Source organism: Geotrypetes seraphini, chromosome 8 (genome assembly GCF_902459505.1).
Source record: "Geotrypetes seraphini chromosome 8, aGeoSer1.1, whole genome shotgun sequence".
Classification (NCBI taxonomy): Eukaryota; Metazoa; Chordata; class Amphibia; order Gymnophiona; family Dermophiidae; genus Geotrypetes; species Geotrypetes seraphini.
This window is the reverse complement of record NC_047091.1, coordinates 20760737-20904915: the sequence shown is the minus strand read 5'-3', so window position 1 is coordinate 20904915 and position 144179 is coordinate 20760737. Positions and strand designations below refer to the sequence as shown.

The window sequence follows — 144179 nt, the reverse complement described above, 5'->3', positions numbered from 1 at the left end:
ATAGAAGTTAAAAAAAGGGACAGGCGTTAATGAAGTCATTAGGTTCAATCTAGCCATTTATTTCTGCATGAATTTAAACAACTAAAAAAAAAGATAAATATAGTTCATCCAGTCATACAAGAAATGGCTCTACAGCAGGGGTGCCCACACTTTTTGGGCTTGCGAGCTACTTTTAAAATGACCAAGTCAAAATGATCTACCAACAATAAAATTTTAAAAAAACCACAAAGCACACTGTATGCAGAGAAAATGTTAATTATCATTTATATTCCGTGGGTTTTCAAAGAGGTCAAGTCAGACGATTCTATGCAATGTCACCTCAGGAACAACTATACAAAAATAGACAAATATACCCCCTCCCTTTTTACTAAATCGCAATAGCGGTTTTAGAGCAGGGAGATGCACTGAATGCCCTGTGCTGCTCTCGATGCTCATAGGCTCCCTGCGCTAAAAACCGCTATTGCAGATATAAATTCTCTAAACAGGCACATTTTGATCACTAAACTGAAAATAAAATCATTTTTCTTACCTTTTTGTCTGGTGATTTCATGAGTCTCTGTTTGCACTTCCTTCTTCTGACTATAAATCCAATATTTTTTCTTTCTGCCCCTTCCCTTTTCTTTCTGTCTTTCTTTCTTTCTCTCTCCCCCTACCCCCCCAAACCATCGCGCCAATTTCTCCACTTCTCCGATTCTTTCCCTACCCCCTAAGCCACCATGCCGATTTCTCCCTGCTTCCACGAGCCAGGCCAGGAATGTACAAGCGCCGGACTCACAAGACTTCACCTCTGATGTCAATTCTAACGACGGAGAGGAAGTTCCAGGCCAGCCAGGCAGCGATTGGCTGGCCCAGAACTTCCTCTCTGACGTCAGAATTGACGTCGGAAGTGAAGTCTTGTGAGTCCGGCGCTTCTACGCACCTGGCCTGGCTCAGGGAGGCAGGAAGAAAAAGATTGCCAAGGCAACGCGACCGACTCACATTGCCTTTGCGATCTACTGGTCGATCGCGCTCGACCATTTGGGCACCCCTGCTGTTATGTATTCTGTCCTGACCTGAGGAAAGGGGTTTAGTCCCCAAAAAACTGCCTTATTTCCATTTCCTATTTATAAACTTTAATCAGTAGATACAATACTACTTGATTCTATGTAAAGCAACAAAACAATTTTTTCTACCTTTTGTCGTTTTTGCTTTAATCATCTTGTCTTCACTCTTCTTTCTAGCCAGCATCTGTCTGCTCTGTCTTCCATACAGCATCAGCCCCTTCCATCCACTGTCCGCCCTCTCCCCGTTCCATATGGCATCTTCCCTCTTTTTATGCTCCTTCAATAAACTGTCTATCCTGTGCCCCTTCTCTTCTCCTTTGTACATGATTGATTTCAGCTCTGCCACCTCTCCATTTTTCTCTCTCTGTCACCACCCCGTCCCCTATGCTCTGGCATCTCTCTCTTCTCCTTTCTTTCCTTCGCACCCCACAGTCTGGTATCTTCCCTTCCCTGATTCTCTAGCATCTCACTCCTTTCCTTTTCTTCCATCTCTCCCTCCCCCTCCATGCTCTGACATCTCCTCCTTCCTTTCCCCCTTCCTTTTCCCTTGGTCTGGCATACTTCCCTTCTTCCCTCCATGCCCTGGCATCTCTTCCTCCCTCCCTTCCCTCCAAACCCTGGCATCTCGTTTCATTCCCTCCCTCATCTTCTTTCTCCCTCCAGTTGGGTGCAGCAAGTCTCTCCCCCTCTGCTCCCTTTCCTCCTTCTGTCACCCATGACCTGGCATCATGAACTTCTTCAGGGAGCAGCATTCACAATTCGCTGCTGTTGCCAGCTTCGGGCCTTCTTCTCTGTCGGGTCCTGCCTTCATGGAAATAGAAGTAGGCAGGACCCGACAGAGAGGAAGGCCTTAAGCTGGCAACAGCAATGAATTGTAAATGCTGATGCTAGCTGAAGAAGTTCATGACGCCAGGTCGAACACCCGGGGCAGACTGCTATTCTCCTCCCCCACGACCCTCCTATTTCTCCCTCCCTCACATCACGAGACTCTAAACAGCACTGCTCTACTCTAAGCAGGCTGCTTTAGGGCTTTCTCCTGCCGTGATTCCCTCTGGCACGTCACTGATGAGGGAAGGAGGGAGAGATAGGAGGGTCAGATAGGGTTGGGGGTCGCCCGGGATGATGATGAGGCTGCTGCTGCCGCCAGCGAATCCAGCAAAGGTGAGGCCCCAAAGCACAGCACTGGCAGGCCCCCCCCCCTGACTATTTCGAGCCCTAGGCCTGTGCCTACTGGGCCTATCCTTTAATCTGGCCCTGCTTCCCCCCCATATGCCCTGACATCTCTCTCTTCCACTCCATGGTATGGTATCTCCTTTCCCTCCCTCCTTCCCTCTCTCTCCCCAAATGGGTGCAGCAGTATTTCTCTTCCCCCTCCCCCCACTGGGTACAGCAGTATCATCAGCATTTCAATTTTCCCCCCAATTGGGTACAGCAGAAGCAGCATTTCTCTTCCCCTCCCCCCTAATTGGGTGCAGCAGCATTACTCCTCCCATTCCCCCCCCCCCCCCCGTCTCACACACCCGGCAGATTCGCTACAGACAAAGGCAAGTTGCAAGTTTCCCTGGGTCGCTGATCTATCTCCCAAAGGGCAGCAACAGAGGGAAGTTTACAACTTGCTGCTCTTGCTTACTTCGGGCCTTTCTCGTTGCCGGGTCCTGCCTTCATGGAAACAGAAAGTAGGCAGGACCCGGTAGCGAGAAAGGCCCGAAGTAAGCAAGAGCAAGTAAGCTTCCCTCCGTGGTTGGCCTATCTCCCGCACGCTCCAGGGCTCTAATGGTCCGTGCCGGCTTCTCTTCTCTACCCCCCCCCCCCCCCCCCGACGTAACTTCCGGTTTCGGAGGGAAGCCGGGTTCGAGTCGCTTGCTGGGGGGGGGTTTTGTTTAAAGTCCGGTGGGTTTTTTGGCGTCTCTTCAGGCTGCGCATTAAGCAGTGGCGGCACCAGGATTCGGCAGATGACAGCTGGGCGGGCATCTAAATTTGCTGGACATTGCGCCCGGCTGAAAAGCGCTGGGGAGAACACTGGGGAGCCTGGGCCCCCTGTCAGCTCCGGGCCCCTGAATGCAGGACTGGTAGTATTGCCCTGATGGCGGCCCTGCGCTCCAGGGAAAACTGCTGTGAATATATGAGATTAGTAAAGGTGGCTTTCATGCCTGCATTTTTACAACAACAGTAGGTGCCTCTGTAAAGTGCCTCCTTAGGAGCGATTCACGTCAAAGGTAGGTGCCAGAAATGTACCTTGAAAACCCTGGTCTACATTTCCGGCACCTACCTTCCCAAAGGCGCGATTCTATAAACGACACCATCGCGTGATTGACACGCGATGGGTGGCCGTTTTTAAGGCAGCACCATATACAGAATGTAGAGCTTAGGTAGGGTTATCAGACGTCTGGATTTTCCCCGGACATGTGTTCCTTTTGAGGACATGACCAGGGATCCGGATGACTTTTCAAAACTCGGCACTTTGGGTTTTGAAAAAGCCTCCTCAAATCAGGCAGCGGGGGGCACGGACTAGGGGCATGATCAGGGTGTTACAGTGCGGGGATATGTGGAACTGGGTGGGCCTGGGGGCCTCTGTCTAAGTTGTGCGTGGATCGGGCATAGCCTATAACAATATGAATAACTTTTAGGAACGTCCACAAACCTCCCCCTGGCCAGACCCCATTTAGAAATTTGCTCGCTGCAACTGGTGCATACTTTTAAAAATAGAATTGTGCTTTCTGAGTTGTGCCAATTAGCTTTATTATTAGGAGGTGCTGATTGCCAATTATTGATACCGATTAGGCCAATTAATCAATTGTGTGTGCAAATCGGCTGTGCGCATCGATTTGTACGCACAACTTAAGGCACCGGTTACAGAATTTGGGAATTAGCTACCGTATCTGGATAGAGCTTGAATATCGCTCCTGGCTGCTCTTTCGAGATATTCGGTGTCAGCTATGATTTGAATAACGGGGCGATCGATTTTGATGGTTTTTGATTGCTTGGGTGGCTTATAAGAATACAGAACAATAGTGTCTTATATACCGCAATTCTCTGCAAGGAATCTATGCAGTTTACAATATGAACTAGATCAGGTTTTGGAAGTTACATTGTTCGAGTGGGGGAGGTTGTTGGGAGGAAGGGGTGAAGATAAGAAAGAGGTTATAGGCAGAAGAGGTATGTCTTTAGTTTTTTTTCGGAAAGAAAGGTATGTGGTGGGTTGTCCTAGTTGTATTGGTACTTTGTTCCAAATGCTGGGAGCTTGGTATCCGAAGGTAGCCTCAAACATCTTCTTCAGCCATATTTTTTGAGTTGACAGGAGGGGTAGTTTGAAGCGTTGTGTTGCACGTGAATTGAAGAAGGAATGCAGGACTTTGATATCAGAGGTTAGTCCCTCCGCGTTATCTCCACATATCGCTTTGTGAACCATGCAGGCTATCGCGAAATGGATTCTCGTGTTCATCGGTAGCCAAAATGCTGATTGGAGCAGCTAAATAATGGCCCAAACAATAATAAACCGAATCAGTGATGCTGCTGGAGTTCCGAAAGAGGGTGTACGTGATGGGGGAGGCCAGGGGGAGGGAGCGCCGAGCATCGAAAAAGGGAAGGGTCACTTGTTCTGTTTTAGCAACAGCAGTTCTTCACTTTCTGTTAATTCCCCAAACCCGTTCTAATATTTTGCACGAGTTTAATAAATAATACTGCACCCAAGACGCTTGGGGAAGCTGTGAATCATTCAGTGTTGTTGCGAGACTGAGCAAACGAAACATTTCCACTGCCAGAAGAACATTTTTTAGGCAACCAAAGTTGGTCGGTGAGAGTGGATTTCTGTTGCCAGCAGTCTGCTAGAGATCACCTCCTTATCGCAAAGCAAAGGGTGTTTGTATTTTTAGAGCCACAAAAGACACATTGTCTTAATTTACAAGATTTCCCTTAGCCAAAAAGCTTTCTTTTTCCTGCCTTTTATCAACATAGGAGCGGCTTTGCTGGTTTAGAAACTTCATTATTTATTGAGCACTGCGGTGTCACTAAAGTCTCTTTTTCGCAGTAGCATTTAGGCAGGCCCAGAAGACACTGGAATACTGTCGGCTCAAATTTGGGGTCTTGGCATTTGATGTCAGGCTCTTGATGGACTCTTGACAGCTCTTCCCAACACAGGCGATAAGCTGCACTTGGTTACCAGAAATGAGAAAAAAATTCTTGCCCACCGGTTATCACCCACCGCTTTTATCTTCTGTCGGGAACGGATGGCAGACAGCTCTAAGCCTTGGTGGTGCTGGACTTAGTTCGGGTCAGGGACTATTTAACCTTTCGTTAAAGGGCTTCACTAAATACGTTTATTTTGCCGTCAGAAAAAAATAAAAATGCATTTTTATCTGTTTGCACCGGTTTTCTCGCTGGTGTTCGGAGTTTACCATCTCCTGTTCCTGAACATTTAAAATTAACCACAAAAATCTAAGAGTTTTGATTTTCTAAAAGAGCTTTGCATTGATTTCTATAAAATGTCCCCAGTGCCTTCCTAACAAGAATTCATCATAACATAATTTATTTTTGGTATTCATATACCACTCATAGCCTAAGTGGTTCACGTTCATGTGCTCAAGCATTTTTCCTTATCTTTCTTGGTGGGCTCACACTCTATCGAATGCACCTGGGGCAGTGGAGGAGTAAGTGACTTGCCCAGGGCCACGAGGAGCAATATGCGATCTAAACCCATATGGTGGCTGTTGTCTAAACTGATTGGCGTGAAGGTCAGATGTATATATTCTTCATTTTCTTTCCTTTTAACGCCTGTTACCTAAAGGGACTAGTCTAGCATTAAAGCAGACAGGTTTCCCTAACCTAGGGCCCGATAACACCAAACCTAATGCCGTCACCAGAGGCAGCTCGGCCCTCGTTCTGTCAACGGTACTTACAAAATAGGCACCGAGGGATGCGGGACACGGTGCCTATCAGTTCAACCTTCCATTAAAGGGGCAGCTTGGAATTTGAGATTGCGGTGACGAGGAAGCTGGTTCCTGGCGCAGCGGATCGCGAAATGAGGTCTTGCCGGGACTCTTCTTGAACTTGCCGTGCAGTGAAAGACTCTGTGGATTATGCTCATCGTTGTCGAAGACTCATCGATGTGTGCACACATTTCAGCTAAGGACTGCCCGGGAGCAACGTGAGATAAGTGCTTGGCTTTCACCGTTGTTATGGTTTATGGACTTCCTTTTACATACCTGCAAAGAGAGAGATTTTTGTATTTTGTGTCTGACCCCGTTTTTTGGCCAGAGACCTTTTTTCTCTATTTTTGTGTGTAGAGTTTTTTTTTTCCCCTCTCTGGTTGGTTTTTCGGGGCGGGCCAATGATTTGAATGAGAACCCCTTAGAGGTGCTTTATGCACCTGGAGTCATGACTATGACTTGCTTTGAGGCCCCTTTTGGTAACTTGTCATTTGTTCCTATCATTTTGCAGAGTGAATATGAGATGCATTTTTGTGTGGTGATTTAGTGATTTCATACTATTGCATCTCTTCTCCTTATAAGTGTTGATAATGGGCTATCAATTTACGCCAGGGTTTTAAATAATGGTGTCTAAGTTAGGTGCCCACCGGAGCCTAATGGCCTCTTTTATAAAGCCGCACGGCAAAAGCCCTGAAGCCCTTTAAATCTCTATGGGCTTCAGGGCCGTTACCACAGTGGCAGCCATTAGCGCGGCTTCGTAAAAGAGGCCTAAGTCCAATTTAGGCGCCTACATGGAAAACACAACCAAGACCCACCCTTAACCACAGTAGGTGCCTACGAGGGCCTAGGTCCAGTTTAGGCGCTTACATGGAAAACATGACCAAGATCCACCCTTAACCATAGTACGCGCCTACGAGGGCCTAAGTTCAGTTTAGGCACTTACATGGAAAACATGACCAAGATCCACCCTTAACCACAGTATACACCTACGAGGGCCTAAGTCCAGTTTAGGCACTTACATGGAAAACATGACCAAGATCCACCCTTAACCACAGTACACACCTACGAGGGCCTAAGTCCAGTTTAGGCACTTACATGGAAAACACGTCCACGATCCACCCTTAATCACAGTACGCACCTATGAGGGCCTAGGTCCAGTTTAGGCGCTTACATGGAAAACATGACCAAGATCCACCCTTAACCACAGTACGCGCCTATGAGGGCCTAAGTTCAGTTTAGGCGCTTACATGGAAAACACGACCAAGACCCACCCTTAGCCACAATAGGCACCTACGAGGGCCTAAGTTCAGTTTAGGTGCTTACATGGAAAACACGACCAAGATCCACCCTTAGCCACAATAGGCGCCTATGATGGCCTAGGTCCAGTTTAGGCGCTTACATGGAAAACATGACCAAGATCCAAACTTAACCGCAGTAGGTGCCTACGAGGGCCTAAGTTCAGTTTAGGTGCTTACATGGAAAACACGACATGGAAAACACGACCAAGACCCACCCTTAACCACAGTAGGCACCTACGAGGGCCTAAGTCCAGGTTAGGCGCTTACATGGAAAACATGACCAAGATCCACCCTTAACCACAGTACACGCCTATGAGGACCTAAGTCCAGTTTAGGCGCTTACATGGAAAACACGACCAAGATCCACCCTTAGCCACAATAGGCACCTATGATGGCCTAGGTCCAGTTTAGGCGCTTACATGGAAAACATGACCAAGATCCACCCTTAACCGCAGTAGGTGCCTACGAGGGCCTAAGTTCAGTTTAGGCGCTTACATGGAAAACACGACATGGAAAACCCGACCAAGATCCACCCTTAACCACAGTAGGCGCCTACGAGGGCCTAAGTCCAGTTTAGGCGCTTACATGGAAAACATGACCAAGATCCACCCCTAACCACAGTAGGCGCCTATGAGGGCCTAAGTCCAGGTTAGGCGCTTACATGGAAAACATGACCAAGATCCACCCTTAACCACAGTATATGCCTATGAGGACCTAAGTCCAGTTTAGGCACTTACATGGAAAACACGACCAAGATCCATCCTTAGCCACAATAGGCACCTACGAGGGCTTAGGTCCAGTTTAGGCGCTTACATGGAAAACATGACCAAGATCCACCTTTAACCACAGTACGTGCCTATGAGGGCCTAAGTCCAGTTTAGGCACTTACATGAAAAACACGACCAAGATCCACCCTTAGCCACAATAGGCACCTATGAGGGCCTAGGTCCAGTTTAGGCGCTTACATGGAAAACACGACATGGAAAACACGACCAAGATTCACCCTTAATCACAGTAGGCGCCTACGAGGGCCTAAGTCCAGTTTAGGCGCTTACATGGAAAACATGACCAAGATCCACCCTTAACCACAGTACACACCTATGAGGACCTAAGTCCAGTTTAGGCACTTACATGGAAAACACGACCAAGAGCCACCGTTATCCACAATAGGCACCTACGAGGGCCTAGGTCCAGTTTAGGCGCTTACATGGAAAACATGTCAAAGATCCATCCCTAACCGCAGTAGGTGCCTACAAGGGCCTAAGTTCAGTTTAGGTGCTTACATGGAAAATACGACATGGAAAACACGACTAAGATCCACCCTTAACCACAGTAGGCGCCTACAAGGGCCTAAGTCCAGTTTAGGCGCTTACATGGAAAACATGACTAAGATCCACCCTTAACCACAGTAGGCGCCTACGAGGGCCTAAGTTCAGTTTAGGCGCTTACATGGAAAACATGACCAAGATCCACCTTTAACCACAGTACGCGCCTATGAGGGCCTAAGTCCAGGTTAGGCGCTTACATGGAAAACACAACCAAGATCCACCCTTAATCACAGTACGCGCCTACGAGTGCCTAAGTTCAGTTTAGGCACTTACATAGAAAACATGACCAAGATCCACCCTTAACCACAGTACGTGCCTATGAGGGCCTAAGTCCAGTTTTAGGCACTTACATGGAAAACACGACCAAGATCCACCCTTAATCACAGTACGCACCTATGAGGGCCTAGGTCCAGTTTAGGCGCTTATATGGAAAACACCAAGATCCACCCTTTACCACAGTACGCGCCTATGAGGGCCTAAGTCCAGTTTAGGCACTCACATGGAAAACACGACCAAGATCCATCCTTAGCCACAATAGGCACCTACGAGGGCTTAGATCCAGTTTAGGCGCTTACATGGAAAACACGACCAAGATCCACCCTTAACCACAGTAGGCGCCTACAAGGGCCTAAGTCCAGTTTAGGCGCTTACATGGAAAACATGACCAAGATCCACCCTTAACCACAGTACACACCTATGAGGACCTAAGTCCAGTTTAGGCACTTACATGGAAAACACGACCAAGAGCCACCGTTAGCCATAATAGGCACCTACGAGGGCCTAGGTCCAGTTTAGGCGCTTACATGGAAACATGACCAACATCCATCCTTAACCGCAGTAGGTGCCTACAAGGGCCTAAGTTCAGTTTAGGCGCTTACATGGAAAACACGACATGGATAACATGACTAAGATCCACTCTTAACCACAGTAGGCGCCTACGAGGGCCTAAGTCCAGTTTAGGCGCTTACATGGAAAACATGACTAAGATCCACCCTTAACCACAGTAGGCACCTACGAGGGCCTAAGTTCAGTTTAGGCGCTTACATGGAAAACATGACCAAGATCCACCTTTAACCACAGTCCGCGCCTATGAGGGCCTAAGTCCAGGTTAGGCGCTTACATTGAAAACACAACCAAGATCTACGACCAAGATCCACCCTTAACCACACCCACTTTCTGGTAGGTACTTTGGGCAAGGTGCCTACCTGAAATTTTAATTCAAGCTAATTATTGAGCCAGTTAAGTTTGTTATCAGTGCCAATTAAGCTAATTAAATAATTAAAATAGGCACCTAAATTGGCTAGGTATGCCGAGTTAGGTGCCTAACCTTAGTTGTCTTTTATAGAATCCGGGCCTTAGCACCAGAAAAACACGCATGCTGATGTGCGCAGAATGTTCCGAGGACAGTAGAACGGGCATCAACACGCGAGCCAAAGATAACCGCAACTTGCATGTAAATGAATGTTAATGAGGTCATTTGCTTTTCTCTCCCAATGCTCAGCACAGAAAAAAAACCACCCCACTAGCCTTTACACCGAAAGCTTACCACCAGCTTGGGAACGGAGTTCAAGGTTTTGAGGAGAGGATATCTTATGCTTTGTATGCGTTAGAGTGCTCTTCTATGCCAAAAATTCCACATGGAAGTAGCATTTAACGTTCATCGCCATAGACAGAAGTGCATCTTGCAGTTCTACCTACATAAACCAGAGCTTTTCGTGACTTAGGGGCTAATGATTCATGACCTTGAGGATGAATTCCAGCCTAAGCAAATGGATCGGAGATGATCAGCTTTGCAAACCTCGGCTACATTAACAACGAATTGATGCATACAGGGAGGTCAGGAAGGCTTTTCTCTAAGACAGAACCTTTTATGTAGTATTCCAGCTGACTCTTTATTTAGTGCGCATAAAGCACTGGAAATCAATGATCTACTTAAAATGTTCTTTTACCGCCCTCAGGGTCAATCTCCTCCTGGGTTTCCTCAGGATTCAAGGGATGACAAAGCAACTTCCTTAAGTACTTTCATTGTTATAATTCACTTTGTCTCTGATTTGTTTCTTTTCATTATTGGTGTGATCTAAACCCATAACAGAAGAAATGGAGAGGCTGTTTCATTTCTTCTGTCTGTCCAGACAAACCCCCAAATCACATAATCAGATCAGGTGTATCTCTTTGAGTCCTGCCTGTTCTTCACACCAAAGTCCTACTGAGAACATAAGAACATAAGCAATGCCTCTGCTGGGTCAGACCTGAGGTCCATCATGCCCAGCAGTCTGCTCACGCGGCGGCCCAACAGGTCCAGGACCTGTGTAGTAATCCTCTATTTACCCTTCTATTCCTTTTTTCAGCAGGAAATTGTCCAATCCTTTCTTAAACCCCAGTATCTTACTCTGCCTTATAACGTCCTCTGGAAGCGCATTCCAGGTGTCCACCACCCGCTGGGTAAAGAAGAACTTCCTGGCATTTGTATTAAATCTGTCCCCTTTCAACTTTTCTGAATGCCCTCTTGTTCTTTTATTATTTGAAAGTTTGAAGAATCTGTCCCTCTCTACTCTCTCTATGCCCCTCATGATCTTATAAGTCTCTATCATATCCCCTCTAAGTCTCCTCTTCTCCAGGGAAAAGAGACCCAGTTTCTCCAATCTCTCAGCATATGAAAGGTTTTCCATCCCTTTTATCAGTCGTGTCGCTCTTCTCTGAACCCTCTCGAGTAACGCCATATCCTTCTTAAGGTACGGCGGCCAATATTGGACGCAGTATTCCAGATGCGGGCGCACCATCGCCCAATACAGCGGCAGGATAACTTCTTTCGTCCTGGTTGTAATACCCTTCTTGATTATACCTAGCATTCTATTTGCTCTCTTAGCGGCCGCTACGCACTGTGCTGTCGGCTTCATTGACGTGTCCACCATTACTCCCAAGTCCCTCTCTTGGGTACTCTCATTCAATAGGATCCCTCCCATCGTATAGTTGTACCTCGGGTTTCTGCTTCCCACATGCAATACTTTACATTTTTCAACGTTGAACTTCATTTGCCATCTTGTCGCCCATTCTTCTAGTTTGTTCAAGTCTCTTTGCAATTCCTCACAGTCCTCTTTAGTCCGAGCTCCCCTAAATAGTTTGGTGTTGTCTGCAAATTTTATTATCTCACACTTCATCCCTGTTTCTAGATCATTTATGAATATATTAAATAGCAGCGGCCCGAGCACCGAGCCCTGCGGAACACCACTCGTGACCCTCCTCCAGTCCGAGTAATGGCCCTTCATCCCTACCCTCTGTTTCCTTCCCGCCAACCAGTTTCTGATCCATCTATGTACCTCTCCATCCATCCCATGGTTCTTCAGTTTCCGGAGTAGTCGTTCATGAGGCACTTTGTCAAAGGCTTTTTGGCATCAAAGCTTCCTAGTTAAAAGAGAGGCTTTGTATTTTCATCAAAATACTGTAGTTTGGTCCCCTGATGACTTTTTGTCATTCGTTTACTTTCATGGCAGCTTCATCCCCTAGAGCCCTTAATTCTGGCCACTAGAAAAATTGTATTTTTTTCAGTTTGGTGACCTGGCTTCTTCAGTAGTTTACAAACAGTCTAGAACCCTCCCTCAACCTTTTTGTGTTGAGGTTCTGCATTTGGTTTGTAGTCATTATCTTCACCAAAAATTGGAAAGAAAATGAATTGCCCAACCAAATCAAATCATCACATACAAAATGAGTAATTTCACACGTCAAGTAAATCACTTTGATGTCATAGAAATATGATGGCAGATAAAGGCCAAATGGCCCATCTGCAGCATCCACTATCTCCTCCTCTCCCTATTGGCTAAGGCTCTTAACATTTGCATTTCCTCTTCCTATAGGCTAAGGCTCTTTACACCTGCATTGTGAAGTCATAGAGCTTTATAGTTACAGGAACATAGAAACATGATGGCAGATAAAGGCCAAATGGCCCATCCACAGCATCCACTATCTCCTCCTCTCCCTATTGACTAAGGCTTTTAACATTTGCATCTCTTCTTCCTATAGGTTAAGGCTCTTTACACCTGCATTGTGAGGTCATAGAGCTTTATGGTTATAGAAACATGATGGCAGATAAAGGCCAAATGGTCCATCCACAGTAATCATTATCTCTTCCTCTATGAGATCCCACGTGCCTATCCCACGCTTTCTTGAATTCAGACAGTCTCTGTCTCTATTACCTCTTCCAGGAGACTGTTCCACGTATCTACCACCCTTTCTGTAAAAAGGTATTTCCTTAGATTACTTCTGAGCCTATCACCTCTTAACTTCTTCCTATGCCCTCTCATTCCAGAGCTTCCTTTCAAATGAAAGACACTCAGTTCATTCGCATTTATGCCATGCAGGTATTTAAACGTGTCTATCAAATCTCCTCTTTTCCACCTTTCCTCTAAAGCAGGACTGCCCAAGTCCGGTCCTTGAGATCTCCTGGCAAGCCAGGTTTTCTGGATATCCACAATGAACATGCATGAGAGAGATTTGCATACCAAGAAGGCAGTGCAGGCAAATCTTTCTCATGCATATTCACTGTGAATATCCAGAAAACCTGGCCTGCCAGTAGATCTCGAGACCAGACTTGGGCAGCCCTGCTCTAAAGTATACATGCAATAATGTGAAAGTGAACCTCAAACACCCAGGCACTGGGATAAGAATCTTGTGCCTTTACTGCTATAAGAAATTTTGGAGAGCAAACAAACGCTGACCCCTGATGAAGCTTGATTAGTCTAGTCTAATCTAATTTTATTTCACAAGTTTGATTTAAGAGCAGCTTCCTAACGTGATATTATAGTGAACCGATGAGAAGAAACATTACCCCAGTAAAGGCACAAGATTCTTATCCCAGTGCCTGGGTGTTTGAGGTTCACGTTCACATTATTGCATGACATCAAAGTGATTGGTTTGAAGTACGAGATTGTTCATTTTGTATGTGATGGTTTATAGTCATTGCCATAAAAATTTCTCTCTTCATGCATCAATGAAGGGAACCAAAGGAAAAGATAAATGCTGGGGTTGTGCATTTATGTAGGGAATCCAAGCCATTGTGACATCACCGATGAGGTTGGCTCTTAGGCATTGGTGGAATGAGGCATTATGACATCATAATAGGAGGGGCCAATAAAAAGTTCTCAGCCCAGCCAAGAAGAGGATAATGTGGAGCCATGAAACTCACAAGTTATTCCACACTTTTCTTGACACTTTTCGCTCCAATGAGGCAAATGCATCTAGTACATAGACACAAGTCTAGGGAAACCAAGCCATTGTGACATCACTGATGAGATTGGCTCTTAGGCATTATGACATCACAATAGGAGGGGCTGCTGAAAAGTTCTCAGCCCAGCCAAGAAGAGGATGAGGTGGAGCCATGAAACTTAGAAGTTATTCCACACTTTTCTTGACACTTTGTGTTTCATTTAATATCATTGAAAGTGTGAAATAACTTCTGAGTTTCATGACTCCACATCATCCTCTTCTTGGTTGGGCTGAGAACTTTTCAGCGTCCCCCTCATAGAATCTAATTTCTCATTGAACAATTTCAGCTAGCATTGGGAGACCATTTGAATTTTGGTCTGCTTCAGTTTCTGGTTTTCACCATGATTTATGCCTTTGAAGCTACTCTTTATTGGACTATGATATATCCTGGGAATATAATTTATGTACCAGACGCTTGTTTATATTTTACTTTCAAACATTAAAAGTAAATCCATTGGTACAAGAGTGAAAACAAACAAGAGCAAAATGGCCGAGGCTATTTTTGAGACATTTTCAACACAAATCTTGTCCAAGTTGAACGCAATCCACAAATATAGCGTTGTAATACATAATACTTGAAACATAAAAGGAGAATGATTATTCTGTGCTGTGTTTGGAGAGACAGAAAATCACTGAGCAAAATATGCGGTCAGACACCAAAACATGTGGCAGAAAGATACAGAAATAGTCCCGACTGTAGTGAGTGCCACCACCTGGGATAAATCAAGTTCCAAGCACACCCGGACGTTTGTCTACGTGTTCCACAATTTTATTTTTTATAATTAAGAACATAAGCAATGCCTCCGCTGGGTCAGACCTGAGGTCCATCATTCCCAGCAGTCCGCTCACGCGGCAGCCCAATAGGTCCAGGACCTGTGCAGTAATCCTCTATCTATACCCCAGTACCGTACTCTGCCCTATTACGCACTCTGGAAGCACATTCCAGGTGTCCACCACACGTTGGGTAAAGAAGAACTTCCTAGCATTCGTTTTGAATCTGTCCCCTTTCAACTTTTCCGAATGCCCTCTTGTTCTTTTATTTTTTGAAAGTTTGAAGAATCTGTCCCTCTCTACTCTCTGTATGCCCTTCATGATCTTGTAAGTCTCTATCATATCCCCTCTAAGTTTCCTCTTCTCCAGAGAAAAGAGTCCCATTTTCTCCAATCTCTATCTATCTATCTCTCTCTATTTCTGTCTTTCTCCCTTTCTCTCTCTCTTTCTGTCCCTCTCTACTCTCTCTATGCCCTTCATGATCTTGTAAGTCTCTATCATATCCCCTCTAAGTCTCCTCTTCTCCAGGGAAAAGAGACCCAGTTTCTCCAATCTCTCAGCGTATGAAAGGTTTTCCATCCCCTTAATCAGACACGTCGCTCTCCTCTGAACCCTCTCGAGTAACGCCATGTCCAATATTGGACGCAGTACATTTTGCCCGACACTGAATTCAGACTTACCAGTCTGTAATTTCCTGGATCTCCCCTGGAACCCTTTTTAAGGGGGGTCAGGAGGTCGTCAGAAGTACCGGGGTGGGGTGGGGCGCGGGGGTATGACAATGGTGGCGGGAGGGCATGGGCATCCCTCCTGCTTCTGGGAGGGGTGTCTGAGGGGGGTTACTTGACAGCGGAAGAGAGTGGACATATCTCCCATTGTCGGGTGGGGGGGGGAAAGGGTGGTTAGGGGTGTTGTTTAGCGGTGGGAGGGAGTGGGCATCCCTCCTGTTTCTGGGAGGGGTGACAGGGGGGTTAGAAGCTATTACTGGCAGAATTTACATTTTGCATTTTATGAACATAGACTTTTTTTTTTTTTTTTTTTTTACATGAAACATTTTATTTATTGAATAGTGCCAAATGCAAAACAAGCACACATAAAGTACAAAGAAATAATGCATACCACCCCCCCCCACCCACCCCCACTGTTGCTCAGTTACACTCGAAATAATGTGAACTCTCTTCTCTCCCACCGAATCAATCTTTCCACATCAGGACTTAGGCATGTTAGGTGGTCTGGTCTGGAGGTCAGCAAGCAAACGAAAACAAATTGAAGGTCATGACATTGCAATCCTTACAGAATAATACAGATAACATGGCAGAAAACAATGAAGGAGATAGCCGTGATCCAGGTGAGATCAAAGCATTCCTTCCATCACCAAAGGTGAAAAAGTCAGGCTCTTCCCTCGGTCTCCGACCTACGCCAAACATTTATGAGACCTCTCTTCCTCTCCGTGCAGGCACAGGGAAAGAGATGTGTACTCAGTAGGGATGTGCTGTCATTTTAAAGTTACATGAAAGTATCCCTGATATGGGCTATATTGCTTTGTGGATCATTTTTTATCCAAAATAACACTAACTTTCTCAAATATGCTAAAGCTTTTAAGAACCTAAGAACATACGAGGGGCCAAGCAACAAAGTTGGGGCAGTCTCCATTGAGGGTTATACACTAGAGAATGGCATGGGAACAAATTTTCCCCCCTCCCTGCAGGATCTCTCTATCCCCATCGTATCCTCGCAAGCACTGTCCCTGTTCCTGCCCCATTCCTGTAAGTTCTGTCCTGATCTGCACAAGCCTCAAACACTTCAAAATCCTAAGTACCAACATTCTAGAGCTCAGGTTGTGATGTCATAATGCCTCATTCCACCAATGCCTAAGCTCCGTCCTCATCTGCACAAGCCTCAAACACTTCAAAATCCTAAGTAGCAACATTCTAGAGCTCAGATTGTGATGTCATAATGCCTCACTCCACCAATGCCTAAGCTCCGTCCTCATCCACACAAGCCTCAAACCCTTTAAAATCCTAAGTAGCAACATTCTAGAGCTGAGTGTGATGTCATAATGCCTCATTTCACTAATGCCTAAGCTCCGCCCGCATCCTCCCAAGACTCAAACCCTTTAAAATCCTGAGTAGTAACATTCTAGAACTCAGATTGTGATGTCATAATGCCTCATTCTACCAATGCCTAAGCTCCGCCCTCATCTGCACAAGCCTCAAACACTTTCAAATCATAAGTGTTCTAGGCTTGTGTGGTTAAGGCAGAGCTCGCAGAAATGAGACAGGGACAGATCATGTGGGGATGGAATGGATATATTGAGATCTCACGGGGACATTTTCCCTGTGTCATTCTCTACTATACACTTAGGCCCAGATTCTGTTTATTTAGGCGCTGTGAGGCAATGGCATAGCTAGGGTAGGAGATGTCTGGGGCAGTTGCACTCCCCATGCCCTCCTCTCCCCCCACTACTCCTTCTGCACCCCCTCTCTCCTTCTTCCTGCCCCCACTCCACACTGTCGCTCTCCCTTCCCCCACATACCTCAGTAAATCTTCGCCAGCGTGAGTGGCTTCTCCGGCATGCCGCTTGCACCAGGGTTGGGTTTTCCTCTGACATCACTTCCTGGCCCCATGAACTGGAAGTGATTCAGAGGGGAACCAGGCCAGTGCGAGCAACAGGCAGGAGAAGTTGCTCGCACTGGCGAAGATCCACAGAGGTTCAGGGTGGGAGGGATGGCAAGAGCATGGCGGGGTGGGGTGCAGAGGTGCCAGAGCCCCCGTCGAGACAGTACATGGGGTGATCTGCCCCTACGCCCCCCCCTTACTACACCAGTGCTGGTAGGCGCCTAATTTCAATTTAAAAAAGCCATTGAAACAACGTTTTTAACTGAGTTTTAAGGCGCTTGCATGTGCCTAAACCTGGCACCAGAATCACGCCTCCCTAGGCACTTTAGGCCGCCTAATGCCACTGTGGGTGTGGCTAATGCCAGAAGTGTTATTGGGCAATCTGAAGCATTTACGGAGGCACGATTCACATCATAGGTAAGTGCAGGAAAATCCCGGCCTACATTCCAGCACCTACCTGTGCCGGAGGCATGATTCTGCACCCGGTGCCATCACATGATTGACACGGCACCGGTTACACAATCCAGGCCTTAGTCCATTGATTTTCCACTTTTGTTTTTGCTCCATCAGAAAAATATGGCATGAAATACTGTAAGTGGAAAATCGCTGGACTACGTGTATATCCCTCGATGGAGACTGATAATAAATATAAATAATCATTAAAACTTATGTGTGTGATTATTTACATTTGTTATCAATGTTGACTGCACAAGTCTTTTATGTGATATGTTATTTATCATGGTTTTCTTTTGCAACATTGATTTATAAATTTAGATGGTGTCCGTATTATTATCATCATGTAGATACAATCACACATTTCATATCTTGATATGTTTTTACATTTTTTTGTATGTTTTTTATGTATGGAATACTTGTATGTTTCTTGAACAATAGACGCCTGATGCAGGCCGGTCTGGCCGAAACACGTTCGTGTCCACTCTCTATTGGAATGAATAAAGCACTTTGGCACCCAGAGGTCGACTTCACTGTCTGTTTTGGTTCATCCGATGGAAGAAGGTGATTTCTCCCGTGTTGGTTACGTGGATATCTCCAAATCCAGGGGTATTCTTGGATGTGCTCGTGGCAAACTCTTCTTTCACAAACCAGAACAGCAAGGACCATGACAAGTAGAAATCTGTTCTTCCAAAGACAAGAAGGGACAGAGTTAATCTCTAGGGTGTGTTTTTTTTGGCAGCTGGAGGTAGAAAAGTCTAAATCTGCATTGTGTTAGTCTCTGTTGTGAAATAACAGAGTTTACAACAAGAGGGAAGAGGGGGCCCAATTGTTTCTGCTCTACCAGCAGCTCAAAAGCAGGCTTATATTCTTAAGAGTAAGGATAAATAATGCCAGTCTTTCCCTTTGACTGTCAGATATCACTTCATCTTTAACGTAGTCTTAAAATTGATAGAAACATGACAGCAGATAAAGGCTAAATGGCCCATCTAGTTTGCCCATCCGCAGTAACCATTATTTATCCCAGGCCCTCTTGAATTCAGACACAGTCTTTGTCTCCCCCACTTCTTCCGGGAGACTGTTCCACACATCTACCACCCTTTCCGTAAAAAATTATTTCCTTAGATTACTCCGGAGCCTTAACTTCATCCTATGCCCTCTCATTGCAGAGTTTCCTTTCAAATGAAAGAAACTCGACTCATGCACATTTATATTACGTAGGTATTTAAACATCTCTTATCATATCTCCCCTCTCCCGCCTTTCCTCCAAAGTATACAGATTGAGCTCTTTAAGTCTGTCCCCATACGCCTTATGACGAAGACCACCAACCATTTTAGTAGCCTTCCTCTGGACCGACTCCATCCTTTATTGAAGGTGCGGCCTCCAGAATTGTACACAATATTCTAAACGAGGTCTCGCCAGTCTTATACAGGGGCATCAATACCTCCTTTTTCCTACTGGCCATACCTCTCCCAATTCAATCTAGCATCCTTCTTGCTTTCGCCGTCATCTTTTCAACTTGTTTGGCCACCTCAAGATCATCGCATACAATCACACCCGAGTCCACCCTCTTCCGTCTTTTCTGATGATGGTAAAGCCCCAGTGATGGAGGTGTTAGAAGCTATTACTGGCAGGATTTGCACATGCTTAGGACAGATGTGGAGGGCAGAGGTGCGAAAAGGGTACAGAGAGCATATGGAGATGCAGGTACAATTTTGGCAACCTTATTGGACAGGTTGGATGGACTATAGAGGTCTTTATCTGCTTTCACTTACTACTATAGGGAAAATATTCAGCCAAAAGCAGCGATTTTATTTCTTTATTGTTGCCATGCCGACTTTACGCCATATCTGGCAACTAACATTGAATTTCAGGGTATGTGCAGATGGCTGGCACAATATTTAACCTGTAATCAGATCAGTGAAACCAGAAAAATAGAGAATTGCACTACGGCCCTTATGGTGCCTTAAGTTATGGCCATAAGAGCTGCCATACTGGGACAGATTGAAGGTCCCTCAAGTCCAGTATCTTGTTTCCAACAGTGGCCAACCCCAGGTCCCAAGTACCAGGCTGAAACCTAAAGAGTAGCAACATTACAGAAGATTCCACCAATGCCTAAGAGCCAACCTCATCAGTGATGTCACAATGGCTTGATTGTCCTATCCTTGGCTCACATAAGAACATAAGAATTGTTGTATGGGACAGATCGAAGGTCCATCAAGCCTAGTTTCTTGGTTCCAACAGTGGCCAACCCCAGGTCCTAAAGAGTAACAACATCACAGAAACCCAAAGAGTAACAACATTACAGAAACCCAAAGAGTAGCAACATTTCAGAGCTGAGATTGTGATATCATAATACCTCATTCCACCAATGCCTAAGAGCCAACCTCATCAGTGACGTCACAATGGCTTCATTATCCTATACTTAGCTCACATAAAAATATAAGAGTTGCCATACTGGGACAGACCGAAGGTCCATCAAGCCCAGTATCCTGTTTCCAACAATGGCCAACCCAGGTCCCAAGTAACTGGCAAGATCCCAAGTAGTAAAACCGATTTCACGCTGCTTATCCTAGGAAAAAGCAGTGGATTTCCCCAAGCTAACTGAATAATAGACTATGGACTTTGAGGAAATTATCCAAACTTTTAAAAAACCCTGCTTTCACCACATTCTCTGGCAACAAATTCCAGAATTTAATTACCTGTTGAGTGAAGATTTATTTTGTTCAGTTTGTTTTAAATCTACTACTTAGTAGCTTCATCGCTTGCCCCTAGTCCTAGTGTTTTTGGAAAGAGTAAACAAGCGATACACATCTACCCTTTCCACTCCACTCAGTATTTTATAGACCTCTGTCATATGTCCCCTCCAAGTCAAAGAGCCCTAGACGCTTTAGCCTTTCCTCATCCCATCCCTTTTATCATTCTCATCATCCTTCACTGTACCTTTTCTAATTCCGCTATATCTTTTTTAAGATGCTGCGACCAGAATTGCACACAGTATTCAAGAGGGGGCCAAACCATAGAGCGATCCAAGGGCATTATAACATTTTCATCTTTCTTTCCCATTCCTTTCCTGATAATTCCTAACATTCTATTTGCTTCCGTAGAAAGGACTTAACCCACATACTATAGGCAATTAGAGGGCATATTTAGTGGCAATAAAGTGGATAGCCCTGGGCACAAGCTCTCCTGCCCAATGAAGGGAACGGGACTTGATATGCCACTGTTTCTATGTGGTTTACCCAATCAAAGCAGTTTACTTATTTTAGACATATACTCATTTTGTTCCTGGGTCAATGAAGTGTTAGGTGACTTGCCCAGAGTCACGACCCCATGGGGCTGAGGCAGCTGCTTTAGCCACTAGGCCACTCCCCCACTTTGAATACTATGCTCCTATATTAATAATGAGGGCAAAGAGAAGGTGGAGGGCGGAGCTTGTGTTGAGATCTAATCTAATCTTCTATTTGTGCGTTGCTCATACCTATACAGGCTCAAGGCGACTGTAAAGAGAGGTAAGAGGAGAGAGAAAGAGGAGGGAGAGAGAGGAGGTGGATAAGTAGGAGGGAGCAGAAGGGGAAAGGGAGAGAGGAGAGGGGAAAGGAAATGAAGCATCGAACAGATAGGTTTGGGATGTGTGTGGGAATTTAGAAAGAGAATTTTCTGATTGGAAACCATCCTTTACACCCAGAACATGGCTGTTACAAAATTATACAGGTGTATGTGTACCTCGAGAGCTAGTGTGCACTTCTTTTACACGGTCCATTTGCCAGCGATCATTGGGGATGGGGGTAAGGGTATCCGGGTGAGTTGCAAGGGATGAAATGCACGCTCACAGTTGTAAGTACCTTGAGCCTATGTACTTTGCGTGTTTGAAGGCTACCAGGGATAGTCCTGGGAGCTTATTATATCTAAGAACAGCCATACCTCTGTTGGCTTTATAAAAAGGGTGTTTTTGGAAGTTTTTGTAGGCGCTCTGTTCTCCAATGAGCTACCTCCCTGCTAATTCTATACATATGCAAACCCAAATATGTGCATCCAAGTTATAGAAGAAGGTCATTTGCACAAAGAATGGGATGTAATTTGGATAATTGTTAATTGGCTATCATTGATCTTAATTAATACTAATGGTCGCCAATGAGCACTTAAGTGTGGAACTGCTGTTAGTCACTCTTCGCTCAAATTCCAGTGGGCTCAACTTCGAGGTGGTCATGGACCTGGGAGGGTGATGGGTAGGTTGGGGAGGGGATGTCGGGTAGTAGAATACAGTAAAACCTTGGTTTACGAGCATAATTCGTTCCAGAAGCATGCTCATAATCCATTCCAAAGCACTTGTATATCGAAGCAAATTTCCCCATAGAATATAATGGAAACTCGGACGATTCGTTCCACAACTCAAAAACTTTCATGCAAAATGCTATACGTACTTGTATTGCAAGACTTCGCTCGTTTAGAACAGTCACTACACTCCCGCAGCGTCAGAGAGAGAAGAACCATCGGCTCAGTTGTGATGATGTGACGCGTGTATACTGTACGCACTCGTATTGCAAGACCTCGCCCATTTAGAACAGTCACGACACTCCCGCAGCATCAGAGAGAGAAGAACCATCGGCTCAGTTGTGATGATGTGATGTGTGTATACTGTATGTACTCGTATTGCAAGACTTTGCTCGTTTAGAACAATCACTACACTCTTGCAGTGTCAGAGAGAGAAGAACCATTGGCTCAGTTGTGATGATGTGACGCGTGTATATTGCAAGACTTTGCTTGTTTAGAATAGAGAATGACACGGTGGCGGTTACCCACGGCTAGCCGTGTTTAGCTGCGGGTAACCCGCCAAAACGGAGAATGAAAAACAGCAGTCGCTGCGGGGACTGGGACAAGGCCATTCACCGCCCCGTGGAGCGGTGAATGGTCTTGTCTCCGCAGTGAGGCATCAAGGATCGCGCGGTCCCCGCAGCCCCCACCCGCCTGCCTGATCGATCGTTTAACCAGCTTCCTCTCTCCACCTCACCTTAGTTTGCCGGCTTTCTTTTTCGGCGACCCGCATGCGCGGCTGCTCAGTATTCAATCTTCTGCTCTGATGCAACCGGAAACAGGAAGTTGTAGCAGAGCAGAAGATTGAACTTTGAGCAGCCGTGTGTGCGCGGCTCTTTGAAAGTGTACGGGTCGCTGAAAAAGAAAGCCAGCAAACTAAGGTGAGGTGGAAAGAGGAAGCTGGTTAAATGAGCGGGAGGGTGGGTGGGGGTTGCAGGGACCGCGCAATCGCGCGTGTTTCCGGTTCACACAAGGAAGGAGGGAGTGAAAGTGACACAAAGGCTTTAGAAGCTTAAAATATACTTGCCGATGGATAGAAGGAATGGAGAGACGTGATGGAAACTTTCAAATATTTGGTGGGCTTCAGTAAAGGAGTCATGACATGGCATAACATTACAGGGAAAAAAGTGTAGGAAGACTGATGCCTGGAACAGTCTGCTAGTAGAAATGGCAAAAACCCAAATCTAAAAACACAGAACACAGTAATAAAGGGCTGCTAGTGGTGGTGGTGGTGGTGGTGGGGGGGGGGGGCTGATAGAAGATATGAAAGAAAGATGGTAGAAAGGAACAGATGGTAAAGGAGGGAGGGAAGGATGATGGTGGAAAGGAATAGAACAGACATTGAAGGAGAGTGGAGAGGAACAGACCCTGAAGGGAAATGTAGAAGACAGAGTGGGGAGAAGACACTGGAAGGGAAGAAGACAGATGCCAGACTATGGGGGAGCGGAGGGAAGAAGATGGGTGCTAGACCAATTGGGGGGGGGGGTGAAGGGAGAGGCACAGTAACAGCAAATGGAAGACGCAGAGAGAAGACACACTGTGGATGGAAGGAATTGAATGAGAAGATGTGGAAAGCAGAAACCAGACAACAAAGGTAGAAAAAAAAAAATTATATTTATTTATTTATTTTTTGCTTTAGGATAAAGTAGTATATTAATTATGTTGATAAAAATTTATAAACAAAGCCCTGCCAGCTGAACATCTCTTTCTCTAGTTCAGCAGCCAGAACTTTGATTTATAAGAAAGGAATAAGCTAAATATTGCAGTACTAAGGCTTATATGGATGTTGCGGGGACGGTGACGGGGCGGTGAATGGGATGGCAGTGGCAGTGACGGGGCGGTGAAAGGGATGGCGGTGACAGTGACGGGGCAGTGAAGGGAACGGCGGTGACGGGGCGGTGCAGAGGATGGTGGGCCGGGGACGGTGCAGTGACGGGGACAGATTTTTTCCCCGTGTCATTCTCTAGTTTAGAACAGTCACTACACTCCCGCAGCGTCAGAGAGAGAACCATCGGCTCAGTTGTGATGATGTGACGCGTGTATATTGTATATACTCATATAAGAACATAAGAACTGCCATCTCTGGATCACACCTTCGGTCCATCAAGTCTGGCGATCCGCACACGTGGAGGCCCTGCCAGTGTACACCTGGCGTAATTTTAGTCACTCATATCCCTCTATGCCTCTCGTAAGGAGATGTGCATCTAGTTTGCTTTTAAATCCTAGGACGGTCGATTCCACTATAACCTCCTCTGGGAGAACATTTCAGGTGTCCCCCACTTGTTGCGTGAAGCAGAACTTCCTGATATTTCTCCTGGACTTGTCCCCCCTTAGCTTCAGTCCATGTCCTCTTGTCCGTGTCACAATGGACATTGTAAATAATTTTTTTCCTGCTCTATTTTGTCGATTCCTTTTCTTATTTTGTATTGCAAGACATTGTTTGTATATCAAGTTAAAATTTAATCAAATATTTTGCTTGTCTTGCAATCCAAGGTTTTGCTGTACTAGTATTTACACCCCTGTCTACAGGCGTGAGATTTATGCCAGCCTTCGAGCTAATTCAAGCGCCCACACCTAGAGTTAGTTAATGGGGATATGCTTGTATTCTATCAATGGCTGTTATAGGATTCACACATAGCGCTCACCATCCTGGATCCTAAATTTCTGTGACCTCTTGAGAATTTATCCCCACCTGCGCCTCTACCTAAAGTGGAAAATTCTCAACTGGGCAGACCAGATGGACAATTTTGGCCAGTATCTGCTTCATGAAGCATGCTACTATGTAATTCCGCACTGGCCAAACACTCGTAGGTTATCACTTTGTGTGTGTTCCTCTGAGTGATGAATTCTTATCTCCTGGCTTGCCTGGCTCGTGCCCTCTGACCCCTGTGCTCCACAAAGTATCCTCGCCTGAATCTGGCTTTCCCCATTAAGCTGGTCAGTGTTGACTAATTTGTAGCCAGTTCAGACAGAATAAGCGGGTTCAGCAGACAGCTCCAGATATCGAAGCACTTAGTGGGGAAGCTCAGGTTTGGAAGAAAAGATGAAAGGAGAGCATCCTCCACTCTTCTGCCTACTGCGTCTCTTCAAGGACATCACAGACACACAGAAATCACAGGGGAAAAAGCAGCTTGCACTTAAAGATAATTAATTAGGGACCTCTACTCTTCTGGAACCCTTGCTCGGCCAACTGGTAGTACAGTACGTACAATTTCTAATGCAGCCGGGGAGCAGAAACCACAGGATCTCATTTTTTGTACAGCTGTCATTACAAAATTGAAATTTCTGCTCCTTACTGTCCGAAAGATTCATATCTGGCTTCTTACCCCAGTGAGAGAAAAAGTTCTCATGGTGGCCAATCTAGGTCACTAGTACCAAAGAGTAGCAACATTCCAGAATCTGAAGGAGTAAGCAAGATTCCGGAACCCCAAAATAGTAGCAACATTCCATGTGGAATCCCCAAAGAGTGGCAACATTCCAGAATCTGAAGGAGTAAGCAAGATTCCAGAACCCCAAATGGTAGCAACATTCCATGTGGAATCGCCAAAGAGTGGCAACATTCCAGAATCTGAAGGAGTAAGCAAGATTCCGGAACCCCAAATAGTAGCAACATTCCATGTGGAATCCCCAAAGAGTGGCAACATTCCAGAATCTGAAGGAGTAAGCAAGATTCCGGAACCCTAATAGTAGCAACATTCCATGTGGAATCCCCAAAGAGTGGCAACATTCCAGAATCTGAAGGAGTAAGCAAGATTCCGGAACCCTAAATAGTAGCAACATTCCATGTGGAATCCCCAAAGAGTGGCAACATTCCAGAATCTGAAGGAGTAAGCAAGATTCCAGAACCCCAAATGGTAGCAACATTCCATGTGGAATCGCCAAAGAGTGGCAACATTCCAGAATCTGAAGGAGTAAGCAAGATTCCAGAACCCCAAATAGTAGCAACATTCCATGTGGAATCCCCAAAGAGTGGCAACATTCCAGAATCTGAAGGAGTAAGCAAGATTCCGGAACCCTAAATAGTAGCAACATTCCATGTGGAATCCCCAAAGAGTGGCAACATTCCAGAATCTGAAGGAGTAAGCAAGATTCCGGAACCCTAAATAGTAGCAACATTCCATGTGGAATCCCCAAAGAGTGGCAACATTCCAGAATCTGAAGGAGTAAGCAAGATTCCAGAACCCCAAATGGTAGCAACATTCCATGTGGAATCGCCAAAGAGTGGCAACATTCCAGAATCTGAAGGAGTAAGCAAGATTCCAGAACCCCAAATGGTAGCAACATTCCATGTGGAATCCCCAAAGAGTGGCAACATTCCATGCTACCGATCCAGGGCAAGCAGTGTCTTTTTCAATAACAGACTATAGACTTTTCCTCCAGGATGTGAGCAAAGGTTACAGAACAGCCACATGCAGGAAACCCAAGTCTCATTTTTAAAGTGTCTTTTTAAGAATCTGTGATATTTACCACTGTGTCCCTTTTTAGGCTGGGCAAATCACTTAAATCATTGCCCTAGGTACAAAATTGCTACCTGTATATAATATGTAAACTGTCTTGTTTGTAACCACAGTATATTAGACCCCATTCTCGACCCCGGTGTTTCTGAACTCAACCCCTAGCCCATCAAGTTTTCAGGATATCCACAATGAATATGCATGTACTGCCACCTTTGTATGTAAATCTATCTCATGCATATTCATTGTGGATATCCTGAAAACTCGATGGACTGGGTTGACAAACGCTGCCCTATTTATTTATTCAGTTTTCTATACTGCTTTCCCAGGCGAGTTCAGAATGGTTTCCATGAATTTATTCAGGCACTTGAGCAGTTTTCCCTGACTGTCCTGGTTGGAACTCACAATCTCTGGGAGCCGAGGCTTCAGTTCCAACCCCTGCATCACACTCTCAGACATAGTATGGTAGGAGAAAGCATGGCAAACATTGTCTGCCAGGGATAGCAAAACATAGTTAACAAAGCATGGTAAAACCTAATATGACAAATATGGTACCATCTGGCATGTCAAAGCAGCCCTTGATTGGTGTAGCCCGACTTTAGTAACAGGAAAAGGCGGTTGGAGCATAACGCGAGTGATTTTCTGCATCCGCTGGCACCTCTCCTGCCTTTTGACAAGCGAAAAACCATATTCACGGTGTTTCAAAAAAATTTGTGGGGGTTCCTGGAACGGCAGCCAGTGGGCAGCGTGTAACGCCGGGGTGATCAGGTCTCATATTCCCATTCCTATATCAACGGGCAGGGGTGAGCAACCAGGTTTCCAAGATTTCCTCAATGAATAGGCATGAGATTGATTTGCATGTGCTGCTTCCATTGTGTGCAAATAGACCTCATGTCTGTTCATTGTGGAATTGTGGGTGTTTCCCATCCCTGTGATAGAGCCCGACCTAAAGCAAGTGGAATCAGGTTCCTGTGTAACCTGGCTATTTGATGCTTTCAAAAGTTGGTCTTTGTTTAAATTGATTCTGCTAATAAATGAACAAGTTTATGTTATTACAAACACCCGCCTTAAATAGTGCCCTGGGTCCATGTTCATTGCTTTGGGCAAACTGGACGGACCATTCGGGTCTTTATCTGCCGTCATCTACTATGTTACTATGTTACTGTTATTTATTCAACTAAAACAAAAATATGGCTAAATAGCCTAATTTTAATTTTCCTGTGGCAGGAATTGCACTCCTTTGATACAGCAGACAAAAAGCACAGCTGGGCAGATGTGGTTTTTCCTGCGTCCTCTGCTAGCTTCACTCCCCCTATCGGCAAGAAAACGTCCAAACTTTCCCCGTTTAATCTGGGTGATAAATTCGTCCTCAGCACAGAAGGATGTGCAAAGGATTTAGATCAGCTTCGAGCCCCCCCCCCCACCCCCCCCCCAGGGGCTGATCTCTGCGAGGGCTCAAATGGAGCTCAGCTCAACTGTTTAATGGACAAAGGCATCCTCAAACAGGACTGGAACTGGTCCAGCAAACTCGTTCATGGAAGGGGAGGGTCAGAGAAGGAGGGAGCCCTGGTTTTTGCCAGGAGGAGCTGCTTATAAAAAAAACCAAAAAAAATCAAACCTATGGTTGTTCGGACAACATGGGCCAGAGATATAGGAAGCAGTTGGGTGCTTTGCAGACCTCAGGCTTCACTAGTGACATGTAAGGACCAGAGGTGAAGACGAAGGCTGCAATATATCTCTATAGCTTTCTAATCATGCTTCTTCTGTCTGATTTCACGTTGCTTTTGAGTCTCATCAGTTCGGGGCTGGGCTCAGCCAAAGGCATGGATGCAGCAGAGAGGCACCGACACCAGGTCCAGCATGGACCTTGCAGCTACACCTTCCTGCTCCCCGAAATTCAAAGCTGCCCACCCTCTGCCGATTTCCAGGTGTCCAACTCCCTGCAGAGGGATGCCCCCCTCCCGGTGGAAGCCAAGTGGCCCAGCAAGAGGCTCCAGCAGCTGGAGAACCTCATGGAAAACAACACCCAGTGGTTGCAAAAGGTAAGAGAGTGCAAACGTGAAATTTGGGATAGATGGAGAGACAGCAAGAAACTTCCATGCAAATGCAGAAGGGTGCAGAGACAGGCAGACACAGAGAGACTAGTGTCTCCTTCAAAACAGATAAACAGAAAAATGTTTTACTGTTTAGGGATTTTTAGGGGGGGGGGGGTCATCGCATTGCCAAAATGTGTTGTGTTCACTTCTGTAAAAGAACTTCTCTTTAATGCAAAAAATGATCTGCTCCTATGCCAGTAGGGAGCCAGGTACACACAGCACAGAGAAGGCTGTAAGTTCACTTAAACCGCTAGTATGCGACTTCTTTGAAATGTGCTGGTCTCAAGGAAAAGAAAGATCAAAAGGTCATTTTAAGTGCTGCTTCCGTTGAAGTAATGTGAGGATTTATTGCAGGATCAGGGGAATTTTGCCCTGCATAGCTCTAGCTTGCTGGAAAGACTTTCAAACTCACCGAAAAACTCCGCTTTCAAACACCAGGTACCCACCTAAACTACTGGAATATGGATTACATTACAGTACATACGAGGGGCTGCTGAAAAATTCTCAGCCCAACCAAGAAGAGAATGACCTGGATATGGTTCAATCAATGATCCGAAATAATGTCAAAACACAGAACTTTGTTTCTGCAAATTGGCACTTAACGAAATAAGAGAACAGTGGCAAAATAACGCTCAGAATTTAGGATGTTAGTTGGTTGGGCTGAGAACTTTTCAGCACCTCCTCGTAACTGCCTGTCATTGGGACCAGGTAAAACGTGGACTTCACGGACTCTATGGACCTCACGGATCCAAACCGCAAGCCCTTAAAAATCCGCTCAGTTCAGTTTTGACAGCTGCAGTTTGTAATTTCAGTTTATCTCTGACTGACCTGTAAACGAGGACTCCGTGGACCTCGCAGGTGTCGACCCCACGACCTTAAACAGAAAGCGGCCACGGCATGGAGTCTGCAGGGATCCTTGCTTTAACTCCCGCGGACCTCACGGATCCCGTTCACCCATTGTATCCTCATCTTACCCCCTCCGGTGGGATCCGTGAAGTCTGCAGGAGTTAAAACGAGGATCTGTAGAGTGAGTGAAATCCGTGAGGTCCACGGGAGTTAAAAAACGAGGATCTTTGGGGACCCCGCACCATGGCTGCTTTCTTTTTAAGGCCATGCGCTTTTAGTTCTGTGGGGTCCGTGTTTTAGCCACTACACTTGCTGAGGGATCCTCATTTTAACTCCCGCAGACCTCATGGATGCCGCTCACCCCTCCGAGGTGAGCAGATTTTTAAGGGCATGCAGTTTAGATCAGCAAGGTCCGTGTTTTTCCCAGTTCCCGTGTCATTGTACCCCTTTCCAAATGATGGGTTAAAGTTCCACAGGATAACACCACACTGCGCCCGGAAACACGGCACTTCCGTCTTCATGGTTTTAGAAAGACAGAAATCTACTTTTGCACATTAAAGACAATTTGCACACATTGGGCTCGATTCACTAAGCAAACCGATCGTGTACCGATCGGTTTGCGCTCACTTTCCGACTCCGGCTCGATTCACTAACCTTTCGCCAGACCCCCATCCGCACCCGATCCGATCTGCGCATGCAAATGAGTAAAAAGGCATGTAAATTTCTTAACGCGTCGATTCTTGAAACCATTTCGTCCAAACCGACTGGCCTTTCCTGTCCAAAACGTTTTGACTGCTGAGGACCAGTCGTTTACATCCTCGCCCACTATTCCTGGCTAGCAACTGACGCGTGCATGTTAAGAACCCCATTAAAAATATTTATCTACCCCTCCAAAAATCCAAAATATATCAAAACTTTTAAATATATATAAACCTTCATGTGCATAAGCGTTAGAAATATATATATATATTTTTGGGGAATGCGCAAAGCGAGTGCGGGAGTGAATCTCAGATTTGTAATGCGCATGGCGAGAAAATCGTGGATTAACCCCGTGCTCTCCATGCGCATTGTACATTTCAAATATCAATGCCAAATAACAAAAAAAAATCCCAAATCAAATATAACTTTTAAGGGCCAGCTATCCCTCCCCCCTTCCTTCCCAGCTAGATTGTCGCGTCCTAAAGAGCTCGCTTATGTGTTATGTGCTTCCATACCAACAAGGATACAGTGTGCACGCGCATCGATCGATGTTTCTGCGCTAATAGCAAATGGATCATTTGCACGGCCCAGCTTTACTGAATCGATCGGCTACAATGACTCGGAAACGGATAGATTTCGGGACTTTAGTGAATCCTGCCCATTGGTCTCAGCTAAAGCATTTGGGAGTCTACCCAGGAAAGGTTAAGGTGCAAGGACAGTCTCACTATAACAGGCAGCCCTGTGAAACCACCGAGCCTGGCAGCAGAATAAATTCCTTTTCTGTGACTTAACAGTTGAATAGAACGTACACCCAGAGAGAGCCTTTCTGTCAAAGAATTGTACAAGACAAAGCCTGCAGATTCAGAACTGCAGAGGTTATAAGGAAAGGTGCTGTGTTGGTATACCTTCCTTCTCCTTATGCAGTGACCTCACCGTATTCTACCAATGCACCCTCAGCATACAAGGGGGTGCTGAGAAGTTCTCAGCCCAGCAGAGAAGAGAATGACTTGGATATGGGTTCAATCAATGATCTGAAACAATGTCAAAACCGAGAATTTCCTTTCTGCAAATTGGCACTTAACGAACTAAGATAACACTCTTTTTCAGCTACGGTGGCAAAATAACGCTCAGAATTGAGGAAGTCGGTAGGTTGGGCTGAGAACTTTTCTGCATCTCCTGGTATGTAATAAAAGTGAGCCAAGTATAGGAACAATCAAGCCATTGTGACATTACTGATGAGGTTGGCTCTTATTGGTGGAATGAGGCATTATGACATCATAATTCTTCGACATAGAGCAATATAGGCTCATAGTCCAATCCCTAGTCCTAGGTCTATTGGACTATTGCAACATCCTCTATCTCCCATGCCCTGCAAACATGATAAAACAACTACAGACTGTACAGCTCTCAGATTGATCTACTCGCTAAGTAAATATGACCACATCACCTCTGCCTACCTAGACTCACACTGGTTACCAATACAAGCACGAATTCAATTTAAACTATACTGTCTATTATTCAAAGCATTAAATGGCACTGCCCCCACTTGCCTAAACAACCGCCTAAATCAGAACCTTACTACTAGACAAAGAAGAACTCAGACCCCATTTACTTACCCCCATTCAAAGGTACTCGGCGCAAGAAGATGTTTGACAACCTACTAGCGACGCAGGCAGCGAAACTTGACCACTCCATCTCCAACTTGCTGACAACAACGAGCGACTTCAAATCATTTCGAAAAGGAATCAAAACCCTGCTATTCAAAAAATTTATCCAGATATCTTAACTCTTCCCCTTGTCCTTTCCCCTCCCTTGTAAATCCCCCCTCAAAGTCTCACCCTCTCTTGTAATTTTTTCTCTCCAAGGTATCAACCATGTATACAGCTCCCTAAATTGCAAATCTCCTGGAAAATCTTATTACACCGCAGTCATCTCGAATTTGTCAGGCTTTTCACTTTTTCCATCCAGACCGCTTCCCCCTTGAGCTAAGTCAGGAACAGTGGCTAGGGAGGCTGCTGGAAAGACACATGCCATTCCTCATTTTGCTGGGATGATGGGATCTAGGCATTTATGATTAAGGTTTGCATCAAGGGAACACTTCCTAAAGGCACGTGTCCGTATAATGATGTTTCCCAGCTATGTTTCACAGGCCAGACTTTGATTGATAGATTTTTGTATTGCTGAAACACAGGGGAAGGAAGAAGTGCTATGCTGGATTTGCTCGAGGAGAAATTGAAGGGCAGATGTGAGTTGAAGATGAAATTTGAGGTGCTTCAATATTGCTATAAACTCCACCAAGGGGACCCACTTGTAGATATTCTGAGGTGCCCAGCGGCTCTTTCTGAAAGCGTTGCTCGGGGATCCTTAATTTGAACTTATGCCAGTGTACAGTCGAACTACGTTGGAGATTTAAGGCACGGTGTGGAATCCCAGGAAACCCTTCCAGTCGTCAGGCTCCGATTCTGCAGGTGCCTTCTAGCTAGGGTTACCAAATGGCTCCAGAAAAAAGAGGACAGATTGGAGCATCCGGGTTTTACTTCCATTGCTTTCAATGGAGGCCAAACTCAGATGTTTCGATTCATCCTTCCATTGCTTTTGGTGGGAGTAAAACCCAGATATCTCAATCCGTCCTCATTTTTTCTGGAGCCATACGGTAACCCTACTTCTAGGGTGGAATGGCCTTTGGCTAGTCATGACTCCTTCACTCACAAGCTCCCTTTCAACTGTTGCTTTAGGAAACTGGTAGAAGAAACAGTTTTTGGGGGTGGGCAAAAGGAGTTTATTTCCTTTTGCTGATTCAGATTGGGTTTTTTTTGGGTGGTTGGGGGGAAGGTTGTCAATTCTTTAGTACATGATGACAATCTCCTTACATTACAGTAGGAACATTTTTGAAAGCACATTACACATATACAGTATTTATTTATTTTTTCAATTTTCTATACTGTTCTCCCAGGGGAGCTCAGAATGCTTTTACATAAATTTATTCAGGTACACAAGCATTTTTTCCTGTCTGTCCTGGTGTGCTCACAATCTGTCTAATGTGCCTGGGGCAATTGGGAATTAAGTGACGGTGCTGAGGCTGTAGCTTTAACCACTGCACCACCCTAGAAATCATAATGTTGTAAAAGTGAGCCAAATATAGGACAATCTAGCCATTGTGACATCACAGATGATGTTGGCTCTTATTGGTGGAATGAAGCTTTATGACATCAGGGAAAGGGATTGGGACACTCAAGGCAATTTACATACAGCTACTTCAAACATTTTCCCTGTCTGTCCTGGTGGGCTCACAATCTGTCTAATTGGGGCAATTGGAAATTAAGTGACTTGCCCAGGGTCACAAGGAGCAGTGTGAGATTTGAACCCACAACCTCAGGGTGCCGAGGCTGTAGCTTTAACCACTGCACCACTCTAGAAATAAAAAGGTAGTAAAAGTGAGCCAAGTACAGGACAATCAACCCATTGTGACATCACTGATGAGGTTGGCTCTTATTGGTGGAATGAGGCATTATGATGTCACAGTACCAGCTCTGGTTATCAAAGGCTGAACTCTTTCACACTATTTATTCATTCAATTTTTTATACTGTTCTCCCAGGGGGAGCTGAGAATGGTTTACATTAATTTATTCAGGTACTCAAGCATTTTTCCCTGTCTATCCTGGTGGGCTCACAATATATCTAATGTACCTGGGGCAATAGGGAATTAAGTGACTTGCCCAGGGTCACAAGGAGCAGCATGTGTTTGAACCCACAACCTCAGGGTGCCAAGGTGCAGCTATAACCACTGCGTCACACTCTCCCCTAGAGTCTAACCCACAGACCCAGAAGTGGCATGGGTTGGGCTACTGTGACCTTGGCCCTGTCAACATTTTGCCCAACCCAGCACCAACAATTAGGAAGCTCGGGTTAGAGCTCAACAATGGTTTGTATGGCCTCTCCTTCGGAAAGAGTTTTCCCCGCCCCTAGAAAGGGGCCTTTACGCAGATAAACTTATGCGGAATGGGGGAAATTCTATATACGATCCCCAAAAAGTCGGTGCAGAAAAAAATGCTTAGCACTGTTTTATAAACTGCGGTATATTGAATAATGCTTAGTGCTTGGACCTGAGACTAAATATAGGTGTGACTGTTTATACCAACTAAAACCTGTCTAAATCTCTGTGCCTAACTTAGGCGTGGATCAGGCATATTCTATAACAATGCATGTGAATTTTCAGAATGCCCCTGACCCGCAAAGGACATAGGAAGACTTGAAGCGGTCCAGAGAAAGACGACAAAAATGGTAGGAGGCTTGCGCCAAAAGACGTACGAGAAGAGACTGGAAGCCCTCAAAATGTACACCCTAGAGGAAATGAGGGACAGGGGAGATACGATTCAGACATTCCAATACTTGAAAGGTATTAACGTAGAACAAAATCTTTTCCAGAGAAAGGAAAATGGTAAAACCAGAGGACATAATTTGAGGGGTGGTAGATTCAAGAGCAATGTTAGGAAATTCTACTTTATGGAGAGGGTGGTGGATGCCTGGAATGCGCTCCCGAGAGAGGTGGTAGAGAGGAAAACGGTGACAGAGTTCAAAAAAGTGTAGGATGAACACAGAGAATCTCGAATCAGAAAATAAAGGTATATATTGAACAACTAAGGCCAGTACTGGGCAGATAATGTACGGTCTGTGTCCCGTATATTGCCATTCAGTTGAGGATGGGCTGGGGAGGATTTTGATGGCTGGAATGGTTTAGATGGGCTGGAGTGGGCTTTGACGGAGACTCCAGTAGCTGGAATCGAAGCACTGTACCGGGTAGAGGTCTGGGTTTCTGGCCCAGAAATATCTAAGAAAAAGGACAATTTAAATTATGGTTGAGCAGACTGGATGGACCATTCGGGTCTTTATCTGCCATTATTTACGATGACCCTCCCATGGCCAGACTCTGGTGTTGTGCTTGCGGCTTCAGTATGATTTCTGTCTGCATATTTTTATTTCTAGTTTGTATGCAGTTATTCTGTTTTTGGTATCTGTATTCTGTTTGTGTGACTGAGACTTGGTATTCTGTTAATTTTCTATATAGTGATCTGAAGTCATTTGGCTTGTTCAGTTGTCTCGACAGATGTATTGATGCTCTATGGTGTTGGCCTACTTCTTGAAGCCCTTGTTGTAAATGTAACTGCACACCACTGGCTCTCGATTATCACCACGCACCCCCAAAATCTTTTGTTGGTCTAGCTATCTGCATTTCTTTTCTGATCATTATTATTATTCATTCAATTTTGTTGCATAGAAGAAGGGGGTGATAAATAATGATCCCTCCCAGGTGACAAATACGCTAGGTAAGCACTTAGGAGCAGATTCTCAGAACTTTGAGATCTTTAAACCGAGAAGAGAGCTTAGAGATGTAAATGGGATGAAATTAAGTTTGGAGGGTAGAATATCGACTATGCATGCTGGGATCAGAGCATCAGTGATATGTGTGGCTGGCGTAGACCTATGGAATGCCTTGCCTGGGGAGAATGAATTGTAAGAAAATGATGAAAACTCAATTATTATGCTAAGGGATATTTCAGTTGATTATCATCTTTTAGAATTTTTCTGACATCAATGTATGGTTTAAAGTTTGATTGTATTTCTGAAATGATGGAATTTGTGCTCTATTCCTGTTTATAACAGAGACGATTAATGATGTTGTTTAGACATGTCTATGTTATATGTGGTAATCGAAGGAAAACAAGATTTTATGTATGTGATATGGAAACCACATAGTTATATGCGGTCTATAAATTTTTAAATAAATAATAATTAATAAATAAATAGCTTACCGTGTCTTTAATGATGGTCGCTAAACCAGCTCCAACTGATTTGGCATGGCAGTATTTTACCGGCCAATTTTCAAAACGGCTCACTAAGCTTCCTGGCAGCCTCCGACACTACCATGCAAATGTATTATAATGAGGTCATGAATATTAAAGTGATAGCAAAATGAGCTCATCAATATTTAAACAACAAGCACTCTGGGCAATTCTCTATCATCGCCAGGTGATTCTCCAAGCGAGGCACCGGCTTTTGATGACCACAAATTACCAGCTGGTCCAGGGGTTCCGGTACTGTGCAAAGCACGTCTCAGACTTGCGTTTCTGGCTGTGGCTCATCATAAAATTTTTTTTAAAAAGGTACACCATTCGCATAAATTATAGTCGTTGGGGGGGGAAGATCTTCAAAGCATGCTTCTCAAGCACATGTATTAAAGACGTGTCTTATCCACGCTTGTTGAAAGCCAACGCTCATACCTTCCCTCTCCTCCCTCCCCTTCCATCCAATAGCGCTGGTATGCCTATGATTGACACAACGACCGTACCTTTTGCTGGTAGCTCCCGGCACATGTGCACATCGTGGTCTCTACTGCCCACGTGCTAATCGCCAGTGACTCATCTCATGTAAATTCTTCGACCCTCCACAAACCTTTTTCATGCGTGGCTTTTCGAGAATCCCTCGTCTTTTTGAAATCGTTACATTTACGACCGCGAGAGTGGCCCGTTAGATTTCCCCGGCGATATACGAGACTTACTCTTAGTGCCTCAATGGGGGTTATTTTAGTCATTAATCCAAATAGTACCACTCAGGGCATTTATCCAAAGAGAAGATGCTGCTACCCAGAAGTCCTTTGATGTATCAACTCTTAGTTTTCATTCAGTAAACACTTATTTTAAATTTTTTTGCATTAGGGATGTATTATCAATATTTCTCAGTTAAAACTAAAATCAGTGGGCCATGATCCAGTGTTACAGCAAATGATTACAGAGAACTGACTATCAGGGGTCCTTTTGATTCTGGGGAATAATTCCTCTTAATAATTTCTATTAATGTGTGTGGCTCTGAGAAGGTTGACCCTCACCTCCCACGGGGATTTACCATGTGTTAATTGATCCCTATGACAGCTTATGGTGATTGGCAGGCTGAGGTGGGGGGGGGGGGCAAAATATCCACAACTGAACCCTCTAATTTTATTTTCTCAGAAAGCTCTTGAATGAATGGTTTGGTATTATACTACAGAACAGATGTAAGTTTTATTGCAGTTTCCATCAAGTGCCTTATAAATTAAACTGTGCTATATTTCCAGAAAGATTTTCTAAATCAATGAATACAGTGTTATCAAATTGATTGAATAGGATTAAAGAAACAAATTGATTGTGGTCTGTATCCAAGAGCCAATCAATCAGATCCAGACAGTACTTAAGTTTGTGCTGAATGTTATAAATGAAAACAAAACATGTCAAGCTTCTCCGATTTCTCTTTCCATTTTCTAACATACACAGGAATGGCAACTGGTATGCTTTAAAGTGCAGACATTGTTTCCACAACGTTTACAGGATATATGCCACAAGGAATGCATGGAATGAGCTATGCCCTTCTTTTAGGAGCTGTGGATGCATGCAGAGAGCCATCAGTTCCAGGGGATTTCACTGTCAGTGCTACTGAGTCAGAGTGAAAACCCAAACAGTGGGCAGAAACAGTAGTTTGTTTACCAAACAAACACAGCAAGGAGTAGTGTATAATCCAGGGGCATCCAACCTCAGCCCTCACCAGGTCAGGCTTTCCCAAATAATTATGCATGAGATCTATTTGCATACAATGAAAACAGTGTATGCAAACAGATCTCATGCAAATTCATTGGGGGAATCCTGAAAACCTGACTGGATTGCGACCCTTGAGGACTGACATTAGACAACTCTAGATAATCCATGCTGCACAAAGTGAACATTTAGAAGGTGAGTCTCTAAGAATTTCTGAGGGACATAAGAACATAAAAATAACTTTACTGGGTCAGACCAATGGTCCATCAAGCCCAGTAGCCTGTTCTCATGGTGGCCAATCAATGTCACTAGTACCTGGCCAAAACCCAAAGAATAGCAACATTCCAGAATCTCAAAGAATAGCAAGATTCTGGAATTCCAGAGAGTAACAAAAGATTCTAGAACCCCAAAGAGTATCAAGATTCCATGCAGAATCTCAAAGAATAGCAACATTCCAGAATCTCAACGAGTAGCAACATTCCATGCTACCGATCCAGGGCAAGCAGAGGCTTCCTCCATGTCTTAATAAAAGACTATGGTCTTTTACTCCAGATATACATCTCACTATATACCCCTTATAACTTATGCTGAGCCCTCCAAAACTCCCCCAAACCTACTATACCCAGCTGTCTACCACCCCAATAGCCCTTATGTCTGCAGGTAGCACCTATATGGCTTAATAGTAGGGTTTTGGTGAGCTCATACTTTCCACCATAAATAATGTGGTTAGAGTGGCTTATGGGCCTGGTTCCTCCTTTCTATGGTTCTCTAGCCTAGTCACTTGGCCACTTAAGACACCTGTGTGGAGTTCTACGAAGCTTTCCAATACAAGGTGCTGCTGGTATTCAAATATTGGGGAGGGGGGGGGGCGGGGGGCGGGGGGAATGGAGTCAGTGATCACTGGGGGAATGTGTGGGGGGTCATAACTTCATGCATCTAGTGAGTTTGGGAACCTTTTTGGCCCTTAGACGCTTCTAGGTCAGAACATCTAAGTTCCGTCCAGAACGTCTTGCAAATGTTAGATTATATCACCGCAAGATGTCCAAGTCTAAGCTGGCCCAAATCCCACCCCAAATATAGCTCCAACACGCCCTTTATAAGTTAGACATCCTGGAGGGAAGTGTCCTGCAAGATGTCTAAAATAGTTATTTTGAAAAATCGGCACTTGGATGTTTTGCCGAGAAAAGCAGGAGCCGGCAGGGGAAACCCCGATTCAAGCCTGCGGCCGGGTCTGAGCTGCTTCTTTCCTGTCAGCGCTCAGGCACTGTCAGGAAAGTAAGGCTATGGCAGCTCAGATCCTGTCATTAAGTTTTGCATGGGAAATAACGAGTTTCCCTGCTGTGCATTACACGGAGTGCTCTTTAGAATACTAATGAGCTCCTTGTAATGCATTTGCATAGGATTCTCAGTTAAAACCAGTCTTACTTGCAAGGAAACCTTTTCTGTATCAGGGCCATAGTCTCCATTGAGGGCTGTTAGTCCAGCGAGTTTCCATATCTAAGAAAATTAGCTTATGAAAAACCTGGAAATTTGCTGGACTAAGTATATAGCCCTCCATGGAGACTGCATTGCTTTTTACCAAACTTTTCAAACCCCCCTCATATGTTTATAAAATTATGGAGGTTGAGCTTTGCCTTTGATAAACGATTTCTTTTTTAATACTAGGTCTAGGGGACATGCGATGAAGCTACTAAGTAGTAGATTTAAAACAAACAGGAGAAAATATTTCTTCACCCAACGTGTAATTAAACTCTGGAATTCATTGCCAGAGAATGTAGCAAAATCAGTTAGCTTTGCAGGGTTAAAAAAAAAAAAAAGTTTGGATAATTTCCTAAACGAGAAGTCCATAAGCCATTATTAAGATGGACTTGGGGGAAATCCACTGCTTATTCCTATAATAAGCAGTATAAAATCTCTTTTACTATTTGGGATCTTGCCAGGTACTTGTGACCTGGGTTGGCCACTGTTGGAAACAGCATACCGGGCTTGATGGACCTGCAATCTGTCCTTGTATGGCAGCTCGAATATTCTTATGTTATATTCTAATTGTTCTCGGCAAGTTAAATAAACAGAACTCCAGCCAATATCACATGGAATCACAGGCTGGGATTTGACGTATTTTGACAGTGAGCAGAAGTGTATTTTCACAGGTGAGCTGGAAAGAGAAGGAACATTAGTGAACCTTGAGGGATGGGATTTTGGGATCTAACTGGTACCACTGAGATGTTGCACACACTGAATACAGTAATAGAGAGAGGGGGGAGACGGGTCAGCGTGGGTCTGAAAGTTTCGGTGTTAGCAGAGGATTATTTTTAAGATTAAGAGCTGAGAGCCACATACTATAGCTGAGACTTTGATGCTAATTAGAACTTACAAGTGTTAAAATGTAGCAGCTAGTTTTCTCATTTCTCTTTTAATGAGGGGAAGAGGAGGACCCAGGAGCTGCAGGTTACTTGGGAACGTGCTTGGAAGCATCAGACCTCCTGTCTTAGTCTGTTTTGTTGCAATTTTGACTCAGAAACCTTGGAATCTGGAAGGTAGTTGATGTGATCTCCTAAGGATTTGTCTGTCTACTTAATGTTTCTGCTCTGTCAGGCAGCCAGATTTTGGTGGTTTTTTTTAACTTCCTGAGAGGCTCTTGTGGGAACTGACTTGCCAAGTCAACTGTCTTGCTTCTGAATTTCATTGTAAGCCTTGAGTGAAGTAGCTTGAATACACATCCCATGTACCCCCACCCCACCCCCATTCTGTCCTGTATGCAGAATGCCTTTCCTATATCACATGTCACACTGTATAATGTTCAGGATATGCAATAATAATAATAATAAGTAAAATCCAGTGAACACTTGTTTAGAATTTTCTTTGAGTCATTTTCAGCTGTCTCATTCTCAAAGCAAGCACCTGCTCCCAGATAAACTGTGCTTTGATCATTTAATGGATTTAATCCTTTAAAACCCAAAGCACTGGGGGGGGGGGGGGGGAAGAAGGGCATAGAAATACCCTGCTTAAGAAGACGGTCAGACAGTATAGATACCAGCAAATATCAAAGCATCTCAACCCACTCAAGTTGCCAAAACTTGACAGACGATATTCTGGGTTGACTTTTCCTTCTACAAGAAGACAATAATGTTAATTGGGGGGAAGGCACTACCTCTTTATAACTTAGCTCTATGTAATATTTAAGAACAGCATTTAAGAAGGAACTAGATTTTTTGTTTACAGAGCAAATTTATTTATAAGATTAGGCAGGTAATGCAGTAATTTTAGTTAAAATTTAGGGATCTTTAAACAAGAGAAATGTGCCCCAAGATAAAATTGGAGAAGCAGAATGATTAGTTTAAGATGGGTTGAAAGTAACTCATTTTGATGAAAGCCCGGAAGGTCTGTTTGTAGAGGATGGCTGGAGGAGGTGATGTCCGTGCTGGAAGAAAAATTATTCAGTTATAGATTGGTTGGGAGTGAAATATGGAGATGTAGAGGAGATTCCAGCAAGGTGTGTCCAGCAGTGATCCAAAGAGAGAGAGAGTGATCATAGGTGAATCTTCTTTATTATGGACTATACAGGCTTGAAGTCTCCAATCACCAAGTCATTGCTGCTCTTCCTGGGGATTCTATCAGCCCGGAGGGACTCAGGTGTGTGATCTACAATCCAAAAAGGGGTCATCTAAAATGAACCAGCATTTATGGCTGGTGCTGCCCTAATGGCATGGAAAATGCCTCTTACACCCAGTTTTCAGCCCAGAGCCTCCGCCTGCATCCAGCTCCCAGCTCATGACTTTTTCTGGAGTCCCATGGGAGGATGGTTCACCTCTCGTCATTCTTCCATCTCAGAGTGGACTGGCGGAGTTGCAGCATTTGGTTCCAGCCTTTCAGGAGCAGGGAAATTGAAGCGGAGGAGTTGCTTTTATGGTGCTGGTCCGGGCTGGCCTGGCTTAATTGGGGACATGGAATTAGAAGCTGGCTGAGACTGAGGGTAGTGAGAATGACTGGAGTTTATTTTTTTTTATTTTTAAATTTCTTATTGCTTTATTTTTCTTGGGCTTGTTTAATTGTGCTATTTTTTTTTCTGCTTTTATTTTTAGGATTTTTCTTTGAGGTTCTGTGTTATTGAAGTTTTCACTATTGAAGTATTCACAATACAATAAGTGCTTTTTATGCATTTATAGTATTGAATTTTTTGTATTATATTTTCCCTTTTCCTTCTCTTTATTTAGGTAAATGTAAGTAATTATTTCTTTCATAGGTATTATAGTTAGATTGTGAGCTCATTGAGACAGAAAGGGAAATTCAAAGTCCTGATTAGATTTTTGGCCATTACTTAAGTCAATTTAATTGTTTTGTAAGCTTCAAATCCTTTGGGAGATTTAGCGGTATATAAGACACCACATTAAATTAAATTAAGTCAGGAATATTGTCCAATTACAAGTCAGGAATTTAATTCAAATTTGTTTCTGTTCTGGCTGGATGATGTCATCTGATTTGGTTACATAGGTGGGCAGCCTTGATTGGATTGCAATAGAGTCGTTGTCTGGGAATGTTGAGGTGGATAGTTACCCTTTCAGTCTCACCCCAGTTTTGTCCTACTCCAGCCTCTGTATGCTATCCATGGCTTGGAGAATAGGGTTCTGTTTAACACTGCTCAGCTTCTGTTATGGTGCATATCTTAGAGAGTAACAGTCTCAGGAGATACTGCTGCAACACCCTGCCATCCTTTGTCATCCACTGAATGGGTACTCAATCTCTTTGCATCAGGATTACAACAGTATGAAGACAGATTCCTAGAGCCTTTCAGAGTTTAGCTTAAGAAATAATTTATAATTTTCTTAGATTCAGATACCCCATAAAATTAATCATATCATGCTAGACTTCAAGAAGAAGAGTTAGGATGAAAGGAGAATGAAGACAGACCCTTAGTGACCCCAAATAATAAAATAGCTCAACAGGTAAAGTGTAACTCTACAGGGGGGTGCTGAAAGGTTCTCAGCCTAACCAACCAGCTTCCTAAATTCTGATTATTATGCCACTGTAGCTGAAAAGAGTGTTATGTTATTTCGTTAAGTGCCAATTTGCTGAAACAAAATTCTCTGTTTTGACATTGCATCAGATCATTGATTAAACCATATCCAGGTCATTCTCTTCTTATTGGGTTGAGAGCTTTTCATCACCCCCTTGTAGAGTGAAGACTTTCAGTCTCTGGTAGCCAGAGCTGAGCTTGTGATGTCATAATGCCTCATTCCACCAATAAGAGCCAACCTCATCAGTGATGCCACAATGGCTTGATTGTCCTCCTATACTTGGCTCACTTTTATTACATACCAGGAGATGCAGAAAAGTTCTCAGGTCAGCCTACCAACTTCCTAAATTCTGAGAGTTATTTTGCCACCTTAGCTGAAAAGAGTGTTATCTTATTTCGTTAAGTGCCAATTTGCAGAAAGGAAATTCTCTGTTTTGACATTGTTTCAGATCATTGATTGAACCATATCCATGTCATTCTCTTCTTGGTTGGGTTGAGAATTTTTTCACCACCCCTTCATATGCAGAAAGCAAAAGAAATGTTAAACTTTTGCAATGGATTCAGTAACATTGTCCAAGTACCACTGGCATCCATTTGTATCCTGGAAAGATTTTTTTCATAAAAATTTCAAGTGTTAAGCAATGGTCCAGAGCTTGGATTTATCTAAGACCCCTCACCAGTTGCCTCAAGGCTGGAGAATATCATCTTTACTCTTGTGTTTCGGGAACAGATATTTCCAGAGCTCTTTCCCCCAAGATCTAGGTCTTAAGAGAAACACATTCCACATTCTCCAAGTCATGATGTGTGAGAGAAGTGGACTGGTGGATGGCAGGCCATGGTCTCTGCACTGGAGCAGCAACAGTTTCTGTTCAAACAACAGGCTCTGTAGGTTCCAAACACTGGCAAGCGCCTCTGAACTGCAGAGGCATAAATCATTGTTACTCGGATGGTGAAGAAAGACGTTGGTCTTTGCAGCAAAACAGGGAAGCCCTGTTGGAACTGGATTGTGCATCCCACCCCTTTGTGGCTAAAAGAAGTCTTTAAAGGTAAAACAAATTCATTCAATTCGGGGGGAGGGGAGAATAGGGGGGTGCAGGGGTAGGATGAAATGGATCATATAGAAATGTATATTGAAGGAATGATAAATTTCATATTTTATTATAATTTCATTAATTACTTCAATACAATGTGACTAGGAGGGGGAAGGGAGGTGGGGGTAGTAGGGTGGTTGATATGAGTCTTATGGAAATATATTTTGAAGGAATGATAGAAATATGTATGAAAATATCATAATTGTGAATCTATTTGAAATGAAATCTATTTGTATTATATTATATTTAATTATTTCCTTCAATAAAATGTTATAAATTAAAGGTGTTTTTCGCTAAGCAATGGCAGTTGTTTGACTTAAGCTAATGACAAGAGGGGTGATGCCATGGGTTTTTTCCTTCGATTTTTGTGTCTTTATGAACTACCATAAGCTGTAGCTTTAACCACTGCACCACTCTAGAAATCAAAATGCAGTAAAAGTGAACCAAGTATAGGACAATCAAGCCATTGTGACATCACTGATGAGGTTGGCTCTTATTGGTGGAATGAGGCATTATGATGTCACAATACCAGCTCTGGTTATCAGAGACAGAAACTTTCCACCCTATTTATTCATTCAGTTTCTATAATGTTCTCCCAAGGGAGATCAGAATGGTTTACATTAATTTATTGAGGCATTTGAGCATTTTCCCCTGTCTGTCCTGGTGGGCTCACAATCTTTCTAATGGGGGATTAGGTGACTTGCCAGGGTCACAAGGAGCAGCATGGGGTTTGAACCCACAACTTCAGGGTGATAAGGCTGTAGCTCCAACCACTGTGCCACACTCACCTCTGATACAATATCAGAAGTGAGCCAAGTATAGAACAATGAAGCCATTGTGACATCGCTGATGCGGTTGCCTCTTATTGGTGGAATGAGGCATTATGACAGGGAAAGGGATTGGGACTTATATACCCCCCACACTCAAAGCGGTTTACAGACTTCAGGCATTTTCCCTATCTGTCCTGGGGGGGGGGTTCACAATCTATCTAATGTATCTGGGGCAGTGGAGGATTAAGTGACTTGCCCAAGGTCACAAGGAGCAGCGCGGGGTTGGAACCCACAACCTCAGGGTGCCACACTCTCCTCATTTCACACATAATAACTTGTGCAGACAGCTATTTTATTTAGAAAAGCTTGCTAAATCTGAAGGCTAGCTAAGCTGAAGGAAGACAATTTGCTGGCTCGGATCTGACATTCCATGCCTGGCGTGTGTGGCAGGAAGCTGGCCGTGCCGGCTAAGAGCTTGCAGTTCCTGATGGAGGTGGCTGAGACTGTTGTCACAATGAAATGGCATGTGCCCTGCTGAAAACTCTCTCACAGGTTGTCACAGATAACTGCTCTCCTCTCAGCAAAACACAGTTACTATTTCAAGCTTCAAAGCAGGATCTTTTCCCCCACCACTTGGACAAAATTTATACACGTTAAGGCCAAACTTCTTTTTTTTTTTTTTTTTACACACTTGGCTACCTAGTTGCTCTCTTGCAACAATAAAATGTCCCCTAATCTAAATGTAACAGAGTCTGCCAAGTATGAGCTTCTTAGGGATTTGGAGAGACTCATATTATCAGGAAAAAAAAGTAAGCTGAAAAAGCTTATGCCGTGGCACTTGCTTTTGCCTGAAAAGGCCACGAGACCACGGACAGATACAAAGGGAATAGCTTTTCTCACCTAGGGCACCTTAAGGTGTGTGTGCGGGGGGGGGGGGAATTTCCACACTGCCCGTTTAGCTGCAACATCCGTGGGTACTTTTTACCATGGACTTTACAACAATTCTCAAAGCTTCTGTGAGGTACAGAAACATTCCCTTTCAAAACTGCCAAAGGATTTTGGCGATTGCAACATCGGCATGTCTTCCTTGTGCGCCCTTCTGGTCATTCCATCTCAAAAAGAATTAGGGCCGCTAGAAAAAATTCAGAGGAGAGTGACAAAAAAGGGGATGGAGCGCCTCCCTTTTGATGAAAGGTAAACAGGTTAGGCAAGGGCTCCTCAGCTTCCAAGAGACAACTGAGAAGGGATATGATAGAAGTTCATAAAATCACGAGTGGGGTGGAATTGCTGTTAAACTTGCGACGCAGCAGAAAAGGAAGAAGACAGACCACAAAGCTAATGGCCAGCACTATGAAAACAAATCACAGCCTTCTCTTTTCACATATGGTATAATAAAGTTGTGGACTCTTTTGCCAGGATATGATCAAAGGGGTCAGCCTAGCCAGATTCAAAAGAGGATTGGATAATTTTCTGCCAGCAGAGCAATCGTTCATCTCTGGAAATTAACAATGGAAAATAAATAATTTTTTTTTTTTGGGGGGGGGTCGCATTGGGTACTTGTAGCCCAGCCCGGGCACAGTCAGAAGGAGGACGCTGGACTTGATAGACTTTGGGCTGACTCAGGACAGGATTTTCAAAAACCCACGTTACAAAGCGATGGTCTGCAGCCGTTTTGATACCGAATCTAGAAAACCCGAGATATTCTTTTAAAAAAAAATCGTGCATGCAGATAAGATTGGCGGACAGCAGCGAAGATTTCCTACCTGATGGGCACGTGCGCAGAAAAACGCCGTAAAAAGAAACCCATTCTCCTGCTGCACTATTGGACGAATGAAAGGGAGAGGAGGGGAGAAGCAACGCCGACTTTTTTCAATCGCGCTTAAAACATTCCTTTCTCTCCAAAAAACTACTATAATTCAGGTAAACATCTGAAAACCTGGTTATTTTCAAAAACGTAACTCTTCCTCTCTCTGGTTACTCTGTCCTAAATTTTCTCTTCATTTTGTCTTTCCCCTTCACTGGAGTTCCTTTCTACCCTAACCCTTTTTAACCGTGTCGAGCTTTGCAAATGTAGAGATGATGCGGTATACAAACCTAAGGTTTAGTTTAGTTTAGTTTAAATCTTGCAATTTGTGTTTAATGTAAATTTAAATCAAGACTTATAGCCAGGAACACACAAGACAAGGGTATCATACATGCGCTCAAGAAGAAGCTTTTAACAAGCGCGCATGAAACATGCCTGTCTCTCCCAAAAACTCAAAAGAAGTGTGATTTTACTAAAAATATATAGATACACTTTTTTTTTTCCCATTAGCCACAGGTGCTGACACTGTAACAGCACCCCCGGACCAGTCGCTGCTTTTAGTTGCCAAAAGCTGATGGCGCTCTTCGCAAATGCCTCGGTGTTTTTTAAGAATCCACCGGAAGGCTCATTTCAGTGTTAAAGAGCCCATTTGCATGCCATTGCCGGAGACTGCTAGAAACCTCGCTAACCTCAGAGATAATCCGCTTTGATAATCCGCCGCTAAAATGCGTGCAGGCTAAACTGCCAGAAAACTGCTTAGCCACCGTGTTAGAGTTTTGAGAATCTTGCTCTCGGTGGCTTTTCATATGTTCTCTGGGCTCTCTTTGTCCTGTGGCTAATTCTGCCAACCAAAACAAGTGCACTTTTGAAAATACAAAACAGCATATGTTGTTGCAAGGCCTGCCCATCCCCCAGGGATGCTTCTGCTGATTGCCCACATACATTTCAGGAAATTTCAAAGAGCCAGTGCTCACCAGTACAATGTTGTTTAACTACTAGGAAGAGCTTTGATAATAATTACCTCTAATTGGCCTCCAAATGAACATTGAGTTCTGTGGTGTTTGGCACATCTTTGTAACTCATGACATGGGCACACTGGCTTATTCAACACAAGCTTTTGTTACACCAATGGAGCAATTCCTCACTAGCAGCAGAGACCTGTGTTAAACGGAGATTCGGGGCTAGGAGGAGCACAATGCTACTCGGACAGGTTGGCGCACAGAAGGTCAACACATGCAGGGCCTAAGGTGCTTCCACGATAGCCAGATCCTTACCCTTGTACGTTTGGTTCACAGGTTTTCCTGCCATTCTGTGGAAGAAATCCTTGCACATAATAACAGAGTGAGCTGGGAAGCATAAACCAAACTTTGCTGAAGGCTCCTTTGCTTTGAGGTTACGAAAGAACAGAAGTGTACGTGTGAAAACGATGATGACGGGTTGTCATTAAGCTGTATTATTTTCTTCTCAAGGAGAAGCTGAAAGTATATCTTTTAAAAAAAATTTGCTATTTCTATATAGGGTTACCAGATTTTACATCTGGTAAAGGAAGACCTGTGGCATCGCCATATTCCACCCTCGGGCCCGCCATTCCGCCTCCCAACCCCAGCCTCACGCAAACGTCGTCGCATCAGGCTGGGTCTGCAATGCATCTGCGAATGGGCAGATGCGGCTCGATGACTCGGCCCTGATCTTACCCGCTTTTCAAAACCCGGACAAAGTGCTGGGTTTTGAAAAGCTGTCCGGATGCCAGGGCAGCCCTCTGAAAAGAGGACAGGCCCGGGTAAATCCAGACGTCTGGTAACCCTATTTCTATAGCACTCCCAGACGCACACAATGCTGTACATTACCACACAAGAGATAGGATATCGTGCCAGTGGCACTCAATATATTTTAGAGCAAAAATAACCAGTAGCTTTGGCAGTTGGAGCAGTAGCAGAGAAAATGGAAAACTGCAACGCTGGAAACTTCTTTTGCTGCTTTCAGTATAATCTTTACTCATTGAGGATCCATTAAAACAGATGGTTGTTCCCACAGTTATAAATAACGTTGATTATTGCAACGCAGTATTGAAAGGGATACAATCCACTAACCTTTGGCTTATACAACTGTTGCAAAGAGGTCATGAAATGGGACCGTATTATACCATTATTAAAAGAAGCACACTGGTTCCCAATTGGACACAGGATAATTTTTAAAATCTTAACGATGGGTCATAAAATGTATAACTCTGGCACACCAACTCCTTTGTCTCGTTTCCTGATCCTGTCAACTGAGATTGGCACTACAAAAGTTACTAGCGATGCCTTTCTTTAGACATATCCATCTAGATTGCGTCTGGAACTCTGTTTTCAGCATTGCAGGTCTTTCTCTTTGGAATCACGTACTCAGTTTCCTTCAGCTACGAGGGGCCACTGAAAAGTTCTCAGCCCAAGCAAGAAGAGAATGATGTGGAGCCATGAAACTTACAAGTTATTCCACACTTTTCATTTCAATGAGGCAAATGTGTCTAGTAAATGGGCACAAGTAGAGGGAAATCAAGCCATTGTGACATCACCGATGAGGTTGGCTCTTAGGTATTGGTGGAATGAGGCATTATGACGTCATAGTATGAGGGGCCACTGGAAAGTTCTCAGCCCAACCAAGAAGAGAATGATGTGGAGCCATGACTCTTCCAAGTTATTCAATGAGGAAAATGCATGTAGTAAATGGACAGAAGTAGAGGGAAACCAAGCCATTGTGACATCACCGATGAGGTTGGCTCTTAGGCATTGGTGGAATGAGGCATTATGACATCACAATACAAGGGACAGCTAAAAGGTTCTCAGCTTAACCAAGAAAAGAATGATGTGGAGCCCTAAAACTTACAAGTTATTCCACACTTCTCTTGACAATTTTTGTTTCATTTCATATTATTGAAACCAAGTGTCAAAACAAGTGTGAAATAACATGAAAATTTCATGGCTCCACCTCATGTTGGGTTGAGAACTTTTCAGCAGCTCCTCGTAGAACCATCATACCGACAGTTCCAGAAAAATCTGAATACATTTGTGTTCACAGATACTTGGCAGGACAGTTGGAAGAGCGTCTGGAACATATGGTACTCTTTTCTCCTCTCAATTGATTTGAATGCATTTCAGTTGTAAATCACTATGACGGTATTCCCTAATAGACTCCATAATAAACTAAACTGCTTTCAGCAACCAAGGGAAGAAAAAAGCTGGGAAGAGGCGAATTGTTAATGTGAAGCGCATAGCAGGTAACGCAGAAACAGAGAAAAATGGAGGCAGATAAAGACCATATGGGCCTATCTAGTCTGCCAACCATGCCCTCTACTGTCCCTGCCTTTCCCTTATAGGAAAAGAACAAAGTGACGGGATTTGATAGACCTCCTTTTTGAGGTTACAATCACAGTGGTTTTAGATACTGTACAGAGGAGCCAACTTTTGAAAATGACTGGGGGGGGGGGAGGGGGGGGAGGGGTGCTCGACTCATCATAACTCACAACAAATTTCCCCTCACCCAGCAAAGACAAAATACATCTGGGAGTGAATGATAGTTATGACCTGGCTGTATCGAAATGGCAAGAGCAGGGTCGGGGAATGTGGACCAATCAAAAGCTAGGATCCTTCCCCTCTCTCTCTCCTCCGTTCAAGCCATTTATAGCTCTTTTCCCTCAACCCATCTATACCACATTCTATTCCCCCATTTTTCATCTCCCCCTTCATCCTCCCTCTGTACTTTTAAATTTTGCTCCTCCTGTATAGGCATAAGTCAAAGGTAGGCAATTCCGGCCCTCGAGAGCCGGAGCCAGGTCAGGTTTTCAAGATATCCGCCATGAATATGTATGAGATGGATTTGCATGCACTGCCTCCTTGATATGCAAATCTATCTCATGCATATTTATTGTGGATATCCTGGAAACCTGACCTGGCTCCGGCTCTCGAGGACCGGAATTGCCTACCCCTGGCATAAGTTGATGCTTCATATGTGGGGGCAGGGAATTAACTGCACTTGGCTTGCTGGGCTCCCTAAATCTATATAAAGGGACGAAAAACAAAAACCAGAGACTGCAGTAATGATGTACAGGAGGCCAAGATTTTGTTGAACAAACGTAAAAACATGAAACAGTTTGTATCCAAAAGGGTCCGGTCTTATCAGTCCTTTTTGGATACAAACTGTTTCATGTTTTTACGTTTGTTCAATAAAATCTTGTCCTCCTGTACATCATCACTTCAGTCTCTGGTTTTTGTTCTTCGACCCGATATTTGACGGCAGTCGTGTTGGATTTCCTGTTTGCTGTCCCTAAATCTTTATAACCATGTCCCCTTTTTTCCTCCACTCCCCAGCAAGGTCCAATACACCTTTCCCTAGCTAGTTGCCATTCCATGCACGTTTGGCTCCACCACCTCTTTTCGGATTCCTACTTCAGCTGAGACATCTTTTTGTTTGTAGATTGAACTCATCTTCAATTTCTGGCTTCCTATTGACTCCAGGCTTGGATCATTTCCTTGCTCTGCTCGCCCTGGCTCCAGGCACAAGTCCGGATGCACTAAAGCCTTTGTTAAGTTTTCGGCGGGTCACTGTGGGGCCGGCAAATTGTCCGATTTCAAAACGGCGATTGATGTCAAAACGATTTTTCATGCAAATGAGTTTCACGGAGATCTGCCAAAATCCTATCTCATCAGTTGTTGGGAAACCGACTGACACATGCGCAGAGCTGATATGGGGAAGCCCGAACAGCTGAGCGGCAGGGGAAGCCCCAAAGCAGCCTCCTGCCACTCAGTTACATGGGGCAGGAAGACTCTAAAAAAAAAAAAAAAAATGGGTACAGATATTGTGTGTGATTAAATTTGCGGACAATACAAAGTTATTCAGAGTAGTGAAGACACAGGGGGATTGCGAAGATCTGCAACGTGAACATAATCAAGCTGGAGAAATGGGCATTGAGCATGGCAAATGAGGTTCAATGTGGATAAGTGTAAAGTGATACATGTAGGTAACAAAAATCTCATGCACGAATACAAGATGTCCGGGACGGTACTTGGAGAGACCCCCCAGGAAAGAGACTTGGGAATTCTGATAGACAAGTCGATGAAGCTGTCCGCGCAATGTGCGGTAGCGGCAAAAAAGGCGAACAGAATGCTAGGAATGATAAAGAAGGGGATCACAAACAGATCGGAGAAGGTTATCATGCCATTGTACTGGGACATGGTGTGCCCTCACCTGGAGTACTGCGTCCAGCACTGGTCACCGTACGTGAAGAAGGACATGGTACTACTCGAAAGGGTCCAGAGAAGAGCGACTAAAATGGTTAAGGAGCTGGAGGAGTTGCCGTACAGTGAAAGATTAGAGAAACTGGGCCTCTTCTCCCTTGAAAAGAGGAGACTGAGAGGGGACTTGATCGAAACATTCAAGATAATGAAGGGAATAGACTTAGTAGATAAAGACAGGTTGTTCACCCTCTCCAAGGTAGAGAGAACGAGAGGGCACTATCTAAAGTTAAAAGGGGATAGATTCCATACAAATGTAAGGAAGTTCTTCTTCACCCAGAGAGGGTAGACAACTGTAACGCTCTTCTGGAGGCTGTTCTAGGGGAAAACACCCTACAGGGATTCAAGACAAAGTTAGACAAGTTCCTGCTGAACCAGAACGTACGCAGGTAGGAACGTACGTCTCAGTTAGGGAGCTGGTCTTTGACTGGAGGGCCGCCGTGTGAGCCCACTGCTGGGCACGATGGACCACTGGTCTGACCCAGCAGCGGCAATTCTTATGTTTTTATCTCCAATGCTCTATCTTATTATGTCTGTCTATCCAAGTTAGATTGTAAGCTCTTCTGTCTATTTAATGTCAAAATGTACAGTGCTGTGTATGCCCTTCAGTGCTATAAAACTGTTAAATAATTGTAGTAGTAGGCGTGGTTAATGACAGAAGTGGCGTTAGGCGTCACAAGGCGCCTCCGTAGGTGCTCGTCTCATGAAAGGTAGGCGCCGGGAATGTAGCCCATCATATATTTGGGGGGGGTAAAGTGTACTTGAGTTCTCCTTGGTCTGGATGTGTTTTTCCTGATTAGGCGATTGACCAGATCGCTCGGTTCGTTTCCATTTAGGGCTTTGAATAGGGTGCAGTAGAATTTGTGATGTATGCATGCTTGGACTGGGAGCCAGTGGTGGTAATGTGGTCGTATTAGCCTTAGGGCTGTATTTTGGACTGTTTGCAATTGTTGGCGGAGCATGACCGGTCAAGGATGTTACAGTAGTCCAGGAGTCCTAGGCTTGGCACTTGCCAATGAGTTTCAATTGTTCATTATTGACGATATATTATGGGTTTTCGTAAGGGTGTCACTTTCCTGAAACAGGTCTAACTTAGGTTGTCCTTCTTTTTACACATGGTCGTTTCTTCCCTTCGGAAATCACTATTGGACATTCTGATTTTGAGCCCTCCCTGGTCCCGCCTAAAACATGCCCGCCGCATGCCTCCTTGCTATTTGGGACGTACAGCAGTGTCGGACGTTCAAACCCTGCCTATGGAAAAATGGATCTGGACATTTCAAACATATGGATATCCATTTCGGCATCTTGGGATGTCCATGTGCTTCGAAAACAAACGCCATGGCCTCTGATCATGTACGCATATGCGCTGACGTTCTCAGGAATTGTGCATGTGCGATGCTGTCAGCAGCTTGTTAGTTAATAAATAACAGGCAGCAGAAAACCAAATGGCGCATCCAAACCAAAGTGGGAGATATGGCAAGGATGTTACAGTAGTCCAGGAGTCCTAGGATTGGCGCTTGCACTATGAGTCTGAATTGTTCATTATTGGCGATATATTAAGGGTTTTGGAAAGGGTGTCATTTTCCCGGAAAAGATGACTAAAAGTGGCAGATCTAACATGTTGCGAATGGCCAAGTTTCATGCTATGGGGTCCATAAGCAGTATGAAAAAGTCACAGGTTTCAACGGGATTTGAATTGGGTTGGATTGGATTCACTCTTTTTGATATACTGCTGTTGACAAAATGATTAAGCGGTGTACAAAATACAAGACAATTGAAAAACCAATTACAAGACAATTATATTGCACAACACAGCATATCATAAACAATTCATAACAAGTCCCAGACAATTATGCATTATGTATTATGTTTGGACTGGTGTATTACAAATTGTTCTAACAGAATTCATTAAGCCTCATTTTTTGTTTCTGGTGATTTGGGCCATTTTTCCCGCAGAGGGTAAAAGCTAGGTGGCTATTTGAAAACTGCCCTTTACTGAGGTGACCTTCTAAGCAATTTATTATTCAACTTTCTCTACTGTTGTCTCAGGGGAGCTCAGAATAGTTTACATGAATTTATTCAGGTTCTCAAGCATTTCTCCCTGTCTGTCCTGGCAGGCTCACAAACTATCTAATGTACCCTTGGGATAACTGGGGAGCAGGAAACCCACCCGGGGTTGCAATGAGCAGAGTGTGGTTTGAACCTACACCCTCAGGGTGCCAAGGCTTCAACTCTAACCACTGCGCCACAGCCTCAGACGAGATAGCATGGTAAACATTTTCTGACCAAATGGCAAAACAGAGATAACAAAGCAGATAACAGGTTTTCAGGATCTCCACCATGAATATGTATGAGATGGATTTGCATGCACTGCCTCCTTAAGATGCAAATCTATCTCATGCATATTTATTGTGGAGAGCCTGAAAACCTGACCTGGCTCCGGCTCTCGAGGAACGGAATTGCCTACCCTTGGTCTAGTGCAGGGATCTCAAAGTCCCTCCTTGAGGGCCGCAATTCAGTTGGGTTTTCAGGATTTCCCCAATGAATATGCATGAGATCTATGTGCACGCACTGCTTTCAATACATATTCATTGGGGAAATCCTGAAAACCCGACTGGATTGTGGCCCTCAAGGAGGGACTTTGAGATCCCTGCTCTAGTGCAACATTTTAGTCTGTGTCAACTTCACGTTGTCACCAGTTCTTACTACCATGATGTAACACAGGGGTGTTCAACCTGCGGCCCCCGTCAAGGGCGATGCAGTGTTTTCCTCTGCTGCCCCCAGGTGTTTACCGTCTTGCCGGCTCCCTCCTCTGTCTTGCTGCAGCGTTTGCGCATTTGTGCGGCCCCAGAAAGATTTTTTCCAGCCAATGCGGCCCTGGGAAGCCAAAAGGTTGGACACCCCTGATATAACGTTTCATCAAGCTATAAGACCTGCAACTGTCCTTTAAAAGACTTTTTTTTTTGTTGTTTGAAAGATTACAGGACACTGTTGTAGAGGTTAAAATTAATAATATGGTTTCAGAATAGATTCCAAGCGCTATAAATCAAAAGCCAAGGTTCTGCTCCGCTGATTATAGTAATGGACTTCAAATGGTATGCGTCTGCTGACCTTGAGAATAGATTATGCGCACTAAGAGTGAAGCAATAATAACCCACAGGGGAGGGCATTTCCTGGCAGCTATTGACCCTCTAACAGTGCAGAAGACCTGGCGTTTAACTGTACGAGTCATTCACAAACAGGAAATGCCAAACTCAAAACGATTATCACTATCAATCCCCACTGCCAATTTAAGGCAGTGTTTAAGACGTAATATAAACCATTACAGACAAAATTTACAGCTTCAATAGAAAGGATTCCCACTTTGGTTTGAATGTGCCATTTGGTTTTCTGCTGTCTGTTATTTATTAACTAACAAGCTGCTGACAGCATCGCACATGCACAATTCCTGAGAACGTCAGCGCATATGCGTACATGATCAGAGGCCATGGCATTTGTTTTCGAAGCACATGGACATCCCAAGATGCCGAAATGGATATCCATATGTTTGAAATGTCCAGATCCATTTTTCCAAAGGCAGGGTTTGAACGTCCGACACTGCTGTACGTCCCAAATAGCAAGGAGGCATGCGGTGGGCATGTTTTAGGCGAGACTAGGAAGGGCTCAAAATCAGAATGTCCAATAGTGATTTCCGAAGGGAAGAAACGTCCATGTCTAAAAAGAAGGACAGCCTAAGTTAGACCTGTTTCAGGAATGTTCAGGGTACAAAAAGGTGCTCTGATTGAGCAGCTGTCCACTTGAAGGATTAATGCATGACACCTCTTTATTTCCCCAGTGCTTCTTTTCCTCCTCCCTCTTCCCTGAAAGTGAAACTGAAAGTGAACTCTATGACAGCTTCAGGTATTTTAGGCAGTCTTACCTAGGGTTACCAGACGTCCGGGAAAACCCAGATGTGTCCTCCAGGTGCCGGGACAGACTTTTCAAAGCACGGCAGTTTGTCCAGGTTTTGGAAGGCCCCAAGCTCCAACTGCATCTGGAGGACCTTCAGTAAGCATGCGTGGATGATGCCACACGCATCTACACATGCCAGAGGCCCTCCGGACGCAACCCAGAGGTTGGGAAAGAAGAAACGAGGCTTTGTGGGGGCGGAGCTGGGGGCAGAATGAGGTAGGGATTGAGGTGGAATGGGGAGGGGCTAGAGGCAGAACAAGGCAGAGTTGGGAAGGAACGGGGCATGGCTTTATGTCCGGGATTTTACGGCAATAAATATAGTACCTGTATTCATACCGAAGCAGAAAACAAGTCTGAGGAATAGCCTGGTGGCTAGTGCATTAGACTGTAAACCAAGTTAACTATTTTTTTCTACTGTGAGCCCTCCACAAAGAGCTTACCATGATCTGGGAAGGGAAAGGATTTGGAATTCAATTCATGCCCTTTTATACTAAATGTGTGGAACATATGACTCTTGTGTTAAGTGAAATTATTAAATTACTGGAAAACATCCATTTCATTCTTGCATTCTGGTGGTAATGGTCAAAGGTGAAAGGTCAGGCTTAGAAATCCTCTAGCAGTCGACCACAGATTGACCAGACATGAAGTCATCAATAAGAAATGTAGGCATTAGCTGATTAAGTCTCTTATCTGTAGGATTTCATCGCAAGGCGTGTAAGCTTTACTATCTACAGAAGTGTCTCCAGCATTCATGTGGACCCTATTCCATGTTGATATCAACAGAACTCTGTTATATTTGTGAATCATTCTGTACAGTTTCCTTTAGAGATGTAAATATATTGCTACCCTTAACAGAAATCTCTGTTCCATCATGCACAGCTTTGACATCAAGGGTATTAACGTAGAACAAAATCTTTTCCAGAGAAAGGAAAATGGTAAAACCAGAGGACATAATTTGAGGTTGAGGGGTGGGAGACTCAAGAGCAATGTAAGGAAATTCTTCTTTACGGCGAGGGTGGTGGATGCCTGGAATGCACTCCCGAAAGAGGTGGTGGAGAGGAAAACGGTGACGGAGTTCAAAAAAACGTGGGATGAACCTAGAGAATCTAGAATCAGAAAAGAATAGTAAATATTGAAGAACTAAGGCCGGTACTGGGCAGACTTGCACGGTCTGTGTCTGTATATGGCCGTTTAATTGAGGATGGGCTGGGGAGGGTTTCAACGGCTTGAAGGGTGTAGTTCTAGTTCTCACTTATTGAAATGGTGTTTGGTTCTATCGTACAAACAAAATGGTAAAAATGAAGATAAAACGATATCAGCTGGATTGAACAATCTGATGTTTCCTTCGTGTTGTGAAAGCTTTCGACTGAATCAAACACCGTTTCAATAAGTGAGAACTAGAACTACGCATAACATTACATGTAAAGTTCAGACTCCTGAGGCAGGCCATAGGGCCGAAACACGTACGTGTCGAGTCTTGTGCCCCACAGGTCGCCTTCTCCTGCTTGGGTGCATGCATGGTCCTAACACGTAATTATCTTAGTCGTTGCCCACCATATTTCGGCAGCTGTACTGCCTGCATCAGGGGCATGTTCAATATTGCTATTAGGAACAAGTGACACACCTTGAGATAGGCTATTCAGGGTCTGATTCTGTATAGGATGCCAGTCTTGGTGACCGCTTAAGAAGTGCCTGAGAATCGTGCACTGGCGTCCTAAACAGAATTGTGTCTGCCCTAATGGGCAGACGCCTAACCCCCGATTCACTAATTGGCAACCAGCACTGGTTAGCGACCTTTGTAGAACTGGCCAAGCTAAGCTGATTAAGGCACAAATCCTTTGTCAGCTGCAGGACTGCCCGAAGCCGCACCTTCAGAGAGTCCTGCCGGCTGAGCTGATCGGGGGGAGGGGGGGGGAAGGGAGAGTGGAGGGGAACACCCCTGCTGCAATCAGTTGAGCTGGCTGTGGCAGAGAACCCGCTTGATAGCACCCACTCCCTCCTGCCACACCCCCCAAACACCCATTGAAGACTGGCAAGAAGGATGTCCACTCTCTACTGTCAGCGGCCCCACCAAACCGCTGGCACCCCCCAACACCCAACATCCCCCCAACCTCAACACCCCACCCTGGCACCCCCCCCCCTCCACCCCCATACCTTTTTAAAGAAAGGCCAGCCAGAGGGATGCTTACTCCCTCTGACTGGCAGGCCTGCCTCTTCAAAATGGCAGGCCTTCCCATTCCCAGTGCATCCTGGGATGCACCAGGGAAGGGCCTAAAGTGTTGGGGTAGGGTGTTGAGGTCCAGTGGGTGTCAGCGGTTGGGTGGTGTCTGGGGTTCAGGGGTGTTGTGGGTTAGGGGGGCATCAGGGGTTCAGGAGGGCCAGCAGCAGGAGGGAATGGGCATCGCTTCTGCCAATCTTCAGTGAGAGGGATGTCAGGGGTTAAGGGGTTGTTGGCAGGAGGGAGTGGGCATCCCTCCTGCCAATTTCAGGGGTGCTGTTGGGGGTCATTTAAATTCACCCAAGGCCACTTCCAGGTGAAAACCACGCCCACTCCCAGCCTTGGGTGAGCTTAGGTGTATCTACGCCTTTCCGAAGACCCACAACAAACATCTACATTGTAGGCGTCCTGCCTCGGGGAACTTTTTTCTAAAATCGCGCCACCTACAATCGGAACGTCTGTTTGTAGAATCAGCTCCTCAGTGCACAAAAAATGGCCTAATCTGGGCTCTTCAAGCCTAGTGTGAACTGTTTCAGAACCGAAGTAGAAATCGGGAACAGCCAGGAAGCTGACTAAATTCCATTCTTTCCCACACCTCATGCTTTTTCTGCTTATGGCTCTGAGTATCTGTATAAGCCATAGAAAAAGAGAAATATTTACAGAAAAGGGCACTGATTAAACAAGATTTGTCACATCAGCAGCAGAAGCAGGATTTTTCTAAAGGAAAACAAAGCTTCTTTATACAGATGGAGAGTTACAGAACAGTATAAACAGAAAGGGAGATTCCAACACAAAATTCACAGTGCTGAATCCTTTGCTGACTTTCCTATGAGGAGAGGCAAAAGCGGCTAGGGATCTTCAGTTTGGGTGATACGATAGAGGTCTATAAAATACTGAGTGGAGTGGAAAAGGTAGATGTGAATCGTTTGTTCACTCTCTCCAAAAATACTAGGACTAGGTGACGCGATGAAGCTACTAAGTAGTAGATTTAAAACAAACTGGAAAAAAATATTTCTTCACGCAATGTGTAATTTAAACTCTGGAATTCATTGCTGGAGAATGTGGTGAAATCAGTTAGCTTAGCAGGGTTTAGAAAAAAATTTGGATAATTTCCTAAAAGAGAAGTCCATAAGCCATTATTGAGATAGTTTGGGGAAAACCATTGCTTATTCCTAGGATAAGCAGCATAGAATCTGTTTTGCTACTTGGGATCTAGCTGGGGACTTGGGACCTGGGTTGGCCAGTGTTGGAAACAGGATACTGGGCCTGATGGACCTTCGCTCTGTTCCAGTACAATTCTTATATTCTCATGTGAACCAAGTATAGGACAATTGAGCCATTGTGACATCACTGGTGAGGTTGGCTCTTAGGCATTGGTGGAATGAGGCATTATGACATCACAGTCTCAGCTCTGGAATGTTGCTACTCTTTGAGTTTCTGCCTTTACTTGGGACCTGGGTTGGCCAGTGTTGGAAACAGGATACTGGACCTGATGGACCTTCGCTCTGTTCCAGTACAATTTTTATATTCTCATGTGAACCAAGTATAGGACAATTGAGCCATTGTGACATCACTGGTGAGGTTGGCTCTTAGGCATTGGTGGAATGATGCATTATGACATCACAGTCTCAGCTCTGGAATGTTGCTACTCTTTGAGTTTCTGCCTTTACTTGGGACCTGGGTTGGCCAGTGTTGGAAACAGGATACTGGGCCTGATGGACCTTCGCTCTGTTCCAGTACAATTCTTATATTCTCATGTGAACCAAGTATAGGACAATTGAGCCATTGTGACATCACTGGTGAGGTTGGCTCTTAGGCATTGGTGGAATGAGGCATTATGACATCACAGTCTCAGCTCTGGAATGTTGCTACTCTTTGGGTTTCTGCCTTTACTTGGGACCTGGGTTGGCCACTGTTGGAAACAGGATACTGGTCTTGATGGACCTTGGTCTGTTCCAGTATGGCAATTCTTATGTTCTTGGCCTTACTGACCCAGATGTGGAGCACGTGAGACATTTTACATACAGTATTATAGATTTAATTTAAACTAGATGATGCATACAGATGATTTCCTGCAGAAATAACACAGCAAGCAGATAATTTCTAGAGCTACTTAGGCTACATATAAATACAATATAGATTATTTAGTTGCAATGGTTAACCTGTTTAGGAGGGTGTAAATATATCGTACTTACCCCTCCCCCCCTTTTACAAAACCTTAGCGCAGTTTTTAGCACCAGCCAAAGCAGTAACAGCTCCAACGCTCATAGGAATTCTATAAGCATTGGAGCTGTTACTGGCGCTAAAAACCATGCTACAGTTTTGTAAAATGAAGGAGGGGTAGTTAGAATGGTTAACTGTAATCTTGTGTAAACATAGCATATATATATATAATACCATACATATATAATAACACACATATATAATACCATATATAATACCATGAGAATGAACATCAAATGATTGAAAGAAGCCATGGAAAATGGGGGAAGCATGGCAAGGACTGGCCTACAGACTATCCAAGGGTGAAACACAACTGAATTGATAGATCGATCAATAATAGTGTAATAATGCAAATGCAGCTAGGAGGCCGACAAAAAGCACAAATGGAATCCATCTGAATCTGTATTTAAAATCCACTACAGACGTCCTTGAAAACCGCTCTGAATTGACTTCCCAGTCATTAGTACCGGTATAGAAGCTTCCCATAAAGATTAAGATCAATCGCAAGAAAGAGAATTGGGGTTTATTAATATACAAAAAGCAAAAGTCCAACAGGACAAGAACCCACAAGTTCAAAATCGCACAAAAAACAGTGGGAACGGACAATGAACACTCCACAAGAAATCAACAATTAAAAACAGGCTTGTTTATTCCAAAACAAAAGGACAAACATCAACTGTCAACAGTTGAAGTTTGTCCTCTTGTTGTGGAAAACTATAGGGAGATTTCAGAAAATTTTCCCCTCCAACTAAAACAGAACAGTGTGATTGAATTGGGTCGTGAATGACTGAGCGCATTTCTCTTCTGATTGCTTTGTTGCAGTTGGAAAGCTATATCCAAGATAATGTAAAGACTGAGATGGCTGAAATCCAGCGTAATGCAGTGCAGAACCAGACGGCGGCCATGTTGGAAATTGGTACCAATCTGCTTACCCAGACTGCTGAGCAAACCCGAAAACTCACCAGTGTAGAAACGCAGGTAATTCCTATGGACCTTCTTTCAAATCTGGCTGATGGTTAGGATGAAGTGGTATCTGAAGCTGCCTCGGACTTGAGCTTGATTAGCCATTGCTTATAGGGAATGCAATTTTCTAATCCAGTGCCCTCCTTGCCTCCAGGTAATGCCACCCCATATGCAATAAGAAGAGATATTTCTGAGGCAGGGCTGGGAGGGGGCCTGCACTTATGTATTTTCAAAAGTGTGCAAGGATTCCCCCCCCCCCTAAAATCTATGAAGACAATAAATTAGCATGGTTCAATGGGACAAGAGAAACTTCTGCCCAGTTAAACCACACTGACCAGGCTGAGGACAGATATTTAGCAGTCCTTAACCAAAGAGTACCATTCAAGTTTCAACTTTTATTAAAATTTGATAAACTGCCCATCAAATTTCTAAGCAGTGTAGATATTAAAAATTATGAGTTTGGGTGATACACAAAAAAACAACCCAATGCACAGAAATGAAGGGTAATGGGGGAAAAAAAGACAAGTCATATAGTAAAGGAAGCCGCTTAAGGAAAGATTGAAGCCGAGGATTATAGGTTGTAAAAGAAACATTTTTAATTTGCCTTTGACACATTCCAAGACTGACTCTTCCCGTAGTTCCAGAGGCATTGCGTTCCAAAATGCAGGAGCCGTAACAGAAAAAAATTGTTGTTCTTGTTACACTAAGAAGTCTAATTGAAGGAATGTTAAAAGGCGTTGGGAATGTGCTCCAAGAGTTCTCGACGGAATGTAAGGGATGAAAACGCTGTTCAGGAATTCTGGGAGATTAGAGTAATATCCATTCTTATTGCCATGGAACTCTCCAGTTAGTAGAAGGAGACGAGATGAAGAGGGAACATTTATTAAAATAGCTCAATATGGCTATGTTCTACCTATGTCCACTCTTCATCTTGTCCCATTCATTCTCTTCTTCTGCTACTATGGTATGTGGATCAATATTCTCAAGTCAGAGACAGAGCAGGGTGGGGAAGTAGTTATCCAGGCTTCACCCATGTTCAGTAACGGTACCTGGTTAACATATGACAGCAAAAAAGACCAACCTATATATACTGGATATCTACCTGTGTATGGCCACGGTACCCATTCTAAAGTGCTAGTACTCAGATCAGGGCTGGCCCTGAATATCCAAATCTAATTCAGCTGATGGCTGCCAGCATTTTTTAAAAAAAGTGCAGACAGCCACCAACTGAATATTGGGCCCTCTCTGTACAAATTAACTTGCCCAAATGTAGCTTTACTGAGATAATTTTGACGCTGAAAGTGTGCCCACGTGCTTTCACTTTGAAAACGGGGCAAAATCCACAACTTGACAAAAACTGCAAACTTTGGTCTAATGCGGGTGATAAGTAAATGGCCCCCTCCCCTAATGTGTTCCTGAAGTACCTCTTGTTCGTGGTATAGGGTACAGGTGGCAATATTGCGCCTTCATATTCTTGGGTCCTTGTTGGACGGGGAGGGGGGGGGAGAAAAGTTCTCTTCCTGGCTTCCATCAACAGTAATCCTGAGCAGATCAAGACAGAGAAGAAAATTCGGGCACACCATATTGGATGTTCAAACAAATGTTTTACTAATGAGGAGCATCAGCAGGCAGAAGCAAAAAAAAAGAAAGAAAGAAAAGGGATTCCCTGGTATAATTGAAGATAGAGGCAAAGGAAAACACATTCCAGATCTCCCAAATCCTGTTCCCGTATCCTTTGTATCTATTCCTCCAGTTTATGTCAAGTTATTCTTGTCATTCTCTCATTCAGCGAGCCTTCATCCTTCGTCCTAAGCAAAGTAGTGTGAAACAATCTACTGGCCTCTTCTCCCAAGCCTTTGGCCCTCTTGGGCCTAGGGAGCCTTCCCTTGTGCTTGGGCTTGCCTCCTGAGGATAGATGGTGAAGAAAGAACAGTTCTCGAGCTCAACACGTGAGTTTCGACAAACAAGCTCCTTCCCTTACTCCATTTGTTTTGATTTTAACAGGTTCTCAACAAGACTTCCAGGCTAGAAATTCAACTGCTGGAACACTCCTTGTCTACGAACAAGCTGGAGAAACAGTTATTGGTACAGACACAGGAAATCAATAAACTGCATGAAAAGAACAGGTTCGTTTAAATGACGAAGGTGGGGGGAGGAGGAATGGGCTGGTTTGCATAAAACCCCTCAAATCCAAGTCCATGACCCTTTTCCTCAACGTTTGATCTTTCACTTGAGAGTTTAAACCTGGCCTCCCTGGTGACACCAGGAAGGTAACCTATGGAGATGCTTAAAAAGATTGAATTTGATGGTGTTTTGGGGTTTGTTTGTTTTTTTTGGTTGTCAGTCAAACCAACCAATCGAATCTCCCAACACAGAAACCTCTCTGACTAGACTTTGTTATAGCTACTTATGCATTCTGATGATGGGTAGACGAAAAGAAAACATATTTCTTTACCTTGTCCTACAAAATGTCATCCTTTTAAAATTGTGTAAGAGTAGCTGTACTGGGAAAGACCAAAGGTATGTCAAGCTCAATATCCTATTTTAAACAGTGGCCAACCCAGGTTACAAGTACCTAGCTAGATCCCAAAGAGTAAAACAGATTAAATGCTGCTTATCCTAGGAATAAGCAGTGGATTTCTGCAACTCCAACTTAATGATGGCTTATGGACCTTTGTTTTAGGAAATTAGCCAGACATTTTTTTTAAACCCTGCTAAGCTAACTGATCTCACCACATTCTCCAGCAATGAATTCCAAAGTTTAGTTAAATGCTGAGTGAAGAAATATTTTCTCCAATTTGTTTAAAATCTACTACATAGTAGCTTCATTGCATGCCCCCTAGTCCTAGTATATTTGGAAAGAATAAACATGCGAGTCACATCTACCCCTTCCACGTCACTCAGTATTTTATAAACCTAGAAACCTAGAAACATAGAAAAAGATGGCAGAAAAGGGCTATAGCCCACCAAGTCTGCCCATTCCAAATACCCGCCCCCCTTAATTTACTCCCTTAGGGATCCCATGTGAATATCCCATTTTCTCTTAAAATCTGACACGCTGTTGGCCTCAATCACCTGCAGTGGGAGTTTGTTCCAATGATCCACTACTCTTTCAGTGAAGAAGTATTTTCTGTAGTTGCTGTGGAACTTCCCTCCCCTGATTTTCAGTGGATGCCCCTTGGTGGTCGAGGGTCCCCTGAGGTAGAAGATATCTTCTTCCGACTCGATACGGCCCGTGATATACTTAAACGCTTCAATCATGTCTCCCCTTTCTCTTCGTTCCTCAAGTGAGTACAGCAGCAGTTTATTCAGTCTTTCTTCATACATGAGATCCTTGAGCCCCAAGACCGTCCTAGTGGCCATACGCTGAACCGACTCGATTCTCAGCACATCTTTCCGGTAGTGTGGTCTCCAGAATTGAACACAGTATTCCAAATGAGGCCTCACCATGGACCTGTATAGCGACATCATGACTTCAGGTCTCCTGCTGACAAAACCTCTACGGATACAACCCATCACTTGCCTTGCCCTGGAGGAAGCCTTCTCCACTTGATTTGCAACCTTCATGTCATCACTAATGATCACCCCTAGATCACGTTCCGTCGTGGTCCTGGCCAAGGTCTCACCATTTAGTATGTAAGTTCTGTGCGGGTTTCTCTTTCCCAGGTGCATTACCTTACACTTTTTAGCATTGAAGCCTAGCTGCCATGTTGCTACCACCGTTCCAGCAGCAGTAGATCCTGCGTCATATTATCAGGCATGGTGTTTTTACCTACTATATTGCAAAGTTTGGTGTCGTCGGCGAACAGTCATACCCTTCCTCTAAGTCCTTGGGTCATATCTCTTATGAATAAGTTGAATAGAATCGGGCCCAAGACTGACCCCTGCGGCACTCCACTGATCACGCCTGACGTTTTGGATGGGGTACCGTTTACCACCACCCTCTGAAGTCTACCACTCAGCCAATCCTCAACCCATGTAGTTAGAGTGTCCCCTAATCCTATCGACTTCAGCTTGTTCAATAACCTTCGGTGTGGGACGCTATCAAAAGCTTTACTGAAGTCTAGATATACTACATCCAGTGACTCTCCGGCATCTAGTTGTCTAGTAACCCAGTCAAAAAAGCTGATTAGGTTAGATTGGCAGGATCTGCCCTGGGTGAATCCGTGCTGGTGGGGATCACGTAGGTTTTCCTCGTCTAGGATTGTGTCAATATTTCGTTTGATCAGTATTTCCATGAGCTTGCACACTATAGACGTGAGACTCACCGGTCTGTAGTTTGCCGTCTCTGTCCTGCAGCCCTTTTTGTGGAGTGGGATAACGTTGGCGGTTTTCCAGTCCAAGGGGACTCTTCCTGTACGTAGGGAAAGATTGAAAAGAACAGATAGTGGTTATGCCAGGACTTCTCTCAATTCCCTGAGCACTCTGGGATGTAGGTTGTCCGGTCCCATGGCTTTGTTTACTTTGAGTCTTGATAGTTCGTAGTAGACGCTACTGGGCGTAAACTCGAAGTCTAGAAACGGGTCCTTCTGGCTGTCTCCCATCTGAAGCTGTTGACCAGCTCCCGGCGCTTCACAGGTGAAGACTGAGCAGAAGTATTCGTTTAGTAATTCTGCCTTGGCAGAATCTGATTCTACAAGGTTACCGTCCAATTTCTTCAGGCGTTCTATCTCATCTTTGTTTCTTTTCCTGTGACTAATATAGCTGAAGAAGGATTTATCCCCTTTTTTAATATTCCGTGCTAGATCTTCTTCCATTTTGAGTTTGGCCTCCCTGACTGCTATTTTGACAGCTTATGACCTGACCAGATAGTCTTTTTCCGCCTCTTGTTTTCCTAAATGTTTGTAGGTGATAAATGCTTCTTTTTTCTTTTTAACGAGGTCCGAAATTTCTGCGCTGAACCATTGGGGTCTTTTGTTCCTCCTGCGCTTACTTACTGTTCTTATGTGGCGGTTTGTTGCTTCGTGTAGGGTGGACTTCAGAGTCAACCACATATCCTCTACATTGTTAGGTTGTGCTTGTTTTTGTAACTCCTGATGGACAAAAATTCCCATGCGGTCGAAGTCTGTGCCTCTAAAGTTGAGAACCCTCGTTGCTGTGTTTGACCTTGAGAAACCTTTCTTGAGGTTAATCCATACCATATTATGGTCACTGGAGGTCAGTGTATCTCCAACTGAGACATCCGTGACGCTGTCTCCGTTGGTGAGTACCAGGTCTAGTATTATCTGGTCCCTGGTGGGCTCTAGTACCATTTGCTTGAGTCTTGCACCCTTTATGGAGTTCAAAATTCTTTTGCTGCCACTCGTAGTCTATCATACCTCTATCATATCTCCCGTGAGTCATCTTTTCTCCAGGCTGAACAGCCTTAGCTGCTGTAGCGTTTTTTCATAGGGAAGTCATCCCATCCCTTTTATAATTTTTATTGTCCTTCTCTGTACTTTTTCTAATTCTGCTATATATTTTTTGAGATATGGTGGCCAGAGTTGCAAAATGATACAAAGAAGAAGTGAGCAATAGTAAGTCACGATGCCTTCCATGTTTCTTTTTTCTAAGTGTTATTAATTCCTCTGATACACCTGGTTGTTAAGTTTCACTGGGAAAGTGTTTACCTTACTGACAGCTGCTGGGATATTCAGGGTGCCATGGGCAACAACTTTTATGAAAATAGGTGATGATAAACTCTGCCAAATAGCTGTGATTCATTGGTCTCGCAATAATCAGTGAGCTTTCAGAATAAATAGAGCATTATTGCTTTTCAAGAGAAAATAGATCATATGTATAATCTCTGCTTATCTGGGCTTCATGAAAGAATAACCTCAAGCATTCCTTTTCTGAGACTACATTGTAGAGTTAAGGAAATTCTAAATCCTCATGGTCAAATAAATCTGGTCAAAAGCAAACAAAATATTTGCTAGGAAAGGCTTAATAATTTTCCTCCTACATTTGGACTTAGACAACATATCAAAAATGCCCCTCTTAAGAACATAAACGTTAACATGCTGGGGCAGACCGAAGGTCCATCAAGCCCGGTATCCTGTTTCCAGATTCCAAGTACCTAGCCAAGCCATCTCAATAATGGCTTATGGACTTTTCTTTTAGGAAATTATCCAAACCTTTTTTAAACCCTGCTAAGCTAACTGCTTTCACCACATTCTCTGGCAACAAATTCTAGTGTTTAATTACACATTGAAGTCCCAATTCTAAAAACAGCGCCTGAAGTTAGGCAGCAATATTTGCCCTACCACTGCCTAACTTCATTGGGTTTAATTAGTATAGACAGCAGTCTAATTGACTGCTAAATGAAAAAGTTGATTTTTAAAAGATGATTCTAATTTATTCAAACATGGCATAGTCACCATACAAGACCAGGCAGGTATGGTGGGTATATGATAAGTATGATTTTACATGCCAGGCACAGGATTTTAAATTCATTTCTTGAAGCAACAGGTGACCAACACAGGTCATGCAAGAGTAGAGTTGCATAAAATTATTTTCGCTGCTGTATTTTGTAATAACCGAAGGCGGCATGCAGAAGATTTTGTGAGACCGAAGTTTCTGAAGATTGGTAGCATTTGATATAAACCCCCTCCCCCCCAAAAAAAACCCACTGTGGAGTGACGATGTTCCTTAAATGGACTTTATTAAGAATGTCAAAGTTCCAAGGTATAATAGAATCATCCACATGAAATAAGTTCATCCACATAAAAATAAGGTAATCCAGGACCCAGCATGGTCCGCATTTCGACAACAAGTCTTCTTCAGGGGTCCTATAGTGGTAAATACGTGGAAGAGCCGATATGTGGAGAGCCTCAAGGGAAACGCTGCTTGCCACAAAAGCGAAAAACATTTGACGTAAATAAATCAATAACTGCAGAAAGGCAGAGCTCATCAGATGTGAAAAGACCTGGTTCTGTATTTCTATTAGGTAAAATGTTGTGATAGATATATTAGTCCCAGCAAACAGGAGGAGGCGCTGTGCTTCATTGTTGGCAAGGGTTTGGCTTAGCAATATTTTCCTTAGTACAATCTTGTACAAAGCAGAGAAGGAAAGCAAAAAATGATTGATTCCCACCTAGCCCGAAGATCATGCATCAGCATTTCTGCTAGCTTTTCGTTCTACTCTCATTCAACATCTGTAATCCCAATTTTCTCCTGATAAAACAGAGCCAGACCAGCTTCTTAAAGTTCAGAGTCCAGTGCTGTGAACATTGACATTCGAAGGAAGCTCCACACCAGAAAGAGCTCGTAAAGACCTATTTTCTAGCAAAGAAAGCCTGGTTTTATTTGACTTGTTAGAAGCTTCCAAGCTACAGAGGTTTTGAATCAGGATGAGTCAAATGTAACTCAATGAACCACTAAGATCTTTGTCACTTCCCATGAAAGAGAAAATGCAGACAGGAAAGGAATCCCAGGCCAACTCTCAGCAAGTGGAAGAACACGTCAGCTAGCATGGCAGTATTAAGTATAGCTCACGCGAAAGCGATGTTTAGGGAAATAATGACGTGATGCAAGTCCCAGTCATTATGAAAAGGTCTAAGCCAGGCATGGGCGACTCCGGTCCTCGAGGGCCGGAATCCAGTCGGGTTTTCAGGATTTCCCCAATGAATATGCATGAGATCTATTTGCATGCACTGCTTTCAATGCATATTCATTGCGGAAATCCTGAAAACCCGACTGGATTGCGGCCCTCGAGGAGGGACTTTGAGATCCCTGGTCTAATACACTGGACAACAACATTTTCCTCTAGGGCTAGGCCTTTATCTGCCGTCATGTTTCTATGTTTCTACCAGTATTTTGGTTTTCAAAGTAAAGATACCACCGTTATATTACGCTCCTCCACAATACCCCACAATACAACTTTGATCTTCAGCAACACCACTCTGTGTTCAATTCATTTCAATACAGAGAGCTTTATGTGTTATATTGTCACCGGATCATATAATAAAGTTTCATTATGGTAGGCAAACTTTCGGTTATATATAAATACGTTTTCTATTCCAATCATTGATATTAGCTTTTGTTTGTGGTCACAATTAGGGACATTCTGCGCCAGGGGTGTCAAAGTCCCTCCTCAAAGGCCGCAATCCAGTCGGGTTTTCAGGATTTCCCCAACGAATATGCATGAGATCTATTAGCATACAATGAAAGCAGTGCATGCAAGTAGCTCTCATGCATATTCGTTGGGGAAATCCTGAAAACCCGACTGGATTGCGGCCCTCGAGGAGGGACTTTGACACCCCTGGTCTACGCCAACATGTTTCGCAGAGTGCTTTATCAAGGCAAAGTCCCTAATGACACGTCGCCATCTCTCTTGACCACTTATTCAGTAAAGATGGCGACGTGTCATTAGGGACTTTGCAAGGAAGGACGAAAGCTTCCACCTCCAGAGATCTGAGCTCATTTCATTTTACCCATTGTTAGGCAAGGATCATCTTCTATTTCCTTTTTGCTCTGCAGGAGGAAACGCCGCTGTCCTTCCTTCCTACCACTGTCCTGTAACAGTTTGGACCTTTTAATTGCTGCTAGCCTCCTCTTGTTCTTATCTTAGTTTCCTGGAGAAGAAAGTCTTGGATTTGGAGGGCAAACATGAGGAGGAACTTCGAGGGATCAAAGCCGAGAAGCTGGAGATGCAGGACTTGGTCTCCAAGCAGAACGAAATCATTGTGGAACTGGAACTACAACTAAACACGTCTACTGTCAACAACACCCATCTGCAGAAGCAGCAGACCTTACTCATGGAAACCGTGACCCAGCTAGTCAACCTGGTCTCCCAGTACAATCGTTAGTAATGCAACATCAATTCTGTTTCTTGTTGTCTAACATTTTATCACATGTGTTTGGTGCTGGCGAAAGGTGTAGACACAGAATCTAACTAGAGCACAAAAACCTCTGCTGATCTGCATTGGAGAACAGTACGGAAAATCGAATAATTCAGAGCTGGTATTGTGATGTCATAATGCCTCATTCCACCAATACGAGCCAACCTCATCGGTGATGTCGCAGTTGCTTCATTGTCCTATGCTTGGCTCAACTTCTACTACATTTTGATTTCTAGAGTGGTGCAGTGTAGAGAATGACACAGGGACACATTTTTCCCCGTCCCCGCAGGAACTCAATTCCCCCGTCCCATCCCTGTGAATTTTGTCACCGTCCCTGTCCCTGCCTCATTCCCATAAACTCTGCCTTAACCTCACAAGCCTCGAACACTTCTGATTTTTAAGCGTTTGAGGCCTGTGCAGATGACGATAGAGCTTGCAGGAATGAGGCAGAGACAGGAAAAGAACTTGCCGGGATGGGATGGGAAAATGAGTTCCCGCGGGGGACGGGGAAAAATGTGTCCCCGTGTCATTCTCTATTGCAGATCAGCAGAGGTTTTGTGCAACGTAGGGCCAGTAGCATCTTCAATCCTTCTCTTGATTTTTCTTCAACAGCATTTGAAAGTTGCCCATATTTGGCCTTTCTAAAGGTGACCTGGCCTTCTATCCACTTAATCCTTGACCTATCGGCTAAGGTTGATTATCAGGATGCCACATTTTGTTGTGAGTGTGGGTTTAGGTAAATGGCAACCAAAGTTAGCCACTGGGATACAGGGTGTTAAACGCAAGTTCTGTAACGATAGTTCCACGTGGAAATGCTGTAATGGAAATGAGCAGTTGTGCCAGCCAAAAGCTGGTCATCTAACGACTGGCATTTAGGCACGTAAACACAAGTATTCTATTTAGCCATGCCTAAAATGACGGGCACACCCCAGACCCACTCATTTCCCTTCTCTGGCCATGCCCCCTTCGGAGTTGCATGCTATAAAAATTAGGTACGCCGTTTATAGAAGAGGGCGTAGATCAGTTATGCAAATAGAGTTTAGTAAGTCCAATTATAGACAATTATCACCAATTAAAGCCAATTAGATTGCACATGTAGCTGACTCTGGGCTAGATTCACTAAGCTTACCGATCGGTTTGCGAGCCCCTTTGCGACCCGATTTCCCTCCTGCAGTATTCGCTAACCCTGTTTTGCGATCCGATTCTGATCCGCGCATGCAAAGTAGGCAGGGTCGTGATTCACTAAACAAATTTGCCAATTCGACTGTGCTGGCCGATCAATCCAAAAGGCGACGGTTGGGGACCAGTCACTGAAGCCCTTTCCGACTGTCTTCTGCCGCCCCGATCTGCCTGCCTGCCCCGACGCTGCCCTCATCGCCTGCCTGCTCCGACTCTCCCACCCTTCCTCGCAGTGTAAGCCCATGGTTTTAACCTGCAGGCTTAAAGCGGGTTAAAGCCATGGGCTGTAAATAAAAGTTTAAAAAAAGAAAAAAAAAATGCCGGGCCGGAGGTCCAGTGCATGCGCAAACCATTTAAAGATGGTCTGCGCATGTGCGGGGATCGCTATAGAGCAATCCATGCCGGCAGATGGCGGCGTTCCTCCGATCGTCCTCATCTGCATGTTGCAGTTTTGTGAATTCGTCGGACATGCCCGGATCGGGCAGATTAGTGAATCTAGCCCTCTGTTCTGTATGCCACCTTTGTTGTATCTCAAGAAAGGTGTATAACAAGCATGCAATAAGCCGTAAACCATTCTATAACTGCTTATGCAGTTGCACAGGGGGTTAATGACATGGGAGTTTGACCCTTGTCAATTGTCCTAATATCTTTTCATTTCATGTGACCTGCTCCACCCTTTATTCCAATTCTTAATCTCACCAAGTATCCTTAGAAAACATTACCAATGTAGTCCTTTATTTATTTCCGACCAATCAGTTTCCTCGTCCTAAAGGTTAGCCAGTATGCATTTCTATCGCATAGTGACTGGGTTTTTCTGTCCTGTGGTCCATGAGCAATGACTTTGCACTATTGCAGAAAGGGCAGAAGCCAGGTTAAGAAAGTGCAGGAAACATAAGAACATACGAATAGCCTTACTGGGTCAGACCAATGGTCCATCAAGCCCAACCAATAGCCCGTTCTCACAGTGGCCAATCCAGGTCACTAGTACCTGGCCAAAATGCATGCTACTGATCCAGGGCACGCAGTGACTTCTCCCAAGCCTTTCTCAATAACAGACTATGGACTTTTCCTCCAGGAAATTGTCGAAACCTTTCTTAAAACCAGCTAAGCTATCCACTCTTACCACAACCTCTGGCAATGAGTTCTAGAGTTTAACTATTCTCTGAGTGAAAAAATATTTTCTCCTATTGGTTTTACAAGTGGTTCAGGCTTTGTCTCTTGGATGAAAATGGAGGAAAATCTTATTAGGGTAGCTGTAGGAATTCAAGAACCCATGGTATGTTCAGAAGTATCTTCCATTGATCTGATCATCTTTCTTCACAGAGATCTCTGCTGTCTCCAAAGAAAAGCAGGTCACATTTAAAGACTGCGCTGAGATCTATAAATCTGGAGCAACCACCAGTGGGGTCTACGCACTGCAGTTTCCAAACTCAACTGAGACCGTGAAAGTAAGTTTTAAGAACATATGAATTGCCATACTGGGACAGACCGAAGGTCCATCAAGCTCAGGATCCTGTTTCCAACAGTGGCCAACCCAGGACCCAAGTTCCTGGCAGAAACCCAAAGAGTAGCAACATTCCAGAGCTGAGACTGTGATGTCATAAAGCCTCATTCCACCAATGCCTAAGAGCCAACCTCATCAGTGATGTCACAATGGCTTGATTGTCCTATACTTGGCTGATCTGGGGAACTGAGTTCTCTGGGAGGTGTATAAGGAGAGAGAATAGAGGAGAGATATTGAGGGGCAACAGAATGAACACACTTGTAGGTCAACAATAAGAGCTTGAACTGTATGTGAAGGCGGATAGGGAGCCAGTGGAGTGATTTAAGGAGTGTAGCGAGGTTGGTAGAAGATGAGTCGTGCAGCAGAGTTTTGCACAGATTGCAAAGAGAAGAGGCCTGGTTCTTAGGGTTGGAATTGCTGATCCGGGGACTGAAGCCCAACTCTTGGGCTGATTGGTTGATTCCCTACATACTGGCCATGTCTTTGCAACCTTGCCGGGGCTCATTACTCTCGGGCTTGTCTCTGGAAAGGATGTGCATTGCGGCTACTTCATCGGCTTTTTTTTTTTTTGCACCTTCCCATTGAAACGCTTTGGTTTTGCATCTCAGACAGAAGGGAGGCATTAAGGTATTTACAATGGAGCTAAAGATGAAAATTCATCTTAATTTAGGATCTTAATATGCTCATAAATTGAGGCCTGCCATTCATATGCCTAAATTTATGATTCTAATCTATGCTGAAAAAAGGTGTTAAGCTCCTCATTTTTCCCTGCCAGGAATGCGCTCCCTGTATGTTTAAAGGAGGAACGGTCCATAACTCATTTTCATAAACAACTTAAAACATATTTATTCCAGACAGCGTTTTCTAGTTCATTAACCCCCCCCTTTTATACAAACGTAGCATGTTTTCTAGGACTGGCCGCGGCGGTAGCAACTCCGACGCTCATAGAATTCCTATGAGCATCGGAGCTGTTACTGCCGCAGCTGGCGCTAAAATCTGCGCTTTGGTTTTGTAAAAAAAAAAAAAAAGGGGGGGGGGAATTTATGATTGTATGCTTTAATGTATCTATTTTAAGAAATCTTTGGGGGGGAGGGGAGGGTACTTTCCTATTTCATTTTGTAAGTTCCTTTCAGAAATGTGTTTATATTGTTAAGCACTTGGATTGCTTTTGTATCAATCCCAACGCTGCTCCTTGTGACCTTGAGGAAGTCACTTAATCCTCCATTGCCCCAGGTCCAAAATAAGTGCCTGTATATAAGTAAACTTTCCCTTATCTCTCTGCCGGTATCTTTCTTTCAACTACTGTTTGTATGTCTGTGAATATATATGAACTGTATCCGCTATAATAATTCCCTTAGCGTGCATGCGCACTTCAGTTTTCATGGCTCCGTGCGTCTGTAGCTCCGTGGCCGGCAGAATGTGAAAGGATGCTGCACGTGCGCACGTTTGGGGCTGACATCGGGGAGAGAAGGAGGCAGCAGCGCCTGAACTACGGAGCTAGGGGAGGGAAGGCCGCAACCACTGCCGCTTCCTGGTCGCACGGATTTCTCCTCTGCCCCCACTCTCCCCTCTAGGTCAGAGCACCGTTGCAGCTCGCAGGAGCCACGCTCTCTGCCCGCTTGGCGGCGAACCAACACCCCTTACCTCTGAATTTGTTCGTTGGACGAGTCGAGGATCAGCATTTGTTTATTTGCACTGGAGGCTGATGGCGCTACTGCAGGGGGGGGAGGGAGGGAAAGAAACAGAAAGACAGACAAACACAGACAGCGGCCAAGGAGAGAGAGAATGAGATAGAAAGACAGACAGACACATAGACAGCGGCCAAGGAAAGAGAGAGAGACAAAGAAGAAAGAAAGAGACAGAAAGACACACAAACAGCGGCCAAGGGGAGAGAGAGAAAGAGACAGAAAGACAGACAGACAGACACACAGACAGCGGCCAAGGATAGAGAGAGAGACAGAAAGACAGACAGACAGCGGCCAAGGAGAGAGAGAGAGACAGAAAGACAGACAGACACACAGACAGCGGCCAAGGAAAGAGAGAGAGAGAGAAAGAAAGAGACACAAATAGCGGCCAAGGGGAGAGAGAGAAAGAGACAGAAAGACAGACAGACACACAGACAGCGGCCAAGGGGAGAGAGAGAAAGACAGACAGAAAGCAGCTAAAAGAGAGAACAAGAGACAGAAAGACACACAGACAGCAGCCAAGGGGAGAGAGAGAAAGAGACAGAAAGACAGACAGACACACAGACAGTGGCCAAGGAAAGAGAGAGAGAGAAAGAGACAGAAAGACAGACAGACAGCGGCCAAGGAGAGAGAGAGAGACAGAAAGACAGACAAATAGCGGCCAAGGAGAGAGAGAGAGAAAGACAGACAGACAACGGCCAAGGAGAGAGAGAGAGAGACAGAAAGACAGACAGACAGCGGCCAAGGAGAGAGAGAGACAGAAAGACAGACAGACAGCAGCCAAGGAGAGAGAGAGAGACAGAAAGACAGACAGACAGACACATCTATTCTAGCACCCGTTAATGTAATGGGCTTAAAGACTAGTAGTACAATATTTTACAGCGCAATCATAAAATTCACCCTAAACATTCTGAGCATTTTTTTCCTATAATTAGAGATGTTTTTTCAAACAAACAAAATTTTTTAAGGAATAATGGATCAATTTACTTAAAACACATGACACGAGAGCAGGAATGTGAAGGAGTAGGAGGCGAAAAATGCAGAAAGGGGATTTGATAAGTGCCCAGTAGTTTACTTAAGCAGGGAAAAGTGATAACAACACAAAGTCCGAAGCTGAAAGAATGATAATTACTCTTCTTTAGAGCTCAAGCAGTCCTGCGTGCGGAAACTATTCTCGGCGCTTATAACCGTAGCCAGTCGCAGCAAAGCCCTCGAGAAAAAAAGGCAGAACTCTGGGACTGGAACTCAGACCACTGAAGTTTCTAGTTAAGTTCAGCATGAAGTTTCATGAGATTAACCATCTGCTTCAAGAAGCTTAGCAGATTCCAGGAAACAGTATTTATTTGATTCATTCATTCATTCAATTTTTTATACTGTTCTCCCAAGGGAGCTCAGAAGAGTTTGCTTAAATTTATTCAGGGACTCAAGCACATTTCCCTATCTGTCCCAATGGGCTCACAATCTATCTAATGTACCTGGGGCAATGGGGGGATTAAGTGACTTGCCCAGGAGCAGTGTGAGATTTGAACCCACAACCTCAGGGTGCTGAGGCTGTAGCTTTAACCACTGCACCACTCTAGAAATCAAAATGTAGTAAAAGTGAGCCAAGTATAGGACAATCAAGCCATTGTGACATCACTGAGGAGGTTGACTCTTATTGGTGGATGAGGCATTATGATGTCACAATACCAGCTCTGATTATCAGAGGCTGAAACTTTTCAAAATATTTATTCAATTTCTATACTGTTCTCTGAAGGGAACTCAGAATGGTTTACATGAATATATTTAGGTACTCAAGCATTTTCCCTGTCTGTCCTAGCAGGCAAAGAGAGGATTAGGTGACTTGTCCATATGGAGCAGTGTGGGTTTGAACCCTGAACCTCAGGGTGCTGAGGCTGTAGCTTTAAACACTGTGCCACATTCTCCCCCTCTCCCCCAGTATTGAGACCCAGTGGTGTAATGAAGACGGGAGGCGCCAGGGTGGTGGTGCCCCCCTGCTCCTTCTGCGCCCCTATGTCACACTGTGGCCTCCCTTCCCACCTGGTACCTCTTTTAATCTTTGCTAGTGCACACAGCTGCTCGCGCTGGCATTGGCTTTCTCTCTGATGTCACTTCCTGGCCCCGTGACCCGGAAGTGATTTCAGAGGGACCCAAGAGCCAAGAGCCAAGAGCAGCAGGCTAGAGTTGTTGCTCGCACTGGCGAAGATTTTAAAGAGGTACGGGGGCGGGTCAGGGAGGGCATGAGCACGGCATGGGGGGGCAGAGATTTCCCTGGACATGTCCAGGGGTCCAGATGGCTTTTCAAAAGCCGGCACTTTGTCCGGCTTTTGAAAAGCAGTGTCGGGCGGGGAGGAAGTCCATCACGCGATGATATCACACGCACTCGTGGACTTTCTCCCTGCCTGACAAGAGCACACAGCGGAGGTGGGGCTGGGATGGGCATGGGGGCAGAATTAGGGTGGGGGTTGGTGTAAGTAGGCGGGCCTAGGGGTGGGGCTAGGGCCAGGATTTTCCAAAAGGAAAATCTGGCAACCATAACCGGGGGGTAGAGGGGAAGGGAGGGTGCAGGTGTGGCATGGGAGGCACCCAGGGCATTATGCCCCCTGCACTCCTTACTACAGCTGTGCTTTGACACTAAATGCAATACCACTGACGTTTTCACTGCCATCCAGATGACAAAGATCTGGCCTCTGGGTTTCTTCCGTCCTGAAGCCCTCCCCTCCAAGGCAACAAAGATTTGGACAGCTGCCCATAATACTTCAAATCCCAACACATAATTATAATGTCGGGAATGTTATCAAGCTTTTAGAAAGATGTTGAAGACACATTGATTTGATCAATTTTAATATTGGAGCTTGTAGTTCTCTGTGGATGTATAGTTTCCTTGATTCTTGTGAACCGCTTAGTGGTACACAAGTGGATTATGTTCTGTGACTGGTGGTTACTGGAGAACCACATCCTCTAGGGACGTACGATTACACGAGAATCTAGTGTAAGTGATAATTCTCTGTCCACAGTCACTTTATGAGAAATAGATCCTGGGGCAATGGCTTGACGTCCGTGGAGACTGGATGTGAGGTGGCATCGCTCACCCTCGCTGTCTTTTCATTTTCAAAGGTATTCTGCAATATGGAGTCCAGTGGGGGTGGCTGGACCGTCATCCAGCACAGAACCGATGGAACGGTGGACTTCCACCGCACCTGGAAGGAATATAAAATGGTAAGAGATTTAGGGGGGGGAAGTGCTGCTATCCCCAGGGATTTGCATTTATTTATTTATTCATTCGGATTCATACATCCAAATGTAAGAGCTTAAACCCGGTGCTGTAACTTGCATTATGGAAGAGCAAGGAAAATGTTTTCACAGTAAGTGGAGCAGGGAGAGGACTAAATATGGCCTTCCAGGGGAAGACACAGAAAGAGCTGGGGGTGGAGAGGAGAGTGCCTCCTACACCTTGCTACACCACAGCCATTTTGAAGAGGCGGGCCTTCTGGCCAGAGGAAATAGGCATCTCTCTGGCCAGCCATCTAAGTAAGGTAAGGGGGAGAGGGGGTGTTGTGTGGCAGTGGGAGAGAGTGGGAGGGGAAGGTGCAGTTGCTTAGTGGCAGGAGGGAGTGGGCATCTCTCCCACTGATCTTCAATTTGGGTTTTGAAAAAATTATCATTTAAATTGACATGGGGTTAGCAGGCCCCCCTCCGCCTGCATGAGCAACGAGCGACGTCGGATGGCATTGGCACATGCACTTCATGCTTGTGACATCACCACGTTGCATCTGTACATGCGCAAATGCCATCTCCGACATCACTCGTTGCCAGAAGCTTTTCAAAACCTAGACATGTCCAAGGAAATCCGGACGTTTGGTAACCCTAGTGTTGCATGAATCTTCTGGTATTTAATGATGTATTTATTTATTTTATATGTAGACTGCAAAGTTATTAACATAATATCTGAGTTATAATTTCACATGATCAATATTCAAAGATATGAATTATTCATTTGTCTTTTGGCTCGACATTGAGCAGCCTGGTACACTTAGGCAGGGCTGGTAAATATGCAATCCTAAACTTAAATGGATGAGTTATCCCTTTAATTCCTTTGCCCTCAAACAGATACATTTGGATAGGGAGCAGTTGAATATCTCAGCTATCATCATAAATTTTTGGCCCTACCGCGAGAACACTCCTGGTGCCTATTAAAGCTGAATGGATAGATTTTGGACATATGTTGAGTTGTCTATCCAAAATTTATGTTTGCTGAAAAAGCACTTTTGCTGTTAGCCGCTGAGTATTGACTCCATAAGTGCTTTCGAATGCTGACCTGGGTGTCTTTGGATTCCCACTGTTTTGAGGAATTCCAGTAATGGATCGTGCTGGGACCATGTGTTTCACAGGGGTGACATTTTCTATGAGTTGCGTTCTGCATAATATCAAGTTTTTTCCTGGCCTGCTGTCAGAGTGCAGAGAACCCATCGAGGCCCTGAATTATCTCTCGTAAGCCTGGCTTTGTCTGTAGCTCCCTAGTAGGCACGAGTAATTAATAAGCAAACTTAATTGGAGAGAGATTTCTAGCTGGGGGATCGATTAAGATGCCTCGTTCCTTTTATGGTTTAATGTAGCATTCAAACTAACTACCCCTCAGTGCGTGTTAGAGATTTATTTGGAAGCTGCAAGGCTGTTGACTGACTAATGTGCAATAATAAACTTAATGGAAAGGAATGGACTATTAAGCTGTGTCTTGGATTCTTGGTGTCTAGACTTCGATACGTTATTGTAAATAGTATTATTGATAGTCACTAAAGAGGCCTGTCTACTTAGATCTTTCTCATTTATGTTTAGATAACAGAAAATAAGCTGCAGGTCCCCAAACTTGGTTGTTATATAGACATTTGAAGACAAAAAAACCCAACAATTGCCAGCCATCATCTTGATGTATTCATATTAAACCCAACTGGGCCAAGTCATCTGTTGAATGTATAGGAATTTATAGAGACTGCACTGGATTGGACTTTGTTTATTGTTTATTGGTGTGGCAGGGGGGTGGGGAGTGGTACTGGGGTGGGGGGGGGGAGGCTCAGGTATACGGTGAAATTGAGCTGTGTCCTGGTACTCATTTCTTATGTTGACCACCATGTATAGTTGAGCCTTTTGTTTATCTTGAAAAAGCAATAAAATATATATTTCAAAAAAAAAACAAAAAAACCCAACTGGGCCAAGCAATTGGACAAGGGAGGATTTAAAATTGTTCCCTGCTGAAAACAGGTGTGTATGTGGTGCTTTAGACGGTGCTGCCTGTCAACTAGCAGAAAGTTGTGCCCTCCCCCCCCCAAATGATTTTGAATCGATCTTTGCCATCCCCGCATGTCATCACTTTAGTCGGACTCCCTCTTTGACAAAGACCTCGAAATGCACACAAAGTGGCTCTAACCATGTCGTTTCAACATATGACTCTTTAGAAAGGACTAGATCAACAAGCTAAGGAAATCAGATGTTACTCATTATTCCTTATATACCCACTCGTGCCTTCTAGTCTCTGATGGACAACAGACTCGTTCTTCCTTAGCCCTCTATTTATTTATTTATTTAGATCTCTATCCTGTTCTCCCATGAGCTCAGAACGGGTTACAAATGGACATTCACAGTAGTCAGATTATATATGACATTTATGACGTAAAGGCCAAATGGGAGTCCACCAGAAACTCAGCTTTCTGTGTTGCCTCACTGGTCTTTTGGAACTCTTTTGCCCCAACATCTTCGACCGGAGCAATCAGATCCTACTTTTCATGCTGCATTGAAAACTTTTATTTTTTTTTTTGAGAAGGCTTGTTCACTGGATTGATTTCCCTGATTGACGGGAGCACAAGGGTGGGGAGAATGATTGGTTCTTTCCTTTTATTACTGGAGTTCCACTTTTAATTTCTTTTATAATTTGCTTTAGTGTACACCGCCTTGTCTTTCAAAAAGAGTGATATATTAAATTTACTAAATGAAAACCGATGTTGATGAAGCTCTTTGAGCACCTGCTCCTGTGTTCATGGCTCTAGTAACCATTAGCTCTTTTGATGAATTTGGCGAAAGTGCAGTCCACAGATTTTGTGTTTGCCACATTCTTCTTCTTCTTTTTTTATTTAAAAATATCGCATACTGCTTTAAACCAAAGCAGTGTACAAGCAACGTACATAGTCTAACACATCACTTATCATTACAAACAGATTCTATAAATAAAACATCCTCATGATTCACATAAATACCAACACAAACAAATATTACATTACGTTACATTGGAGACTTCTATTCCGCCATTACCTTGCGGTTCAAGGCGGGTTACAAAAGAAGATCTTTGGTCATTTCCAGAGAAAGTAAAGAGTAGATCACGTAGTTTCAGGCAGTCAGGAAGAATATGGGAAGAAGGAGGTAGTCGTGGTGTTAAGACTTTTTCAGGGATTTCTTGAAAAGTAGAGTCTTTATTTCTTTTCTGAACGTCTTGTAGTCTAGGGTTGTTAGCAGTAGATCGGCAATTTGGTTGTCTGGTTTTGCTGCTTGGGTGGCTAGGAGGTCATCATATATTTTTTTCCATTTAACTTTTTGGACAGTGTCTGAATGGAGTGTAGGTTTTCCTATGCCTGGTTGAGGTAGTTTGGATGAGGCAGTTGTTCAGGTAGCTTGGGCTGTCTCCGTTTATAGCTTTAAATAGTAGACAGTAGAATTTAAATAGTATTCTTTCTGGAATTGGAAGCCAGTGTGAATTGAGGTAGGCCTCTGAAATGTGGTCGTGTTTCCTCAATGAGTAGACGAGTGTTTTGAATTGTTTGTAATTGTTTTGTCATTGTTGCAGGGCAGGAGAGATAGAGGATGTTGCAATAGTCTAGTAGACCTAGGATTAGGGATTGTACTATGAGCTTGAATTGTGTTTTCAGTAATTTCTTAAAAACTTCTCTAGGTTTACATAGACATAATTGTCCATTCGAGGCATTCCAGAATTTCACACTAGCAACAGAGAACATCGATATCTCAAGTCCTGCATGTGAGATGGTACATGCTCTATCCAGGGCTAGTCTCATAGCATGTTCCGATTGCAACTCTCTTGCTGGAGAGTATAACTTCAGCATGTCCAAAAAACAATCAGGAGACGTATGATATAAGACTCAGTGCACAATGCTCAAGACCGTAATTATAATCAGATTCAACTGACTGAGCCTTCACTGCATTCTAATGACCAATGCAAGACATAGAACTTAAATCATGGCCAAGACAAGTCAACGCATCAGCAAAGAACATTCAGTCCTGGTCAGAGTGTGCCACTTGCTAAAAACAGACCAGTTGGCAGAAATATGGTAAATTAATTTGTACTTTTTATCGGGACAGTTCCATTAACATTAGCTACTAGCTGGTTTTTAAGAATCCTTTTTACCCCTTTGGCTGCGACCAGTTCAACATTTTTAAAGCAAGGTGGAAGAAATTCCCTGTCTCTGAAACCTGTAGGTTTTGTGCAGTCTGGTCTCTGTGTGTCCATAGCAGGGATAGGCAACTCCAGTCCTCGAGAGCCACAGGCAGGTCAGGTTTTCAGGATATCCATAATGAATATGTATGAGATGAATTTGCATGCACTTCCTCCTTGAGATGCAAATCTATCTCATTCATATGTATTGTGGATATCCTGAAAACCTCTCGAGGATCGGGATTGCCTACCCCTGGTCTATAGGATATACAAGGCACATGGTACAGACACATCCCAGTCTGCCTGGATCACATTTAAGCCCTTGGTGAATGCAACTCAGGGTAAGAAATGCTGAGAACATTAATACCACTAACCAAAGCCAGGTAGGAGGGGCCAAATTAGGGATACCAGACATCTGGGAAAACCCGAACATGTCCTCTTGTTAGAGGACTGTCTGGGTACCTGGATGGTTTTATAAAAATGGGGGGGAGCCTGTCCAGGTTTAGCCAGCTCTCCCGACGTTCCCACCTACCTCCTTCCTGGGCCTGGGTGCTGTAATTTAAATTTTGTGGTCAGTGCTGGATATATTTGCTTTATTATCTCAATCTATCTTGCTTTTAGCAAGGAAGCCTCAGCCCCACCACTCCACCGCTGTATATCTTGTAACTGCGGGAAGAATTATGTGGTGCCTCATCATTGGCTGTCCCTTCTAATGTTTTTAAAGTGCCGTTGTGTCATTATTTATAATAAATAATCCATAAATATCTCAAGTATAATAATTAATAAAGATAAGGTGCTTAAATACTTAGCTTATCTTTGTCATTTATCTCAGCCAAAGAACCTGGGAGTGTGACCCGACATGTTTCGCTCATTAGGAGCTGTATCAAGGGTCTCCCAAGTACGCTGCTGTCATCCGACTCCACTGAACTGTGCTGTTTTGGAGAACAAAACTGACCACATTCTAATGAGATGCTAATATATGGTGGTTGGAACAACTTTTTATAGCAAGAATATATATGTAATTTAAATTTTGGGCAGGCGGCAGCAGCAACAAGGTGAGCCTGCTGCCGGCCTGTTCCGGAAGCCGCTTCTCTGCAGGTCTCACCTATACAGGAACAAGAACTTATTGCAGAGAGGCGGCTTCTGGGGCAGGCCTGCAGCCTCCTGTTGCTGCTTCTGGCTACCTAAAGATTAAATTACAGCAGCTGGGCCCAGGGAGGAAGTAGATAGAATTGGGAGCTAGAGAGGTCGTGAGAGGAAGCAGCATTGGAGGTTGGAGGAGGGAGGTGAGGGGACCGAAGAAACATGGAGGGAGAGAGAAACAGCATGGAGGGGGACTGGAGAAACAGCATGGATGGATGGAAGAAAGGAGAAACAGTATGGAGGAGAGCTAAAGAAACAGCATGGAGAGAGGGAGGGCTGGGGAAGCATTTTGGAAAGGAGAGAGTACTGAAGAAAAGAGCATGGAGTAAGTTAGTGCTGGAGGGGAGGGGAGAGACAGAAAAAGCAGGAGATTGGAAGGAGAGAGAGGGGCACCTGCCATATTGGTGGGGATTGGGTGTTGGAAGGAGAAAGAGAAAGAAAGAAGAACCTAGGGAAAAGGGGATTGGAAGGAGAGAAAGAGAGAGAAGCACCCGTGGGGAGGAGGGTTAGAGGAAGAGAGATAAAGAGAAAGAGAAGCACTAAAAGGGTGCAGAGGATGGGAAGGGGAATAAGGAAATGGGTGGAGTGTGGGAGGGTCTCTGGATGGTGTGGGTGGGGTCATTTTTGTCCTCACAAATATGGGAACCCTAGGCCAAATAGGCCATTATCCAGGCCTGCACCCAAGCTCTCGAGTTGATGATGCCATGTTGGACCACGATGGCCAAAGGGACAACAGGAAACACTAGTAAGGTGAAATGATTTATTTATTAAACCGAGTTCACAAAGTCCAACATGGCCACGTTTCAGCAGATGCGATGCCTGCATCAGGCGTAAAAGTTTTGAAAGCATTAAAAGGTTAATATGCACAAATATGGATCCAATGTGTAGCAGTAATCTTCCTGAGAAGCCGCAGCAAACTCCCAGCTCAAAAAAAAAAGGTTGAGGTGGGAGTTCATTACGGTTTATCAGGATGAATTCTGTTGTACATGTTAGCATAGGACACTATGGTTGTGCACAAGACTCTGTGCAGATGCTGCGCGAAGCTTTGCGCAAACCCTATGACACTCTATTAAGAACATAAGAACATAAGAACATAAGCAGTGCCTCCGCCGGGTCAGACCATAGGTCCATCCTGCCTGGCAGTCCGCTCCCGCGGCGGCCCAAACAGGTCACGACCTGTCTGAATCACCAGAAGGGGCTCCCTTGCCACCTTGGTTTCTCATTGAAGTCCCATCTTCCCATCGAAGTCCTAACCCTCTGGTCTTGCGCATGCACGACCTGGTTGGGTTTCTATACTTATTAGCTTTCTATACTTGTGTTACATCCCAGCTCCTCCCTCAGTATCCCACGATCTCTTTATCCCTCAGGAATTCGTCCAATCCCTGTTTGAATCCCTGTACCGTACTCTGCCTGATCACTTCCTCCGGTAGCGCATTCCAAGTGTCCACGACCCTTTGGGTGAAAAAAAACTTCCTTGCATTTGTTTTGAACCTATCTCCCTTCAGTTTCTCCGAATGCCCCCTCGTACCTGTTGTCCCCTTCAGCCTGAAGAATCTGTCCCTATCCACCCTCTCTATGCCCCTCATGATCCTGAAGGTCTCTATCATATCTCCCCTGAGCCTCCTTTTTTCCAGAGAGAAGAGCCCCAGCCTATCCAACCTCTCGGCGTATGGGCAGTGTTCCAGCCCTCTTACCAGTTTCGTTGCTCTCCTTTGGACTCTCTCAAGTACCGCCATGTCCTTCTTGAGGTACGGCGACCAATATTGAACGCAGTATTCCAGATGCGGACGCACCATCGCTCGATACAATGGCATGATGACTTCCCGTGTCCTGGTTGTTATGCCCCTCTTTATGATGCCCAGCATCCTGTTGGCTTTTTTCGAGGCTGCTGCGCACTGTGCAGATGGCTTCAGTGATTCATCCACCATCACACCCAAGTCTCTCTCAAGACTGCTGTCTCCCAACAATGCCCCCCCCCCAATTTGTAGTTGAACAATGGGTTCTTTTTCCCTATATGCATGACCATGAGACAGTTCTGTTTTCACGATCATTACAAACATGGGATTGTCCAATAGTTCTGTTCATCATGGGGAATCTAGAAGTACAAGCTCATAGATGGCACAGGGCAAAACCAAGCCTGTCTCAGCATGCCCCTGATGACCTGGACCACAGGACCCTGCATCTTACCAGCTGTGATATGTTTGTCGTTTACAGGGTTTTGGTTCCCCTTCAGGAGAATACTGGCTGGGAAACGAGTATGTTCACAAACTGACTTCACGCGGCGTGTACAGTCTTCGGATCCAACTCAAGGACTGGGAGAACCAAGAAGCGTACTCACACTACGACCAATTTTCTGTGGGCAGTGAAGAGCAAAATTACCGGTAAGTCACGCTGATGTAACCTGACCCCTGTTTTCCAACATTTCTTGTCATAGGCACAGAATGAGAAAACTCCTGCAAAGAGTCTCCAACTGTCTATGACAGGGGTGCCCACACTTTTTGGGCTTGCGAGCTACTTTTAAAATGACCAAGTCAAAATGATCTACCAACAATAAAAAATTTTTAAAACCCCCACAAAGCACACTGAAAGGCAGAGAAAATGTTAATTATCATTCATATTCCGGGTTTTTTTCAAAGAGGTCAAGGCAGATGACTCTATGCAATGTCATCTCAATAACAACCATACAAAAATAGACAAATATAGCCCCTCCCTTTTTACTAAACCACATAGCAGTTTTTAGCGCAGGGAGTTGCGCTGAATGCCCCACGCTGCTCTCGACGCTCATAGGCTCCCTGTGCTAAAAACCGCTATTGTGGTTTAGTAAAAGGGAGCCATAGTGCAAAATATAGACAGCAGATATAAATTCTCAAAACAGACACATTTTGATCACTAAATTGAAAATAAAATCATTTTTCCTACTTTTGTTTGATGATTTCATGAGTCTCTGGTTGCACTTTCTTCTTCTGACTTCTTCTCACTTCACTTTGGCTGCACTTCTTCTGACATCTTCTGATTTCAGCCCACTCCTTCTTTCAGCCTCCTATATGCTTTCTCTCTTCCATACCTCATTCTCTCCCCCAACTTTTTCTTTCTTTCTCCCTGCCTCCTGTTCTTTCTTTCTCTCTCTCTCTCCATGCCCACTTTCTTTCTGTCTCCCTGCTTGCCCCCTTTGTTTCTTTCTCCCTGCCCTCCCCCAAGCCACTAGGTTTGCCGTCGCCACCGGGGAACAGGCCTCCAAGCCACCGCCCCCCAAGCTCTGCATGCAGAAGCCTTGCACTGACCAGCATTCTGCTCCCCTTCAATTCTGATGTCGGAGAGGAAGTTCCGGGCCAGCCAGGCAGCGATTGGCTGGCCCAGAAATTCCTCTCCGATGTAAGAATTGATGTCGGGGAGAGGAATGCTGGTCAGCGTTAGGCTTCTGCAGGCCCAAATCTCTGGATCCCCAGGGCCGAGGAAAAGAAAAGAAAAAAAGCCAGTCTTCCATGAGAGCCGTTCCAGTCTCTTTTTAGCAGGACACTCAACTTCACATTTTCAGGCTCAAGACGTCAGAGCAGCAGCAGCAGCTCCGGCATTTTTGGGCAGAGCACCTCCTGCTCCCGACCGCCTTTCTCCAGTCTGGCTTGTCAATTCCACCAGGGGCAGCCGGCGCTCAGCTCTCAAGGGTCGTGACTTCCCTAGACCTCCCTCCCGCCTTCTCCCGAAGGAAGTGACTTCATCCCCCAGTCGGAAGACGCAGTCGGGCAGGAAGGGCGCAGCAAGAATGAGTGTGCGTGGGGAACCTTGGGGAGATTCCGGTGGGGAACCTTGGGGAGAGGAAGGCTGATCGGCCGGCCGATTGGAACGGCAACACGAGATCGACTGGCGTTGCCTTCCCGATCGACCGGTCGATCGCGATCGACGTGTTGGGCACCCCTGGTCTATGACATTCATCTAGGCAATTTATTAAAATTCACAGTTATGAGGTATAATCGGCCTTTTTGTTGGTCCTGTTGCGTTGAGTTTTGGTCCTCCTGAAGGGGAGCCAAAACTCCAATGTAACGTAATGCAATCTTGCGCACATTTTCCACTGAGGGATTATATTGCCAGGGGTTCCAAGAGTGATGCAATGCTTTTAATCTGCTGTTGTTCACTGAACTTGAAGGAAATGTTGCCCCATGCCAACAAATAACATGCTGCAATGTACAATAGAGCTGGTACCACCCAAGCACTAAGCCCTATCTGGCAGCCCAACAACTGAATGCTTACAATATAGTGAATGCTCATCCTCTCTCTAATTCAAAATAAGTCATCACTGGCACAATAGAAACAGGATACAGGAGCCGTTTCAGCTTCACAAGTCCTCTAGTGAGATCTCATTGTTAACCATAGTTCTGCCAGCTCACTGCAAATGCTGCACTTGGAAAGGGATCTGTGGGTTGGACTGGCTGTTTTGCCATTAGTCCCTTGTTCCTGTGGAATGAAGGCTTGTGTCAAAGAAGCAGTAGAAACCATAAGTTAATTACGAGTAATGTCTTTTCTGCTACTTCGTTCCCTGCCCCCAATGCCCACTGCTTTTCCTTTTCATCTCGTAACATTTCTCGCTCAAGGCCACCCACGGTGCCTATAGCTGAGTAGTGTCATATCAGCTGGCTAGAAGAAACAGTGCCACAGGCAGACAGTTTTACGCCTTCCCTCTGACCTACCCCTGGATTCTAAATATGATGCCCAAATTTCTTCACCCGCAGCTATCAACCACACGCCCTCCTTGCACTTAAGCCCTGATTTTATAAATAGCACCTAAAACATAGGCACCAGGGAACATGGCACATAGGGCTGGATTCTAAAAATGGTGCTGTCATTGTCGGCCACCTAAAAAAATGGCCACTGATTGTGTTTCAATCACACAATGGTGCCTTTTATAGAATTGTGGCTTTGTGAAAGGTAGGTACCGGAAACAAATGCCGGGGTTTTAGAGGCCTACATTTCCAGCGTCTACCATTCAAGTGAATCACGGCTATGAAGGCACTTTATTAACATTTAAAACATTAATAACAAAGACCCTCCAATTCATTGATAAACTTCTCATTCCCTATGAACCGTCCCAAACACATAGATCAACTGATACTGGATTATTAACATTCCCATCATTAAGAATAATTAGTACCAAACGCTAGGACATCTTATCTGTTGTCGCTCCGCAATATTGGAATTCACTTCCCATCAATCTGAGAACTGCCCCCAGCCCTTCCCAATTCAGCCTCCAGTCCCGCTCCCACACACCTCCTGTCTTCTTCCCCGACAAGGTCCAGCCATGTCTGGAGGGCCTGGAGCATGCGCAGATGCCCCCCTCCCCTCCCCCGATGCGGCCGGAGCTCATTTGGGCTTTCCAATACCCGGACAAACTGCTGGGTTTTGGAAAGTCCGTCTGAACGTCTGGTAACCCTACACTGGAGATGACATTATGTGTTGCTTTGCTGCCTTGATTTCCCTGAATCCATTGATCAGTGATCCCACTGAAAACTGGAGAGGAGCAGTGCTTGATTTAGATTTCAGTGGAAGACGTCCCTGAGTTTGGCCCTGAAGAAGGAAATGAAACGGGGGTTGGCACTTCCGGACAACAGACCCTCTTACTAGATGGATGTTGGTGGCTTCTCGGATACGTCCTTGCCAATGGCAGTTTCAATTGATTGGACAAACGTGATTTCTTGCTTTCTCAAGGCAATTAGTGACTTTGCACTTAGTCTGCTTTTTGAAATTCAGGAATGATGTGACTTTGCACTTGACACTTTGGGCACTTTATTATTATTATCTTCAATCTTTCCACATTTGAATTTATATTTATTAGAATTTTTAACACATTAATTGTTTTTTTTAAGCTAGTGGATGGCTTTAAATGATGTTTATGGGTAACCTTGCATGCACTCTTGGGTGCTTTATGTCTGATATGCCCTGGTGAACTTTGGACTTTCTGCCAACAAGTTCCCATGAACTGAAAGCCAACCCCAGCTATTTATTAAATCTCTAGAGATTCCTAGTGTACCTAACCAATATTAATCAAGTAGTGCAAACTTTGAAAGCCCGCAGGTTTAAGATAGATCCCAGAATCGAGAGCAGGTCTTTTCCTTCCAGTTTACATGTTGTGACCCCTCTCGTACAGAGTAGGCTTTTTCTTATTTTGCTCTTTCTTTACAGTAACAGCCCAATATAGCAGACGTAACAAAGTCTTTTCCAGATTAAGAAATCGCTATCAAAGTCCCAGCACGCAAAGAGATAACAGTTATTAAACACACCTGCCTCTTCTGTTTCTCATGACCCTCAATTAGTTAGGTGGTCTCGAGATAACAACAAATGTGATTTTATGTGGTGTCTGGGATTAGAGAAGCTTCAGAGGTCCCCTTGGCAACGTCAGGTTTCTTCTCCAAAATGCATTTTACAAGCAAAACTGTTTCTCTAATGAGACCCAAGAGTGACATTTGTTGGACAGAAACCAGAAACTTGAGGTTATGGTGCTTTCCAAGAAATGTGCACACTCTTGAAATATTTCAAACTGCTGATGTGAACATGGCTGAGTCAGGGGCAGTGAGGGAGATGCATCTGCAGCAAAGAGACTCCTGCACCCGGGACAGTGGCACCCCCTACCCTGCACTCTTCTCTGCCACCCTGATCCTTCTCGACCCCCCTGCTGTGCACGCGCCCCCCCTTCCCTTCCCCCATACCTTTTTTACTTCGATGCAAGCAGCCACCAACATGCTGCCCATGTCGGCTCCTGCACGGTCTCTGAAGTCACTTCCAGGACCCATACCTAGGAAGTGATGTCAGAGAGATTGTCGAAGCCAACACAGGCAGTAATTTGGTTGCTGCTTGTGCTGAACATAAGAATAGCCTCACTGGGTCAGACCAAAGGTCCATCAAGCCCAGTAACCTGTTCTCATGGTGGCCAATCCAGGTCACAAGTACCTGGCAAAACCCCAAAGAGTATCAACATTCCTTAATCTCAAAGAGTAACAAAATTCTGGAACCCCAAAGAGTAGCAACATTCCATAATCTCAAAGAGTAACAAGATTCCGGAACCTCAAACAGTAGCAACATTACATAATCTCAAAGAGTAACAAGATTCTGGAACTTCAAAGAGTAGCAACATTCCATAATCTCAAAGAGTAACAAGATTCTGGAACCTCAAACAGTAGCAACATTCCATAATCTCAAAGAGTAACAAGATTCTGGAACTCCAAAGAGTAGCAACATTCCATAATCTCAATGAGTAACAAGATTCCGGAACCCCAAACAGTAGCAACATTCCATAATCTCAAAGAGTAACAAGATTCTGGAACTCCAAAGAGTAGCAACATTCCATAATCTCAAAGAGTAACAAGATTCTGGAACCTCAAACAGTACCAACATTCCATGCTACTGATAAGAACATAAGAACATAAGAAGGTGCCTCCGCTGGGACAGATCAGAGGTCCATCCTGCCCAGCGGTCCGCTCACGCGGCGGCCCATCAGGCCTATCGCCTGAACAGTGGTCCCAGACTAATTTTGTAATTTACCTCTAATCCTATCCTTATAACCTACCTCTACTCCTATCTGATCCAGGGCAAGCAGTGGCTTCCCCCATGTCTTTTTCAATAACAGACTATGGACTTTTCCTCCAGGAACTTGTCCAAACCTTTCTTAAAACCAGCTACGCTATCTGCTCTTACCACAACTTCTGGCAGGAAGAGGGGGAATTGCTGAGCTGCTGCTCGCAAATTCCCATATTCACCTTTATCTGTAACTACTGTTGCAACTCCCTACTCTCAGGCCTTCCGCTTAGCCATCTCATTCCCCTCCAATCCGTCCAGATTTCGGCTGCATGACTCATATTCTGAGAGAGCCGCTTTACTCACATTACTCCTCTCCTAAAGTCATTTCATTGGCTTCCCATCTGTTTCCGAATACAATTCAAACTCCTCTTACTGACCTACAAATGCTCTCACTCAGCTGCCCCTCACTATCTCTCTTCACTTAACTCCCCCTATGTCCCCCCCCCCAAGCTCCGCTCAGCTGGTAAGTCCCTCCTATCTGTGCCCTTCTCTTCAACTGCCAACTCCAGACTCTGCCCGAATTCCTACGGTGGTCTCCGTCTCTGGCAGTGTTCAAGGCCCAGTTAAAACATAGTAACATAGTAAATGACGGCAGATAAAGACCTGAACCGTCCATCCAGTCTCTTCTTTGATATTTCTGGGTCATAGACTGTAAATTAAGACCAGCTAGTTGAGAGTGCTTTCAACTCCTAACTCCTCTCACCTTATCATATCTGTCTGTCCAAGTTAGATTGTAAGCTCTTCCGAGTAGGGACCGTCTATAAATGTCAAAATGTACAGCGCTGCATACGCCTTTCAGCGCTATAAAAGTGATTAGTAGTAACTGGAAGCATTTGAGATGTTAGAGCAATGCATCGACTTTAATACAAATTCTGACAAAGGTTACATGAAATGGCAGGATTTTTATTGAAGTGGTTCCGTAAATGATACCAAGTTTTTCTCTGTAGATGTGCAATTGATAACCTCTGGCAAGTAGAATAAGATGCAGAAATGGGAGGGGGGTGAGGCAGGCTTCTATCACCCGCCTCCCCCCCCCCCCCTCGGCATCCCCTCTGCTCCAGAGGGAACAATACACAAGGTTTAAGGTTTCAAGGTTTATTAAATATTTGATGAATCGCTAAATCTGATTACAAAGCGATGTACATAATTATAAAATTGGATAGAATTAAAAATAAACACAAAATAAATAAATAAACATTAAAATTAAGACAAGACAGACATTGGTTGGAGGGGAAGGAGGGTAAAAAGTTACATCTGTTATATCAAGAAAACATATAAGGGAAAAACAAAAGGAGACTAGGTAATTATTAAAAGGAAAAATCGTAAATCAAGAAGGTTTAAATGTTAAAAGCATCTTTAAAAAGGTATGTTTTCAGGGATTTTTTAAAAGAAGGGATATCTTTTTCATTTTTGATATGTTGGGGCAAAGAGTTCCACCACTGAGGACCAATTACAGAGAGCATGTCTGATCTTCGTGTGCCTATTATTTTTAAAGAGGGAACAACTAGTAAATTTTGAGAGGATGACCTGAGTGTACGCGCGGAACTGTGGGGAATTAGCATTTTTGATATAAACTGAGGTTCATTATTAGCCAAGGTTTTAAATATAAGTAACAAGACCTTAAACCATATGCGATGGCTAATAGGGAGCCAATGAGCATCAATAAATAATGGTGTTACATGATCATATTTCCTGGCGTTAAAAATCAATTTGATAGCAGTGTTTTGAATAATTTGCAAACGTCGTTTTTCTTTTTGAGTAATGTTAAGCAGTAAAGAATTACAATAATCCATTTTGGCTATTACTAATGAATGAATCAAAATATTGCGTGATTTGGGCTCAAGAAATTTGGAAATGGATCGTATTAAACGTAGTTTATAGAAGCATATTTTAACTATATTATTGATATGGTCTTTGAATTCTAGTTTGTCATCGATTATAACTCCTAAGATTTTTAATTTGGGAACGATTTCAATTGGAGTATTGTTAAGAATAAATGGTGACTTCAGGCCGATGTCTTTTTTCCACGCCTCCCTTTACCTCTTTTCATGATATCAGTGATAAATGTGTCTCGTTGGTCATGTCTGTTTCTTTACAGGCTCCGTGTGCAAGGATACAGTGGGACAGCGGGAAGGACAAGTAGTTTCAGTCCCTCAGGAACTGACTTCAGCGCCAAGGATGCAGATAATGACAGATGCAGCTGCAGATGTTCCCAGATGGCAACGGGAGGTAAAGCAGAAGGGAGAAAGAGCAGGGTAGGGGGGGGGGTGGTGCAGGGCTTCAAGACACACCACAAGCAACTCATTCTGTTCCTCGTGAACTTGAGCAACTCCTTAACCCTGCGTTGTCTCAGATACAAAGAGATGGTAAGAGGGGAAGGGAGATCCCTAGTGAGTTCGTGAATATGCAAGAAATATGAGGAGGTGCTGAAACGTTTTCAGCCCAACCAAGAAGAGAATGACGTGGATGTGGTTCAACCGAAATGCTCAGAATTTAGGAAATTGGTTGGTTGGGCTGAGAACCTTTCAGCCCTTCCTCGTATGTATTTAAAGTGAGCCAAGTCTAGGACAATCAAGCCATTGTGACATCACTGATGAAGTTGGCTCCTATTGGTGGAATGAGGCTTTATGACATCGGGGAAAGGGATTGGGACACTCAAGGCAGTTTACACACAGGTACTTCAAGCATTTTCCCCATCTGCCCCAGTGGGCTCACAATTTATCTAACATACCTGGGGCAGTGGAGGATTAAGTGACTTGCCCAGGGTCACAAGGAGCAGTGCAGGGTTGGAACCCACAACCTCAGGGTGCTGAGGCAGGAGCTCTAACCACTACACCATACTCTCTAAATTTTATCCCCTCTAGATCCCACCTTCACTAGGGAAAGCCCATGATATATGATTAATAGAGCTCGAAGGGCACTAAGCATTCTACTGCATATCCCACTGGGAATATAGCTTCTCATCTTCAGACTTCTTGCAGTAATATATCCTTTCTCCTCTCTTTTACAGGTTGGTGGTTTGATGCTTGTGGCCCCTCCAACCTGAATGGAATTTACTATCCTGGTGGTCTCAGCACCATCAAATACAATGGGATTAAGTGGCACTATTGGAAAGGACCCACCCATGGTCTCAAGGCTGTCAGCATGATGATTAAGCCTGCCGACCGCTAAGAGGAGCTGCGGGCCAAGAGTGACATCACCAGAGTCTTTGGCCAGGACTCAAAGGGAGTAGCGTTTCAATTGAAAGCAAAAGCAGAAGAACCAGCAAACTGTAAATGGTTTGACATTGTAGCTTGTGGAACTTGGGACTAGTGAAGTCTGCGAGCTTTATAATGAGTTGCCAAATTTCCAGGGGCTTGTGCTTTGCCCGGTGACTCCAGAGCTAGGGCTCTGCACTCCATAGACCAAGCCAAGTTCTCTTTGCCACTGTTGGTGGGTGCAAAGCTGGGCAGACAGACTCTTGCGGAGGTAAGCTCTTCCTCTCGCCATGACGCCTGATAACTTTAGCTACTTTGTTGAAATGAAGAAGTAGAAAGGACAAAGAAAAAAAACAAACAAACCTGGCCCCTAAATCCATATCCTCATGTAGAGCTTAGAGCTTATCAAAAGGACTGTCGAGTTTTCTGGAAGTTAATGCTCAGACGTGAACATACTGGAGCCTTGGAGTGGATTCAAGAATGACACACTTCAGGGACTTAATGAGGAAAGAGCGAAACTATTGGATTGGATTTCAGAATTTCATAAAGGAAAAAAAGATTGGGGTTCTTGGGACGCTGCATTTGGTTTGACTAGTATAGACATTTATTGGATTTTACCCTGAAAGACAGACACATCATTTTCCAAGTATAACAGCAGGCTTGGAATGCTTACTCAGAAGAACCCGGGCTCTCTCTGGAAGGCCCTCGCAGTTTGCAAGTGTCCAGAAGATGATATACACTGTTGAAAGAACTGCTAGATTTTATGCAGATTTTTTTCTTTTAAATTCATGCTGTTTATCATGCACTTTAAAAAAAAAAAAAAAAAAAAAGATCATGGAAGAATATCACCCAAGTAATAAAACCTGAAGCGGGCAAAAACGTTCCAAGAGTCTTTCTTCCTTCCTGCTTAGATATAGCAAATGAGTCATGCAACAACCTCAAAATCATTGAAACGACCCCACTGAGAAATAATAATAAAGTGTGAAAGGTAATAATTTGGCAAGATTAGCACCATGAAATAGAAAATCATTCGCATGGCAATTTAATAAGTATTAGAATTGTATATTGTGAATATGATGTTTAAATAAATAATCATCTCACTGCCACTAGGAGGCGCTGGGCTCTTTTATTTGGTAAATTATTGCCTTCTTGGTGCGTTGAATAGAAGCCGGCAGTTGTTAAAAATTACGCACTAAACGGGGAGGAAGCAGCCATGTCAAATGTTGTGAAATTGGGCCAGTTACATAGCTGAAACTTTTCTCCATATATTGTTCCATCACAGGAAACACCAACCCCGACCCCTCCCTTTTACTGAGCTGTGGTAGAGGTTTCTACCGCGGCCCAAAATACAAAATGCACCAACGCTACTCTAACGCTCATAGAATTCCTATGAGTGTCGGGGCAGCATTGGAGCTTTTAGAGCCTTTAAAGGACATTGATTTTGATGGACACCTAAGAAGCGACCGCTGATCACATGTCACTCACGTATCGGCGTCCTTTAGAGAATTGCGTCTCTCTTTTTTTTTTTAAACAGACGCCTTAAATGGAGGTCAACATTTTACTGGCTTACATTTAAGGCAGTGGTCTCAAACTCGCGGCCCGGGGGCCACATGCGGCCCGCCAGGTACTATTTTGAGGCCCTCAGTATGTTTATCATAATCATAAAAGTAAAATAAAACAGTTTCTTGATCATATCTCTTTAGCTATAAATGACAATATTATTATTAAAACTTAGCCAAAAGGAAAGAATTATAAACTATAAAGAGTTTTACCTCATGCAAAACTGTCATTTCTTTAATAAGACATTAACTATTTTTTTCTGCAGCCCTCCAAGTACCGTTAAATCCAAAATGTGGCCCTGCAAAGGGTTTGAGTTTGAGACCACTGATTTAAGGCATCTATCTTGTGCGTACGGAGATACATAGGAACACTTACAGTCACCCAAAGCCATTTCCAGTGGAAATCGTGCCCATGGGTGTCGGTAAGCATCCCTATGTGTCTCCATAGGCGCGAGACAACTGCCGCCTACAATTGGGACACCATTTGTAGATTCAGCCCCTCAGCGCCCCAGGCCATGGTAGAAACCTCTTCCCCAGCTTGGTAAAAGAGGGCCCAACCTTTCTATTGTTGAACATCACTAGACACTCAAATGCTGAATTTCTTCTTTGGGAAGCAGGACGAGGCAGCCACTCACAATTGAGATGGCAGGACTTTGTTTTGCTTGCCCTGGATCGGTGACATGGACTGCTGCCACTTTTTGGGTTTTTGCCAGGTACTTGTGACTCGGATTGGCCGCCTTGAAGATGGAATACTGGGCAAGATGGACCATTGGTCTGACCTAGTAAAGCTATTCTTAAGTTACATAGAAACATGATGGCAGATAAAGGTCAAATGGCCCATCCAGTCTGCCCATCCGCAGTAACCATTATCTCTTCCTCTCTCTAAGAGATTCCACGTGCCTATCCCAGGCCCTCTTGAATTCAGACACAGTCTCTGTCTCCACCACCTCTTCTGGAAGACTGTTCCACGCATATACCACCCTTTCTGTAAAAAAGTATTTCCTCAGATTACTCCGGAGCCTATCACCTCTTAACTTCATCCTATGCCCTCTCATTGCAGTTTCTTTTCAAATTAAATAAACATCTTCCATATCTCCCCTCTCCCGCCTTTCCTCCAAAGTGCACAGATTGAGATCTTTAAGTCTCTCCCCATACGCCTTATCACAAAGACCACACACTATTGTAAAGCACAATCCAACCACTGTGACATCACTCATGAGTTTGGTTCTTAGGCATTGGGGGAATGAGGCATTATGACATCACATACTCGGCTGTGGAATGTTGCTACTATTAGGGATTCTGGAATCTTCTTGTTCTTTGAGATTCTGGGTTTTTGCCAGCTGGTGACTCGGATTGGCCTCCGTGAAGATGGGCTAGACGGGCCATTGGTCTGATCCTGAAAGGCTATTCCTATGTTCTCGTTAGCATGTACCATTCTTATGGAGAGCTCGTGAGTAAGAATAGTGCAAGAAATTTCTGGAATTTTCTTGTTTTAAAAATGGCATGAAATCATCTGCTGGCCTGACTTGAGGAAGGAGCTATTAACCTCTGGAAGCTAATAAAATAAAAAGGATTAACGGATCCTTTTACATAGCTGCGCCGCCCAGCTGTGAACGCTAAATGCTGATCCACCCAGCTCTGTGAATGAGGAAAACTGACTCAGTAAATAGCACAACCAATGAGAAGGGCCCGCTGTACAAAAACTCAGCTCAGAGACATAAAACTCTGAAGAGGGAGAGGTAACCCCCTCTTAGGGAAAGAGTTTATCATCCAATCATCGCTTAATCAATGTTAAAAGCGAGTCCAGCTCAAAGGTGTAAAAAATCTTTAACTATATATATATATCTCTTAATTGAAGTACTGTATACAATAAATTCAAAAAACTTTTGCACTCAGGTTAACACTGGAGACTAGAAACACACTTAGTTTAGTTGTAAAGAAAGCTCATCAGGGTCCCAACGCGGCCCCGTTTCGGTGTCTGCTTCGGGCGACCCCGCCAACTGGAATTTCAATTCTGCTAAGGAGTAACACCGTGTAAGATTCAAAAATAATCGGTCAAAAGTGTGAAAAAGTTCTGTGCAAGTCAGTTTTCCTCATTCACAGTTCAGCGTCTTTACTGACTCCATAGTTACTTTGTCCCTGCTGTAGGGGATCCACCCAGCTCGGCATATATGAGTATTTGTGCTGCTCAGTAGTAGGGGGAGAATGCAGCGCAGTGGTTAAAAGCTACAGCCTCAGCGCTCTGGCGTTGTGGGTTTAAAGTGAACCACTCCGTGAAAACACGGAAGATGGTATGTGGGATTCTTTAGGAACAATCCTCAAATACACAGCCCTAAGTGAGGTGGGAGACTAGGATAAAGTGTCCTGTGAACCCTTGAAAAAAGCCACGTTTAGCGGCGAAACGGGTCCCCGTTGGGCTTATCAGTACTCTGCACACTTTAAAGATAAGTGAAGTTTTGCAATTTCTATGAAAAAACAAAAATTAATGTATGATACAGTAAAGTTTGGTTTACACAAATAGGGAGGTGGATTAAGATATCCTCAGATTGCAACATCTGTACCCAAGTAGGTTTCTCAGACCATTTCCTTCCACGATCTCTCTTAAATACCCTTTGATTTGTTGTGGGTTCAAACCCTCACTGCTTCTTGTGACCCTGGGCAAGTCACTTAATCCCCCCATGGCCCCAGGTACACTAGATAGATTGTGAGCCCAACCAGGACAGACAGGGAAAAATGCTTGAGTACCTGAGTAAATTCACGTAAACGTTTCTGAGCTCCCTTGGAAGAACAGTATAGAAAATTGAATAAATAAATAATGTGAAGTGTTTCAGCCTCTGATAAGCAGAGCTGGTATTCTGACATCATAATGCCTCATTCCACCAATAAGAGACAACCTCATTAGTGATGTCACAATGGCTTGATTGTCCTACACTAGGCTCACTTTTGCTACATTTTGATTTCTAGAGTGGTGCAGTGGTTAAAGCTACAGCCTCAGCACCCTAGGGTTGTGGGTTCAAACCCACGCTGCTCCATGTGACCCTGGGCAAGTCACTTTATCCCCCATTGCCCCAGGTACATTAGAAAGATTGTGAGCCCACCGGGACAGACAGGGAAAAATGCTTGAGTACCTGAATAAATCCATGTAAACCATTCTGAGCTCCCCTGGGAGAACAGTATAAAAAATTGAATAAATAAATAGTGCGAAGTTTCAGCCTCTGATAAGCAGAGCTGGTATTGTGACATCATAATGCCTCATTCCACCAATAAGAGCCAACCTCCTCAGTGATGTCACAATGGCTTCATTGTCCTTTACTTGACTCACTTTTACTACGTTTTGATTTCTAGAGTGGTGCAGTGGTTAAAGCTACAGCCTCAGCACCCTGCGGTTGAGGGTTCAAACCCCCGCTGCTCCCTGTGACGCTGAGTAAATCACTTAATCCCCCCCATTGCCCCAGATACATTAGATAGATTGTGAGCCAACTGGGACAGATGGGGGAAAAAGCTTGAGTACCTGAATAAATTCATGTAAACCGTTCTGAGTTTCCTTGGGAGAACGGTATAGAAAATTGAATAAATAAATAGTGCAGCTTTGTAAAAGCCTGCCTAAGTTCCCCCCCCCCCCCCCCCACCGTTTTATAAAACCCTAGCACTTTTTTTTTTGCAAAGAAACGTATCTTTAATGATGGGCAGTTGTTCAATCTTCGGCAACACTCTAACTTAGTTCATATGAGAACATAAAAATTCAAACAAGCAATTTTTGTTAACTTTACCATCAGTAAGTGGCCTTCGGTGACCACCATTTTCCTGTACTTCCCCCTGCTGGCCAGCTTGTTTATCAAGGTTCCTTTGAAACAATGTCGTAAGCATTCTGAAGTCCAGATTAGAGGTCTGCACGGGAACGGGGATCGCGGAAATCCCGCAGGTCCCGCGGGAATCCCCCCCTAACCCACGGGACTCCCACGGGATCCCCCCTCTGGCCCATGGGACTCCCATGGGGACCCCGCTCTAGCCAACGGGACTCCCACGGGGATGGAAGGTTTTGGAAGCAGGGTTCGTCCATATAATATAATGGACACGTCAGCCTTAGTAAAAGAGGGGGTTTAATAAGTTAATTACCTGAACAGAAAACAAAAAAAGGGTTCCACCAAAGAGATTCCACAAGGAAAACAGCAGCGCAAACACAAAAGAAACTGTGGAATTGATGATCCTGTCAGAAGTAATTGCTGCTTTTTATGGGGAAGGGCGGGATGGAGGTAATTCCTTGCGGGGACGGGTGGGGACGGAGAGGATCCTGGCAGGGACGGGTGGGGACGGAGAAGATCCTGGCAGGGACGGGTGGGGACATAGAGGATCCTGGCAGGGACGGGTGGGGACAGAGAGGATCCTGGCAGGGACGGGTGGGGACGGAGAGGATCCTGGCAGGGACGGGTGGGGACAGAGAGGATCCTGGCAGGGACGGGTGGGGACAGAGAGGATCCTGGCAGGGACGGGTGGGGACGGAGAGGATCCTGGCAGGGACGGGTGGGGACAGAGAGGATCCTGGCAGGGATGGGTGGGGACGGAGAGGATCCTGGCAGGGACGGGTGGGGACGGAGAGGATCCTGGCAGGGACGGGTGGGGACAGAGAGGATCCTGGCAGGGACGGGTGGGGACGGAGAGGATCCTGGCAGGGACGGGTGGGGACGGAGAGGATCCTGGCAGGGACGGGTGGGGACGGAGAGGATCCTGGCAGGGACGGGTGGGGACGGAGAGGATCCTGGCAGGGACGGGTGGGGACAGAGAGGATCCTGGCAGGGACGGGTGGGGACAGAGAGGATCCTGGCGGGGATGGGTGGGATTTCTGTCCCTGCGCAACTCTCTAGTCCAGTTAGGCAACATCTAGTCCACCTTCCTGAACCACCTGGATATTCCCTTTCTGAATCCATGCTACCTGGTGTCTTGCTTCCATGGATTGCATTGTTCCCTAGCATATTTAACGCCAGCCGCGGCAGTGACAGCTCCGACGCCCATAGGAATTCTATGAGCGTCGGAGCTGTTACCGCCACGGCCAGTGCTAAAAAAGTGCTACGGCTTTTATAAAAGGGGGAATTTGTTGGATTCAAAAGGTATCACCTTATCTGTATTTTTAAATCATTTTGTAGGATGTGTCATTTTCTAGTTTTAGTCCCTTCTGTGGTGTGTTGTCTCGTTCTCAGTGGGCTGGAGAAGTTGGCAGAATCCTATGTGACCCCCCCCCCCCAGAATATCCTTAGAGAGGCCAGCTGTATGAGGATCATAGGGAAGCCCCAGAATGTCCAAATAAATGAACTCTGGTGTGGCAGAATGAGAGTGGAAATAGAGTGAGCCCCTCCCCCCCCCACCCCCGTTCCGTGCTCTGCTCCATCCATTACTGGTCTCTGTATGAAGCAAACATTTACTTTTGTTGAAACAATTCTTGACCACTTCACGCATTTTTGGAATAGCACCGCTCAAAGCTCAGGAAATGCCAGTGAAGAAAGAGCACAGAAGAGGCTACAACTTAACGTCCATTTTCTGTCTGTTCCCCCCCTCCCCCCCCCCGAATCTTCTCCTTGTGGTCCTAACAGTCTGTCCTTCACCCCTCACACTAGATCTGGAGGACCCAGAATAAGGTATACCGCTTTCGATAACAAGGAACAAGGGAGAGAGCATCTCTTTTCCTTTCAACTGCACAAAATGCTCTATTATTTTGCATTTTCCAAACTTTGCTATGAATTATTTCTATAGCGCTACCAGACGCACACGCATGCAGCGCTGTACAAAGTCACAAAGAAGACAGTCCCTGCTCCAGAGAGCTTACAATCTAAACAGAATGTCATGGATACAGTTAAAGGGAACAGTTAATCTGCTGGCTGGGTAGGAGGGGATTGAAGGCTATATCAGAAAGGTAGGTTTTAAGTCTGCTTTTAAACAAAGGAAGGGGTTTGACGGACATACTCGGGTCCAGGCATAGGGGGCAGCTGGATGAAACGAACGAAGTCTTGAATTGGCAGTGGAGGAGAAGGGTAAAGCTAAGAACGGCTTATCTGAGGAACAGAGTTCTCTGGGAGGTGTATAAAGATAAGGCAGCCATTGCTTATTTTTTAGGTCATAATGCCTCTTGTAGTTTTTTTTTTTTTTGCCTCCCTTCTCCCCTAACCAAGAAAAGAAACAGCTGTAGCAGGTCGTGGAGGGAACCACTGCTTATGTGTCTTCCCCAACACTCTCCCATTGCCTTAAAGCCTAACCCTCACCTTCAAATACACCCACAGTAGTGCAGACTGCATATTTTGCAATTAGAAAGCTTGATTATTGTAATGCCAGTTATTTGGGTCTTCCATCTACACGCTTTGAAAGCATTACAGATTGTATAAAATTCCGCTGCGCGTGTTGTCATGGGTGCATCACGATATCAACATATCACACCAAGTGAGGGGGTCCAGAGGAGGGCGACGAAAATGATAGGAGGCTTGCGCCAGAAGACGTATGAGGAGAGACTGGAAGCCCTGAATATGTATACCCTAGAGGAAAGGAGAGACAGGGGAGATATGATTCAGACGTTCAAATACTTGAAGGGGATTAACGTAGAACAAAATCTTTTCCAGAGAAAGGAAAATGGTAAAACCAGAGGACATAATTTGAGGTTGAGGGGTGGTAGATTCAGGGGCAATGTTAGGAAATTCTACTTTACGGAGAGGGTAGTGGATGCCTGGAATGTGCTCCCGAGAGAGGTGGTGGAGAGTAAAACTGTGACTGAGTTCAAAGAAGCGTGGGATGAACACAAAGGATCTAGAATCAGAAAATAATATTAAATATTGAACTGGGCAGACTTGCACGGTCTGTGTCTGTATATGGCCGTTTGGTGGAGGATGGGCTGGGGAGGGCTTCAATGGCTGGGAGGGTGTAGATGGGCTGGAGTAAGTCTTAATAGAGATTTCGGCAGTTGGAACCCAAGCACAGTACCGGGTAACGCTTTGGATTCTTGCCCAGAAATAGCTAAGAAGAAAAAATTAAAAATTTAAATTGAATCAGGTTGGGCAGACTGGATGGACCATTCCGGTCTTTATCTGCCGTCATCTACTATGTTACTATGTATGTTACAAGTCTAAATAAATTTCTTCGGCTGCCAATCGGTTGTCGAGTGCAATTTAAGATTTTGAAAATAGGCCGTAAAGGGATATTTGATATTTTATCAGATTATCTGTCTAAATGTTTGAAAATATATAAACCGAATAGAATATTGAGATTGGAGAGCAGGATGTTGCTAGATGTTTCTACTCGAAAATCTTGTTTTTCAACTGCAGGTTCGACACTTTGGAATGAGTTGTCAGGAGCTTTATCATTTTGAAAATGACTTAAGACACACTTGTTAGTATTAGCGTTTCGCTGATTCCCAAGGGTCTGACAGTGTAGCTAGCTTCTTAAAATTTTTCAATCTTTACCTCTAAGGCAGGGGTGTCAAAGTCCCTCCTCGAGGGCCACAATCCAGTCGGGTTTTCAGGATTTCCTCCATGAATATGCATGAGATCTATTAGCATTCAACGAAAGCAGCGCATGCAAATAGATCTCATGCATATTCATGGGGGAAATCCTGAAAACCCGACTGGATTGCAGCCCTCGAGGAGGGACTTTGACACTTTGACTTTGAGGGAGTCCAGAGAAGAGCAACTAAACTGATAAGGAGTATGGAAAACCTCTCATATACTGACAGACTGAAAAAGCTGGGGCTGTTCTCCCTGGAAAAGCGGAGACTTAGAGGAGACATGATAGAAACCTTCAAGATCCTGAAGGGTATAGAAAGGGTAGACAGGGACAGATTTTTCAGATTATGGGGAACCACAAGTACAAGGGGGAACTCGGAGAAATTAAAAGGGGACAGGTTTAGAACAAATGCCAGAAAGTTCTTTTTCACCCAGAGGGTGGTGGATACATGGAACGCGCTTCCGGAGGCTGTGATAGGCCGGAGCACGTTACAAGGCTTCAAAGAAGGTTTGGATAGGTTCCTGGAGGATAAAGGTATTGAGGGGTACAGATAGGAGTAGAGGATAAAGGAATTGAGGAGTATAGATAGGAGTAGAGGATAAAGGAATTGAGGGGTATAGATAGGAGTAGAGGATAAAGGAATTGAGGGGTATAGATAGGAGTAGAGGATAAAGGAATTGAGGGGTACAGATAGGAGTAGAGGATAAAGGAATTGAGGGGTATAGATAGGAGTAGAGGATAAAGGAATTGAGGGGTACAGATAGGAGTAGAGGATAAAGGAATTGAGGGGTACAGATAGGAGTAGAGGATAAAGGAATTGAGGGGTACAGATAGGAGTAGAGGATAAAGGAATTGAGGGGTACAGATAGGAGTAGAGGATAAAGGAATTGAGGGGTATAGATAGGAGTAGAGGATAAAGGAATTGAGGGGTACAGATAGGAGTAGAGGATAAAGGAATTGAGGGGTATAGATAGGAGTAGAGGATAAAGGAATTGAGGGGTACAGATAGGAGTAGAGGATAAAGGAATTGAGGGATACAGATAGGAGTAGAGGATAAAGGAATTGAGGGGTATAGATAGGAGTAGAGGATAAAGGAATTGAGGGGTACAGATAGGAGTAGAGGATAAAGGAATTGAGGGGTACAGATAGGAGTAGAGGATAAAGGAATTGAGGGGTACAGATAGGAGTAGCGGTAGGTTATAGGGATAGTCTGGGACCATTGCTCAGGCAATGGGCCTGATGGGCCGCCGCGGGAGCGGACCGCTGGGCGAGATGGACCTCTGGTCTGCCTCAGCGGAGGCAACTTCTTATGTTCTTACCCCTGCCATAAATGCTCACTCTAGGGACGCAACAGGTGTGCAGGCGATGTTATCGCATGAAAACAGCAAAATTTACGTAGACAGCACCGATAACAGGCTCATTTAAATCCAGAGTAAAATTTCATTGTACTTCACTTCTCCTGGTCCAAAACAAATGGACCTTCAGCATAGTTAAAAGATGCAATAAAAATGATCGTTCACAGCGTAATCAAAGGTTACGAATATATAAAACATGAACAATCTCCAACATTTCTCTTACTAGGAACAGGGGCAAAACTAGAGTCCTGTCTTCATCTAATGCACAATTTACGAATCACGCTATACCAGCAAGGTTCAAGGTGTTTTACTACTTCTACTAATACTGCGACTTGTCATTTCTATAGCGCTGCTAGACGTACACAGCACATTCAAGAGAGAGTCCCTGCTCCAAAGAAGCCGTAAAGTCTATGGGGAAAATACAGAGACAATCAATACTTAAAATTAGAGAATGACACCGGGACAAATTTTTCCCCCGTCCCCGCAGGAACTCAATTTCTCCATCCCATCGCCGTGAGTTTTGCCCCTGTCACTGTCCCATTCCTGTAAGCTCAGCCTTAACCACACAAGCCTCGAACACTTATGATCTTAAAGCGTTTGAGGCTTGTGCAGATGAGGACGGAGCTTAGGCATTGGTGGAATGAGGCATTATGACATCACAATCTGAGCTCTTGAATGTTGCTACTTAGGATTTTAAAGTGTTTGAGGCTTGTGCAGACGAGGACGGAGCTTAGGCATTGGTGGAATGAGGCATTATGACATCACAATCTGAGCTCTTGAACGTTGCTACTTAGGATTTTCAAGTGTTTGAGGCTTGTGCAGATGAGGGCGGAGCTTAGGAATTGGTGGAATGAGGCATTATGACATCACAATCTGAGCTCTAGAATGTTGCTACTTATGATTTTAAAGCGTTTGAGGCTTGTGCAGATGAGGACGGAGCTTAGGCATTGGTGGAATGAGGCATTATGACATCACAATCTGAGCTCTTGAACGTTGCTACTTAGGATTTTCAAGTGTTTGAGGCTTGTGCAGATGAGGGCGGAGCTTAGGAATTGGTGGAATGAGGCATTATGACATCACAATCTGAGCTCTAGAATGTTGCTACTTAGGATTTTAAAGTGTTTGAGGCTTGTGCAGACGAGGACGGAGCTTAGGCATTGGTGGAATGAGGCATTATGACATCACAATCTGAGCTCTAGAATGTTGCTACTTATGATTTTAAAGAGTTTGAGGCTTATGCAGATGAGGATGGAGCTTAGGCATTGGTGGAATGAGGCATTATGACATCACAATCTGAGCTCTAGAATGTTGCTACTTAGGATTTTAAAGTGTTTGAGGCTTGTGCAGACGAGGACGGAGCTTAGGCATTGTGGAATGAGGCATTATGACATCACAATCTGAGCTCTAGAATGTTGCTACTTATGATTCTAAAGCGTTTGAGGCTTGTGCAGATGAGGACGGAGCTTAGGCATTGATGGAATGAGGCATTATGACATCACAATCTGAGCTCTAGAATGTTGCTACTTATGATTTTAAAGAGTTTGAGGCTTGTGCAGATGAGGACGGAGCTTACAGGGATGGGGCAGGGGCAGGAAAAGAACTCGGGATGGGGCAGGGGCAGGGACAAGAAAATGAGTTCCCATGGAGATAGGAAAGATTTGTCCCCGTGTCATTCTCTACTTAAAATATTGTACAAGAAAATTACACTGACCCCCTCCTTTACTAACGCTTAGTGTGGGTTTTAGAAACGGCAGCGGTAGTAACTTCTCCGACACTCATGGGAATTCTATGAGCGTTGCAGCAGTTACCGCCGTTGCTGGCACTAAAACCCACACTATGCGTTAGTAAAGGAGGAGGTAAATCCTATAAAAAGATTTTCAGTTTTTTACGAAACATTCAATAATTAACTTCAGTCCTTATTTGAACAGGTAAATGATTCCAAATTGCAATAACAGCATAAACAACAGAGGAATTAAACTGTCTTTTATATTGTAGTCCTCTAATTTGTGGAAAATGTAATAATTAAGAACCACCATGTCTAGCGAAAAAAATCACGCCACCCAAGGATCTAAATCTTACTTCTTAAATAGTCCAGACTCTGCCTTTTTTTTCTTTAATCTGAGAAGTAATTTCCAATGATTCCTTTATACTACATCACTCACTTGGGGAAAACTTGGCTCTCTCTCCTTCAGAAACATCCATCAAAGCCTGAGAAACAATACTGGGGTTTATCGGGAGGTCTGAATGCGGCCTCTGATGGGGGACCATCCGGACATCTTGTTTCTTGGCCTCACTGCAGTACCTCGACAGATTTCTGGCAGTCTTCCACCAACCGCTCTTTTGTGCGAGGCAGTAAATGTCTGATCTCGCAGACTATTAAACTCAGAGGGTTATTTCCATGAGAATAAACATTATTCTTTCAAGATATTTGATTTTCTCCCTATCATGCTGAGGGTGCAGCCAAACTCCTCCGCCCCTTTCTCCAAATTGATGTGTCTGGCTCTGCCAGAATATTTAAACCTAATGTGAAAATTATACCAGTTGGTCCCATTTTTTTTATCTTTTGTTTTATTTCAATTTGTATTGTTTGCCAAACAAACATCTGTCTCACATCCAATTATGGATTCTTGCCCTGTATGGATAACGTGGGGGTCTCTTCAGACCAGTTGCCTTCGTCAGCATCAGAGACTTATTCTCCAGTCACACTCATGAAAAGTTTCTTAAAGATTGTTATCCTTATGGTAGAATAATGACCACAGGGTCATCCTTGACATGGGATCTTGTTCCATTAAGAGAAAAGTGGTTTGAGCTACAGCCCCAGGACTCTGGGGTTGTGGGTTCAAATCCCACCCTGCTCCTTGTAACCCTGGGCAAGTCACTTAATCTTCAGTGCCCCAGGCACATTAGAATGTGATCCCCCCCCCCCCAGGACAGATAGGAAAAAATGTTTGAGTACCTGAATAATTTGCAGAAAATAAATAAAATAACTGACCCTAACCTGAAAATAAAATAACTGACCCTAACCTGAAAATTGTTTGTAACTGAGTCACATTTCTCCCAGTTTTAAAACCAATAGGAGGAAATTTTTTTCACTTGGAGAATAGTTAAGCTCTGGAACGCGTTGCCAGAGGTTGTGGTAAGAGCGGATAGCATAGCTGGTTTTAAGAAAGGTTTGGACAAGTTCCTGGAGGAAAAGTCCATAGGCTGCTATTGAGACAGACATGGGAGAAGCCACTGCTTGCCCATGAATGTTGCCACTCTTTGAGATTCTAGAATCTTGTTACTCTTTGGGGTTCTGGAATCTTGCTATTCTGTATGGAATGTTGCTACTCTTTGGGGTTTTGCCAGTTACTAGCAACCTGGATTGGCCACCATGAGGACAGGCTACTGAGCTAGATAGACCATTGGTCTGACCCAGTGAAAGGTCACTTGGACACACAAAGTCAGAGGCGTGAAGAAAGTACAAGAGGTTTATTACAGCATGCCGGACTCTAGTGCAGTGAACAGCCTGCTTACAAGAGTATTAGAAACAGGAAATGTACGGACTTTTGTGCCCTTTTCACTAAACATATGCAAACTAATATATGCAAAAACTACAATTTTCATTTGTTACTTCTATAACTTTCTACAATTATTATTGGTCCTAAGCCAGCACTTATGATAGGTTCAGGGCTACAACTTATAGTCCTATAGGAAGCTAGTTCATATATCTGCTTATCTAAGCCTTGCAGTTCTAAATGTTACATGTACAGGAGGGTAGGACACATCATGGCTCAAACTCTTATCTATTTAGCTTACAATGTGGTAAGGCAGGGACATACATTTCAGGCAGATGAGGTCAATAGATTGTACACTGTTTTCAGCTATGTAGGCCAGAGCAATATTTTAAACAACAGTTAACCATTTCATGACCCTACACCAGTAAGGCTGTTCTTATGTATTTTCATCTGGGAAAGCAGGAAGCTGACGTAGGGGTGAACAGAGGGTGAAGAGGTGAGAGGAGAAACAGATGAGACTTACTAGGAAACCCCAAATCTCATAATTTCACCAGAGCCCTTTAGCCAAAATGTAAACTCCGGGAATAGGTTGTGACTCACTTCCTGTATAATGAAGCCCAGGCAGCAGTGTGACCCTGTTAAGAAGAGTGTTACAAACCCCTTGGCTGCCTCTCCTTCAAAGCGGTTTCTTTACAGGGATTGGCTGCTTATTTGTATTATTAATCAATCTCTGATATAGAGTTTCTAGCACTTGTATTAACCGTTAAATCTCAGTCTGCAAACTGCATTAAGAGCCATCTCACCCCTCCCTACATTCTCTGTCTCCAGAACTGTTAGAATGACTATTAAAAGGCTGAAATTCTCTTTCCCTTAAGAATTCATAGTCTTAAAACCATGCAGTATTTTCTGAGCTTTCTTTCGAACTTGAAGGTAGAGTTACTCACCACAAAATCTCAAATTTTCAGCATGTGTTAATGAAATAACTATGGACAAATATTACCAACAATCCTTTGTCCACATCTGCAGTCTTGGGTCTCCCATAGTTGAAAGAAACAGAATTTTATAAGAGCCAGCCTCCTCGGTGACGTCACAATGGCTTGATTGTCCTGCACTCCCCTCTGCCCTCCAACCCAGCCGATTAACCATTCCCCTTAACTGGATCCATAACATCCTGTTTGTCTGTTTAGATTGTCAGCTCTTTTGAGCAGGGACTGTCATTGTGACTCTTTATAGCGCTGCGTGCGTCTGGTAGCCCTATAGAAATAATTCACAGTTGTAGTAGTGTGAAGAGTTTCAGTCTTTAGGAAGCAGAGCTGAGATTGTTATGTCATAATGCCTCATTCCACCAATCAGAGCCAACCTCCTCCGTGATGTCACAATGGCTTGATTGTCCTGCACTCCCCTCTGCCCTCCAACCCAGCCAGCAGATGAACCCTTCCCTTTAACTGTATCTTGTTGTTTAACTGTATCAGCACTGGTCGCCGTACATGAAGAAGGACATGGTACTACTCGAAAGAGTCCAGAGAAGAGCGACTAAGATGGTTAAGGGGCTGGAGGAGCTGCCGTACGGCGAAAGATTAGAGAAACTGGGCCTCTTCTCCCTCGAACAGAGAAGATTGAGAGGGGACATGATCGAAACATTCAAGGTACTGAAAGAGATAGACTTAGTAGATAAGAACAGGTTGTTCACCCTCTCCAAGGTAGAGAGAATGAGAGGACACTCTCTAAAGTTGAAAGGGGATAGATTCCGTACAAACGTAAGGAAGTTCTTTTTCACCTAGAAGAGTGGTGGAAAACTGGAACGCTCTTCCGGAGGCTGTTATAGGGGAAAACACCCTCCAGGGATTCAAGACAAAGTTAGGCAAGTTCCTGCTGAACCGGAACGTACGCAGGTAGGGCTGGTCTCAGTTAGGGCACTGGTCTTTGACCTAAGGGCCACCACGGGAGTGGACAGCTAGACACGATGGACCACTGGTCTGACCCATCAGCGGCAATTCTTATGTTCTTTTTTTTTTTTTAATCTTTATTCATTTCATATCTTAAAATTAAGTACAGTAAATGATGTTTAACAATTGAACATTTAAAAACACTTGAATTCTTACATTTAATCGTATCATCCTAAAATATTGTACCCCCCCTCATTTTATATAATGATCTATTTCTTTAATAATCAAATTTTCCCTCCCCCCACCCTCCCTCATATGTCATATATTATAATCAGGGAAGAATATTTTTAATCTTTGCAATAATCTATCAATAGCCTCCACACATCCTGAAATTTGCTATAATTTCCTTTTTGGACAGCTAATGTCCTTTCCATTTTATATATGTGGCAGTAATTGAGTCTATTCCAGTTTTTCCAGTTGTACGTGATCTGTTGAATGGCAACCTCTGTTAAAATGAGCAAGAATTTATTATTATTAGAGCAAATTTGTTTCTTTGCCCTCATTTCCATGCCAAATAATACTGTGTCATATGATAATGCCACATGATTTTCTAAAAGGCAATTAATTTGGTTCCAAATTGATTTCCAAGATTCTAGTATATATGGACAATAGAATAACAAGTGATCTAAAGTTCCTGCTTCAAGATGGCAATGCCAGCATAGAGCTATCTAATTTTTTTTAACGAACAGGAGTCCAGAAAGCTCTATGTAGTAAGAAAAACCACGTTTGCACCAAAGCAATACAATATATTAAATAGAACAATATTTGCAAAAAAAATTCTTATGTTCTGAGATTGCGATGTCATAATGCCTCATTCCACCAATCAGAGCCAACCTCCTCAGTGATGTCACAATGGCTTGATTGTCCTGTACTCTCCTCTGCCCTCCAACCCTGCCAGCAGATGAACCCTTCTCCATGACATTCTGTTTGTCTGTTTAGATTGTAAGCTCTTTTGAGCAGGGACTGTCTTCTGTACAGCACTGCATGCATCTAGTAGCGCTATAGAAGGAGATCGAGAGGGCTTTAAACTAAGGAGAGGGGGAAAGCCGACAGCAGACCTGATGACGCTTCGGACAGCGGTATCCAGAAAGGATGCTGAACGGGATGACTACAGGGAGGAGGACGGGGAACCGATGGAGCTCGAGATCAGACAGCGAGGGAAGCACCAGGTAACAGCAACTTGCTGTGAGGGACTTAAGCGGCAGGGAGATTCAGGGGATTCAGGGGGGCGGGGTGGAACCAGAGTGCAAGCAGAAGGCAATAAGGAGGAGCCACAAGGCAAGAGGGATCAAACCAAGGCCCAGGGGACAATAGCATGGGAGGGGGCTGGCAGGGCAGGAAATTTCCGAGGAAAAGCGGGGAAGGGGGGTGGAGGGGACACGATTAGGCAGAAATTTGCGAGGGTAAAGGATGAGGGTAAACCAGAGGCACAGTTAACGGGTGAACAGCCCGAAACTCAAGGGAAGGTGGCCCAGGTAAAAGCAGAGGTGGGGGAAAAACGCCGGGACCTACAGTGCTTATACACGAATGCAAGAAGTCTCAAGGCCAAGATGGGTGAACTGGAAGTCATGGCCAAAGGGGAGGACCTGGATGTAATTGGAATTACGGAAACTTGGTGGACAGAGGACAATCAATGGGATGTGGCACTGCCAGGGTACAAGCTCTACAGGAGGGACAGGACCCACAAGAAGGGGGGAGGCATAGCACTATACATAAAGGACTCTATCTACTCGGTCAGGATGGATACGGCGACAAAGGCAGAGGGGCTGGAATCACTATGGGTCAAATTGCCGGGAACCAAAGGTGCAGACATAAAACTGGGGCTGTATTATCGTCCACCTGGTACGCCGGATGCAGTCGGACACGACTTGGAAGCGGAACTGAAGCAGGAATGCAGTACTGGAAGTGTAACAGTGATGGGGGACTTCAACTACCTGGGGATAGACTGGAGTACGGGTCACTCCAACTGCACCAGGGAAACGGAATTCGTAGAAGCTGTGAGGGACTGCTTCATGGAACAACTAGTCAAGGAACTGACGCGAGGGGGAGCTACTCTTGACCTCATCCTTAACGGATTAGGGGGGCCTGCAAGAGGGGTAGAAGTGGGAGGACCACTAGGCAACAGTGATCACAAAGCAATCAGATTCGCATTAGAAAGGGGGACACCCATAGTGAGGAGGACCGCATCGACTGCGCTCAACTTCAGGAAAGGGAACTATGTTGCTATGAGGGAAATGGTGGGGAGGAAGCTCAAGAACAGCTTTAGGATGGAGACTGTAGGAAGCGCCTGGACCCTATTCAGGGACACCCTGCAGGAAGCACAAAACCTGTACATCCCCAGTTTCAGGAAAGGCTGTAAGAACAAGCGGTCAAAAAGCCCGGTTTGGATGACAACTGAAGTAAAGAGGGCAATAAGTGACAAGAAAGTGTCCTTCCGGAGATGGAAAAAGGACCCAACGGAGGAAAATCACCAGGAGCTCAGGAATTGCCAAAAGGAATGCCACCGAGAGGTTAGAAAAGCAAAAAGGGAATACGAGGAGGGGCTGGCCAGGGAGGCGAAAAACTTCAAGGCATTCTTCAGTTACGTAAAGGGGAAGCAACCAGCGAGAGAGGAGGTGGGGCCGTTGGATGATGGGGATAGGAAAGGAGTGATTAAGGAGGACAAAGAGGTAGCTGAGAGGTTGAACACGTTCTTCTCGTCGGTCTTCACGAGCGAAGACACATCCAATATACCGGACTCAGAGGAGCTCATGAGGGGGGAACAGGCCGAAAAATTGGAGCATATAGAGGTAAGTCAAGAGGATGTCCTCAAACAGATAGACAGGCTAAAAAGTGGCAAATCACCGGGACCGGACGGGATCCACCCAAGGGTTCTAAAGGAACTAAGACAGGAAATAGCGGGCACAATCCAGCATGTTTGCAACCTATCCCTGAGAACAGGAGAGGTGCCGGAGGACTGGAAACTGGCGAATGTCACACCTATCTTTAAGAAGGGATCGAGGGGTGACCCCGGGAACTACAGGCCGGTGAGCCTGACTTCAGTTATAGGGAAGATGGTGGAAGCGATGATCAAGGACAACATTTGCGAACACATCGAGAAAAATGACCTACTGCGAACAAGCCAGCACGGATTCTGTAAGGGAAGGTCATGCCTTACGAACCTACTGTACTTCTTTGAGGGAATAAGCAGTCAGGTGGACAAAGGGGAACCCATGGACATCATTTACCTCGATTTTCAAAAGGCTTTTGACAAGGTGCCACATGAAAGGCTGCTTAAGAAGCTGTGGAACCACGGGGTGGGTGGGGATGTACACAGATGGATCAAGCACTGGCTGTCAGGTAGACTGCAGAGGGTCGGAGTAAAAGGCCAATATTCTGACTGGCGGGGAGTCACGAGCGGTGTGCCGCAGGGATCGATGCTTGGGCCGCTACTCTTCAACATATTTATCAATGACCTGGAAACGGAGGCAAAATGCGAGGTTATAAAATTTGCGGACGATACCAAACTCTGCGGCAGAGTTAGGACCAGGGAGGAGTGTGAGGACCTGCAAAGGGACCTGGACAAGCTGGAAGACTGGGCAAACAAATGACAAATGCGCTTTAACATTGAGAAATGCAAGGTCATGCATATAGGAAATAAGAACCCGTTGTTCAACTACAAAATGGGGGGGGGGGGGCACTGCTGGGAGACAGCGGACTTGAGAGAGACTTGGGTGTACTAGTGGATGCATCAATGAAGCCATCCGCACAGTGCGCAGCAGCGTTGAAAAAAGCCAATAGGATGCTGGGCATCATAAAGAAGGGTATCACAACCAGGACGCGGGAAGTCATCATGCCACTATATCTGGAATACTGCGTTCAGTATTGGTCGCCGCACCTCAAGAAGGACATGGCGGTACTTGAGAGAGTCCAAAGGAGAGCAATGAAGCTGGTAAGAGGGCTGGAAAACTGCCCATACGCCGAGAGGCTGGATAAGCTGGGTCTCTTCTCTCTGGAAAAGAGGAGGCTCAGGGGAGATATGATAGAGACCTTCAAAATCCTGAGAGGCATAGAGAGGGTGGATAGGGACAGGTTCTTCAGACTGAGAGGGACAACAGGTACGAGGGGGCACTCGGAGAAACTGAAGGGGGATAGGTTCAAGACAAATGCAAGGAAGTTTTTCTTCACCCAAAGGGTCGTGGACACATGGAATGCGCTCCCGGAGGAAGTGATCAGGCAGAATACAGTACAGGGATTCAAACAGGGATTGGACGGATTCCTGAGGGACAAAGGGATCGTAGGGTACTGAAAGGGGTGCGGGGACAAAGGGTCAGGAATTTGATGGGAAGATAGGACTTCGATGAGAAACCAAGGGGTGATTCAGACAGGTCATGACCTGTTGGGCCGCCGCGGGAGCGGACTGCTGGGCGGGATGGACCTGTGGTCTGACCCAGCAGAGGCACTGCTTATGTTCTTATAGAAATAATTAATAGCAGTAGTAGCTGGTCAAAATGTCTACCTGGGCCATTTAAAAAAAAAAAAGAAGAAAGAGAGACGCCTTGTGGGTTTGAAAATGGAAATATTTTCTTACCTAATTTCTGGATTTTCTCAAAACATCCAAAGTTGGACTATTGAAAATGCCCCTCCAAACTTACTTACCCCCCTCCCTTTTTGCTAAGCCACGGTAGAGGTGTCTACCACAGCCCAGAGCGTTAATGATGCTCTGTTGATGCTCCAACGCTCGTAAATTCCTGAGCGTCAGACTGTGGTAGAAACCTCTACCATGGCACAGTAAGTATAGTTTGCATATGATTTGCATAAGATCTCATATGCAAACAGGAAACAGGGCTTTGCAAAGCACTTCACAAGCTTCAAAGATGTGTTTTAATACACTAGCTGTGGAAAGTGATATATGACGTTAATAAATCAACTCAAATCACATCAGTCAAGTGTGAACACAGGGAGGTGAAGGGGTTTCTCAATGTCACGCAGTGCGCATTGTAAAAGTCCTTTGAGATTACAATAATATAAAATTTTTGTCTATGACTGTTTCTGAACCTGTAAAAACAGGAAAAAACAAATCTCAGCATTTCATACAGTTTTTGTGGTAATTTGATGGTTTTGAGGGTTCCATTGAACTGGTGACAGGCTTCTGGTCTATAAAGTGCATCCGCTGCCAGCCCAAATTTGGATTACGGAGATAGGCCACAGAATTGCCCTCTAGGCGATTGCACTGATATACCCCAGTATTCCAAAAACTGAAGGAAACGTGCCCCAGAGAGGCAATTTTAGCGGAGGCAGGAAGAGGCCTTTAACCCTTTCAGGACCATAAGGATCGTAGGCCAATTTTTGTGGTTTTGACGACATTTTTATGGTAAAAAGGGCTTGCAGATGCCAAAAAATTGATTTTTTTTGGTGAAATATCATTATTTTTTTTTTTTTAAAAATCACAGTTCTGGCTTATGGACAGTGTGGCAAGTGAATCTTCTCGTCAATCTGGCAACGACGCTAATGAATGAATGTCGGAACCAGTTTGTTTACATAAAGGCAGTATCATATGGAATCCGTACATATCAAATTTAGAACTGTAGACTATCCCAATCAAAATTTATAGGATTTTAAACTTATGGGACAAATATGTCCCTTGGTCCTGAAAGGGTTAAGAGACCCTACGGTAGTCTCATGTCTATTTCTCTGTGGCACTGCTGAGATATTCTTTGCTTTCAATACTGGCTGGCTGACGGCAAACTTCGGTATCCTATACCGGCCTGGGATCCCTCCAAGTCAAGTCTTCAATGTAAGGACCACAAGTGTTTCATTAAAAGAATCTTTGTTTTAAATACCAAATTTAAACAGTTGCAATTCTTAAAAAAAAAAAAAAGAGAAAACCAGTCCTGCCAGATTAAGGGCCTGATCCACTGAGCAGCTCCAAAATGTGAAAAACTTGTCCTCGGTGCTTAATGAGGTGTTTTTCCCAACTGGATAAATTGTTTTAGCAGACAGGGGCACATACTCTGACTGAAATCTATTCACTAAGCAACATCAGACCGGTGGAATGAGGCCTAAAGATTCACTCGCTTGCTGATGACATACAATTGGACGTACCTCTCAGCTCAAACCGAGATGTGTGACACAGGGGTTATGGCTACAGCCCCAGGACCCTGAGGTTGTGGGATTAGACCCACACTGCTTGTGACCCTGGGCAAGTCACTCTAATCCCCCCCCCCCCATTGCCCCAGGTACACTAGATAGATTGTGAGCCCACCAGGACAAAAAGAGTACCTGAACAAATTCATGTAAACTCCAGGAGAAAGGTATAGAAAACTGAATATACTGTACTAGTCTGTCTGTCTTTCTTTCTTACTTTCTGTGTATCTCCCTGCCCCTGTCTCTCTCTTCCTTTCTTTCTGTCTTTCTCCCTCCCGCTGTCTGTCCTTCTTTCTTTCTGGTTCTCTCTCTGGCACCCTGTCTGTCTGTCTTTCTTTCTTTCTGTCTCTCTCCCTGCCTGCTGTCTTTCTGTGTGTCTCTCTTTCGTTCTAATGCACTGCCTTGCCTGCCTGTCTTTATGTCTCTCCATGGCCCCCTGCTCGTTCTCTCTCCGTCCCCTCCACTTCCCTGTGCAGCAGCAGCAGCAGCAACATTTCCCTCCCACCCTTCCCTGTGCAGCAGCAGCATTTCCTGCCCTTCCCTGTGCAGCAGCAGCATTTCCCCCCCACACACACACACTACCCTGTGCAGCAGCAGCAGCATTTCCCGGCCTTCCCTGTGCAGAAGCAGCATTTCCCCCCACACAGCAGCATTTCCCCCCCACACACACACTTCTCTGTGCAGCAGCAGCATTTCCCACCCTTCCCTGTGCAACAGCAGCATTTCCTGGCCTTCCCTGTGCAGAAGCAGCATTTTCCCCCAACACACACTTCCCTGTGCAGAAGCAGCATTTCCCGCCGCCCCCTTCCCAGCCACCGCGTTTAAATTAAGAGAAAAACTCTGCACCGCGCTACCGCTGGCTTCGGCGTCTTCTATCCACTGCGGCCAACCCTAGCAGAAACAGGAAGTAGTCAGAGAGGGCGGGCCGCAGTGGACCGAAGATGGCAAAGCCAGCGTTAGCGCGGTGCAGCGCTTTTCTCAATTTAAACGCGAGTGAGGTGACGAGAAAGAGGAGGCTTTGGCGGTGGTGGTTTTGGGGGTAAGTGAGGGTGGGAGGGGGGAGTCGCCGGCTGTGCTGTGCTGTGCTTTCCCGATTTGTCTGGCCGCCGCATACACACTCTGACCACGGATCACAGATCAGGGATCACAGATCACGCAGGTCTGAGTGTGCATGCGCGGCTAGCGTTTTATTATATAGGATACGTAAATAGTGTGAAAAGTTTCAGCCTCTGAAAACCAGAGCTGGTATTGTGACATCATAATTCCTCATTCAACCAATAAGAGCCAACCTCCTCAGTGATGTCACAATGGCTTGATTGCCCTATAATTGACTCACTTTTGCTACATTTTGATTTCTAGAGTGGCGCAGTGGTTAAAGCTACAGCCTCGGCACCCTGAGGTTGAAGGTTCAAACCCACGCTGCTCCTTGTGACCCTGGGCAAGTCACTTGGTCCCCCATTGCCCCAGGAACAAAATAATAGCCTTACTGGGTCAGACCAATGATCCATCAAACCTAGTAGTCTGTTCTCACAGTGGCCAATCCAGGTCACTAGTACCTGGCCAAAACCCAGAGTAGCAACTTTCCATGCTACCGATCCAGGGCAAGCAGTGGCTCGACCCATGTCTTTCTCAAAAACAGACTATGGACTTTTCCTCCAGGAACTTATCCAAACCTTTCTTAAAACCAGATACGCTATCCGCTCTTACCACAACGTCTGGTAATGTATTCCAGAACTTAACTACATTAGATAGATTGTGAGCCCACCGGGACAGACAGAACAAATTCACGTAAACGGGGAGAGGGACCTTGGGGTGATAGTATCCTAAGATCTAAAGGTGAAAAAACAGTGTGACAAGGCAGTGGCTGCTGACAGAAGGATGCTGGGCTGTATAAAGAGAGGCGTAGTCAGTAGAAGGAAGAAGGTGTTGATGCCCCTGTACAGGTCATTGGTGAGGCCCCACTTGGAGTATTGTGTTCAGTTTTGGAGACCGTATCTGGCGAAAGACGTAAGAAGACTTGAGGGGGTCCAGAGGAGGGCGACGAAAATGATAGGAGGCTTGCGCCAGAAGACGTATGAGGAGAGACTGGAAGCCCTGAATATGTATACCCTAGAGGAAAGGAGAGACAGGGGAGATATGATTCAGACGTTCAAATACTTAAAGGGTATTAACGTAGAACAAAATCTTTTCCAGAGAAAGGAAAATGGTAAAACCAGAGGACATAATTTGAGGTTGAGGGGTGGTAGATTCAGGGGCAATGTTAGGAAATTCTACTTTACGGAGAGGGTGGTGGATGCCTGGGAATGTGCTCCCGAGAGAGGTGGTGGAGAGTAAAACTGTGACTGAGTTCAAAGAAGCGTGGGATGAACACAGAAGATTTAGAATCAGAAAATAATATTAAATATTGAACTAGGCCAGTTACTGGGCAGACTTGCACGGTCTGTGTCTGTGTATGGCCGTTTGGTGGAGGATGGGCAGGGGAGGGTTCAATGGCTGGGAGGGTGTAGATGGGCTGGAGTAAGTCTTAACAGAGATTTCGGCAGTTGGAACCCAAGCACAGTACAGGGTAAAGCTAAGAAGAAAAAATTAAAAAATTTAAATTGAATCAGGTTGGGCAGCCTGGATGGACCATTTGGGTCTTTATCTGCCGTCATCTACTATGTTACTAAGTTACTATGTAAACCATTCTGCGCTTTCATGGGAGAACAGTATAGGAATTGGAATAAATTAATAAAATGAGAAAGAAGCATTAGACCAGTGGTTCCCAACCCTGTCCTGGAGGACCACCAGCCAGTCGGGTTTTCGAGTTAGCCCTAATGAATATGCATGAGAGAGATTTGCATATAGTGGAGGTGACAGGCATGCAAATCTGCCTCATGCATATTCATTAGGGCTAGCCTGAAAACCTGACTGACTGGTGGTCCTGCAGGACAGGGTTGGGAACCACTGCATTAGACTACACTCCAGGGAAGTGCTGGAGGCAAACACGGGATAGAAGTTCTAGAAACCCTAGGATAAGCACAGACGATCTTTAGTTGTGGGGGAGTGAGGTAGGGGCTGCCAATTGATAAAGTAGCCTCTCGTAGTGGTTAGAGCAGGAGGCCAAGAACTAGGGTTGCCATATTTTCCTTTTTGTGTCTCGGTACCTATTAGGTCTTCTTCTGGTGGCATAACATTTTTTTAAACACTGACTGTCACCAGTTAAGTTAGCCTTGGATACTCAATGCCAGGCCATGTCCAGGCACAGGCAATAAATATCTAGCTGTCACGGGACATGTGTTGGCCACTAGAATTTATGTGGGTCCTGGCTAAAAATCAGCTAAGATCCACATAAGAGAATGTGACAGATTCAAGGGTTTTCCCTCTCCAGACTGCAGTTATTCTACTGGGCAGCAGAGGGCGTTAAGCAACTAGGAGAAAAGTACAGGTCCCAGAATGCCCTGACCTTTGCAGATCAATGTGAGTCAGAGAGGTGGGACTCAGGAAGGAGTATTTCTGCCCAGATTTTAACCAAGGGAGAGGTGGTCCCAAGGGATATCAAGAAACTTGAAACGATGTCAGAGGGAGAGCAAATTCATGATGCTGCTTGCGGGCACTGCAGTGAACCTCACAAAAAAAGTTCCAGGTACACATCTCACCTGAGCATAAGACCCCTTCTATTGTATGGTGAGCCCTTCAAAACCCACCCCAAACCCACTAAACCCAACTATACACCAATAGCCCTGCAGGTGACACCACAGTGGGACTAGGATGGGTTTGGAAGACTCACAAATTCCATCGTAAGTATCGTTGTTAGCATAGGACATGGGCCTGGGTCCCCATCTCTATGGCTGACTAAAACCCCCTCTAGGCTACTCCAGGGACCTGTTTGCTGCTCTGTTAGTGAAGGAGTCTGGGACTGGTTTTCCTAAGTGTTGAACTAAGTTTTCTCTTTAATAAAATGCTGAATTAGGTTTAGCTGCAGACCTAACTTATCTGATGTTCAAGCCTGCCTGCACTGGGTGTTTTAGCTTGGGCATTTTGGCTTCTTATGGCTATCTCAGCATAAACGACTGAAAGACTGCAGGGCTTAGATAAGTGACCTGCTAATGACCTGCTAGTGTGAGCTTAGCACCAATGATTGTTAAGAAAAGTAACACGTGAAAAGTTTTTTTCTAGAATTCAGTTGTATAGCCAGAAGAATGTATAAATATTTCTGTAACTTCCTGTTTTCGGGACTTCTGAAGCCAGCTTGGAGCTCAGGAGTCTCATATGTATGCTAATAAACATCTGTGCTTTCTTCAAGTCTCTAAGTTTTGTGGCTTCCCATTGTGACCTTTCATTAGGACTGGCCAGAACATCTGAAGCTCTCAGATAGGCAGGAATATACTGTTTCATTCACATCTTTGGGTGAGGTTACTAGATTATACTCTAGTGAAATCCAGACCCCCCCCCAGTCCCGTCAAGTTCCACCCCCACCCCGTCTGCTCTCGTCAGGCAGGAGGAAATCTACACATGCGCGGATTTCCTCCTGCCCGACGCGATTTAGGGGAGGCTTTGTTCTGGGTTTTGAAAAGCCATCCGGACCCCTCAAAAGGAGGACTTGTCCAGGGAAATGCGGACTTCTGGTAGCCCTATCTTTGAGAGGTGGGAGGGTGTCGGTGACCACTGGTGGAGTGGTCATCTGATCAGTTTGGGAACCTTTTTTGGCACTAATTCATTATTCAAATAGGTCTAGCTAGCCCCAGCCGTCTAAATTGTGCCCTAGACTTCTTCTTAAATCCACGTCATGAGCTTGCCCTAGTGCCGCCCACATCACACCTTTATCAAGCCCTCTTGAGATTTAGACCAGCTGCAGATGTACAGCATAGATATCCGTCTAGAACAATGTTCTTCAACCGCCGGCCCGTGGACCGGTGCCGGTCCGCAGAAATTTTCTGCCGGTCTACAGGGTCAGCACGTTCATCGAGCCCAAGACAGCGTTCTCCAGCTGCCGGTCCACGGTGCGATCAACGCAGTGTCTTCGGGCCAGCTTCCTGAGTGCTGCAGTGCACAAAGCCATGGGAAAAGGCTCCTAAGTTCGTCCTGCGCCTGAACCGGAAGCCTTCTCTCTGACGTCGCAACAACAGAGGGAAGGCTTCCAGATGAGGCACGGGACACGCGCGAGGAGCTGCTGCCCACAGGTTTGTGCAATACAGCACTCAGGGAGCCGGCCCGAAGACACTGCGTTGATCGCACCATGGACTGGCCCGAAGATAACACCGGGGGGCAGGCCAAAAGGCAAGGCACAGCATGGAGGGAGAGAGACAACAACGGCAGGGGGAATGCTTTTGTTTTTTTTATTTAGTGATTGATTTGTCTGTTCAGGAAGAAATGCATTTGTTTCTTTTCCTCTGGGGTTGTACTGCTTACATAAGAACATAAGCAATGCCTCTGCTGGGTCAAACCTGAGGTCCATCGTGCCCAGCAGCCCGCTCACGCGGCAGCCCAACAGGTCCAGGACCTGTGCAGTGATCCTCTATTTATACCCTTCTATCTCCCTTTCCAGCAGGAAATTGTCCAATCCTTTCTTAAACCCCAATACCGTACTCTGCCCTATTACGTCCTCTGGTAGCGCATTCCAGGTGTCCACCACACGTTGGGTAAAGAAGAACTTCCTAGCATTTGTTTTGATTCTGTCTCCTTTCAACTTTTCTGAATGCCCTTTTGTTCTTATATTTTTTGAAAGTTTGAAGAATCTGTCCCTCTCCACTCTCTCTATGCCCTTCATGATCTTATAAGTCTCTATCATATCCCTAAGTCTCCTCTTCTCCAGGGAAAAGAGACCCAGTTTCTCCAATCTCTTAGCGTATGAAAGGTTTTCCATCCCTTTTATCAGACTTGTCGCTCTCCTCTGAACCCTCTCGAGTAACGCCATATCCTTCTTAAGGTACGGCGACCAATATTGGACGCAGTATTCCAGATGTGGGCGCACCATCGCCCGATACAGCGGCTGGATAACTTCTTTCGTCCTGGTTGTAATACCCTTCTTGATTATACATAGCATTCTATTCGCTTTCTTAGCGGCCGCTGCGCACTGTGCCGTCGGCTTCATTGTCATGTCCACCATTACCCCCAAGTCCCTTTCTTGAGTACTCTCGTTCACTAACATCCTTCCCATTGTATAGTTGTACCTCGGGTTTCTGCTTCCCAGATGCAATACTTTACATTTCTCAATGTTGAACTTCATCTGCCATCTCGTTGCCCATTCTCCTAGTTTGCTCAAGTCCCTTTGCAATTCTTCGCAGTCCTCTTTAGTCCGAGCTCCACTAAATAGTTTGGTGTCGTCCGCAGAGTCTTACATCTTAGGGTTTGTGTGTAAATATTAGTACTTTTAGTTTTTGGTCCTGCATTTGCATGGGGTTATCTGTGTTCTGGTAGGAATGAATGTTGAAAAGCATACAATGTACTTTGTGTATTTTAATTTTGTGGTTAACCATTATGTGTTGTTAATACGATTATATTGTGTGTGTATATATGAAAAATGAATGGAAAAAATGATGTTACAATTAGTACTATTATGGGGGCGGGGTCTGGGGGCGAAGATTGGGTGGAGATGGGCACGACTTAGCCCACTGTTCTTCAACCGGTGCTGACCACAAAATAATTATTTTATTTCCGCCGGTCCATAGGTGTCAAAAGGTTGAAGAACACTGGTCTAGAACACAGGTTTCAAAAGTAGCAAATTGGAAGGGTTTGGCAAGAAAAACATCCATGTGTCCCTTCATGCAACTTTTTGGAAGTATTTCTTTTTTTTGAAAATGAGCCCCATATCCTAGAAAAGAAATGAAATAAAGAAAATCAGTGAAGAGGACACACAAAAAAAAGGGACTAAATTTGTTCCGTCAATCTAACAGCTGGAAACAAAGAAAAACTACATTTCCCAGCATCCCCGACTGTCAGTGTTGGCAAAAAAAATTGAAAACTGTACAGGAAGAGAGGAAACGTCCGGGACCAGAAGGTATTGGAAAATGCTCCCCCAGATTCTTCCCTAGAGGTGCAGGATCTTTTTTAATGGGCTAGAAATGAGGGTGCACCCTTTGCTCTGTACCCTGATAGATGTTAAGGGCTTTTGTAGGGGTGAATTTCCTGGTGCCATTGCACTAGTGCTGCTTAGATGAACTCCTGCTTGGTATCATGGTCAGTTCGGTGCCGAGATCTCTGTAGCCAGAGTGGCTCCTCTCATGTTTCAGGGAACATCAGAAGGGAAGGCAGAAAACCAGGGGATGTGTTTTTGTAGCCGAGTCAGGAAGTAAAGGAATGAGATGGTGCCTGGAATCAGTCTGCTTCTGCAGATGTGTGAAATCTGCACAATGCACTCTGAAAACTGGGGCAAGCATTAATTAGCTTGGCATGGATTTTCTCGCTCCTTACGATGCCCGTTTGCACCTGGCCAGTGTCTTGGGATCTCTGCTAAGGTTGTAGTAACGTGCTCCATCAAGTCCCTGGTCTTTGATCACAAGGTAGCCTCAAACTGCCCACCAGGTGGCACCAGCTCCCCAAGGATTGTTCACCCTCGAAAAGAGAAGGCTGCAAGGGGACATGATAGAGACTTTCAAAATACTAAAAGATTTCGACAAAATTGAGCAAGAAACTTCGTTATTCACATTGTCAAATGTGACTCGGACAAGGGGTCATGGACTGAAACTGAGGGGCAACAGGCCGAAGACAAATATCAGGAAGTTCTTTTTCACACAGCGAGTGGTGGACGCTTGGAATGCTCTCCCGGAGGAGGTTGTGTCAGAGACCATCATTCCAGGTTTCAAGGACAAGTTAGATGCACACCTTCTTGCAAAACACATTGAGGGATATGGTTAAACAAGGTCTTCAGCAGGGAACACATAGATTGGCCTCCGCGTGTGCGGGTCGCCGGACTGGATGGACCTGGGGTCTGATCCGGTGAAGGCATTTCTTAAGTTCTTATGTTCTTAACTTTGTAACTATACAGTGAGGTGGAGAGAGGAATGGGATCCTACAGAATAAGACTTATAAAGAAACCCTTATTCTGGGAACCAATAATAGGCCTGCCCAAAGCAGTGTACATTATTTTAAAATTGTTATTAATAAAATAAAATCTAAAACATTTTTTTAACATAACCATTGCACTACATAATAGGGCGTTAATATTTAAATCACTAAAGGAGTCGATGCCAGTTGCTGATTGTATGGATGGGAAATTTTAATTTTGAGGGCTTTGGAAAGTGTAAATTCTGGCTGTTGAAGTCACTAAAAGATCAAAATTTATGGCCTTAAAATGGGAGGGGGTCTGGAGCAGGATGGAGGCGGCACGAAGCAGTTTTTACAGAGAAAGGGGCATTTTTGAATATGCATCCAGGGCCGACTTTGGATGTTTCCCTCAAAGCATTGAAAATTTGGGGGCGGGGAAACATCCATTTTCGAAACCGCTAGACTTTAAATATTTTTTTGGGAAAATGAAGTATTTAGACGTTTTGGTCGTTGGGATGTACAACTTTTTGGGCCATTTTCAAATACATAAAGGGCCATGTTCAAAACAACCAAATCAACCATAGAAGAACCGTGGGAGGGACCAGCATCTTAATGGGCAGTGAGGCACTTTAAAGAGCACTGCTGTGAACTTCACACAAAGGGTGCCAGGTACATATTTCACCAGAACCCCCTTATAGCATATGGTGAGCTCTCCAGAACTCCCCCAAAACCTACTATACTCACCTGTCTACCACCCCAATTGCCCTTAAGGCAGCAGGTAGCAACTATATGACAGTACAGTAGGTTTCGGGTGGGTTTTGGTGGGCTCCTATGTGTCCTGGATATCCGTCCTGAGCTTTAAAGAGAAAAGATTTCAGGTCTGATTTACATCTGGCATAGAATCCAGGAGACAGAGTTCTCTTGTGCCTTGTTGATACAATACAATTCCCTTAGCAAGTGATTTCTGCATCTCCAACATGAAGGCTCACGCACACTCTCTCTTTTCAAGCTGCCAAATTGAATGGTTGGTTCGGAAAAATTATGTCAGGATCCTCTTCTTATCTTGATTTTAGAAAATTATTGAAGACCCAACTATTTGAAAAATTTGTATCCTAACTGGTTTTCTCATTTAATAATTTTATGCTTCTGTTATGTAATGTATTACCTTTTAAATTGCATTTTTACTATTTGTTGTAAATTGTCTAGAACCATTTTTGGTTAGATGATATATAAAAAATAAAATTATTATTATTAAACGGAGCAAATGTTTTTCGTGCCACATTATAATTGAAATGATAAAATTGCAAAACCAACAAATGATTAAATTTGAGCATTATTTAAAGCGCTTTAAGCTATGGATGGGTAACGGTAACAACGGTGAAACGAACCCCCTCCTTTAGAAAGTCGTGCTAGCATTTTTAGTGCCGGCCGCCGTGGTAACAGCTCGGACGCTCATGCTTTATTATATATGTAAACTTGTAACCCGTTCTGAGCTCTCCCGGGAAGACGGAATATAAAACCAAATGATTAGATAAATCTACCCATTCCACTTACATTGTTTTACTTTGTATCTCTGTAGTTTACAGCGGGTCGTCGGAGGTTAAAGGATCCAGGATGCATTTCTGGAAACTCATGGTGGTTCTTCTCTTTCTGAATGCTGTGGTGTCCTCTGGACAGGAATACCCTTTCAAGGATCCCTCACTACCCTGGAATGACAGAGTTAATGATCTGCTTAACAGACTGACCCTGGAAGAAATGGTGCTACAGGTAAGCGGCTGCCTCCTTGCCCCCTCCCTGCCAGCTTAAATCTGCCATCATTTTTTTTTAAACGATATTTATTTCACAGCAGAAACAGCAACAAAGAAAAGCTTAAATAACATTTCTAGCAAATCAGACAAAAAAATACGGGATAATTGATCCTGTTTCCAAGTTTCCACTAACCATGGAAGAACCGCTAAGCCATAGAAGTCGCAAGATTGTTGGCGGTATATAAGAATAAAGTTGTTATTATTATTATTATTATTATTATGTCAAAAATTGTTTTGGGGTAATGCGGAAATTATGACAACTTCACAAATATTTTCTTCAAGAGAAATTTAGACCTCATATAGTCCAATCACTTGTGTCAAGCAAATTAGATTATTGTGATATAGTGTTTCTGCGAAACTTGCAAAGAAATCCAACGCCATCGTTTAGCTACAGATGTCAGGGAAAAATAATATTTATGTTCTGCGGAAAGCTGTCTCTCCTCATAATAATGAAATAACCTAGCTCTGGTGTATCACAAAGCAAGCCACTGCTCTTTTATCCAAGCCCCAATAAAAGGAACAGTTAATAAATAAAGTTATTACATTCACAGATGGCCAGAGGAGGTGCAGGAAAGAATGGGCCCACTCCTCCCATTCAGCGGCTAGGTATAAAACCCTATGCCTGGAACACGGAGTGTCTGAGGGGAGACGTAAGTGCCCCAGGATGGGCAACATCATTCCCACAAGCTGTTGGGTTGGCAGCTTCTTTCAGGTACCGTACCGTGTCTTCTGTATTCTTGTTCGGGATTCATGGCCAGCTCTTATCAATGAGTGGCCCGCTTTTTCATCCGTAAGTTTTGGCCCTGCGGTAAATCTCTGCATAAACTGTCTTTGGGCCTACCACAGTGACCTGTAGGCTGGAACAGTTTTCAGCCTCGTGGCTGAGTCTCATCCAGCAATGGCCTTTATTCTCATTTGGGAGTTATGCCAGTGGAAATGAGCATGAGGGGCATTTTGTCTGTTTGTGGCATTGGTTCACTGTTTGATTAGAGCTCTGCAGAGGGCTTCTAATATTCTAATCATATTAAACAAAACAAAACCCAGGATCCTGAGCTTGATGGGTCTTTGTCCCAGTATGGCAATTCATATGTATTTATATAAGTCAAGTCAAGGACAATCAAGCCATTGTGACATCACTGATGAGGTTGGTTCTAAGGCATTATGACATCACAATCTGAGCTCTAGAATGTTGCTACTCTCTAGGCTTCTGCCAGGTACTTGGGACCTGGGTTGGCCACTGTTGGAAACAGGATCCTGGGCTTGATGGACCTTTGGTCTGTCCCAGGACGTCCTCTTATGTTCTTATGTGAGCCAATTAAAGGACAAGCAAGTCATTATGACATCACCGATGAGTTTGGCTCTTAGGCATTGGAGAAATGAGGCATTATGACATCACAATCTCAGCTCTGGAATGTTGCTACTCTTTGGGTTTCTGTCAGGTACTTGGGACCTGGGTTGGCCACTGTTGGAAACAGGATAATGGGCTTGATGGACCTTTGGTTTGTCCCAGTATGGCAGTTCTTATTTTCTTATGTTATCCTTGGTTGCAGACTCCATGATTAAACTAGCATTTCTCTCCTTTTCCTTGTAATGTTCGGCCTGTCCCAGTTTTCGCTCTTTCTCTTGCAGTACTGACCTCATCTATCATGTTGCTAATGCCACAGCAACAGAAGTCCGAGCAAAACACAACTACTTTACATCCATCGGAATCTACAGTGACCACACTGGACTTAGCTGCTTCAGCCCTGTCGTAAACATCATGAGACATCCGCTCTGGGGGAGGAACCAGGTAGTTCCTATAGATAAGGACCTGGAGGTCTCGGTCTAGTGACATTTGAATGTCCAAATGTCTCAAGAACTTCTCTCTGCTTTCTTGTAAGGAGACCTATGGTGAAGATCCTTTCTTGAGTGGATCTCTTGCGACAGCCTTTGTAAAGGGACTGCAGGGAGATCACCCTCGATACATCAAAGCAAACGCTGGCTGCAAACATTTTGATGTCCACGGTGGTCCCGAGAATATACCTGTGTCCAGATTCAGCTTCGATGCCAAGGTAAGAGCTGAGCAACCACAGGGGACTTCTAAAGAGTTTATGGAGAGAAAGAAAATGGGAGACAGAGACTAAACCATAAGTCCTCAACCTTAGGGTAGGTTAGCTCAAAATAATGGCTTTTCTCATGCTCTGATGAATCCTTGAACTCTCCTAGATAGTCATAATAAAGCATTATCCCTGTATTTTTGCTTTACAATTAGGGATGATTCATAAGAGAGATTTTTCAGCGCAAGTTGAATCTGGATGGCATCTTGTTTCTTTTGAAGACCTTGAGTAAATGATTGTTTATTAGGTTCATTTTAAAACTTTCGATGGTGCCCGATCATACTGAACATATCAGGCCTACTGTACTTGTGCCTGCAGGTTGAGGAGAGAGATTGGAGAATGACCTTTCTTCCACAGTTCCAGGCCTGCGTCCAAGCTGGGACCTACAGTATAATGTGCAGCTACAACAGGTAGGGAGGGACAGAACGCCTCAGGGAATGATCCCATGTTCCACCGTATTCCAAAGACGAGATTCCAGATTTCACGTGAGAACAAAAGCCAAAACCTAGCTGCAGCCAGTGCTGGGTGGAAAAGGAGCGACAGAGCTAGCTACTGTCACTTAGCACTTGGGACTTAGATTCAGGGGCAACATCATATCATTGTTTTCATAGGCTAGCAGGATGGTCACCACGGAGCCATAATTAGGAAAAACATAGCCCATCCGCACTTGGCCTTTGTGGCCTGGTTAGCAGATGTCTGAGAAAGTCTTACTACATTGCCAAGGGAAATGTGGGTATGTTGGTATGACATTACGTTATCTTTCATTGTATCATGCTGTGGAGATCAGTTGTAAAGTTAAGTGATCAAATAAGTATAATTCTTTTCCGATAGTAAGAAGCTTCTTAGCTTCTTACGGTCCATTGGCTGGGAATCTGCACTGCGGGGTGATGTAATTCTGTCTCTGTGTTAGGGTGAATGGCATTCCAGCCTGTGCGAACAAGAAGCTGCTGACGGACATTCTACGAAAAGAGTGGGGTTTCACGGGCTACGTGGTGAGCGATGAGGGCGCGATAGAATTCATCATGGAGATGCACCAGTATACCAAGAGTTTCCTGGAAACAGCCATTGGTTAGTATGACAGCCAGAGGAATGCAGTAGAGGACAGAAAGTGACCTTGCATGGTCTGCGTTGTACCTATGATTAGCAGCAGAAGCACTTGGGGAGTGTGGCGCAGTGGTTAAAGCTACAGCCTCAGCACCCTGAGGTTGTGGGTTTAAATCCCACCCTGCTCCCTTGTGACCCTGAGCAAGTCACTTAATCCCCCCCCATTGCCCCAGGTACATTAGATAGATTGTGAGCCCACCTGGACAGACATGGAAAAATGCTTGGGTACCTGAATAAACTCATGTAAACCATTCTGAGCTCCCCTGGGAGAATGGTATAGATTAGAAAATTGAACATATAAATAGTGTGAAGAGTTTCAGCCTCTGATAACCAGAGCTGGTATTGTGACATCATAATGCCTCATTCCACCAATAAGAGCCAACCTCATCAGTGATGTCACAATGGCTGGATTGTCCTTTACTTGGCTCACTTTTACTGCATTTTGATTTCTAGACTGGTGCAGTGGTTTAAAGTTACAGCCTCAGGACTCTGGGGATGTGGGTTCAAACCCTTGCTGCTCCTTGTGACCCTGGGCAAGTCACTTAATCCCCCCCATTGCCCCAGGCGTATATTAGATAGATTGTGAGCTGGCGAGGACGGACAGGGAAAAATGCTTGAGTACCTGAATAAACTCATATAAACCGGTATAGAAAATTGAATCAATCAATTATGCGGTCGTGACCCTGTTTTTTTCTCACCAGCCTCAGTATCTGCCGGATGCAACCTTGAACTGGCCATTTCTATAACGGATAATGTCTTCATGAAAATCCAGGAAGCTGTAGCAAAAGGAAACCTCAGTGTGCAGGTAACCGGGAATCCCCTACTTGGTAGCACCAGCCCCCCTCATTTCATGATATTCATACCGAAACTCGTAGTATGCTCCCGGCATATTTCCATGGGACACGGTTGGCTTTAGAACTCAATATGCCAGATCTATTTTTAGAGATGGCAAAACACTGCTTGCACTTTTACACGACCTCCTGGTGACATTCCAGAGGTGGTCTAGTTTTAGACCATTTCTTTGAGCAATCGTTTTGACATGATTGCTCGCATTGCTTGACGTCAGTTCCCCTGATCCATCCTGAAGATCCCCAGGGTTCCTTTCTCGTGGAAATTGCTCGGTTTTCCTCTCTACGTTCAGGTGCTGCGGTGCCAGATGTTGTTCCAACAACATGGAATAGAGAAACTAGTTTCTGCTGAGCTGAGGGTTCGTGTGGGGAGATGCAAGGCAGGAGGAAACGGCTTGACCCCAGGACAGGCAGTGACAAAGAATCGGAAACAGTCAGTCCGAGAAGGGTCTGCTGTAAACGAGACTTACCCGCCTCTTTTACTAAGGTGCGCTAGCGTTTTTAGCACCCGCAGGATATTACTGCACGCTACGTGGCTAGAACTAACGCCAGCTCAATGCTGGCGCTAGCGTCTAGCCCACGGGGCAGTGTAGCGCGTGCTATTCCGGGCGTTATTGCCCTAACGCAGCTTCGTAAAAGAAGGCCTTAATGGATGGAGGGTATTGGAAGTCTCGTTTAAAGCAGACCCTTCTTCGACTGACTGTTTCTGATTATTTTTCCGGCATCTCAAGGACCCCTGAGGAAGGCCGTAGAAAGCCGAAACACGGCCCGTGTAGGGTCTGCTCATCGTTTTTGCAGTGCTATTATTAAATTTGTTGGAAATAGCTTTTGTGATATATTTGATTTGTTTTATACACCAATAAACTTTGCGGGTTTAACTCTTGGAAGCCCAGAAAGCGGTTCCACCTCTCTTCTCTTTTACCTGGTCTTTTTTTTTTTGGTACCAAAGTCCATTCCTGTGGCGGGTAGGACTGTCTCTGTGACATAGACCCACCCCACAGTATCGTTCGTTATTTTAACACCAGGATACCCAGGGGAGGAAAATATAGGAGAACATTTATTTATTTAAAACATTTCTATCTCTCACTATCTAAAGATTATGGCAAGTAGCAGTAATATTAAAAATGCTTCACATACAAAAATCATGAAATAATAAACTCAGTTTTGTAATTTCAAGTGACAACAATCGAGGTAATACAACTCAATTAAAATAATCAAACAACAGTATTTCCCGGTATTGAAAAGTAGGAAAATATGATTTTAATTGTTTTAAACTAAAATCTTTTAAGAAAGCTAGATTTACGCCAGAAGATGTACTATGTTTGTCTTTAGCGGAAAATGATCTTCCAAAACTGAGGCCAGCCGGACCTGGAAGCCAGAGACATTATTCAGTTTGTTTTGGGTGTTGATCCTATTCTGTCTGTAATTGTAGCTGGTGAAGGAGAGAGTGAAACCACTGTTCTACACACGAATGCGCCTGGGGGAGTTTGACCCACCCGACATGAATCCGTACAACGCCTACGACCAAAGCCTGGTACAGAGTGAGGAACACCAGAAGCTCTCCTTGAAGGCCGCCATTAAGAGCTTTGTCCTACTGAAAAATCTCGAAAACATTCTGCCCTTCAGCCTTGGAAATGTCACTGGCAAAAGGATTGCAGTAAGGCTTCCCGGTCTCCTAGTCATGTTGCCATCTGGTGTGGGGCTCTAATTGCATAACAAGGAACTGGCTGCGAGACTGCCATGACTAGGACTCTTCAGTAAATATATCAAATAATCACCCCCTCCCCACTTCCTCTTTCTACAGGTTGTTGGTCCATTTGCTGATAACGCAGAGGTGCTTTTTGGGGACTATTCGCCTATCCCTGATCCTAAATATGTTTCCACGCCCAGGTATAGTATGAAAAAACAATACACGAGATTTTCTTCTCTGCTTTGTCAGTGGCAAAACTCTGTAGACTAGAGAAGCCCCCCTCCCTTCCCTTAGACTCTTGGTGTTCATTGCCAGCAGGTCGGGTTTTCAGGATGGGAGAGATTTGCAAATAATGCAGGTAATAGGTATTCAAATCTCTCTCTTGCATATTTATTAAGGGTATTCATAAATCTGACCCATTGGTGGCCCTTGAGGATTTTGAGTGAACACCAATGCGCTACGCTGTGTGTTGGAACCCACTGTGAACTTGTGCCCGTGACTCACACAGGGCTAGCCAGATACCCCAGGGGTCTCAAAGTTCCTTCTTGAGGGCCTCAATCCAGTCGGGTTATCAGGATTTCCCCAATGAATATGCATGAGATCTATTTGCATGCACTGCTTTCAATGCATATTCATGGGGAAATCCTGAAAACCTGACTGGATTGAGGCCCTCAAGGAGGGACTTTGAGACCCCCTGCACCACACCTTGCTGCTCTGTGGCCAAGGGCGTGGAACAAAGGATATCTTGATGCTAAACTGAAGGAATTCCACAGACCCGAACTACTCCTTCATCTCGTTCTGACAAAGTGGCTCACCACTTACTCAATTTTGATTCCTAGGATAGATTCACTTACCCAGTGGTTCCCAACCCTGTCCTGGAGGACCACCAGGCCAATCGGGTTTTCAGAATAGCCCTAATGAATATGCATGGAGCAGATTCGCATGCCTGTCACTTCCATTATATGCAAATCTCTCTCATGCATATTTATTAGGGCTAGCTTGAAAACCCGACTGGCCTGGTGGTCCTCCAGGACAGGGTTGGGAACCACTGCACTAACCCACAACCACAGAGTAATCTACTCTGCTTCTCAGGACAGGTGAAATTTAACCCTTTATTTGGCACTGTTGCTCTCGTTCTGTATCAAGTTACATAAAGCAGCTGTTTTCACCATCTGCCAATTAAAGGGTTAAGCTTGAAACCGGACCATGTGTATGGATTGATCTCAGGTCAGGACTTTTTCTTCCACCTCTCTGTTCTGCAAAGGAAGGGCTTGGAAACGCTCCCGGCTGACATCCACTTCGTTGCTGGGTGTAGCAACCCCTCCTGTGACCACTACTCTCCCGCTGAGGTCAAGGCGGTGGCTCAGTCTGCTGACATCATTGTTGCGTGCCTAGGAACAGGTAATTGAAATCAGCACACCACTCGCAACTGGGCCATGGTGCCAGGGACCGCCTTTTGCATGTTTGGGTCCACTGAGTTCTTTTGGGCTAAGGACTGAGAATTAAACCAGGAAAGACTAAATAGCCCAGTAGCCCTTGTTTGTTTCAGGAGGAAGGAGGGGTACATGAGGGGGAGGGGTAACAACTGTATAAGGAAAACATTGACATCATATTTGCGGGCGAGATTGGCCGAGTGCCTGAAGTTCATATGATGCGAGATATTCAGTGATTTCTGGAGTCAGGAATGTTGCAGAATGTGGAGGGTTGTAGTAGGCCGCATCGGATTTGGACCTTGTGCTCGGAACCATATCACTGCTACAGAATATATAACGAGACCTAGGCTCTGTTGTTGCTCATGCATGGAAAATGCTGTGCCCCATTTTTCTACAGGAATAGGCATAGAGGCTGAAGGGGTAGATCGCAGGGACCTCTCCCTCCCGGGACATCAGGAGGATCTACTCAAGGATGTGGCCAATGCAGGTAAGCTTAACCTGAAGCTCGCAGTATCTATAACTTGAACTCCCGAACGACAAAAATCACTTAATTCAAGGAATGAAACTAGGACTTAGGCTACGCCTTAAAAAAACATACTGATATTCTGCCCTTGGGCTGGGGAGGGCATCGATGGGAACTCCACTAACTTGGAACCTGAGGGATGTTACTGGCCAGACTTTACGGTAGATATCCTGCAAAGAGGATGGTTGGATAGGCTGGAGTGAGCTTGGACGGCAGCTTCAGCATTTGGAACCTACGACAATCCCAGGTGGACTTTACAGTCTATGACCCAGAAATATCAAAGATGAGACAAGTTAATTTAATCATGTATTTTTCATGGGTATAACTAATGGGCAGACTGGATGGACCGTTCAGGTCTTTATCTGCCATCATTTACTATGTTACCTGGCAGAAACCCAAAGAGTAGCAACATTCCAGAGCTGTGATGTCATAATGTCTCATTCCACCAATGCCTAAGAGCCAACCTCAGCAGTGATGTCACAATGGCTTGATTAGATGACAACTTCAGCAGTTGGAACATAGGACAATACCAGGTGAACTTTACAGTCTATGACCCAGAAATACCAAAGAAAAGACAAGTTAATTTATTCAAGTATTTTTTAATGAGAATGTTCAGACTGGATGGACCATTCAGGTCTTTATCTGCCGTCATTTACAATGTTACTTTTCAGTTGATGGAATATACAAGACAGATTACATCACATTTAAGTACATGCAATCATTAAATTTAATCATAATCAAAAAAATGAAATCAATGAAAACTTCCCCAGATTTACCATCCATTTATTTTAAGCAAGATTCCAAGTAACCCTGTCTGCACTGCCTGCCTAAAGTGAGATCATTCCAAAAATCAGGAAAGCCCAAGTAATCATCTTTACCGCCTTCATCCCAAAAGAACAACATTTCTATACCGACTAGAGCTAAGTGGTTGCCGAGGGTAGGGAGCCCAATCCCATAAAACAACTTAAAAGCCAGACACAAAAATATAACTTTGATGTGTAAATCAAGTGGGAGCCAGGAGAAAGACGTTGGTAGCCCTCTCCAACCTGCCACTCCGTGTTGCAACTTTGCCTGCAAAATGTTGAATATTCTTTGGCAATTTCTGCAATGATTGGTTCGGAAGACCTATATGCAGTGCCTGACTGTGATCAGGACGAGCGGTCCACACCTGTCATCTCTCCACTCCACAGGCGCTACTGAAAGAAACACAACACTGTTAAAACACAGGACCATTCATACTCTGTAAAAAAAACCCTGACCAGGTCCCTCCAGGCACTTCTTGGTCATCACAGGGTCCTCTGGGTCCTCCCTGACCCTCACCAGCCCTCCGTGTCTTCAGGCAGCTTCTGGTGCCATTTACTGGTCTCTCTGCCGGTCACTCACCAGATCTTTGGCCAATACTCACAGAGCCTACAGGCTGCTTCCTAGGGGGTCCTCTGACAGCTCTTGGTGCTATTTACTGGTCTCTCCACCGGTCCCCCATCAGGCTTGGACTTCATTTTTCTGACTCTTCTTGTGGAGTTATCACCAGTCCCTACACTCCCCCGGCCTCTTGGGTACCCATGGGTCCTAGGCAATTCACCGGTCCCACTCCCTGACATCAAGTCTGAATCTCTCCTGGACTCCAAGCTCTACCAAGCCCTCTGGCTACTCCTTCTTCCAGGCCCTTCCAATCCATTCTGTCTCTGAGGGCTCTTCCTGAGGACTTCTTCCAGTCCTTCAGTTGCTGAGGACAGCCCCATCACTCACTCCACTGGTCCCACACACAACTCTACCAGGCCCCATTTGGACTCCAAGCTCTATTGGGCAGGCTAGTCTATCAGGCTTACCAAGGGTTAGGCTTGAGCCAGCATTCCTCTCCTTGATGGTGAGTGAACAGCTCCCAGCAGCCTTTGCAGGATCTTATGCAAATTAGCTCTACATACTACACCGCTCAGGCTCCCTTTGCTAGCTTGTGACAGGAATTTCACCCTTTCACACTGACTTAGCACTAACTTAAAATCATGATGAACATATTTGACACATTATCTGCATATTAGACCAGAGCTTTTATTGCAACTTCTGCTGAGTTCCACAGATAGTTTGCAGTCCAGCACTACCCCTGAGTTTTATACTTGACTATGTACTGAGAGCAATTCCAGCCTCTAAATTCAACTTACAATCATCTGGGAAATAAGAGGGATGTTTCAACTTCCTTTAATTGTCACAGAGAAAGGCATCACACAGTTAGAAGGCTGACTTTGATCAATTGCTTTACGTTTTAATGTTTGTTTTTATGATCTATGTACATTTGGCCTGTTCCCTGCTGTGAATAATAAATCCAAATTTAAGATCTTTCATCTTAACCAATGACTTAAGACTAGTGTAATGGAACGGAGGAATTAATAGTGTAAGTTGCAGCTCTGGAGCTTTGGTAACACCTGAAGAGACCGAGACACCACATTATCGAGTTCCAGACTGGAGATTTTGGGATGGCCTGGATTTCTGACCACCCTATCCTGTAATTTGCAGCACTGATTTTAATGGGCAGGATCAGACACTAAAAATCCCACACTACTTTGGGACATAAGTTCAAAACCAGGACTGGCTATAAACTCTCCAGCCAGGAACTGGGTAACTTGGCATGTATGGTAAGAACAGTTTCCAAGAGGTGCTGATGGAGCCAGAAGCAGATACGTCCCCCATTGCATTGCAATGTAGGCTAGTGCCTTTCAACCCACTCCTGGGGACATGCTCACCCAGTTGAGTTTTCAAGATATCTACAATGAATAAGCATGAGAGCGATCTGCATGCACCGCCCATCTCATCTATATTCCTTTCCCTCCCCGAAGGGCTGCCTCTACAAAAAATTCCTCGACCGATCCCTAGCATTCCAAGCGGGCAAATGGAACAAATGCCTCTCCACTCTCATCTCCAATTCCCCCCCCCCCCATCAAACTTTCAGGAAGTTAACTAAAACCTACCTTTTTGACAAATTCCTCTGTATGTTCCGCTCCCCTCCCTCCTCCTCCTCTGACCTCGACTCTCCCCCAGACTCTTTACCGCCGTATGTAACACTTCTATTTGTAACACTGCTGTATGTAACTTATAGTAAACATAACTACTCTGAATATATAACCTACCTGCAAAAAAATTAACTTCTCCGTAAATTTATCGTCTAAAATGTAAATGTAACTTGACTGAAAATGCATTGTCTAAAATGTTAATGTAACATTAACGAAATTGTAACTTCGCTGTAAATGTACAGTCTCTTCATCTGTTAACCGCATAGAACTTCCATGGTAATGCGGTATACAAGAATAAAGTTATTATTATTATTCATTGTCATTCACACTAGGAGTTCACTGGAAAATCGCTGCTTGTGTGTAGAAAACCTTTCCACCCAAAAGACACAAGTCCTCTCCTCATTCAAAATAATATATATATATATATATATATATTTTTTTTTTTTTATTTGCACTTTTCAGAACTATACAACATATCAGAGGTATATCAAACAGAAATCCAAAAATTACACACAAAACAAACCCTCTCACCCCCCAAAAGCTCAAAAATACAAACTGTTGTACTGTAATTCAAAATAATATTTTGATGTGCTCAGACCCTTAACCAAAATGCCACAAGGTAGGCAAGGGTGACCACAGGACCATCATAGCTACATCAATGTGCCAACTGCCCATGCCCATCTGGTAACCCTAGGTGTGCCCCATGGACTGGGTTGAGAAACACTGGTGTATTGATGCCCTTTCAGAATGGGCAGTGCTGTGTGGGCTCCTCTGCTGGATTCAGTGCTGGCAGAGCCGATACTGTAGTGTTCTTCTGTAGGTTGATGAGAAGACGAGATGGTGTACGCTGCTTCCTGATCTCCATGGTGTGTCTTACACCATGTCCTGGAGTACCCCCTTGCCAGTCAGGTTTTCAGGATATTCACAATGAATATGCATGAATGAGATTTGCATATCAAGGAAGCAGTGCATGAAAAATCACTCTTATGCATATTCATTGTGGATATCCTGAAAGCCCGGCCTGAACTGAGTAGCCCTGCAACAGTGTTTCTCAGCTCCGTCCTGGAGCACCCCCCTGCCAGTCAGGTTTTCAGGATATCCACAATGAATATGCATGAATGGAATTTGCATATAATGGAGGCAGTGTATGCAAATCAAATGTATGCAATTTCATTGTGGATCTCCTGAAAACTCGACTGGCAAGGGGGTACTCCAGGACCGAGTTGAGAAACACTGCCCTACACAACTGCTTCGGCATCACTCCCTATCACTGACTATGAATCTCACCACACTCTCCGTCCTTTCCCTCAGCTGCAGGTCATCCGGTTGTCCTACTTTTGTTCAACGCTGGCCCGTTGGACATTTCGTGGGCCAAGGCCAACGAGAGCGTGAATGCCATCCTGGAATGCTTCTTCCCAGCACAGGCTACTGGCATGGCTATTGTCAAGACCCTGGTTGATGTGGACAAGGTTAACCCAGCCGGCAGGCTTCCTGCTACCTGGCCAGCAGGGATGGAGCAGGTGGGGCACTGCATCCCTGTCTTCTTAACTCTTTAATGTCCTTGCACATAGTCGTACAGGTCAGACAGTGGGAATGTGTTGGCCAAGGTGATTACATGCACTTCTGTTAATAAGCACATAATAACAAATACTATTATTATTACCATGTGGCATGCCTGGAGACTAACCACTTCCTCTCTCTGCTTTGATGAAGGTACCTGCAATGGTAAATTACACCATGGAAGGTCGGACGTATCGCTACTATGGCAATCAAGTCCCGCTCTACCCTTTTGGATATGGACTTTCCTACACCTCCTTTACCTACATCAACTTTATAATAGTGGAAACCTCTGTGCCCATCTGTGGGAATCTCAGTGTGTCTGTGGAGGTGGAGAACACTGGCCAGAGAGATGGGGACGAGGTAAGAAGAGGGAGTAGAGAGCATTAGATGGTTCCCAGTACGGGGAGAGTCTCTTGGCTTAATCCTGAGCACAAGGCATGGAAAGGAGAATTTCTAATCCAATTGCGGTGATGAAATGTTACTCTTTTTGCCCCTCCCTCCTGTAATGAAGTTTAGTCAATGTTTGCAGAAGAACATAAGAATAGCCATACTAGGTCAGGCCAATTTATTTATTTATTTTTTATTCAATTTTCTATACCCTTCTCCCAGGGGAACTCAGAACACTTTACATGAATTTATTCAGGTGCTCAAGCATTTTTTCCCTGTCTGTCTCGGTGGGCTCCCAATCTATCTAATGTACCTGGGGCAATGGGGGGATTAAGTGACTTGCCCAGGGTCACAAGGAGCAACGTGGGTTTGAACCCTCAACCCTCGATGCTGAGGCTGTAGCTTTAACCACTGCACCACTCTCTCCATTTAGCCCATTATCTAATCTAATGCTTGGCTTTGTATACCGAGACTTCAATCGAGGAAAGCTCGTCTCGGTTTACAATGGTTAGTTTAGGCAATAAGAACTATAGAGAAGGAAATATCAAGAGAATTAGTTACCAAAATGCTTAGTGAACAGGATAGTTTTCAAAGACATACGAAAAAAGGGAAGGAAGACAGAGCTTCTTAGAAAAAGTGGAAGATTGTTCCAAAGTTGAGCGAACTTAAAGGTCAAAGATTGACCAAAAATCTTGATTCCTTTGATACCTTTGCTAGAAGGGCAGGATAGTTTGAATTGTTGGTCACCCCTTGCAAAAAATAACCTATAACGATTCCAAGATAAAGGAACTAGGGGAGTGAAAATACCATGAAGAATTTTAAAGATGACACAGGCACATTTGAACTGGACTCTGAAATACACAGGAAGCCAGTGAAGACTATGAAGCAATGGTGTCACATGGTCGAACTTATGCTTCCCGAAAATCAATCTAGCCAGCAGTATTCTGGACCAATTGTAGTCTGGAAAGACAGGTTTTTGTAATACTAAGATAAATGACATTGCAATAATCAAGATGAGATAAAATGATTGACTGAACTAGAATGGAAAAATGGTGTTGATGAAAAAGATGTCTAACCTTCCTCGAAAAAGCATTTCTTAATCACAGAGTTAATTTGATCCTTGAAAGAGAGTGAGGAGTCAAAAAGGACTCCTAGAATCTTGGCAGAAAACTCAATTTGTAAGGAGAATCAGAAGCCAGTGTTACAGAACTAGGGAGACAATCCAATTTTGGGCCTAGCCATAATAATTTTGTCTTAGTCGCGTTCAGTTTCATCCGAACGGCCTGGGCCCACACTAGGAGTTTAGAGATACAGAGATTAACTTTAGATACTAAATCGATGGTATCCGGATCTATCTCTATCAGTATAAAAATGTCATTTGCATAAGTGAGTAAGGTTTCGCAGGTAGACAACTTAAAAATATTAAGGGTAGTCATGTAAAGATTAAATAATATTGGAGAAAGTGGAGATACCTGAGGGACTCTACAAGGGGGCTGCCAGGAAATGGATGTATTACCTTCAAAATTCACTGAATAAGAACATAAGAGTTGCCGCTGCTGGGTCAGACCAATGGTCCATCCTGCCCAGCAGTCTGCTCACGCGGCGGCCCCAAAGTCAAGACCAGAGCTCCAAATGAGTCCAGTCTTATCAGTTTAGCATGAACTTGTCCAGCTTTGTCTTGAAACCCTGGTGGGTGTTTTCCCCCATAAGAATCCAGAAGAGCGTTCCAGTTTTCTACCACTTTCTGGGTAAAGAAGAATTTCCTTACGTTTGTACGAAATCTATCCTCTTTCAACTTTAGAGAGTGTCCTCTCGTTCTCCCTAACAATACAGAAGGAATTTGGAGAACCAATCCAAGACTGCTTGGTGGAGACCTATGTCTGAAAGCAACTGAAGGAGGATGTCATGATGAACCACGCCAAATGCTGCAGATAAATCAAATTGAAGTAAAATAGAATATTTATTTTGAAAATGAATTTATTGGATTTTAGAAAGAAGAGAGATCAGTAACGTTTCAGTACTAAAGTTAGAACAGAATCTGTGTTGAAATGGCTGAAGTAGAGAGAATTTTTCCAAGTAATCTGTAAGTTGGCTAGCTACAATTGACTCTAACATTTTTGTCAGTAGGGATATGTTAGCAACTGGGCGATAATGAGAAGAAACAGAAGGATCTAGATCAGAGGTCTCAAAGTTCCTGCTTGAGGGCCGCAATCCAGTCGGGTTTTCAGGATTTCCCCAATGAATATGCATTGAAAGCAGTTCATGCACATAGATCTCATGTATATTCATTGGGGAAATCCTGAAAACCTGACTGGATTACGGCCCTCGAGGATGGACTTTGACACCTATGCTCTAGTGCATGTAAATTTATCTCATGCATATTCATTGATTTCCTGAAACTCCAGCTGGTTGTAGGGCCCCTTGGGCCAGTTTTGGAACCACTTATCTAGCCTTTCTCTTAATCCAGAGCAACTGGGATAGACACTGGTCCATCTAGGCCAGGGATCTCAAAGTCCCTCCTTGAGGGCCACAATCCAGTCGGGTTTTCAGGATTTCCCCAATGAATATGCATGAGATCTAATTACATGCACTGCTTTCGTTGTATGCTAATAGATCTCATACATATTCATTGGGGAAATCCTGAAAACCCGACTGGATTGCGGCCCTCAAGGAGGGACTTTGAGATCCCTGGTCTAGATCATCTTTTTTAAGAGAGGGGAAAGTGTTATTTGTCCCATAGAATATGAAAAATAACCTGTTTCCAGGGAAAAATTAAGTAAAGCAGTGAGCCACGTAATAGCTTGGGAAGGTATATTAGTAAATAGGTAAGATGGGAAAGGATCCGGTAAACATTTTCATTTACTCATCCTTTCACATAATCTAAGGACTTGGGATTCAGAATCTGAGGAGAATGAATGCCAAAAACAATCAGTTGGCATTTCATCCTGTTTCCTCAGTAGCCAATCCTGGTCAGTGATCACTAGTATCTGGCAGAATCCCAAAGAGTATCAACTACCCAGCACGAGCCGCAATCCCAAACCTGCTGCTCACGCCGACATCACTTCCTGGACCCGCACATAGGAAGTGACGTCCGAGGAAGGGCTGACGCTGGTTGGGGATTGCCGCTCGTGTCGGGAACATTAAAGAGGTACGAAAGAAGGGAAGGTGCGCGCGCGCAAGGGTAGGAAGAGGGCGGGGGAGGGGCGCCGCTGCCCACCCTACAGTGTTTGCCCTCTTTGCTTGCTTACGGTTTGTGTTGTCCACTTCTCCTCTAGGTGGTACAGCTCTACCTCCACTGGGCTCAGGCATCGGTGCCAGTCCCTCGCTGGCAGCTGGTTGGCACCTGCCGCAGACACATCCCTGCTGGCCACTCCGTGAAAGCGCATTTCCAGGTGACGAAGGAGCAGCGAGCGGTCTGGACAGACCAGTGGCTGCTGGAGCCCGGCTCCTTCACCCTCTATGTTGGCGGACAGCAGCCATTCCAGGAGACCAGGTCAAGCTCCAACGTGCTACAAGCTGACTTCCGAGTATCGGGAGCAGCCCAACCCCTCAATCGTTGCTAGGGGTTGAATCCAAAATCCCTGCCTTGTTAAACTGCCAAAGCAAAAGCCACTTCTAATATGAACTGCAAAAGGTGCTTTCAACTGAATAGCCCCCATGGAACAGGCCTTTTTGCTGGAGATTTACGCTTTTCTCTTCTAAGTCTAATGAACAGAAACAAAACAGATTTTAAAAACCCATTATGTGCACTTGGGAACTTTGGGAGTTGAGTATAGAATTCCTTCGGATGATATTCTGTATCCCCTTCCCCCTTTTTATGAAGCCGTGTTAGGCTTTTTTATCGCTGGCCGCAGCGGCATTAGCTTCGACGCTCATAGGAATTCGCAACCAGCGATAAAAAAGCCTAGCGCAGCTTCGTAAAAGCGGGGATTTATTTTTAAGGTAGTCACAAGAACCTTATTCTAAGGCAACACATATTTTGACGTTGACCCTAGAGATAGTGAAACAATGGTTACAGACTAGCCCCTTAAAGCTCAATAAGGATGAAACCAGAGCCAAGCATTTCTACAACCACGCTATTCAAACTTTCCCTAGATTTTATGTAATTGGAGATGTGGAAATTCAATTTGTTAATACTTGACCCTACCCAAGCAATGAAAGAGCATGTCTGCAATTTTATTAAAAGGATATTTTTCAAACGCAAGATTGTTAGTTGCCTGAAAGGGTTTAATAGTAGAAAATTGTTGAACAGTAATTGAGAATGTTAGTATTCCATAGTTTGATTACTGCAACATTTTGTTAATGAATATACCAAGTATACACTTCTTCCTCCGTATTTGCGGTTTCGATTATTCACGGTTTTTAGCTTGCTGGCTCTTCCCCTCAAATTACATCAGCTTGCATAGAGAAATCGCTGATTCCAAGCGCTTACAAAGAAAATCACTGATTCCCGGCACTTTCTTCACCGTGTTTTGCCTCTCCTTTAGGAACAGGCCAGGTCTCCCACCATGTTATTCACGGTTTCACCATATTCACGATGGTTTTTAATAGAAAAACAGTGAATAACATATGAAAAAGTTATTTACGGTTTTTCTGCATTTGCGGTTTTGTTAATCCCCTATCACAGCGAATACGGAGGGAGACGTGTATTATTAAAATTGCTTCAATCAACTCAATATGCAATCACACAGGTGATTTGTGCTGTAGCAAAGTATGAACATATTCCTCCTACATTGATAGCTTTTCATTGGTTACCAGTTGAGTAGCATATTTGTTATAAAATCTTGATAATGGTATCTTCCGTCATAGCTTCCTCTTTGCATGTCCATCAACCCATCAACGACTAATGTTCTTGATGTTCCTTGGTTTATTTTTGGTTGATTCTATTGTCTGTCTTAAAGGCCTACAATTGTGGAATGTCCTTCCAGAACAGGTACAAGCAATCTAATCCTTATTATTGAAAACCTTATTATGTCAGGAAGCATTCAAACTTTGAATTTTATGTACAACTGACCAATGGACCATTGAGAATCCTGAGTCTTATTGACAGCTGATGGGAAAATGTGAGAAATGTGAACGTCAAGATGTTGCTATGAACAGGTCAATATTTTGATTGTAATGTAATTTTGATTTTATTATGATTTTAGTTTATCTTGTTTGTCCAGTAACGTGGCATGAGATGTTTAAATTGTGGTGATCAGAACCATGTATGTAAAGTTATGTTCCACCTAGAAGTTGACGACAGAGCGGAATATAAATACTGAAATAAAGAGAGAGAAAATGAGGTGAAACCTTTTTATTGGACTAACTTATTCCATTTTCGATTAGCTTTCAAAGGCAGTGCCTTGTTTTTCAGGTCAGAAATCCTTTCCAAAGTCTACAAGTTAGTTTCTTACAAAGTTGCATAGTTTGGTTGATTCAGCTTATTTCAAATAAAGATTTGTACTGATTCATTGGAAAACAGCTGAATTCTTCTTTCTAGTAAATAAGTCGAAATTCATGACTTTTCCATTCAAAGATGGCCTTTCTCTTCAAACCCCTCCCAAACTTAAAAATCTACCTATCAAAGTGGTACCTTCTTTAAAATTACCGGGAGTCACATTTGATTGTAAACTTATCACTTACGTATTATTACTGTGGTCCAACGCTGCTTCTATCGATTGTGCATGATTAAAGCCTTAGCGAAATTGTTAAAGCCCGCGTCCCTGAACATTTTAATCCACTCCCTCGTTATTTCATGCATAGATTACTGCAACGCCCTCCTCAAAGGCATAACAAAAAGGGAATAAGAAGACTCCAAATAGTACAAAATACGGCAGTAAAAATTATATTTCATGCAAAAAAAAATGCGACCATGTTACTCTTCTTTTACATAAAGCTCATTGGTTACCAATAGAACATAGGATCACCTATAAGATTCTTCTATTAACTTTTAAAACCAGAGAAAATAACCAGCCAGAATTTATCAATAACTTACTTATTCCATATAACCAAACTAGGACTAAGATCTACGGCTCACAACCTTCTTACCATCCCCTCATTGAAACATATCAGCACAACGAGGACTACAATTTTCTCTGTTAGCGCCCCCTCTCTGTGGAACAGATTCCCACATTACTTACGTGAAAAATCAACTTTTGACATTTTTTAGGTGAAGTTAAAGACTTTTCCTTGATGCTTTTGTAACTTAAACTGTCCTTTTAAGGACGACTTAGATTCAAGAAAGGTTTTACCTTCTGTTCCCCCTCCCTTTGTCATTCTTTCTCTTGTTTGTTCTCTTTCTCTCTATCAATTGTAGTTCTAA

General features: G+C 44.5%; 2 protein-coding genes across 7 annotated transcripts; both read left to right on the top strand.

Annotated features, from left to right (window-relative positions):
• Window positions 1–26331: 26331 nt before the first annotated feature.
• LOC117365516 (angiopoietin-2-like) lies at window positions 26332–94358 on the top strand. Of its 2 annotated transcripts, none has more exons than XM_033955997.1 (9): window positions 26332–28504; window positions 60829–60984; window positions 62974–63095; window positions 69518–69750; window positions 72291–72415; window positions 77274–77375; window positions 84949–85115; window positions 92396–92526; window positions 93308–94358. In XM_033955997.1, exons 1-9 carry the CDS (start codon window positions 28217–28219, stop codon window positions 93466–93468), a joined length of 1485 nt encoding a protein of 494 aa, XP_033811888.1. In that variant the 5' UTR covers window positions 26332–28216; the 3' UTR covers window positions 93469–94358. The 2 variants fall into 2 exon arrangements, with proteins under 2 accessions (XP_033811888.1, XP_033811889.1); XM_033955998.1 differs by lacking the exon at window positions 26332–28504 and adding an exon at window positions 46338–46460.
• Window positions 94359–100938: 6580 nt separating this feature from the next.
• On the top strand, window positions 100939–143166 carry LOC117365777 (probable beta-D-xylosidase 5). 5 transcript variants are annotated; one of them, XM_033956591.1, is made up of 15 exons: window positions 100939–100958; window positions 125001–125188; window positions 125781–125941; window positions 126859–127018; window positions 127110–127280; window positions 127644–127735; window positions 128236–128393; window positions 129131–129234; window positions 130710–130934; window positions 131082–131167; window positions 132232–132368; window positions 132798–132887; window positions 137240–137448; window positions 137642–137848; window positions 141151–143166. In XM_033956591.1, the coding sequence occupies exons 2-15, from the start codon at window positions 125036–125038 to the stop codon at window positions 141436–141438; spliced, it is 2241 nt and encodes a 746-aa protein (XP_033812482.1). In that variant the 5' UTR covers window positions 100939–100958; window positions 125001–125035; the 3' UTR covers window positions 141439–143166. The 5 variants fall into 5 exon arrangements, with proteins under 5 accessions (XP_033812482.1, XP_033812483.1, XP_033812478.1 ...); XM_033956592.1 differs by lacking the exon at window positions 100939–100958 and adding an exon at window positions 110480–110499; XM_033956587.1 differs by lacking the exon at window positions 100939–100958 and adding an exon at window positions 118939–119081.
• Window positions 143167–144179: the final 1013 nt, after the last annotated feature.

Bases quoted from the DNA above. Each gene is read 5' to 3' on its own strand.
- LOC117365777 (XM_033956587.1), top strand. From the start codon at position 119,033: ATGATGCTGCTTGCGGGCACTGCAGTGAACCTCACAAAAAAAGTTCCA. The intron at 129,235-130,709 runs GTAACCGGGAAT...CTGTAATTGTAG, and splicing joins AAGGAAACCTCAGTGTGCAG to CTGGTGAAGGAGAGAGTGAA. The intron at 130,935-131,081 runs GTAAGGCTTCCC...CTCTTTCTACAG, and splicing joins TCACTGGCAAAAGGATTGCA to GTTGTTGGTCCATTTGCTGA.
- LOC117365516 (XM_033955997.1), top strand. From the start codon at position 28,217: ATGCTTCTTCTGTCTGATTTCACGTTGCTTTTGAGTCTCATCAGTTCG. The intron at 63,096-69,517 runs GTTCGTTTAAAT...TTCTTATCTTAG, and splicing joins AAACTGCATGAAAAGAACAG to TTTCCTGGAGAAGAAAGTCT. The intron at 77,376-84,948 runs GTAAGAGATTTA...TGTCGTTTACAG, and splicing joins CCTGGAAGGAATATAAAATG to GGTTTTGGTTCCCCTTCAGG.